The sequence below is a fragment of the Meleagris gallopavo genome, chromosome 10, assembly GCF_905368555.1.
Source record: "Meleagris gallopavo chromosome 10, MGAL_WU_HG_1.1, whole genome shotgun sequence".
NCBI lineage: Eukaryota > Metazoa > Chordata > Aves > Galliformes > Phasianidae > Meleagris > Meleagris gallopavo.
The window spans coordinates 14,269,702-14,395,196 of record NC_139413.1 but is presented as its reverse complement, the minus strand read 5'-3'; the positions used below and the strand labels follow the sequence as shown (position 1 = coordinate 14,395,196).

General features: G+C 39.2%; 2 long non-coding RNA genes across 14 annotated transcripts; both read left to right on the top strand.

Annotated features, from left to right (window-relative positions):
- The first annotated feature begins 11,505 nt into the window (after positions 1 to 11,505).
- On the top strand, positions 11,506 to 15,338 carry LOC146543711 (uncharacterized). Its single transcript, XR_014885292.1, has 2 exons — positions 11,506 to 12,095; positions 13,798 to 15,338. It is a non-coding gene; the product is annotated as an uncharacterized LOC146543711 (long non-coding RNA).
- A 7,261-nt stretch (positions 15,339 to 22,599) lies between these two features.
- Positions 22,600 to 105,477, top strand: LOC146543710 (uncharacterized). Of its 13 annotated transcripts, none has more exons than XR_014885250.1 (29): positions 22,600 to 23,027; positions 34,173 to 34,388; positions 40,141 to 40,269; positions 41,511 to 41,671; positions 45,941 to 46,206; positions 46,923 to 47,169; positions 49,426 to 49,577; positions 50,152 to 50,660; positions 52,802 to 52,940; positions 55,316 to 55,415; positions 57,967 to 58,157; positions 60,595 to 60,710; positions 61,651 to 61,794; positions 63,513 to 63,685; positions 64,328 to 64,382; positions 70,313 to 70,423; positions 70,918 to 71,030; positions 72,537 to 72,691; positions 72,801 to 73,363; positions 73,758 to 74,913; positions 75,556 to 75,690; positions 76,058 to 76,451; positions 80,592 to 80,763; positions 85,170 to 85,375; positions 88,663 to 88,872; positions 90,248 to 90,415; positions 92,088 to 92,204; positions 93,175 to 93,307; positions 95,923 to 100,291. It is a non-coding gene; the product is annotated as an uncharacterized LOC146543710 (long non-coding RNA). The 13 variants fall into 13 exon arrangements; XR_014885255.1 differs by lacking the exon at positions 88,663 to 88,872 and having other exon boundaries at positions 22,601 to 23,027; positions 72,801 to 72,943; positions 73,141 to 73,363; XR_014885256.1 differs by lacking the exon at positions 88,663 to 88,872 and having other exon boundaries at positions 63,518 to 63,685.
- Positions 105,478 to 125,495: the final 20,018 nt, after the last annotated feature.

Sequence of the window (125,495 nt, the reverse complement as noted above, 5' to 3'; positions counted from 1 at the left end):
TTGCAGTAGAAAAAAATTATACAAGCTATCCATTCACACGGCTGGATTTCAAACCAGAGGTAAGTTAATACTAGGATAAAAACTGCAGTGCTGCTGTTCTTGTTTGCTCTTGTTGTTGTCAAAGGAGTCCATATCTCTAGTACTGGAGCTCATTTATGCTGAGCAATGTAATGTGCTCATCCTGGTGATGGCAGTTTTACAGTGTTAAAGATGTTAACTGTTAGTGATGTTAAACTTTCTTTTATGCTGAAAAGTTAAACGGGAAAGTAGAGTTGGATCTGTGAGTCTGTTCTTTTTCTCCCCTCTTAGACTAACTGCAACTTGTTGGGGAAAGCTGTCTGGGAGCGGAGATTACCAAGAACTAAGTCAGAAGTTAATTAGGCTCATGAAATATTTGTGAGAGGACTAAGATCTTTAGATAACTTCCATTGTCTACTGAGCGCTTCTGTCCTTAATTTGCTTGTCTTAGTTCAATATAACTTATTTTTTCTACTGTGCAAAAAGGCACCCAAACAGACCTAAATGTTTCTTCTGGAGATCTGTGAACTACCTTCCTAGTGGTGATATCAGTTCATGCAATCCTTAAACAGAGCATGGAAACATCTGGAGAAAACATTTTCATAATGTAGCAGCAATAAGTCATCATTTGTTCCACTTATATCAGATCCACTCTGCAAATCTGATAGGAAGATTTCTCCCTAGGGATCTCAGCTTGCTTCCTTTATTTGTTCACTGAAGACCATGAGAACCACACAAGTGGGGTGAGGACTGTTTGACCCTTGGTAATTAAGATCACTTACCTTAATATGCTTACTAGTTTGAACAGAAGAACCAAACACAATGAGTTAGGACATTTACAGGATTGGTTTACTTCATGCATGAAATATTGGAAGACAATATGAAACAACCTTTTAATGATGATTCTGCTTTTGTGCCCAACACATTTCTTTTTTTAACAACTGTCTGTTTTCCTTTTCACTAAGGTGCTCTTTCAGAAGCAGACTCAGCAGGACAGGGAGAGATGAATTTCTAAACTATTATCAGCTTTGAAAAACTTCTGTAAAAAGACCATGATGCACTTCCAGAATCATTATGCTTGGGTCCTACCTCACTGAAATAAGTTGTACCCAAAAGAGTAACCGATTTTTAGTTCCTAAAAATAAGTACACAATTCAGGAAAAGCTAATGTATATGTCATTCTGAACTTTAAATTCTTGTAAAAAAAACTTGGCCTCAGAGCTTCAGAAAATAAACATTTTTGCCACGTGGCAATGGTTGTGAAGTAAATATGTCCCGCTGCTCTGATCTTACATCCTGTCACATTAATGTTTCAGAGCACTCAATATAAATATTAAAACTAATAGCTTCGCTCTTCAGCTATTACTCCATCATTCCCTGAAATCATCATAAAACATTCAAAGCCTTTTAGAACATTTACACACTTGAATCTGATGGTGGGGAAAGGAGACTAACAGAGCACAGCTCGCAAGCTTAAATAATAGTGGAAAGCTGTTTATGGAGTATGCTTTATTTATTCATCATTTCAACTAAAGTTTCGGTTTTGATGGAGAGGAAAAAAATCAAAGTATAGCCATCAAGGGAGAAGGCTGAAATATTGCTTTTCTATATGGTGAACCTGTGTAAAAAAAAAATATGAAAAGAAACAGATTTTCTTTAAAAAAAAAAAAAAAAAAAAAGAGTCCATGAGAATCTCAGTCCAAGGTCAATCAATCTTAGGACTGTGGGTACGTAAACAGCTAATGGATTGTAAAGACACATACCAGTGTTATGAATTTTTAACGAGCAACTCTTCAGCACAGACCCCTATAAATCAATGATGACTTATTGGCTGGATCAATTATGCAAACTTTAAAACATTTAATGACAGGTAATGAACAAGTCTCTGGAGTCCACCAGTCAACAGTGTTTTGCAGTTGTAGTTACAACTACTTAAGTGAAAAGCCTGCAGGAAGCCTTTCCTTAGAAATGATTTAGAACTAAACTCTAAGGTTGTGCTAAAGTGAAACAGCACGGTTGCATTTCTCTTTGTATATAACCTGAAACAGGCTGGTAAGTGGGTGCTGTTGTTAATGTACTCATAGACATGTGTATTATTTTTTTTTTTTCTAATTATATATATTTTTATCTTGGGAAATCTGCTTTCTCAAACTTTATACTTCAAGTTTCTTGTAAAGAGCTGTAGATATAAATGGGATAATTTTCAAAGGAAAAAAGGTTATGCTTATATTAGTAGAATAAATAGTTCTTTCTTATAAGGATTTATTTTGAAAGTTAAGATCAATGTAAAAAAAATTAATTAGACAAGGGGAATGATGTTACAGTTAACCAGCACAAAAGGACTGAAAGATGTGTGAAGGCTGAATAATATATGCAAAGTCTTGTGGAATGACTGGTAGCATTATGGTGGTTTAATTGCTTATTAACATTATCATCCAATGAAAAATGAAGCACTTTTTGTGGATTTTTGAATTTAATAGTTATTTTAAATTCTAAACATTAACCTTTCTAATGAGTAATTTAAGATAATTCTGCACATTACAGGAAAGCTGTATGTTAAACATTCCATTCAAGAACAGGTGTGTAAGTCACTGATCCAAATGCCATATTTCTCTATTAACTTAGTTGAGGCTTTGTTCAGATTGACTGAGGCCTTCTGGCTAAATCAGTAAATTGGATAAGTATTCCTTGTTGCCATTTGCTTTACTTTTTTAAAGACAACAAATAAAATGAAAGCGTGAAAGAGAATTTAATCTTTGGTCCGAAGAATCAAAGTTTAAATGTTTTGTAGAAATGGTAGAATTATTTTATTTGAAAAGAAAAAAACAAATTGTTATCCTCAGTTGTGTTTTTCATTTGGAAACTGTGGTGAGAGAGCCTCCTAGTATCCTGTGACAATATACCTGAATACTAGCTGTTCACACTGGTATAATCTTACATCTTTCATGCTTACTGCCAGCAATGATTCCTGAGAGCTGCTGTCTTTTCACCTTGCTGTGAAGGTTGCTCTGGTGATTGCAAGTGAGGCTTGATGTGAATGGGTGGATACTAGTCTCAACAAGAAGAGCATTTTATCAATTCAGGATCAAAGTTTGGGATGTGATGTGTACAATAAAGTGCAGTCATGAAAAATTGTAAACAAACTGAATAAGAGTCCAGGAATCTCTAGTAGTTTTGCTGTTGGTTTGGGATTTTTGTTTGTTTGTTTGTTAGTTTTTAAAGAAAAGCTATTCTTTTTTGTTATTGATTTGAACACAAATGAACATTCTTTGGTTGGAGTTTATTAGTATTTCTCTTGAGCTGATAGATGAAGGTATGGATGAACTACTACAAGGATCGAAACGTAGTCTCATTTCACCAAGACCCCTTTAGTGCTTCTGTCTTCATATGAAAATGGTGTTTGGAACAGTGAAGACACATTACATGATGATAAATGTAATGATGTGTCCTGCTTGCTCCGATACAAGAGAAAATGCATGACCACTAAAATGTTCTTTCTATACTGATATGGATGAAGCTAGTCTTTTAAGCATAGGATCTGGCTAAGTGGTTGCAGGAAGTATTAACAAAAGTGATCGAAGTAATTGTGGAGACTTCTGGCAAAATGAGGAGTAGCCCAAATGTTCTTTATCACTTCTTGATGTGGTGAGATATATTTAAAATAAAAGGATGGTGTTTTATGGATAGATACATACCAAGAAGGAATCCTTACATATATGGCTTATTAAACTCTCCCTACACTGCTGAATTAATTCCTTCCATGTTCATCTTTAGATGCCTCTGTTAAAAGTTAAAAATAACTGGCTTTTTCAAGTGGCAAATGGAGAAATTCTTCCTGGCACTCCAGAAGCTAAATAGAGCTACTGGGAAACATGTTTGTTGTGCTCAAATTTTATTCTGTTATCTGGCATGGTGGCAAAACAGGACATTTAAACAACAGTAGAATGTCTTTAAATTCCTGCTCTTCTGTCTTCAGACTAGCTGCTTATTGAGACTGACATCACACTGCTGTCATTGTACCAATATATCCAGCAGCTTCAGCATCTCATATGTGGAAGTCCTCATTTTTATCTGTCAAAACCACTGATCATTCTCCATATATATGATCACTCATGGGCTATCATTAAAATGTTACTACTAATGAAATTTAGGGGATATTGTTTTTATTTCAAGTATGAACTCACAGCAGAGGAATGGCATACATTTTGAACACTGATATTTTGATTGATTGAATGGCTTTGTTAGGAGCATGCTGAATGGCACAGAAGTAGGAGTTAAATGAGCAAGATGTTTACTGTTGAAAGGGTTAAATACCCATCCCTACTTTCTTCTTAATAGGTCCAAGGGGAGGATATTATTCTACTGTTAATATTTGACGTGATTTCTACATTTGAAGAAGCAGTGGACACAGCTGGACTAGCCGGTTTTTGCAAATTAAATAACTATAAACAATGATTTACTCATCAAGTTAGAGCCATTAGTTTACAGGAAGAGCTGCATCAGGGGATGGAAAAAGAAAGAAATGCTATCTTGATGTGTTGATCCTTCCGGTTGCTTTCTTTTGACTTTGCCTGATAGAACTGAGTTTTTATCAAGATATTTTATATTGTTTTCTTCCTGACTGACGCTCTCAGGTTATTCTAAAACCTTGGATCAAGGAAGCTAGCTAAGATGTACTAAGAGGATTCTTTCATTGTCAGATTTGCTACATAAAACATCCCCTCCTTCCACAAAAGAAATAATGCCATCTCTTTCAATATCATGTTTTAGGCTTCTCAGTATATTTCCTAACGGACTGATGGACAAGATAATTTGACTGACACCAACCCAGTTTTTCTTGACAAGACACACACATGCAAAATCTGACAGCTGCCTTCCAAACATTTCTATGCTTATGAAGTGCTAGTAAATGCTCCTTGTGTGCTCATTTATATTGTGTGTTGCATCAGTGGTGACCAAAACCCATGCCCCCTCTTGAAAACATGAGCTTTATCTTGCATACTAAGGCAGTGATTGAGTAATTCAAGTAAAATGCAAAGAAAAATTTGTGGATAATCCACGTGTAAGTGTTGTATGTCTATCAGTTCATTGCAGAGAGTTTTCCCATTGGACAATGTGGTAAAATAACAAAAATGTCTCAATGTTATATTTTACAGTATTCTGAGAGATTCTTTCTCTGCTATGATGCAAATAAATTCACAGAAAAGTCAATATTTTTATGAGGACAAAATTAACAAAAGAGGAAGTTGTGGTTATCTCTTAGAAGTAGTTTGTGAGTGTTTGTGTGTGTGTGATTTCCTTACGTTTTGTTTGGTCTTCCAGAGTAAGATCGTCATGGAAAGTTTTCATGACATAAATTCAACCAAATTCAAATCCAATTACTGCGCGGGGAAAAAATAGGGAGTTACTTTTGAAGTTAAAATATATTAATAAATTTTATTTTGTATATATACTTCAGATATCCACACTTTGTGATTTCAACTCAGGCAGGATAGTACTAAAAAAAAGTGTGAGGAAAATGTAGATGGAGCCCTATATGAAAAGAATTTTACCCAGCTCAAAGAAAAAATGGAAAATTTATGGGAGAAAAAAGGAAATAAAAATTACTATGTGATTTGCAGCTTGATTTTCAAAACAGCAAGCTTTGGACAAAAGTGTTTTGCTTGCAGTCCAATGTTTATCTTAACTGCAATGCTATACCAATATAAAGACGTTTATTTGCATATATTTCTTCTTCTTTCTTTTAGATTTCATTGGGAGATCATTTCTGAAGTTATTGACATCTTTGTAAACCACATTCTACCCCTATAATAAGTTTAGTAGCATTCTCCAGTGCTCAATTTGGCAATGTGTTTGCCTTTTTGAAAGTACATTTTTGTACTTTTTTATATACTTCAAAAGTAGATACAATAAAGAAAGGGTCAGAAGGTGATGACTGTACTTCATAAAAAAACAGCCATGTGAAGTTGCAAGAATTTATTGAGGTCTATGCTGATGAGAAGTTGACAGAGGAGGTTGAACAGTATACTGATGTTTCAGTATTTTTTTCCAGTGCTCTAATGAAATGACTGTCATGATTTTCTGAATGTTGCACGTGCTCTCTATCTTTTCTCTCATGAGGACTCTGTTAATCTTACTTCTCCCTTATCCAGCAGTCTTCAAATGTTCATAATTAGGCAGTTCATCAATTGTTTTTGCCTTTGACACAACCTTTTGCTGATATGCACATGCATCTCCTGATTTCACTGGATATTTCCAAATTAAAAAAAAAAAAAAAAGGAGAAACCAAGCTGAGAGAGAGAAAATTGTATTAGTAAAGTTCTTTTCCCTACTTTTTTTCCCCTTAGCTTACATACTTTTTGGACTTTGATTTCATAATTAAATGAATTTAAAATAGGAAGTATCTAGTACACAAGGCATATATACAAGCTAGAAAATTCAGGTTCTCCAGTGTCACATTTCTGAGAGGTGCATCTTCTTTCATTTTGCAGCAGCCTTGGAAGGGTGGCTCGTAATAACTTCTAGTGTTCTACAGACAACTCCTCTCAACTTCCTTCACAGTGTCAAGGGTTGCTGGTTCAGTTATTAGATATTATAAAGTTTCTGCACTCCTTCTCCAGCCCCCATCAATTTTTTGTTCATTTCTCCTCTGTGCTGGAGTTAGCTCTAATTGTGTCTATCTGAATTAATTACTTGCAGCCTTGCTTTTCTCTCAGTGCCCCAATGCAACTTTACCAGCTGGGGGAATGTATGCTTGAGATCTAACGTCTCTCTGGCCAGTGCAAGGGCATGTATTGAAGCAGAGGTTGTCTGTGACCTCCCTAGAACACTGCAAAGATTCATAGACTTTCAGTCCCATAGTCAGGCAGCAAAGCACAGTGCTTCTTAGCTGTTAGCTGCGTGCGTGCAAGAGATGACCCTCACTTTCAACTACTTGATCATAAGAAAGACTTGCGTATTCCCATGTTTTCGTAATGGACAAAGCACTTACTCCTGTGCATTACTAGGATTTCATTGTCTCATTCAGTTTCAGTTGCATTTGTTAATTTTTATCTTGTTGGGTTTTGTGTATAACATATCCCTTGTTGTCTGTATGCAAAAATTTGCAGTTCTGAACTTCAATCTTGGAGTTGAATTGCTCTGACGAGGTTGTGTCACAGGGGTATCCTGGAGCACAAGGTGCCTGAGATCTTAGTGCTATTCCTGTTCTTCTTCAAGCCATCAGCATTCTAGACAATGTAAATTATAAGTCAGCCTCTTGTACAGCTAGGAAGACCATCCAAAGCATTCAATTTGCCCAGCACATGGTGAGTCACTGCACCCCCACAAACACCTCTACACCTCAGATGACTACATAGTATAAGGGTTATGAGATAAAAAATGAGTTATGCTTATTGTCACTCAAAGCAGTAGTGCTAAAACCATTAACTCTTCTGATATGAAACATGATAAAAGCATGGATGCTATTACTGGGTGATCTGGGTGATGGTATTCATATTATTATCAACACCTGTGTTTTGGCTGAAATTTTGTAGCTGCAAAAACATGGATGTCCTACATATTTTTGGACTCATGATAGCTCAGTCCTTTCTTAGAAGAGGAGAAGGATAATATAATGGAAAGAGCAGGACTGGAAAAGAATGAGTAAAGGCATATTTGTCATAAGAAACATAATCTTCAGATTGAACTTCAATTCTTTTTCATTCAAGGTGGGATTTTGCCTCTCTTTCTTGGATTCTTTAATTTATTGTATCTCATCAAACAACTTGAATCAGGAAAACTAATTCCTGAACAACTTAGTGTCTGACTAATCACAATTTATTTTCAAACACTTCCATGAGGTATTGTAACTCTCACCTTGTGCTGAGACTTTATGATCAAATGTATCTACAAACATTTTTGGTGCCCAGCAATGCCTTGACTCACTGTGCATCAGAGATTGTCTCATCCTGAGACATGCACAGCTGTGATGTTCAGCCAATCTCATCACAAAGAATAACAACGTGGTCTGCCTGTTCCTCAGCAATATAGACTTTACAGTCAATTTGTGCAAAGATCAGTTGCAATCTGAATGGACTGCAGTGGATGCACTTTTTCACAGATCTGGTATAACGTAATGTCATGCATAACGTAAGTGCATAAATAAGTTAATTCCTGGAGAAAGAAGGCCATCAAAATGAACTGTGAGTTGAATACGTTGTCCTAGTGTAGCTGGACTATTCCTCTGTTAGCACCAATTTTGGAAAAGGATCTAGGTTTGACAAGATTAAAAAAAAAAAAAAGGCCTAGTGACTAAGACGTCTAAACATAACACACCTTTCTATCCTTCACTGTTTAACATATTCATCTCCAGTCAAGCCACAGTTCATCTACATTTTTCTAGACACTAGATTTTTTTTATGTCTTTCCCCACCAAATTTAAGGGCTGTATTTCAAATGTATGTATCTTTCTGGATTATTAATATCACCTGTTGCTTTCATTAAGTATCAGAGAGTAAACACAGGATGATCTAAAATTGTATCTGTGGAAATCCTATTTTCATTCTTTAAGCTGTCCCGCTTTCCAGTATCTTTCTTGAAAAGCAGGCACTGGAACTAGGCAGTGCGTTTTGCAGCACATTTGTTCATTAAGGTTTTTTGGGCTATGGATCTTAGTCTCAAGCCACTGAATCAAAAGATATATGTTAATGAAGAAATTTTGATACATATATCTTCAGTTAACAGCTGGTAATAAAAAGTATGAAACTTATATCCTTGCTTATTTTTCTTAATGCATAAAGCCATCAGAATGCAATGTGCCTGAGAAAGAAAGCAGTCTGCTCTGAGGAGCTTGCAGCACTGAGACCTGCTCCTGCAGTAGGCCATGTTTATTCATCAAATGGGGAAACTCTCCCTGTGTCAGAGATATTATCTGCATTAGTCATCAGTACACGCAGTAAGTGTTTGCATAGTCAGGCCATCAGCAGAGGATCTCAACTGGAGATTTGGGGGAGAGCTACTTTCTTTACTTTGGCTCTGTGAGATGAGTGTTAGCTTCATCTGAATTCAAACTTAACATTAATGATAATCTGATCTCTAATAGTATGATGACCTCAGTCTCATTTTGATTCACGTTTTATTTTTTGCTTCTGTACATCATTTTGGTAATATCAATACAGCTTTCTCTCTCTGTTGTCTAATGTTTACCACATCTCACTGACTTTTTTCTACCACTCTAGCAGTTACCAGGAGGTCTCTCTTTAGCATCTAAGATCAGGCAAGTTTTGGTACCTCAAAATTAGAATTAATTAAGATTTTGATAGATATTAGCTTACTAAATAATAATAATAATGAGGCAGAGCAGAGCAAAATGCATATTTAAGATGCACCAAGCATGTGATGTTCTTTTGCAAGATTCAGAATTTGTAGAGCAACACAAAGGATTACTGGCAAGTTCTTCAGTAAAGGTACGTACAGCAAAAGATTTCTCTGTGCAGGGAGTCACCAGCAGCTCTGAGTGACTTGCTGCAGGCCCAGCAGCTCTGAATGGCTCTTGCTCTGCATGGCCTAATGAGGCTGTTTGATCAGCTGATAGACCTGGCCTGCACCCTGCACCATCCCAGTATTGGGTCAGTGCTCTTTCAGTATCGCTCTACAGCTTGTACTCTGCTATGTAGATGTACTCCTGGTGATCCAGCTGTCAGTGCTGATGCTGTTTTAGGGACAAGGGATCAAATCTTGCATATTAAGCCCAGAGGCTCACTTCTACCTTTGTGGCTATGACTGACTTGCATGAACCTGACTTGAAGTTACTCATGCTTTGTCTGGAGAAACTGGTCTTAATCTTCTCTAGGTAAAAATGTCCTTTCTTCTTTTTAACTTGATATTGTTTGCCATATTTCTAGACATGGTCACTCTTGCAGCAGGTGATTTATACTGTTCAGAGCAATTTATTCTTTATCTTAGGTGAATCAAAATTTTCTAAAAATCATTTTACTTGGGGTAGAATGTAATTTTTTTTTTCTGACAACAGAAGATATTTCTCTTTCATTTTTTTAGGGTTTGAAATATTTTTTAGATATAGTTGAACTGCATTTTATAATTGTATGATTTGTTCCTATAAATATTTATTTATGTAGGTTTTAATCCAATAAATGTAATTTGCTGAAATAAGATGCAATTCTATAATTTTCTAATGCTACAGACAAGTCATTTTCATCACTTAATTCCTTTTTTATACCAAACAAGTGTCATATTAGACAGCTGAAGAATTTAAGAAGTCTTAATTAATTGATGGCGGTAGTACATTTAAAAATGTGTGGTATTTCCAGGAATATTCTGTTTCATAGACTTGTGGGGGAACATTCAAAGTTAATTCAGGACACTAAAAAAGAGCATAATTAAGTGTTGACAACAACAGCTAAGTGGGTGGCTCACTCTGACAGTGCTTTATTTTCATGAATCCTTGTCTGGAGACCTTTCTAGTGCTAAATTTCTGAAGGATGAGTAGGATTTTAGATGACTGACTTTTATTTGACTTTAATGGGAGATCTGCATTTTAAAACACTTCACAATATTTTGAGAAGTTCCTCATAATGTCCAGACTAGCATTATTTTAAATCTGTCCTTGGCAATAGCAAATGATGTTATTAATATTCAGTTGTTGCAAGATGGATTCAAACTGTGGGGGATGGGGGATGTTCTTTGGCATGGTTCTTGGTTGTTAAGAAGGTAATAAACCTTCCTTGTCTCTGATTTTATAACGGACAATAACCATTAGCTGATCAACAGAAGAAATGTCAGGTGTGGAATCAATGCTGATAGAAAAATATTTCACCTGTTTACATTTACGAAGGATCACTGATAAAACCTTTGATCCCATTAAGGATATAAACTCTTCACATACAGTCGATGACAAGTCTGATGAGCTAGCTGAGCTCCATCAGCCTTGCTGTGCTTAGCGAATGTTCAGCTAAAAAGGGATCAAATTGACTCACGAATTTCAAAATTCCTAGGAAATTACCATTGTGAGGTGACCCAGTTTTTTGATTAGTGTCATGAAAAGACAGGTCTCACTGAGAAATAAACGTAATAATGTCAACCACATGCTTAAGTTCTTCTCTCCATTATACACATTCACTTTCAAATTGTTTTGTCATTTTAGCATAAACTGTACCACTTGCTTTCATCTGAGAAACACAAGCTTAGCATAGTTCTGTGCAGAAATCAAAGATGAGCATGGAAAAAAGACCCCTCTTTGCCTATTGAATCATTGATCAGACAAGCACAGCAGATATTTGCATGGATCCTTAGTAGTTAGGTCTCAGTAGCTGCCTTAGATAATTGTTGGAAGGGAAAGAAGATAAGAGGGAAACTTAGGTGTTTCATCCATTCATTTTTACAGTAATTGCAGGCCTTCTTATCCATTGCCCGCTCATATCTATTCTTCTTCAAGCACAGTAGGATTAGCAATCATTTACAGCATTGACAATATTATCCTTTAGGAACTATCTAGTTTAAACCAGGACTAAGGGATCATGAAATGAACTGCTTTCCCTTGGTAACAAATGATAGTGTTGAGGGGGTATTGGTTGTCTTGGCAAGGAGGAGACTGAGAAAGGGGGGGAGAAGCAGAGCAAAGTTTCAGATGTGATGTCAAATCTGGACTGCAGAGGCTGATTTCATACTATCATTCTCTTCTCAGAAAGCAACTTGACTGATTTGAAAAATCCACATGCAAATACTGTAAACTATAAAACCTTTTGGAAGTCTTCACAGTAACCAGGCTATAGTCTGTCACTGTCTATCATTTGGAGCCATGGAGTTCCCTCCTCATTACCTCAGGGAGATATCTACTGTTTCTTTCTTTCTTTCTTTTTTTTTTTTTTTCCTTTCTTTCAGTATTTTCAGCTCTTCAAGCTCTCTTTCCTCTGTTCTTGTTTCCCCACACAGGTGCAGAAATCCTTCTGTGGTACAGAGGGGCCAACAGCAGAATCAAGGAATGTGGAGAAAACAACAACATCGGATCTTTTCTCTCCTCACTGAACATCCTGCGTTCTCCCCTCAGGACTCAAGAAAAGCTCAGTGGAGAAGGGCAGGTGAGTACGACCAGACAAAGCAGAAGAGATTTGCTTTAGAAAGAGTTAGGTGGGAAAGTTGTTGTTGGTTCATGGATTTATGACCATCAAAAATAGCTTTACTGTAAAAATGGAAGCAATGCAATTTTATATTTTTGTCTTAACAAGAACTAAAAATTCAGATTAGATGAAAAAGGGGGAAAAAAATTCTCTCCGGGTACAGTAAGTGAAAACAAAAGGAAGAAATATGTTAATGTGCAACCACAGTTCTTCCCCACTATTGCAGCAGCATCTGTTAAAAACGCAGAGCACTTAAAACTGTCACAAAGAGCTATAAAACCTTTCTTGACCCACAAAACTAGTCTACATCAAAGAGATGATGGCTTCAGTTTCTTGGAATAAAAATTCATATTAAGTGCTGGAGAATCAGAGCCTGTGGACTCTAATTTCTTCCTGTTCTTTCTTTCCTCTGCTTTTTCCCTAGTGTCTACCAATTATGTTAAAAGCTAGCATTCAGCTCTCTGAGGTACTCGTTGGCTTTGACCAGTGTTATAAGCCACACTGTGATGGGCTGTAGTAAGAATAAACAGTGGCCACTGGAGGTGAACATAACGTGGGATAAAAACTGAACTAAAATGTGGCTTTTTTATCTTTATTTTTTAAACTGTAAATTCAAGTCTAAGGTGTAAGCAGCAAAACTTTCAAATAATAAATGTGCAGACAAATAGTTTGGATGCACAGGAAGAGCTATTTTGGAAGACATAACCACACACAATGTCAGGTAGACATTGCAACTGTATAGAAGTAGGCTGCCCCAGCTGCGTCTTTTCAAAATCAAAGCAGAAGATTTCATGAAAAGCACAATTACCTTTTTGCTGCCAAAGTTAATTTTGCTTTCTGAAGCTCTCCCAGGGTCTCGTTTCACAGGAGAGTATGTTGGGAAGAATTTTCAGTTTTTCCCATGGCACTTGTTTTCAGTGGGGTTTCCTCTATTTTACAGACACAAGAAGCTAATTTATGCATGCTGTAATTTGAGTGGCAGAGGTTGAGGTAGGAGAGAATGAACTCCAAAGGAATTAACATCCTCTTTGTAGTTAACATTGAGACAAACAGGTTCACCTACTATGGGTACAGAGAATTTCAGCTGGTTGAACTGCCTATATTTCTCTCTTAAATAAACAGTAGACTAGACAAGTAGAAATCATTCCCCAGATGTTACAAGTGCTCTAAAATCTGTTTGAAACTATCTAAATACTTTACACTTCTTATAAATTCACATCTCGATCCCAGAAGAGGATCCAGTGCACTCACCATGGACTAATAAACATTTAGAAAAGTTAAATTACTTAGAGATATTTAAGTATCATACAAGTATGTGTAAAGTATTGAAACACTTATCAGCATGAAGTCCAACCTGCAAAGGCCTTTGTTTATTTAATTGCTTTTTGGTTCTCCCATTTAATAAAGAGGATTATTTTTTAACCTTTCCAGTTCCAGACAGAAGTACAGATTCTATTATAGCAGACTGGAAGAAGAGAAATCTTAAACCAGAGGGATTTAATCACCTGCAGAGTGAGAGAGGTTGAAAAGAAAAATGAATTTACTGCCTTCTAGATCTGTTTGTAGGCAATTTATGTTTGAACTTCCCTTAAATAATTTTCAGCATAATATTTGTGGTCTAAAAGTATATGAAATGGTGTCAGAAACCAGCCCTCTTTTGCAGCACTGAGAAGCCCTCTCCCTGAGTCCTCTGAGTCGTCTGTTTTCCCTTCGTGTATTCTTTCATGTTGTGCTCTGCCTTCTGATGGGTGATACATGACGAGGAATTGAGAAGCAGCATGCTCTGTGGTTCTGCTGCGATGTGTTTCTTACACTGTGAAGAAGCAGACCCGCATCATAAAACCAACTGAAAGCCACGGCGGTACCTCTCTAAAAAATGTAATGGACTGTACTGAAAGCCTAACTTTGACTGATGTGAGGTTTGGGACTTTATCCAGGTAAGAATTCATGCAGCAATGAGCACAGATAAGGCAGATGACCCAGAGTAGGGCCAAACTGTTTACCAGCAGATGTGTTTTTGAAAATCTTCCTTAACTGGTCATGGCAGCGGAAAATACCCTGCTGTTAAACGCATCTGCAATCCACTGCGCTCCCAATCCACCTACAAAAATTCTGACCTTTAAAGAAATGATGGAGAAGCTGGTGATTTTTTCCATGGCATTGAAGCTCAGTCTATTTTAGGCTCCAAGGCAATTGCAGCCCTTTTTGCTCCCTATTTCACATCACTTTTAAGTCTTGTTCTGGCCACTATGAACCCTTCAGCACTTCTCCCTGTGCAATCACTCGAGTCAAGATCTGTGATTTGTGATTTGCAGATGACATGTACATTTCTTGGCTGATGGCTGTTAAGGCAGTTTGCAAACCTAAGGCAATAAACTGCAGGGATGCATTTGGAGCTTGTTTTGCCACACTAAATTGCCATTCTCATGCAAATGAATAACAAGTTTCTCATTATTATGATTGAAAAGAAGCTGTTATACATTTCCAATGTTGTGAATTTCTGTATTAATATTTTAATGAAATCATTTTGTCAATTTTCATAATATACCATCTGTAGATGCAAATATCATATTTAATAGTCTATGTATCAGAAACAGTGATGCAACTTGCTGAATAGGAAAAGGGGAAAAAAACCCTAACAGTTTCTGCATTCTCCAAATATAAGTCCTTTAATCCTTTCAGTATGGAAATCTATTACTGAGCTGGAGAACACTGTTACAATTTCTAAAGCGTTAACACAATTATTTATACATTTCTGATCATCTTTCATTTAAATATTTATAAAATACGTACTGGGAAGTATGTACCTTTTAGAAAACTCAGTTTCTGTGTCATTTTCTTAAAATATTCACTTCTGTTCCTCTTAAAAGATACCTAAAAAGAAAACCTGCTGGATTTTGTTTTAAGTGACACCATAAATGTACAAACACAACATAATTTAAACAGAAAATAATATGATTACCATCAGAAGGATTACTACAGTTCATTGTTCAGAGAGCAGGAAACACAAAATGATCATTTTAAATACTAAGTCTTAGCTTGCAAAAAACCAAATGTATCGAAGTGCCTCAGACTTAATGTGCAACCTAAGGTCTACATATTGTATAAATTCCTAATCCTGTCAAAATGCAAGTCTGAAGATTAACAGAATGTATAATAAATGTGTCTCTGTCATTACAAATAAAAATAGTATTGCTAAATCAAGTGTAGCCCTTTATAAATGTAAAAAAGCCCAACTTAAGCAGATTTGCACTTTATAATTCTACAGCTCTGAGGAGGAAAAAAACAAGATTGACTAAAGCTGATTCTCCTTTTCTCTGATATAAATCAGTTCATCTGCACACACACAAAAAGCCACTTGGCATAGATTTATTTAGCAAATAACTTAATATTTATTGAGATTTCTTGTAAATTTAATTATTAATATCAGCATGTTACAGTATTTCTATGAGGTTGCTATTACTGACCCTGTACCTGTTGGGTGTTTTCCCCTCATTTTTTTTTTTTTTCTACAACCATGAAAGCATGGCACTTAGCAATTATTTTGTGTGACACAGTCAAAGAGACTTATGGTTTTGTTGTCTGCTGCTAGTTCTTTCATTGTCAGCATTTCAGGGCTTGATTTACTCTCCTCCTACAAGATATAGTATAGTTTAATTGCTTTACAGTTAGTGCTTTTGGTGCATTAGCAATAAAATTATACAGGACCACTATTTATCAATGGATTTATTAATTTATTAATATTATATAAATATAATATATTTATAAATGAGTCTTTTAGAAATGTTAAATGAAGTAAAAAGAAAATACAAACAATGTATACAGCTCTTTGTTCAGCACTAGTTGTGACCTGGACACTGTAGTGCTACCTTTAAAAGGTGTGGCATTTGAACAGTTAAGAGTAGAGTATTATTGGTACTTCCAGATACAGCGAATTTATGTTGTGTTAGTTCTTCCTCAGTGACGTAGAATACTTAGAATATTATGGAAATGTTGAATTAGAAATGTGCTCTTTTGTGTTGTGTGTATTATAACTATGAAGAATGTTAGGAATGATGTATGAACTCAAACCTTTTACTGAGTCATCACCCTTTTGCATGTTCTAAAGTAGAAAATAAGTCAATAATCATCACTTTTGTGGAAAAATTATTTTCAGGCAGCATTTTTCCTCTCACACCTTTTAAATAAACCAGCCAACCAGAGGAGTCAGAGTGAGTGAAGTCAGTAGAAAGCTGCAAGATTCAGTACTATTGAACTCAGTAGTAAAACTCTCACTGGCTTCAATAGAGGCAAATTTCTCCCCAACATTTTCAAAGGTGCCTGGAGGGTGTGCATCACCAACTTAAGGAATTTTAAGGAGGAATTTCACACTGCTTGAAAATTTTATCTTTCAAACATCTTATCCAGAAACTGAGTGAAAAAATAGCTGGAATAACAAGCACTAAAATAGGGCAGCTCTTATTTCTTAATGATGAAGCCTGCATGATCTGCCTTTTGTGATCAGCTGGCATGTTGTATTAGATTTGCACGTTCTTAAGTGTACTGATCCAGACTCTGAAGGTCTTACATGCTTAGCAACCCTCTAGCCATTGAGGGCAGCAGGAGCTCTGCTAGAGTCAAGCCCTCAGGAATAGGCATAGAATTTCCTCTTAGGCTCATTATTTCTTTCACTTGAAGAACTAAAAATGACTGAAAGAATTAACTGTATCATTTATAGCAGAAAATGTGTCTTCATTATCTAAATCTACAACTAAATCAGGAGTATCGCTTGCACTGAGTTTCTTGGACATGGGCTATTAACATTTATTAGGCAGAAGTGTGTCTGGCTCTGACGCATATAGGCACTGGGAGAGGAAGTACTGGAGACTGAGTTTAAGAGCACGGCACTGTAATTTCTCTGTCATAATTTTCTCATTATAAATTCACTAGGACACTCAGGATTCAGGTTCCTCCCTTTGTACATGCCAAGGAACTTCTTCCTGATGCCAGTTGTTTGTAGAAAGAACACATCTGCCTCTCATTTGCTGTCTGTGAACAGAGGCATTACACAGCTCAATGTCCTTCCACACACACACATCTTTCTAGAGGTCTGCAGATCCTCCCTGCACAGAGAAGAATGACTCCAGTCATTCAGTGGAAAGTAGGAGGAGAATCCCCAGCTTGGAGAGGTGACATCCATTTTCAGCCTTTCTTCCATAATGCTGTTACAGCAGAGAGGCAGTGGATTCTGTGCCCCTCCATTTATTGGACGGGATGTAGACAGTCTACAGTGCAGACTGTAGGAGTCAGAGTGGGTTGTTGAATATGTATGGCAGGTAGCACAGTAATGCTTCTTAATTTACTATCCCAGGTAATACTTGCATTTCAAGTTGCAATACGGCTGAGAGAACTGCATATGGCTCATGAACAGATGTTCAGCAATAAAGCAAAGCTATGGACATATCTGTCTACGGTCCAGCTCAGCTGTAGGCAGTTCTTTCTCTTCTCCCTCCAGCAAACAAGCTCTTGGGGAGCTTGAATGACCTTGTGAAAGAGATCCAGATTTTAAGGCAAATATACCATCTATGCTATCAGGGGAACAGGCAGCATAATCCCCAATCCCCATCATTTCTGTTTGTCCAGCCTCTTTGGAAAAGGGTCTGATGGTATGCGAAGGTCTGTACTAAATTAGAGAAAACCTTGTCCATGCATTTTATTTAAGAAAAGGCAGGCAAATTAGTCTTCTATGGGAAAGGAAGAATACAAATGAATTTTCAACTTGGGTAAGCAAAATAATCAAAGATGTTGTTCTAATATTCGCAAAACTAAAAAATTAAAGTGTTCAAAAGATACTTATTTTCATTTTGAAATTTTGAAGACTTTTTAATATGTACTTAAAACAAATGAAAACAAAAAGAGTGCTAGAATTATCTCCAAAAGAACTGTTCTGGTTAATCCTAACAAAAAATTTCCTGTCTATATTAATCTTTCTGTCCATTACTTCAGTCTTCTGGTTTTGCCAAGATCTAAACTAAATGATTGTTAAATAGCACTGCCTGTTCAAAACAAATCCTAAGACACCACCATAGTTAGAATCAGTGCCAGAGGACCTCTACTTAGCAGAAGAGGACTTTGGGTTTTGATATATGATGAGTACGAGTACATAGTAATTAAAAAAACAGTTAAATCATTAAAAGGTGTCAAATGTTTTAGCTTGTTTTAGATATAACTCTGATATTTTTTTTCTTTTTTTTTTTTTGTATAAGAAATGCTGCCATGTCACTAGTAGCTCTGACAAGCAGAGTATAATAAGCAACAGATTCACTGAGAAAATACTTCATATCTGTTAGAAGAAGTTGTCAGTTTTCAAGGAGATGATGCATGATTTAGTTTTGTTGGTGAGTTATATATGCTGGGTTTCACATTGAATCTATCACTGAATACACATTTATCATAGTAACAAGAGAACACTATTTAATAGAGCTTTTAATATTCCTTCTCAGGATATATATGGTCATAAAAATACTTTTTTTTTTTTTAATAATCTACAATGCATCTTTAAGTGTGTTGTATTCATTTCCTTATTTAATGAATACTTTAATGAATAGTAATGAGAGAAAGCATGATGGATGTAGAAGATAAATGTAGCATTGAAGAACAAACTGGGGATTAGCTCTGATATGGTGATTGTTTTCTTCCAGCATGCTTTTTAGTGTTGCCTTTTACCCCAGAAAAGCTTTCAGATCACAGCTGCTTCTATATTGATGAGTATGGGGAACAGCACGAATTCTAGCTGTGAATGTTCGATCGATCTTATATAGGTAAAATTGCCACTCTCCAGATGATTAATGTAATGATTTTAGTTTGTGCCAGTAGAGCTGTAACAGAAATCCACTCCTGTGCAACTAATTGTTTAAACCAAATACATATCCTTTCTGTACAGGATACTTATACCTATTTTTTTTTACAAGATAAAATTATATTTTTAAAAAAATGATGAGGAAACTGATTGAAGTTTACTTTCTGTTAGTCAAGGGCCATAGCTGCTTCTTGCCTTCTACAAATGTAGTCTATTTAATCTCCTGTAGTGTGGGAAATTATGTTCAAAATCTCTGTGATCCTCTGTCCCTAGTAAGTTATGCAAGTAGTGACAAGTATACACCATAAGGTCTTGCAACTATATCTGTAATGTGTGGCTACAGACTGTTGATCAAAAGAGTCTAGAAGAAAAACATTATTTTCAGGTGTGAAAAACTGTCACCTTTATCAAATAATTTCTCTTGCATCTCTCCCAAGGCATTGTAGCCTATTTAAACTTGGGAGGTTAAGTTTGTAGCATTCATTATGACTGAAAATTTAGTTCACACAATCATGATGTTCTCTTTATTAAGTGTTACTGTTAAGCAATCTTAAAATAAACACCATATAGCTGTCCTTTTGAAAGGTTCATGGGATATTCTTTTTACCTAGTCCCTTAATTGTGTCTGCTTTTTGAGACTCTGATATGCAAACTAATGTTGCTGCCATATGGTTTATTTGCCACATATTATCTGATCTATCTATGTATATCTTAGAATTTACAGTTATGTCTGATGCATATAATTTAAATGCTCAGGGGTAATGTAAATGTCTTCTGACAGAACTATGGCTTGAATCTTTGGTTGGTACCTCTTTTCTTGAACCTCAAAACAAATCAGAAATGCATTCTGGCAGATAGCTTGGCAGTTTTACTGTACCTAGCAAAAATATGTTCTCCAAGACTCTTCACCCATGTCATTATATGAATTATTAGATAGAATAGCAAGTTTCCGAAACTCTACTAAGAGATATCCATGTATCAATGTACCTGTTCTGAAAGTGGCTGTCTCACCCATTAGTCCTCTCCCAAGCTTATATTATTGAGTACCTTCAGCACCCTTTATCTCTACACCTTCATGAACATTTAGTTGCCATCCTTTAGAACAACTCTTCTTTTGTTAATCTTTTGTAATATCTGGTTTTAAAATATGTAAGACATTGGACAGGATATTAATACAGCCATGGTTTTTAGTAGCTGTGCTTGAAAAGTCCTAAAGGGAATCTTCAGTTAAATTTTGGGTAACCTAAACTAGAAGGCAATTTCTTAATCATTATTCCTTAGCTCTCAGTATGTAGGTCTTTTTTCACGGTGCTGTTATCAAAGCTTAGACTTTCAGATGCCCTGATTTCAGTAAGTGTTGCACTTCTGAAGCTCTTTACAGCAGATTAATCCAAGGGGTTGGGGGGGGTGGGGGAACAAACCTTGCAAGATGCGGGAGACAGATCTTTCTAAGGAAAAATGAAGAGGCCTGTTTCACCTCTCCTCCATTCTTACAATGGCTTGAGTTGGAAGATGCCTTAAAGATTACTTACAAAGGTAGTTCCAATCCTTCTGCCATGAGCAGGGTTGCCACCCACTAGATCAGGCTGCCCATTCGACTTGGCTCTGAGAACCTCCAGGGATGGGGCATCCACAACCTCTCTGGGCGTCCTGTTCCAGTACCTCACCACCCTCTGAGTAAAACAATTCTTCCAAACGGCAAACTGAAATCTCTCCCCTCATAGTTTAAAGCCATTTCCCCTTGTCCTATCACTGTCAGACCATGTAAGAAGGTGATCTCCCTCCTGTTAATAAACTCCTTTCAAGTACAAGAAGGCTGCAGTAAAGTCTCCCAGATCCTTCTCTTCTCCAAGCTAAACAAGCCCAGCTCCCACAAACATCTTGCAGTGGAGAGGTGCTCCAGCCCTCTGATCATCTTCATGGCATTCCTCTGGACCAACCTCAACAACTCTTCTTGTGTAGGTAGCCCCAGGATTAGGGCGTCAGTATTCTAGATTTGGCCACAAGCAGATGGGCACAATCTCTTTCTTCACTCTGCTGGCCTCCCCCTCATTTGTTGCTGACCATTCTATTGATCATAAAGCCCATTGAGAAAGAGTGACAGAGACATTACTGATTTTTTTTTTTTAGTAGAAGTGGGAGATGAATTAGAAACCTAAGTATTGAAAAGGATTTTTTGAAGAATGTCAGGTGCTTGTAGGAGAAAAAACCAGTTAGCAATGTCAAAACCTGCTGTGATTCTCTAGAAATGCATCTGATGCATTGAAAATGTCACATCTTCACTCCTGGAACCTAATGCAATTATGTAGGGGAAAAAAGAATAACTGTCAACTTGCCACATGTGGTAACAGGAAGCTCAATGTGGCCTGATGTTTTTCAGCAAAAGGCTCCCAGTAATCTTTATAAAACTAACAACAGATCATAGAGTTTTTTGTTGCTCCTTGTGAGTCAGGAGAGTATGGGACATCAGCCACCATAGATGAGAAGGTAGCAGGTAAAATGAACGTGGGTGGAAATACACACTCCTTTAGCTGCAGGACTTCTCTACTGAGATACAACAGCTGTGGTAAACCATTTACTGCCATCAAGAGGCAGCTGTGAGAAAAGAATATGAAATATACTATTCCTTATCTGGGAAACATGCAGCATATCCCAATGACCAATTTATTATTTTCACCCAGTCCAGCAAGACGGAAGGATGCATCAGGGATCTGCCTTTCTCTGCTCTGAATAACTTAAATTGAGCTGCAACATGTGAAATAATTGAGCTGACAAGAATTTACAGCTCTAGGTGGAGTTTCTTATTTCTGTTGGGTTTGTGAGTCATGACAATGAGTTACCACATGAGCATGATGCAAAACTAACATGCTCATTTCTTTCTCATTTTTCATTTTCATACTGTTTTATGACTTGGTTCAGCATGGTCCAGGTCTCTCAGGCAATAGCCTCTACAATGATTAGGTATCATTTTTAAAAATTAGAGCAGCAGACAGATCATGCTAGCCATGCTCCTTCATTTTTTACTCTGATCTTCGCATAGTAAGTCCCACATGGCTTTCAGAAAGGCCTGTCTTGTTTAATGCAGACTTTGTTGGTCTGTAATTTATTTTACTTAATTATTTATGGCTACATTATGTATATTAGCTGCACTTGTCTAAATAACAAGGGTTGCAATGGAAGACTGCCTGTTCAGATGAAGAATTCCTGTTACTTTCTGCATTTCTTAAGGTGATTTTGTGATGAGATTAGATTGCTGTTTATTGTTCCTCTGCTTGTGTCTACCAGCAACACTGGGACAACAATAAGAGGAGGCACAGACAGAACGTACAGAAATGAACACAGAATATAGGATCTATATCCTACTTGTGAATGCTCTGGGAGTGACACGGAGATTTTCTAGAACTTTTTAGTAAAAATCACATTTAAATCAAGAGCTCTTTTTATTCCTTACTGTGATGATTTTGAGACTCTTGATATTTTCTATTCTGTTTCTAATTCATACAAATGAGACAATTTTTAACATAGTAAGTGGAAACTTACCCAGGAAAAGAGAGATAGACTGGAGGGCTGGTTTCTTGTCTGACATATTCTTTTGTCTGCTTCTTATTGCTAGCTAACAGCTCTCAGCCAAGGCAGGCAGCTAGCAGACCAAGTGTGGGTTAATCATTTTAATATTTATTGATAGGAAAAATACCCTGAGCACAATTTTAATATGGTTTCCTTGGACATAAGGGCATCAATGGCTCTATAAAATGTAAATACATTCTTAATTTCCTCAAGTGCCCCTCCTGCCAAAGTGGCTCTTTTACATGAAACACATCTCGCTAGTAATGAGCACAAATATTGCTAATGGACTGTGAAGGGTATGTTGTGACTTTTTTTTTTTTTTTCCCTCTCTAGGTTGGCAATGAGTGGGATTCACTCCTGTTTCTGGAAAGTTCTCAGGAATTTTTCTCAGTTAGAAAGCTCTTCCAAAATGATGATCACCATAATCTTATTTTAATTTTATTTCTGACCATCCCTGTATTTCTTGCAGTCTGCCTTGAACCTTCACCGTAAGTAAAAGGAGACAAAAGCACTTTAAATGAGTTACATTTTTCATTTTTTTTCTCAAGGGAAATATTGTTCTAGAATTTTCTTTCCTTTTCCTACTCCCCACTTTTTTCTCACGGACAAGCTCCATTCTGCTTTTCAGCCTCTCTCATGGGCTCTGTTTCACACTAAGCTTGTTCATTCACTTCTTACGCTTTAAGGTGGGTGTTCAAATTTAATAGGACAAACCTAAATTCTGAGATATAATAGACACAGCAACTGGATTTGAAATAGAGACTGAATGAGGAATTTGGTGTGGATATGTCCATGGAAGGAGCTGTAAGATGTGGAAAATGGACTCTGCAAATTTTTTTTCGGAATAATGGGAGACTACCTTGAGGCTTCATTGTGAAAGGTATAATTTAATGGGCAGGGAAAAGAAAAGGGCCACAGTGCCTTCTTAGAGAGACATGGGCAGAAAAAAAAATAAAAAAAAGAGATTCTCTACCTCACTCTGCTGCATACTGACTTATAAAATGTGTGCTGACATTTTAGAATTGTGCTTGGCTTTCTTGGAAACCTGCATGAGGTAAAATGATAAAAAAGATCTGAAACCTGCTGCTTCTTAAGAGGCTGAGATCTATGCCTGGCTTGGCTGCATTGTTGCCTGTAAAAATGGGTCTTGTCACTTTAAGCCTTGTTGCCTTAGATAAAACAAACTGTGAATAAATGTAGGCTTGGAATGAGAAGAGTGAGCCTGATTGTCTGTGTAGTAATGCTCTGGAATAGTTTTCATGGTGTAATGAGGGTGAAAATAGTTCATACATTTAAGGTGCATAATCATTTCTGTGTATAATGACAGCAACGGACAGCAATTCATTCACCCAGGAAGGTCTTTCTAGCCTTCTGTTTAATTGTAAAATACGACTATAACTACTGCTACCCTAATAATAGTGCTAAAACGAACTCACTAGCTATAAAGCTCTCAAATGGTGCAGCCACAAGTGGTATGGAGATGTCTGCAAAAATACTTACACTGTTATCAAGAGTTTGAAGGGAGATGGAAACATGAAGTTACTTGAGTCTTGTTTATTGCTGCTAATATATCTTAATGTCTTTCACACTCTAACTGTGGTATCCTTGATGCTTTATCAGAAAGATGCAGTGGCAGATAAAGCAGTGTCCCTTTCCTGCTTCCATTCTTTGCTCAGAAATTAATGATCCATATGGAAAGTGGGCATAGAGGAGGAAAAAAATGCATCACAGAGTGAGATAGTGAAGACTTCCTAAGCAGTTCCTGATGTTTGCTCTTCAACTTTAAGAATGGGAATATTTTAGAAGTGACTTTATCACAGTTTTACAGTGACCCTTTGAATAGAGTTCTGGCACCCTGTAAACTATGTTATCCTGGACAGTGATCTTGTCTCTCCTGTTATGGTCTCTTTTGCCTATGACACTAATGCTGTGATTTGAAGTTCTGTGGTGCTTCTCTTGGGGTGTGACTAGGTCATGCTACAGTGGCCACAACACAGATATCTGTGACAGTAGAGACAGATCCAGGAAAAGAGAAAAGACCGCAAGGGGGAAAAATGGAGCAGGATCTGGTGCAAAAAGGCAAATGGGCTTAGAGAACCTGCTGAGTCCTTTGGTGCAGACTGCATGTACCACACACTAGAGAATCCAGTGTTGGAAAATATTTAGTTTTTCAGAGAGAAAGTAGATTTGCTCTTTCTGCTCCTGTACTATAATCAAATATGAATCTCATTTACTCTTTCCTCTTCTTCCCCTCTCTGCAGATGTATAAACTTGGTAGTAGGAAGTTCATCATGCTCCACAAAATTAGCACATATGTAATTTATATGCCATTTAACTTCCAGTTACATTTCAATAACAGAAGAGCTAAGGGTCCTGGCAAATCATTTATGGTACCAGAAAGCTGTGGGAGAAGATTGCTTACTTTCTAATTCAGTATGACCCAAAGAAGTGAGAGAAATAACTCAGGGCTAAATTGTTTTCTCTGGAGTGTTTTATACTGGAGTGGCCCACAGCAATAAGTGCTTAAGTGGCAAAAGGGAATAGAGGAAGAGTATATAACCAGAGATGATATCTTTTCTAATAGCATTTTTAAGAATTAAAGAATATGACTTAGAAAATAGGATAACTGAAGCACAATGAGCTAGAAAAGGAGCTTTCTCATTAGGGGACATACTAATGAAAGACTAAAATTATCTGCAGTGAGTTTTACTTAGGAGTCGTTTTTTTTCTCAAATGTTTTGGAGATCAAACAGCCTCTTCTAAATTTCCTACATGCTCAGGAACAGATACCTTGCCACATTTACCATAGATTTTTAACTAGTCTGAGTTTCTGTGGTGTTTTTTTGTTGTTGTTTGTTTTGTTTTTTAATGAAAATATGTGACGCTAATCTAGCAAAAACATAGGGCAATTATCTCCCCTTGGATTATGAATCTTGTGAAAGCAGAAATCAGTACTTCAGGGTTCTCTGTAAGTGCAGGTTTTATGCAAAATACCTGGAGGAACATTTGTGTCATTACACAAATTCATTTTTCTAAACACAGTAAAATTTCTATAACAATTTTGGAAATGTGCATTAGCACATAGAATCATTGTCATAGGAAAATTTGATCTGTTGATTTTACTTCCATGGTGGACTCTTTGCAGTCTATATCATTTCCACTCCACTTCACTGATGGTGGAAAAGCTTTTTTCATGGTTTATTTAGCAGAAAGTCATTTTGATTAGCAAGATGAGTAATACTTTACAGCTGTTTGCAATTACTGCATCTGTTCTATCAGTGGATTCAAATATTGGAGGCTATATTGACAGAAATGTGAAATGCCATAGAAATGGGTACGAGAGGGGACACACAGACACACAAGCATGCTTCATGGATCTAGTCATGTTAAGGGAAATCAAACACCGTGTTATCTCAAATGTGTGCCACAAACTCAGGGCACAGATTTAGCAAACTTGAAAAGCAGAATTTCCTGTTTGCAGGAGTAGAAGTTTAGCAAAAGTTTTGTCCCAGATGACTCAGTGTGAAACCCACATACCAACTTCTCCCCATTAAGATATGTTAGAAGTTTTGCCACTGACTCCGAAGGAGACCAAAACCAGAACCCTCACAGATGGGAAAGAAGAAAGAAGTATCTGAAAACTATGTACTACCAACATACAGTAAGATTTATGCCTTGAAGCTTAAAATAAGGGATAAGGCTTTTAATGTTTCTGACTTTTTCCTCCAAGGATAGATCCTTCTTCTATTGTATATGTTGAAGAGCTTGGTTTATTTCAAAAATTCTTGTAGATTCATATCTTTTATTTTCCCAAGCAGTCACTTAGCCATTCCATTATTCCACAATGATAGGAGCTTCCTGCCAGGGAGAAGTAAAAGCAATGCTGGGAAAGCTAGATGAAGTAACTCTTGTCAAGATCTACCATGGTGGAATAAGTTTTCATTTAGCTGAAGAGAGAAAATACTTTGATGTCTGTCTTGCACTGCAATTAAGTAAACTCAGTTATTATCACAGAAGGTATGATTTAATCACTGGAAAATATCCAGTGTATTCCCACACCATGCTTTTCTCCTGTGCAGCATGATGTTTTTTCTCTGATTTCAGTGTTTCTTTGTATTTCACAGGCTGTTTTAAAGAAGTAATTTTTGTCCAAGACTCTTCAACTATTCTTTATATGTGATGAGATCTCTAAGCTCTAATGATGTAGATGAGTAGGTGATCTGATAGTTTTGTTATCTTCCAGAATGATTATCAGAGTCTCTTTTATTTATCCATGGTCAGGGTGGTCTTAGAAGACCCAGTAAGTTTGGAGTGAGTTAGTTCATGCTTCAGTAACATGGAATACCTCTGGAGTATTAATTTCACTGCATCATTCCATGGAATTTGGTTCCTCCCTCAAGACCTCATGAGGTTGCCATTTCTTTTACCATTCATTTCTCTGATCCTGAAGTATTCAGTCACCTGCAACTGCAGGAACAGTGACTCTGCCAGTTCTGATTTGTTTGATACTTCTGCAATAACTAAACAGAAATAAGATGTTGCTGGATGTTCTTGAACGGATGTTTTATTTGTTGGGATAAATAAGAGCCATAAGATGAAATCTAAGATTGCTGTTGGCTGTGCAGGATGAAGGCTTTCTCTTGGGTACAAATGAGGTATTCCTACTAGAATCCAGCTCCAGAAATAAGGTGCATTCACCACCCCAAGCCCTGAGAGACAATGCTCATGTGCAGCTCCCTCTGAGTTCAGCTGTCATCCCAAACTACTTTGCTTTTTCTTCAGATTGCCATTACTCTCTTGCCAAATATTAGGTGGATATATAAATGATGAATATAATTCCTCTAGGAATTCTGAAAAAAACAACATGTTTATAGCAGTTTTGATTTCCCACTAAAATTGGTTTGAGATGGCTATTCTATGTTATTAAGTGCACATACTGTCTCCATCCTTGTATATGGTAATAATATTTTTTGTTTCAGCCTTGCCTTTAGAAAGATTTATGCTGTTTACAGTACCTTCTATGGGTTTATATTGTATCAGAGTCCTGATGTTCATCAGTGAAATTGATGTGATGTGTTAGCTTGTACATTTCTTTAGGTTAGACAGAAATGAACAGGGCAGATTTTGATGTATCTTTATACATGAGTCATCTTAGTGCCATATTTCTTTCACCCATTACAGGCTACAGAAAATAAGCACGTTCTTATGGCAAGGATTAACACCAATCACTTTAAGGGATCTTACTGAAATTTGGTCTTTCTTTTTTATAGACATAACTATCTCTTTCTAGAACGCTATTCCAGTATCTGAAGCAGTATCTTCAAGCTATGCAGGAATGGGTCTATATTGTTTACAAAGTGAAAAAATGTACAAGAGCAATCACTGTAGTTCTCCTGAATACTTTGTGAAATAATTAGTGTCTCAGGACTTTGTGCCAGTGTCTCCTTGCATATTTACAAATGAAGCTCTATTCTCTTTGCAGAATGAGGCTCAAAGTCATCTGAACACATACGCTTGATCTTTCCTATTTTCTCAAACAAAATGAACTCTACATGTGCATTCCTGCCTTTATTATATACCTGTAGTTGCTTGAGTATTTTGGAATCCACATAAATGAGAATAGGCAAGAAAATATTGTTGATTCATAATTATCAGATTAAATAGAAGTACTACTTGGGAGAATTAGACTTCTTAATTCAAGACAATGAGAAGAAAGGACTACATTTTATTTCTAGTAGATTGTAACGTGACAAACTATTTGAAAAATCTGGCTGAAAAGAAAAACTTTTTGCAGAAATATATAGAGGTCACTGTAGCTGTGAAATTTAGATTCAGGTACATTCACAATCACGAACAGCAGCACCTACGCTGTACTGTTAAGGAGTCCTTCCCAGCTCAGCTAGATGGGCATGTTGATGCAAGTTTGATAAAGAAGATGTAATTCATTTTTGCCAGTGATGAGGATTTTAACACTTGCTTGAAATAACTGATAACCTGACACAGGAGAGTTAAAGTAGTACTGTGCAGAATTTCATTCAGCTAATAACAAAAGCTTTTTAAAAATGCTTTGAGAACCGTGTTTGAAGTACAGTAAGGAAGCATTATTTTCATTATTTGTGCAATTACTGTAATACTTGGTTTTTCACTCATAGCATAGTATTTTTTTTTCCATGTATTAAAACAGGAATGCATTTTCCATCCTTGATTCAACAGGCAAAAATTGAATGGCTTAAGGAATTAGTCTTAGCTGGCATTTGAAACACTGTTGACTGCTCCAAGGTGTAATATCACAGAGTTTTTACTAGATCTTCCCAACTGACTGATGAATTGATATTTGTATATACATACTCTCGTACAGGTTGAAAGAGACCCTGAGAGGTCCAGCTTCTTTCTCCTCCTCAACACCAAATTCAGACTTAACTTTACTTGGGAGTTTGTCCTGTTGGGTTTTGAAAAACTTCAAGGATGGAGACTGCAACTTGCTTCAATGTTTAGTTACTCATATAGTGAAAAAATTCTGCCATTACATAAAGACACCACTTGTACTTCTTTATATGTTCAGATCCATAAATCAGAATGAAAACTGATAAAGGAAATTTTAATATCTGTGGGATGTTCCTAATTTTTACCGGGTAATGAGACTTGCTTTCCAGTAGAAAAAAAGGATTAAATTTATTGTGACTTATTATGAGGTTAGTGTGATGAAAAGGATGCTTCACTGCTTTTATGAAGGTTGTTATTACTTTCAATTTAAAAAACAAAAGCAAATGCTTAAGCAGAAATGACCAGACAATTCATTATTGTTAACTAACAGGATGGGTGCAGACAGTGAGGAGAATCTGCACGTATCTGAAAAAGCCATAGCTGAGATAATCAGAAATCTCCCATGGAAGGTATGTCCAAGTATGTCTAGTTAGAATCCAGGGTGATGTTTTCCTTCATTCGCCTAAATGAGTTTTTTACATTTATTTAAATTCCCTCTCTTTTGCCAGTTTCCAGCATTACAAAGATGTAAATCGCCCTTTACCTAATACCTAAAATTACATATTGCCCTGTTTAGAGGGAAACCTAATGTAGGAGCACCTGTTTTCCCGCCTTCAGCATTTTAGATGCCAGGGTCAAATAGCAAAGACTTGGAGTTTCCTAGGAGGGCAGTGCTGTTTCCTGCTGTAGAGAGGAGATGAGATGTTCAAGCTCTCTGAGCTTAGGCTGGGATCAATAGGGTTCAATAGGAATGCCAAGGTTGTCCCTCCACAGCAGTATGCAAGCTGCCAAGTAGCACATTGGAGGGGCTTCTTGCAGCTTGGAAGGCCTCCTCGGCTGAGCTAGGTAAGGGGCAGCATGCAATCTTGATCTCAGCATGATAGCTGCACTGGTGGAAAGTCCCTTAATGTCATGTATTCCTGGGGGAAAGTAATTAGGCGTAGGAAAGTAAAAGTGTGATGGAACCTAACTCGCGCTCAGTTGCCCCCCTCTCTGAACTTGGCACAGCCGCTGAAGGCTGATGGTCTCTGTTAGGAAGAGGGCAGCATCACAATGCATTCAGGGTATGAAACAGACTTCGTGCAAGATGAAATTCTCTTACCTTAGAAGCAACATTTCATGTTTTATTTAGATTTTTTTTCCTCTACATTCTGATTTTTATTTTCTTGTCTGCTGTTCTTATAGGCCTGGATGTCTGTGAAATAGTTAAGCCAGTTTCGGGAGATGTAAACATTGGCTAATTAGTTCATAGGTTTTTCTCAGAAACTAATTTTTTTTCAGTGTCAGGTAATGTGTTTTTTATCATTTTGGAGATAGAAAAGTCATAGCTATCTGCTCTGCTAGACAGTGTTTGTGCCATGTTGAACAACTACAAAGGCACACTTTATACCTAGAATTGTGAAACTGGATTATGATTTAAACTGAAACACATCAGAAATCATTAGATTTTGTTATATAAATATTAAATAGGATTTCTTTAAAAATAACCAAACCAGTGGCATCTTAAGTGCTTAAAATGGGACATGAGATTTCAAAGTGCTGAATGTTGATTAAAAAAAGAAAGAGGAAAACACTTCTACACTGAAAAATAGATTGTACACTCTCTCCAACATTAATTATCAATCTTACATGCAAAGCAAATTAATATTTATTTGTGAGTGGGGTCTGTCTGTATCATGCAACTTCTTTATGCCATTTTGAGGTCATTTTTATAGTTCAGTATTTTCCGTTCTGTCACACATTCGTTCTTCATTTTTCTTTCTTTCTTAGCAGTACATAAGTGAACACTTCTAAGCTGCACACCACAGGGGACATACAATTCCAAAAAGGGCACAGACAGATGGAAAAGTGGAGTTTCAACCTTTACAGATGAGAATGTGTATCCATTTAATAAATAAAAAAAGAGACAACTCTAAAATATTTTCAGAAAATTGAAGTCCCAAAGACAGCTTACAGGAGCTATGGGGCAGCAGTTGTGACCAACAACAAAAGTAATGGCCCTAGAACCTACACTGCCACTTGAGAGCTGCAGACAAACAAAGGGCTGGTGCAAAGCTTTGACTTCTTTGGCTTACTTCTTTACAATAAAAGAAATCATTGCTTAAAGGCAAAAAAAAACCCATGAACTTGAATTAAACAGAACACTTGAACAGAACAGAAACAGAAAACAATAAAGGAAAAGGGAAGGCTAGGGATATTAGGAAAGCTAATAGTTTCTTTTCCACCAGTAGGTTGTTTGAACAAATGCAGTTACCATTTCTACTGTCCACTTTTCCATTTGCATTTCTCCTTCCCTTTGTACAGTAAATACTCATCTGAAGATAGATGCTGTAATTTTGGAGTCTATCCCTTGCTCGCTCTGGGGACAGCCCCTGAGGTGAGGCTATACTGTCCCTCCTTCTAACAACTAAGATAACATTGCCTTGAACTGAATTTGCTAGGTTAGAACCTGGGAAAGAAGAGCAGGTGGATGAAAGGACTCACTTTTCTCTTTCTTGGCCTCTTCACTGTTGCACCTTGTGCTTCTCCATTTGCAGACACCCACTGCAGGCTGCAGACCGTGGTGTGGTTTACACACTGCTGTGTTGGATTGTTTTTTAAACAGTGGCCCTCCACACAAACTGTCATACTAGCAGGAGATTCAAAATGATTTCTGAGGCCATCAACCTCAGAAAATGATCCAACTCTGCAGCCTGGTGTTTGCTGGAGCTCCACTGTGTTGTGTCATAGCAGGCTTGCTGGCTGCTGTTGTTTCTAGAGATAGCTGTGAAGGTGCCAGGGCTTGGGAGAGATTCTGCCCTTCCCTGCTGGCTGGGCTGTACGGCCAAACCTTCAGTGAACTGCTGCAAGTTCAATCACAGAAGATGGAGCGCTTCTGGTTTCACATGTGAGCACAACCTTTGTGTAAGTCAAGATTGGTGCTCACATACTGTGGCACTGCAGGCACAGAAAGTTTGTGGGAGCAGCTGAAGGTTTTTCTAAGTAGAGATGCTTCATGTAAACTGCTAGAAAGTTCTGTCCTTAGGACCAGCTCTTGATTTCTTGGGAATAGATGACTTAAGGATATAATGAAAGAGACCGATCCAGAACCATTTCTTGTCCATCACACCAAAGGGATGGCTGTATTTTTCTCTCCCTTAAAGTTTCCCATCTCTCAGTGTGTTGTTCTCTTACAGTATTGTGGCAGGTCTACTTTCTCACACTGTGGCTTTTTCAGGAGTATCCCTTACATTTTATAAATTAGGAAATGCCCTTCCTTCCCAAAGTCTCAGCTTGCTCTTTTCTTTTGACACTTTTCACCTGAACTCTCCTTATTAACATAAAATATAAAAACACATAACTTGCACAATTTTCTTGCAGGAAGACCAGTAAATTCTATTAAAAAAAAAAAAATATATATATATATATATATGAACTTGGAAAAAAAAGACATGGGAAACAAAGAAAAGAATTGAAATGAGTTGCTTAAAAGGTTTGTGAAAGTGTGAAAAGACTTACTTTGGATGTCCAATATTTGTCATTCATTTAATCAATTAATTTACTTCTCACAGCCAAAACACTGCCATTAAAAAGGCTTACTCAGATGCTTTACCCTGTTCATATTGATTCATTTTCAGTGAAAATATCAATATCTTTGTATAGATCTGGACCTTAAAGTTACTTAATTATTGATTGAGAAACAGTTGCTCAGACCGAGTAGGCAGTTTTCTGCTGTGTTCTACAATAATAAGAAACTAAGCTTTTGCATGGATAGGCATTGTTTGGGACCATCCTTAGTGTATTTCTTGTCAGAGGTGAGCAGAAGTCTACCAAAGTGACTTTTCTGTGACTTAGTGTGGTCAACACTTCCCATTTCACTTATCAACTATTGAAAACTAAATTAGAGAAGTGTGTACCCTTTTCAGTAATTGTTTCTAATTGTTGCTCTGAAGGCAGAATGAACTTTCCTGGTGAAAACGATAATAGTAAACAGTACATTCAAACATTCAAATCATACTGCTTTTCTGGCAGTTTCCTGAGCAAATCCTCCAAAAATATACTATTTTTGAAAGCCTAAGAACTGCTATATATTGAGATGTAATTGATTTAAACATTTGTTGGTTTTAGTGACCTGTGAGTCCTGATGTAAAAAATGGTAGTGAAATCTTTGTAATCAGGAATCTGAGATTAACAGGGTTGGTGTTCTGCCTCATTCTGTAGCTAATTTTTCCCTCCTGAATGAGGGTCTGTTGCTTTGACATCCAGAAAAAAATAAAAATAAAAAATTCCAATGGCCATGACTGCAAGTAAATCACAAAGTCACAGAATCATAGGAGTTGGACCTCTGGAGACCAAGTCCAGCCTCCTGTAGAGGAGGTTCCCTACAGCTGGTCACACAGGCTGTTTGCAGACACTGATGTGACAGCCAGAGCTGGCTCAAGGCTCCTCACCAATGCTGGTAAACCTGAATGTTGTCACTCCAGAAATGAAGGGCTGTGGACAAGGCTGAAGCCCAGTTCTGCATCCCGTTGGAAGGGGATAGAGGCAGAGAAGTTCTAGAGCTGAGTCCTGCCCTCCAGCTGTATCTCCCTCCTACAACACACAGCCAAATTTCTTGTTTGGTGACAGCAGCAGCACAATTCTGTGTATCTAAGGATCTGGAGTCAGATATGGCAAGGAGCAGCTTTATTGTGGCACTGTGACTTTGCCAGTGTGGTGCCACAGGTGATTGCTCTTTCTATCCCTGCCTAGAGGTGAGTGTGTGACCAAAGCCTTAAAAATACAGAAGCAATCATCCTACATCAGCCATGTCTTGTTTCTGACCTGGGGCAAGAGCAGATGTTTCAAAAGAAGTAAGAGATCATAGCATGAATAATACACAGTAGTGTGCTCATCATGACTGGAGTGGGAAATAGAAATCTGCAATTTGCAGAAAATATGTCAGTTCTGGAATGTTTCCCCATGCAGAGCTGATTTCAATGTAATTAGTATGAATTACTCTCAGGTTTTTCTTTTTTTTTCTTGTAATTTGGAAAAGACAATAATTCATTGACTCAAAATGTGCAAAGTGTGGACAGTTATGATGCCACATTTATGAAATATTTTTATGTTACTGTATTTGACATTAGTTAGACTTTACTATTCATCTGACAGGATTTCATTTTCAATAGGTCTGGAGGTAGGAAGGGCCAATTATTTGAAAAGACTAAAACTCTAGAGCTTTACAACAGGAGGAGAATATCACATCCAGGAGAAATAGCAACGGAAAGTTGGACTGAAGAATGCAGTGGTTTGAAACTTGATTTCTCTTCAGTTGGTGACTACAATGTCAAGTTCAATCTGTCTGTCTATCAAGATCCTGAGTCAGCTGAAGGACCCAGTTGCTGGTAAGTAAAGGCCGTATCAAGCTCATATGTTTTAGATCCATGCTGCTACAAAGTTAAATTAGGTAATAAGTGGAAGGCCCTTGATCTCTCAAATCTAACCAAAAGCTGTCCATTTTATGCTTTTGTCAAATGAAATCCTGAGCTGATGCTTCCAGAAGGAAAAAACATCATGAACAGTACAGCTTTTTTCTTGTTGCTTTGCAGTCTTAGAGGTTAGATGACATCACATTCAGAGACATGACAATAGAAATTTAGTTTAAAAAATATAGTCCATTTAGTAGTGTTTAAAATAATTTGTTTGAACTGCAGAGTACAACACACTACTGATGATAATAACATATCAAAAGTAGAAAAAATATGAGAATATGATATATTTATGCCAATTTTGCACACTCAACATTTTTTTCATCAAAAACAGAACCTTTAAGATGGAAACGTTGCAGGGTTCTGAAAGTTACTCTGTTTCACAGGCCATGATTTTGCGTGAAGTTATGATTTTTGCTCGCATTAATCAAGAATAAATCCCACTATGCTAAAGTAAAAGTATCTATATTCAACTGTCGTGTGAGCAGAGTCAGGCCGATACTGCCTGTCAGCCAGGAGGACAGTAGATCGTCTCCTTTCATGTACAAAGAGTGGTAATTGCACTGTATTAAGAAAGACTGCTTAAGATATACCCAGCAGGTATGAGCCTATTTACAGTACAGCATCTTCAGAGCAAATCCTCCGTTACGAAGGCCAGAATGGGAAACAAAGATTAAATTTGTGCTTTAATTTGTTTTGGTTTTGTAATGTCGATTTTCTATTGATTTTAATTACTTGTCATTGAACTCTGGGATGCAAATCACTGTCTGTTCTATGTATGTGTGAAGGGCAAAAAATACTCCTTTAGCACAATCATATTATTTCCTGACTTGCGTTTTTTGCCTGCATGTCTCTTCTTCCCACAGAGCATTCGTGCAGAATGTGGTACTTTGGTTATCTTGTGTTCAGCAGAGGAATTACAAATAGGGCCTAGACAACGTCATCTGTGTGGGTTTGCAGCAAATGCAGATGTCATTGACAGGACACACACAGGAATTTCTTTTCCATTGTGCCAGGTAGCAACACTCATTTCAGTAAACGTACACTTTATTTTACCCTATGCCATGCATCAGAGATGAAAGTCTTCATAAGTATATAGAACACAGGAAGTAATTGCTTTGAGAAAATAGTGTGAGGGAAACTGCCTCAGAAAAACCTTCTCAGATTAGCACTTCTGGGGCTCCTGTTTCAGATGTCCTAGTCACTCTTGACTTCATCTTCATTCTCTTACTGACATTTCTGGAAAGTATATTTTTTGCCTTCATAAGCAAAGATGAGAAAAACTGATTGTGGTCTTAAAAAGGAAGAACTAACTGCTAATATCTGTGTTCAGTTAACTAAGTTGTTCAGAGATTGGAAATAAATCTAGAATGCAGAGAGAAATTTCTGCACAGAATTTTTTTCCAGATTACTATAGGAGGAACAGATCTGAGATTAATGAAAAATTCAAGTCAATTTATGTTTTTCAAGACTGTCCAATTTGACAAAGATGCTTTGTTTCTGAAAAGAAACAAACTTATTCATCATAAACTTAAAATCAGCTCAGTGTTTCCTTCTTGTATAAGATCCATGTACATTAGTGACTTCTTGGGTTACCTGAAAACTAATTCGTTAAGGAAAATCTATCCAGAGGGCAACTAAGAAAACTTTAAAAAAAAAAAGAACTAAAAGTTCTATTTACATTTTCTTCTTGTTCTTCATTTTGGAAATTCAGGAGTTGTTAAGTACCCAAATACTTCTGTTTGCCTCAAAACACTGGTGGCTTTATGTCTTTGTTGGCTCAGCCCAACAGATGGAGAAACGTTCCATATAGGTTATTATCTAAGCACTGATCCAGAAGCAAGAAACCCCAAATGAATCACTATATTCTTCTAAAATCCTGCAGCAGATAGAGTATGTCAAAAATCACTGGTATCAAACCAGAGATTTCACACGTAATGAAATCTTCCATACATGTGGAAGACAGTATCTACTTTTCAGCATTATATTCTTAGGACTGATTTCCAGATAACCTATGCATGGAAAATGTGAATCTATTGAGCGTTTAATTTAGTGACTTTGCAAATGGTCAGTTAAAAGGACTATTCCTGTGTTCAATACTATGGTTTGCACCTGATAGCATTCTAAGACTGCGTGCGAACTAGAAACAAAATTATGAATCTGTACGTATGCCTGTAACGTGGTTACTGTTCACTGCTATGACACAAATTTTTAAGCTACTGTGATGTCTGTGTTGTTAGCGGGTTTTTTTGTTTGTTTGTTTCAGATGTCCTTGTTACTGCTTAGGTGGATTTTTTTTTTAAACTCATTTTTACATTTACAAGCCCTATAACTGTACTGAATAAAATAGCACAGCCCTCTCACTTCAGTGGAGACAGCCTGACTTACACCAGCTGAGGATCTGATTGTCACTTGTGAGCTATCGTAATCGCTTAAGTGAAACAGCCAAAGTAATTGGTGCAAACAGATACAACTGATGGAAAAAGATTCAGTATTTGTCAATACCTACTATGCTATGGAGAACGTAATCAATGAATTAGTCTATCAATTAATTAGTCTAGGCAGCAAATGACTCCCTGTACTATTGGTCCATGAAGTGATCAATAAAGTCAAATGTCTAGTTTAATGTTTCTCATGTAATGATTATGTTATGGGAAGAATAGTAAAAACAATGTTTATACAGTTTCAATTGTGTATTTCAAGTGCTTGGCTTACAGAAAGATATCCAGATAATTCTATTATAAAGACAATCTGTGCAAATTTCAGGATTTTAATGATGTGAAGATATTTGTCCTCCTATCTGTGTAAGCTGTGTCTTCATGAAACTAATATTCCTTACAGGAAATGATAGTGTGATGTAAGGATGCATGTATACTGAGACACCATTCTATCAGTTCTTCTACATGGGAAATTGTGGCAAGAATATTTGGCTTTTATGCCAACTCCTCTTCATTTTGGCAGAGGCCAGAGTGAGTCACCTCTCTGTGACGGCTTTGGCAGTTCACAGCTGTTGTTGTGTCAGCATCAGAAATACACTGGGTGGAAAAGTGAGAACTCAACCTTTTTCTGTTTTAATTGGCTGTAGTCTTATTATTTCTGCTAAGAGTGGCCTGGTCACCCATACTTTGAATTTTGCATATTTATAATTGACTTTGCAGTAAAAGTAAGCAAATACATCTTCTGTTACAATCTGGTAAAATGCCTAATTATGAAACATTTTAAGTCTGGCTGTTTGCCCTGTAATATGAAAGAAAAGTAGGCGTTCTTCCTTTATGCACACACATTTGATGGCAATTAATATAAAAGTGTGCATTTTATTTTGGGGACAATAAATACTTTTGAATATTACTTGTATAAAATTCAAGAAGTGAAAACAATGTGAAACTGAAGTGGATGGCAATTAGTCAGGCTTGGAGGCCAATGAATGCAGATTTTGCAAAGAGAGAGAATAAAAAAAGTTTCGATTACATGAAAATCAGATTTATTGAATGGTACCACAAAGGAAAAAATGTTGTGGTAATCCTGCAGTAATCTGCTGTAATGAATACTAAACAAGCAAACATCAAAATAAAGGTATCTACTGTCAGTGAATTATTACCGCTTTAAGATGATCTAGGCTTTGGCGAGCATGCAGATTACTTCTAATGTTGGATATAACCTTTTTACATTTTTCAGTCTGTTTCCAGATTACAATACTATCTTTAAAAGCCTGGTCTTTTGCAGAACAATAATGTGATATTTCATGTTTCATATTCCAGTATCAATTTTTCTATTAAAAATAGATTAAATTTTAAGTAACTAGTGATGATATGTTCAATAAGAGCTAGCTGGATGAAAAATTAATGTCTGCAGTCCTCCTGTTTTGCAGGGATTAGCTGAACTATCCAGAATAAAATTTAAATGTGTCTGTTCTTCTCAGGTTCAGCATATCCTCCCTAACACTGTACTGTGCACATGCTATAAGGTATCAAAAATAAAGTAATGTCTTACTTTGATGCAGAGAATGGTCACTTCCAAGCCATTGCACAGGCAGTCACAGGAGATATGTGTTCACACCACTTTCTTCTCCTCCATAATGGCTGGTTTTGAAGCAGAGGATCCTGTCTGTATTACCACTGAGCTAACATCATGATCATGTTCCTTCTTTGCAGAAGGTACCTGGAACCTGAAGAACAGCCTCTCAGCAGGTGAAAAAAATAGTGACAGGGAGAGGAGACCTATTTAACTTATTTTTCATAGATACAGGCATTCTGGGACAGAGGAGGTAGAGATGACCCAGGCAATATTTTCTTCCAGAATTCAAAATGCAATTAAATTAAATCCCACTGCATGGGATTCCTACCAGTGGATATTTGCATGTTAAAAAAAAAAAAAAAAAAAAAAAAAAAAGCCTTGAAAGCTTTATGTAGCCTCAATATCCCGTAATATTTGATGTTGGGTTGAAAATTTTTGAAGGTATGAAATTGTTGGTTCCTTCAAGAAAAAAATCTCACAACACTGTCCATAAGACATATTTAATGCAGATGTAGAAGATGCACAGATCTAGGGATCAGCCTCTACTACTTGTGATCCTCAACTAGAATAACCAGTATTTGTCGTGGCAGATTCTTTATTTGCAATGTCACTAATCCAGATGTGCATTATCTTTTAACAAGCTTTTTACTGGGTGTTAAACACCCTGATGAGGGCACTACATTTTCATAACAACTGTTGTGTTCTAATGCAGCTGAAGATGAGACTAATGAAAGATACTTCTGCATTTGTCCTTTCTGTAGCTGGTGGTAGGTAACAGCAGCTTTTGTATGGACACTTCTGGCACATCTAATATAAGAGGCTCTTTTCCAAAAACTGTATCGACGGTAAAGTCAATATGAATCAGAGTAACAATCAAATATGCTTTAAAGCTAGCCAGGAAGTTAGGCAGATTGGCCACAATCTCTGATCACCCCAACATCAGATGTAATCATCTATTTGGCTTTGGAGAAGGAGGAAATGCTCTTTATCTGCAGGTAAAGAGATGACCTGAGAACTCACTCAGCACATTAACCAAAATCTAGGTTTCTTTTTTTAATGGTATTTTACTTGGTCTGAAGACTTCTACTGCATAAAACTGAGTGTTTCTCCAATGGGTCTGACCAATTACAGAGATGGTTTAGTAGCAGTGCAAAAGAGTTTTCCTTCTTGCTTCTATGTTCAGCCTGCAGTAGCTACAGAGTTAGCAGCTGTGAGCAGAGATATGTCATGCAAGCATTCACATTGGAAAATTGGCCCAGCTTCTTACATGGTTCAGGACTCACGAATGTCACTGCAATGAGATCGCTTTGGAAGAGACATGGATCCCTTGCTTCATTCACTGACCATTTCAATCACTCTTTCTTATTAACATAGCACTCATTTCTTGTTTATGGACAGGAACCAACTAGTTCTTGACACTGATGATGAATCTTTGTGCCCCAAAGAGTTTATACCCATCTGCCCAAACACAGAGAGAGTACAGAAACATGCTCAGCTTTGAGAGGAGAAGAAAGATCGGGGTAACGTTTAGCTGTGGTCATACCACCCCTCTAAATACATTTTTTTTCTTTTTCCTTTTTCTTTCTTTTGTATCTTCTCCTTCTTTCTTTCTTTCTTTCTTTCTTTCTTTCTTTCTTTCTTTCTTTCTTAATAGGAGAGTGTTTAAGGAAGAATTTGAACAATGAAGTAACTTTGCTGCTGTTGGCAGAGAACCTTTCTGCAGCCTGAGGAACCAACCGGGAGAAGACATGAAAGTGTGTGTTTAAAAAATCACAGTGAAGAGGTTTGTCAATTTGTCAGGTTATTGTACACAGTGGAGTAACTTCCTCAGTATTTCTGATATTTTATTTTGTGTATGGGGAGGGGTGAGATTTTTATGCTTTTCTTTAAATTTGAAAGGTTTTAGAGACTGTAAAAATCAACAAGCACAGCACAGCGTTCTTTTCCTTACAGTAATTTACCCATTCAAGCCAAATCTGTGGAAAAAATCGTTGGTGTAGTTGTCCAATCTCATGTAACACTGTTGTCATCAAGAAACAAAAATAAGTATGAAAAAGACTCAGCGCAAACAGATCATGGAGTCATGTTTTGGAGTCCAGAACCACCCCAAAAAATGCGTGCTGTCCTGTCCAGCCCCACTCACACTCCCAGCTGACCCCAAACCATAGGCACCCAGGTTCCCCCAGTGGGGATCTGCACATGGCTGAGTCCCTCCAGAAGCTGGCAAGGTGGTAGGGTCCACTGCTAAGCATGGAGGGCTGCACTGCTGCCTTGCAGGGGGTCCAGCCTTATGGGCGTGGGGGTAAATGCCATCTTACAAATCTGGGAGCAAGGGGTGTTAGCACACATTAGTTGATGGGGCTGGCACAGCTTCTCAGGTGGGCTTTTCACTAGTGTTGGGTAAATCTCCAAGGGCTGCAAAAGCCAATACGTGACTAAAAGTTCTAATGTCCATCAGGGTTGTATTATCTCAACAATCCGCGGCTGTTGGTTCAGAAAAATGGAGACTAGAAATGTCATGAGAATAGGATATCTCCACAGAACCCTGCAACCCTGCTTCCAGCCCCCTGGGGCAGTGAAGAACTGAGATGAATGAAAATGGGTAATATTATTCACAGAAGGAGAAATTTCTCTCTGCGATTACAGGAACTCTGCACAGTGTGTTGTTCTTGACTTTCAACCTGCAAAACATTTGTCTTATATTTGCCTTGATTCTGGTTTTTATTTTGGACTGTAATATATGTCAGTTGTTTTTTTCCCACTCTAGTTCTTGAAAAAATAACAAGCTTTAAGAACTGTGCATTCCGCTTCAGCAGAGCAAACAGCATTACCAAAATAACGCTCGTTGCACAGGACCATAACCATATATGTTCATGCAAGGCTGTCTATTTATTTTCCGTATTCATGTATAGTCAGTGTCACAATGTCTTTGATTCAAATGATTTCATTGAGTTAGTAGTTGATTGTATATCACAGAAGACTGCAGTAGCCTTGGAGATCATTTTCAGTAGTATTGTTTTACAGACTCCATCTGGTGCCTTCCATACCTACAGCTATCCACGTGCTTTCAGCTGTACCACGATCCAATTTGTGCCCTGTATAGTCTTACCGTCTGGTAATGGAGAAATTACAGAGGGGAGTGCCCGTGCAGCCCAGCTGAATGCAGAGATTGTGGAGGCTGGATGGTGAGTATGAGTAGCTTTGCATATCTCTGTGCTACTGGAGTCACTGAAGTTGTCACATATTTATTTTTTCCCTAATGCTGAGTTAAAGGAAGCAGGAACTGACAACTCTCTCACAAGCAATCCTCATGAGCTGTCTATACAGACAAAAAGATGAGCCCACTTTGTCCAGAGGCCCACATACTCAGAATCTGATGGCTAATATAGTAAATCAGTTCCATGCTAGTCTGTTCTAGTAGGAAAAAAAACCAAACAAACTGATTATTTGATTGTTGATTTCTCAGGTATTTCCTGAATTAAGCTTTGCCTGGAACTTGACTGTACTTGTTGGAGAGATGTGGAAAGGAAATTCCTGTAAGATGGGAAAGTTTGCTTAGAATTGATATAAAAATAGGCTGTTTAAAACTGTGTTTAGTGACTCATGCAAAAGAGTCTTGAAGAGTCAATTAGACATGCACAAACTAGCGAACTGCAAAAAAAGGCTTTCCCTCCATTTAATGCCTCTCTGTATTCATCAATATTCTTAAAAAGTGTAATGATTTCTTATCAGTGCTTGAATGAACCGTAAAACTACCTTTTGAAATATTGACATTTCCACAGTTTTGAACAAAGAATGTTTTCACTTCTGTTTAGAAGCTTATGGACCATTGTCTTGCAGTATATTTTATTCCTGCTGGAGAACATATTGTATAATGCGAATAAGTACTCACTTAGAAACCTGCATTTTTCTCACTGCCAGGTTGTTTTGTTTCTAATGCTTTTGTGTTTTAATTAAGGCTTAATCAAGGCATTTTCTGTGTGAGGTGTTTTGTATTATTAACAAAGTTAGCTATTTTGGTCTTAGAAATTGAAAGCAGACATATTACACACACGGTTTATGTTCAGATTTGTGGGGATGGCTTATCAGCATACGATCTAAGGGATGATCTTCATCTGGGGGAAATTGTGGTGGCTCAGTTAATGTCATTGAACTGCGCCAATTCAATAGCCAACGTTCTGGCCCCTGCAACACCTAGTGTCACAAAGGAAGCTATCTGAAAAACAGAGTGGGTAATGGATAAAAATTGTGCTACATATGTTATGATGAACTTTCTTATTCTGTGGTGGATTATAAGCAGGGTTTTTCAGAGCTAATATCTACAGCTAGCTGCAGAAAACTCAGTGGAACAATTTTTTCATCAGAAAATGCATTTCCATCATACCTGAAACCCTGCAGAATGCCAGGCTGACTTGCCCAAGAGCCCATGTCAGGCAGAAAGAAATAGGAGAGTGACAGAAACTCATGAATTTTTTTCAGGCAGATTGATATTTCTGGAATAGAGCATTTCAAGTTTGCTTTTGAACCTACTTGTGCGTGTGGTTTGTTTAATGCTGCACTGTATTCTAGATGACAGGACAATTTAAAAATGTAAAATGTCAAATGAAAGAATTTGAACTGATGTGAGACCTTTTTTCCCCAAAATTTTCTTACATTTTAGTAGAATAGATTTTGAATATTCAAAGTCATCTCTGCATTATCTGTTACTCTCTCCATCTGCTCTGCTAATGACAGCAAATTGGCTCCCTTTGTGTGTGTTGTTGTATTTTATTCTTTTTTTAAAAAAAAGAAGGCATAAGGAAAAGCTCTCTAGTGGACAAAAAATCCCCAGTTATAGAAGCAAAGGAACTGTCTGTCTAGTAAAAGAGCCACAGCTCTTTGTGAGGGAACCAGGAATTTCCTGCTGCCCCTGTCTCAGGTTCCTGCCCCTCTGCCACAGTCCATGGGCCTCTGGAAGATATCACTGTAGCTCTTGGCAGAGACATACTCTAAATTGAGTAACTGAAATGCTTGAATTAATATATATATATATTTTTAATAATCACAGCACAGACAATGCACTATCTCACTTACTCCTCACAAGTCTCCTAAGGATACAGTAGAGATTCTGGGATTGCTACCTTTGCTGTACTTACCTAGTATTAAAAACATTCTTGAGGAAAAAGGCTGATGCAGGCAGATCTGCATTTCTTATCTCAGTCTGTACTGAGGAAATCTGCCAGTTATATAGAATAGTCATTTAATTGTAGATGTGCCTTTATCTTTGGCCTGACTATAACTACATGACAGAAAAATGCAAATCTTTCAGTTCGCTACAATTTAACAGCAAGACTTGCTGAAGCCTTACAATATTTATTAGGTCTTTTATTTATTGCCAGTTGCTACCATTTAAATATGGCACAGAGACACACCGACACCTACACTTTATTTTACTTACAACAGTAGGCGTGGATCATTTTCCTAAACTAGTAAAAAGGATTTTAAAGGGTGCCTGTCAGCTGGAAAGCTTTTTATTATCCAGTGTCAGCCACTGGAAATTATGTACAAACTAAAGTCAATGGAACAGAAGTTAATTATCCAGTACAGCTATTGTTATTATGTAGAGGAGCCAGCTCTTATTGATTAATGAGTCAGTGCCATGTTTGCTCACAGGAATATTAATATCTTTGTGCACAAGAGAAGTCATTAAAATGAGCAAGAAGACCTTGACTTTAAACTTAAAGTGCACGTTGCTCTAGTTATCTGAATGATTTTGTCAGGTATAACATCATAGTCATAAATTATTGAAACAAGTAGTTATTGTAAAGATAGTTCACATAACCTGTTTTAAATTAAACAGGTCGCTACACTTTCCCCATTATGTTCTGCACTGTTATAATTAAGAGATTTTAGGTGTGAAGAAAAAGAGGTAGAAATGGGGTAAGACTGGTATGAGCCTTTACCCCACCTAGCCCCCAACTGCATGAGAACACTGAAAGTAATGCTGTGTCTGTCTGAGCTGATGGAGGTGTGGGTGTAGTGGGCAAGTGCAGGGTAGGTCAAGAGAGATCTCTCATAAAACTGACCATATAGCATTGTAATTAACAAGTTAATCAACATTGATAATTAACAAGTAGGTGTTAAAGCATATTTCAGACTCCAAAATATTCTCTCTTCTTTTATTCCCAAAGCAACCAAATTCTGCACTGAAAAATCTACATTACTATTTTATGAAAATGTATAGTAAGGCATTATGACTAATAATGCTTTACTGGAAATATAACTACATTTGCTTTTAGATCATACTTAGATCCAAAACTTAGAAAATCCACTTTATCTAAAACATCAAGATCCAGCATTCATTTATTCTAATGCTACATTATAAATCACTGTGACATAGTAGAGGGACATTTAAGTGGGAGTGTATTTTATTGTACCTAATTCACATCCTATTACATACCAAAAGCAAGCCAAAAGCAGGCATGGTTTAAATGAGAATCAGGTGTTATGTAACTTACTGGAAGAAAATATCAGAAGGTAATTTCATTATACTAACCTGTAAATGGATCTAGGGGAAAAGGTTTTGAGTTTAAATTATTAAAATCATCAACAGAAGGTCAGCAGAATTTGGGTTTTTTTTTTTTTTTTGTTAGTTAGTTAGTTTGTTTGTTTAATACATCTTGTAGTGCCTTGTTCTTGTAAAGATTCAGATGTAAGCTTGTATCTATACATTATGAATTTAATGAATTACTCCTATATTTCATGGTAAGAATATACTTACATGTTCTAGGATTTTGCCAAAGGCTATTGATCCTTTCAGAATTGAATCCCATGCTTGGTAATATAGATGTGTGGGCCCAAGCCTGCATCATCTCTCCTGTGAGCCTCTGCCAATCTCAATGAGCAACAAACCCCTCTCTTTTGTCAACATACCTCACATCTAGGCCCAACTCTTACTGTATTTGGCAGGATAACAGGCAAATCCCCAGAAGAGATTGATCAATGAGAATCTGTCCAGAGGATAACAACAGGAACAATCAGGGGAAAATGTAATCTACTGGGAAGATTGAGTGTATGACATAATATAACTTGCAGAAAGAGTGATTGAGGGGAGAATAACATCTTAAAGAAAAATGGAAATATTATAGCAAGGAAGAAGGGAATAATCTGCACTCTGTGTTCAAATCATATAAATAATTGTTCTCAAGGCTGTGCAGACCAAAGAATAATCAATTTGAACTGCAGCAAGGAAGAAGTAAGTTAAGAATAATTGGAGGTGGATTGCATTGTAAAGTGTGTTTCTGGGTGGGGGTGTTATCCCCTTTTCCATTTTGTCCCACGTTTTTTTCTTTAAGCTTTTTCCTAAAGCTGGTACTGCAAAAGATGTGAGTGGGTCATAGCAGGAATGCAGTCTGCAGAGAGTTGCAAGGTGGAAGGAATTCAGCTTTCTCATCCCAATTCCCGCTCTTTTCCAGCTACCTGTTCAGTGGGGCCCAGGGCAATGTATAATATTACTGCTGCTGTGCGGTGAGTCTGGATACAGCTGATCCAGACAGTCTTGGATGGTACAATCATTCATCAGTGACAGATGACTGTGATAGCAGGAATGGTTTTTGTAACCATTTGGAGTCTCAACCAAACACCAACAGAATTCCAAGGAACCTTCTTCTGGTTCTTCTTTTGGCCAAGAGAAGGCCTACCTCTCAGTGCAAGAAAAACCCTGTCTGTCAACAGCGGAAAGGTGAGAACATCTCAAAATAGATGTTACAGAAATCTACAATGGAACCTGAATCCAGAATTTGATTTCCTTTTGTTCTGGACCACAGTGATGTGGAGAACTGGAACTTCATCCTGAATGATGAGCACGTGTTTTTGTACATAGCACACAGAAGAACCCTTCTAGGGCACTGCAACCATGCAAGCTGTGCTAGAACTGACTTTACAAAATTGCATGGTAGTTGCAAGGGACAAATTCTGCTCTTAATTAGTCCATTCTGCCTTGTAGACAATGCGTCTAGCATTTCCCTAGCTGTTGATTAGCTACCATCTAAAGGAACACAAAACAATTGTTTCAGTGCCAGTGACAATGTCATAAAAATGACAGCTTCTGAGATGACACCTTTAACGTTCTTGAATTGCACTGTAGATACAATTTTGATAATCCAATGAATAAATATTTGGGTTGAATTTAGGCTATTTCTTGCTCTTTTAGTTGTGCATGTTTTTTTCCCCATACCAATAACTTGCAGGGAGAAAAAGAAATCAAGACAGACCTAATGATTTCAATTAAGCACCTAATGTTTTTACTTCCTTTTTTTTTAATCTATTAAATTTGCACTGAAATGTTTTAAGGTTAATAGATTATCCCTGAATCCCAAGGAAATCAGGCTTCCTGTGCCTGCCTGTCATTTACTGGAGTGGTTACTTATCTGTCAATATTTCTTCCTTTTTTTCAAGTCCCAGGTCTACTTGATCTTGTCCATTTGGCACTGCTGGAGGAATAACAAGTTTCTTCCCATCATGCACCATTCTGGGATACATCATGACAGAGAAATCTCAAAGCCCAGGTCAATTATAACAGAAGATGTGTAGCACCTCTGCCCCCATGGTGTCTTCTGGGGATCTACCTGGCAAAATGATATAAAACTATTTCTGAAGACATCCCATGATCTGGCGCTACTCGGAACTAAGTCACCAGCAAAATGTAAGGAAATCTGCATATGCACTGCTACTTGCCTTCCTGCCTGTTTACCCAAGTCCAGTGTGTTAGGGGAGGGCCGGGGCTGGAGCTGGCAGATTCTTCACAGTACGGTAATTACTTTTTAATTAGAATTCATTGAATGCAGATGGATTCTTCCCGTACTTTCTCCCACTGATGATTTTAATATTCCCTTGTCAGGCATTACGAGGCAGTAACTGACAGTGAGTTACATGAAGTAATCCTGTAGCTGGTAGCGGCTTACATAAAGTAACCAACTTAACCATTTGTCTTAGGTAAAATATGAGCTCCGTCCTCGCTTCTTGCTGTGGAGTCTGTCACCAGCTCCTTGATATAGTGTTTGTTTACTCTCATTCCTGCAGGAGGAAATATCATAGTTCATGTATCAAATCACTGTAACTGACCGGAGCATTTTTATTTAAAACAATGTATAGTGACATATTTTTATAGTGTCATTGATCGATTTTCAGGACTTCTAATTTTTACAAGTATATAATCTGACTATCATTTATCTGAGCACACAGCTCTAAAATCTGTGGTAATATCTGATCTCATTATAAAAATCAGCGCTTAAGAATAGAATAGCGTAACTAAATCTGAAACTGACTGGATATTTGCGGTATTTTGATAGAAATAAGAAAGAATTTCAGTTTTTTCTTTTTGCTGCAGGGCCTCTAAACACAATCTGACATGTGATGTATTTTTGAAGTCAAAGTTAATAATTCTCTTTACATAAAAAATAAATACCCCCTATTGAATACACACTCTAAAATTAGAATTGCATATTTCTAAGTAATATACCTAAGGAAAGTGATTTATTCTAATGCAATAATGGCATAGATTTACAAAGCTTGAGTGATACAATGTTTCTCGTTATGGTTGTAAAATATTTGTTGCCACTGTGGGATTTTCTAGATCATTATTTTAAAAAAGGAAAAACCCACTTTGACAGATGAACTGGGGCCATTCTGAGCAAATCACAGATACTTCATATAACAAGGCCTCCAAAGAGGGGAGCACAGACTTATTACTATGGCAACCCAGATCAAAACACTATTTTAGTGGAGAGTTTCCAGTTTTACAATGCAATGATGATTGTTTATAGTACCATTGAAACCAGATTCAGCAAAGGTTCAAGAAATGAGCTGACAAGAGGAAAATCATTATAGATAAACTGGGGATACTTGAATGACATATTGTGGAATCTGCTATTATTTGATCAAATGATGAAATTGTTACATAAAGATAGACAAATAATGGTAGATGACATGTCTGATAGACCATATTTTGTTAGTTGTATATATGGAAGGTAATTACTGGTTCAGATTTACAAAGCGCAAGAGCAGATTTAATAATAGCAATTACCTTTTTTTAAAATCCGTGTTTTCTAATTCTCCCTAATAATATGAGAAGATTTAAATTTTTCAAATATGTTCCTTCCCAAATCATTCAGTAGTTACCTACATGATAACAAACATCATGAACACCTCGTATTTAGATGGCGCCTCTGGTGGGGTGGTTTTTCATCTGAAAGTGTATCAGACGACACATGGTCTGGATGATGCATGTTTAATCCCACAGCAAGTTTGTTATCAGCTAATTAGCACTTAAAGGCCGTTAATCCTACAGCAGTGAACCTCTTCAAACCTCTCTCAATTGTGTGGTGGCAGGACGAGGTAATTCTCTTGTGGCAATAGCCTAGGAGCAGCTCTGGGCTCCCTCCAGCCAGTTTCTGCCTCATATCTGCTGGCCCAGGAATGAGCTGCTCGTTAGCCTCCTTCCTTGCTGTAATGGTCCTACTGGTTTCAGCATAGCAGCAAGAGAAGTCTGAGGGCACGAATGCATTTTCTGCTTAGGATTATTTCTCATGAAAGTTACTTGGTCTGGCTTCCTGGCAAATTCATCCTTTACCTCAAGATTTTGAGTAAGTCAAGAGACCCCCCCTTAACATTTTTTGCTGCCCAACTCCTCCTCAACTTTATCTCATTAATGCTTAAAAGCCTGAGCTCACCTGTCCACATAACCAAGGGCAGTGTGATTAAAGCTTCTGTTCCCACAGCACAAACAGAGAAAGCTCTTAGTGACTTCTCTAGAGCCTGTAGTAAAGCCCCTGTGTGGAAAATTTCCCTGTCTGATAAAAGGAAAACTGGAAAGAAGACAACTGACCACAGCAAATTTTCTATACCTGGAAAAAGTCTAATTGTGTCTTAACACCTACAAGCACAGGTCTTCCTTCCACAGGAAGAAGCTTGCTTTGGAGTTTCTCTTGGGACTGGTCGATGGAGCAGACTGAGAGCAGCACCCCAGGATCAGATGGGATGTACTTTTACCTCTTCACCCCCAAAACTGTTTTGCCTGTTCAACACTCAAGGTGAAAGCATCTGTAACATAAGGTACTTTATGCTCTGAAAGAAATGAGAGATTTACAGAAGCCTTTAAACATTGGAATGGATGCAATGCTTTCAGAAGGGTGATTTACTATGTAGTTTGTGTATTATAGTAGGTGGAGAGAATCTTCCTCCTTGAGAAGCTTGAAACAAAATTTTGCCTTACATTTGGTATTTCAGATGATGTAAGGAAAGCATTTTCTGGTGTAGTCATACTTGGACCAGAATACAAAAGACATCTTTTAGTAAACTGTGAAGCTTTAACTTGCTCAAACGACACTTACCCAGCAAATCATTTTGAACTTGGAAGCATTAGAGAGGTCACGTTTTTTACACAGCTGATCTGTTGCTGAACAATCTCTTTTTAGACATTAAGAATACCTAGGATTTTTTCAACATCAGATATCATGTCTCATCCATGAATTACATTTTCCTGAGTTTATTATGACCATTTCAAGGAAAATTAAGCCACTCCATTAGCATCTGAGACAGGAGGACCCTTCAAAAATCCAATCCAATAGAGCAGTTGAAAGTATTTATTGCTCTTCCCTAATACACTCTACTTTCTCTGCCATGCAAGGACTATTCAGACATCATCACACAAGTATCAAGAACATGTTCCTTGTCTCAGCTCCTAAGAAATGGCACTGGCACGTACTTAATTATGCTGCAATTATAATCTAAAAGACTTCCCAGGATACAGATTGAGTTCCCACGTGAAGAAGCTGCACATGTTTTCTGCTGACTCCTGAGTGGCCATACTCTCTTGCCTTTTCCATCTAACCTTGCAAACTTCTGTCTTCAGCCAAGGAACAGCAGCAAAGATGTCAACATCTGTTCTGTTCAGCTAAGTACAGCACTGATGTTAAAATTTTCCAAAATCATTGTTGTCCTACATTATTAATCAAGTGCCTCAGAAATAATTCGCCTGTTGACAGACTATAAAATCGGGTTCCCGTCTTCAAAGTATGGTCAGAGCTCATCTTTATAACATGGAGTATGGATGAAGGCTACTAGTTTGCAGTGCAATTGGTGAGGATTTGCTTGTTCACTCAAAGGTCATAAGAAGCAGCTGATGGAACTGGCAAGGTAACTGTAAGTCCCTCATTGCCCCTCATTTTTGATACTTTTATTTTGGGGTGTCCCCATTTCTCGTGATTCACAAGGAGTTCATGTAACAGTAATGCTTTCTATTTATTTGTCCTCATTCACCAATATTTACATCTGGTTAGTCAGCTTTGTTCTGTTTGCTGGGGTGGTTGCTGTGTGGTCAATGGTAGACAACGTTTGTGAAGCTTGTGGTCACTTGTTGCCCCAGCTTTCCCTCTGGCAGTGCTTCCTGCATCTCTGCTCTATGAAGATTATAGGTTATGCTGAGACTAGGGATACCAGAAAGATGGTTTCTCCCTATGAGATCTCTTAATGGCTGAGATAGCTGAGACAGTTAAGGTACCAGTCTTCACATTTAATGAGGTGGTATACACCTGTGCAGGGTATTCTTTTTTTTATGTTGGGCCCTGCTCAGTCTGACACTTACATTCTCTTGGTCTTCAGAGCTCCTTGTCAAATTGCTGTCTGAGGCCTCCAGTGGACGTGGGATGGTAAAAATGACCCAAGCATGAATTTTTCCAAGTCAATTAAAAAAAATCTGAAAATATGAGAAAATGAGAGGTTTTCTCATTTTAGATAAATACAATTCTTAAATTTAAAAAAAGCATCCAACACCAGAGTGATGGCCAGTGTAAAACCCCTCTTAGGCCAAAGAAAGCAATATTATCTAGCCATAAAATATGAGAGAGAAATAGAACTCTTTGGCTCAAAAATTTCTCTTTTTGTTCTCCTCTTGGTCATTTTCTTCATCTGCCAGCACCAACGTGTAGCAGTCAGAATGTCTTCAGCATTTTATCTTCAGCCCACAAAGCAAGTAAGACCTTTGTTTAAAAGCACCTTCCAGATACAAGATATTTCCTAAATTTGAAATGCAGAACAGCTCCTAAATTTCAGAGAGCTGCCAAGTGAAAATGCCTTTGTGAGGTGCAAGGATGGCTCAGGGGAAGACTACCTCCAAAGAGAGCAGCCTGTGTGGGTCTCTGCTCTCACATATATGTTAGGAAATAATTGCACAGCCTGCTCATCTCATCATCATGCTTAGAAGTCAGCACAGCTTTAGTCCTTCCCAGCTCCCCTGCCACAGGATAAATCCTCTCCAACCATCTCATCTATCAGCTTTGTGTAAGTGCTCTGTCCAGCTCTCTGCACTGTTTTCATCAAAAAGCACTGTCAGGTTGAAAAGTAGATGACTTACTTCCCCAGGTGATCTGAACAATTCAGTGCCACATACACATGTTTAATGCTGAATAATCATCCCCCTTTCCCAAGTGATTTTTTAATGGCTGGGGCTGCCTTCTATCGTGTGCCAACCAGAAGGAGCTGTGATTAAGCCCTGCACTCCATGATTTCCATCCAAAATTTTCTGCTCAGTGGTGACAAAATTGTATGTAGTTTTCACTAAACTCATCTTCAGTTTCCCACTGGCTTTTAGTATGTGCAGATAATTCAAAATAAAGCCCCTTGTCACAGTAATATGTATTCTAGCGTAGCACGGAGGAGCTGTTTCACCATGTAAAAGCCATATTGCCAAGCTGTATTATGCTTTACCTGTCACCATGCCAGAAACATTTAAGAAGGAAGGAAAACAAGGAGAGTGCATGTGTTGCCAGCCATTTAATATAGGCCATTTACTTATTAAACTGTGGAAAGGTGCTAGAGTTTAAATGCACCTCTTTTTTTTTCTTTTTTTTTTTTCTTTTACGAGTAGCAAAAAAGCTGAAGGATTTTGCACTGACCATATAGTGTTCTGTGTACCTAATTTGGACCTGGACCATCTCACTTGGTCTTTATGGTTCGCTGATCTTTCCTGAGCCTCAAGGGGTTCTGTGCTTGTTTTCAGGTGGTTTATAACATCCCAGGAAGTGAGGTTTTGGCTGAGCAACCGGTTTTGGTTTCTGTGAGGAGGGATTGTGTGGACACTGGGGCAAGTGGAGACAAGGCCAGCCCTGTCCCATGCAAAAATTTCCTAGTGTAAGCATTTTGCCATTGCCTCATCACCATGCCAGCCCAAAGCCCTGAGCCTCCTGCTAGCGTTTCCCATGCATCCAATGGTCACTCTGAGCACAGGTGACAGTCTGATAGAGAAATGCTCAATAATGAGACCAATTGGTCTCTTTCAGGGGATGCCCTATTCATAAGACAGTGTCACTCTTCAGATCTGGTGATGCCGCAGGGTCTCCTGCACACAGTGGAGGGGACAGACTGATTCATGGGTCCTGCCTTTCAGTGAGAAGATAAAGCAACACCATAGAAGTTGTTGTAAGTAGCTATGGCATTGTGGGTATTTTTAATTTGTACAACTCCATGCTCTTATTGTTTTAATTGTTTGATCTCTCTGTCATTCCTTTTGGCAGTTTACACAGTGTTGATATGTTACGGTGCACTTTGAGAGTAAAAATTCAGATTACAGATGCAGAGTAGCTCATGGAGAGCTTCTCTTCTAGGCTTTGCCTTACTGAAATGTGGAGCTATGTGCCTCATTTCAACATGTCCTGGAGTATGATTTAAGCACTGTGCTAAAACCCATGGAGACAAATGGTTGTTTCAAAAAATGAGGTTGATGAATGTTGTTTAAGTCTTGTTATAACGTGATCTACTGTGATCAGGTATGTTATCCTGTCACTTGAGCATGTGTCAGTGTAATGCAGTTTTAATTCAGGGCACAGGGGGATAAGAGGTGCCCTTGATTTACACTTGTTTCCATGTAAGAAGCTCAAGCTACGAGGAGGAAAACCTGAGCCAGGCAAGGTGTTGTGCTATGAAGAAGACACCACAAGGACTTCACAGGGCTTAAAATGTGGGCGAACACTAAAAGGGTGACAACAAATCTATTCTGGACCTCTAAAGAGGCTTTGTTGGGGATTAGGAGAAAATAAGGCTGCTCTGAATCACACAAGCTGTGAAGAAAGATGTTGAGGCTGGTTCCTCAGTAGACCTTGCATAGAACCTGAAGTACAGATTTGAATGATCCATCCTTTTTCTTTAAGCATTTTGAAAAGACAGTTTCAAAGCAGAAACAAAAGATACAAATAAATGCAATCAGCAGGTCTTTTCCTCCTTTTTTGCCAATCTTTCCCTCCTCCTCCTCAGATGGTGCTGTCTCACTAACCCTGACAATCATTTTATTGGTCCCTCCTTGACTGGCCTCTAAGTCTCCCCACCTGGTGCTCCAGTGCTAATTGGTACAATTAGCCTCTCCCTCCCTGGGCTAATTACTAATGACTGTCTCACTGTTCTCATGGGGACTAGAAGAGACATGCAAAAGGAGGGGGGCTGCAATCACAGAAACACCAAGGGAGAAACTGGAGCTGGGATGGTTTGGTTTGTTTTCTATTCTTCTCATATTCGCTCCTGCAAAGCACAAAAATTGTCTCTGAACAATCTCTGAACATCAGAGCGTTGTTCTGGTTCATACTACCAAGAAAGCAGCAGGCCTGTTCAGCCCCAGGAAGCCAGTCACAGGGTCTGTATGGCCCATCACAGCATTTCAGCACTGGAGCCGCTAATAACCACATGGTAAAACTCCTTAGCTCTCTACTCAAGGTATTTGTGAGATGCGTATTATGCAAACACCTGTCTGGAGAATATTGCTGAAAGTTACTCAGAGGTTTTCATAAAGCTAATATCCAGATTGTTTAAAAGCAGCTGTGAATAAAAGCCCTATTGGCTCTTCAAAAGAATGGTGTGATTTCTACAAAAACAAACAAACGCGCTCTTAAAGCTGCTACCTATTTAATATTAATTCAAGGATTTTTTTGTGACTGTGTTTGAAATGGCTACAGATGTCAGGTTGTCCTCTCTTGTTCTGAGCAGATAGGGTGCCTTGGTGACAGGAATCAGATTCAAGTTAGAGATCAGATTTAAAGAAGAAAATATTGGAACTGTCTTTTCATACAGGGACTTGACAGTATTTAAAATAACTTTACTTTTTTTTTTTTTTTAAGTATTTTAAGTGTATAAATTATACTATTAATCATTTAAAAAAACAAAACAAAACTGATGTTAATCACCTGACATGAATGTAATCAGTGTCAGAATCCAGGTTTTAAGGACAACTCAATGGCTAAACTCTAGAGAAAGAAGAGGAGTAGATAACAATCATCTTCCTATGGGTAAATCATGTGTTAGCTAACCTGGCTGAAATCAGTAGATGAGGATTGAGAAGGGATGCTCAGGGATACAACTTTCCAAATACATGTTTCCAGATGAGGGCTGGGGAGCTTTCCTCAATGCGCGTGTAGCTTATGCCATGTTGACGAGTTAACCCAGCTGAGCAGAAGAACAGAGTCAGCTCAGTGGAAGATCAAGCTAAACCCAAGTGGCACCAAAGCCAGTGTCATGTACTCAAAGAGCTTCACCTGCATGGAATGATTTTGCATTGGTTTAACCTACAGTAAACAGCCTGCCCCCTGGCTTAATCAGGGAAAGGGAGTCCCAGATGGGCTGAACTAAACTTGGAGATCTAACCTCTGTGGACAGCACCATGGAGGACTGTAAGTAGGTACTCTATTATGGTGTAGATACTCTCTGTGTCACACTTTGCAGGCAAATGGAGAGCCTTTCAGCTCAGAAACACTGGGTTTGTTGGTTAAACTCTCTAAAAATACTGCTGAATGTAAAATTTTTACATCCAGGTAAGAAAAGCTATGGAAGTTAGAAAAGAGATCTCCACAAAGGTGATTTCATGGACCAGCCCTGAAAGAGAGAATACTCGTGGATGAGAGCAGCAAGAAGGTATTTCCTATTTTTGAGACCTTGTATGTGAACTGGCAGAAATCAAGCCTCTGTCAAGCCTGATATGCAGTTAGTGTTACTGCATTTTCCTAATGAAATGACCTCTTTGTGATGAGGCAGTGTTTATTTCAAGCTATATAATATCTTGTGCCATGGCAACTTCTTAAGTATTTGCTTCAGGTTTGAGCTCAGATTTGTGTTCTTCTTGTACGCTGGGGTGTACATCAAGTTGTAACTTGTGGATAGACACTGACATTTAGGAAAAAAAAATCAGTTCAGGAAAGCATCTGCCTTGAACAAAGGTTTAAGGAACTATTCTTATCTCATGTAGGGGATGGATGGATGGTGCAGGGCACTTCACTGCCTTTGCTGTGAACTTGACACTGTGCTGCTTGCATAGGGAAGGCTGTGTGGTGAGGGGGGCAGAGGTTGGCACAGATGACCTGAAGCAAGACGGAGGTAGGCTGGGCCACTGAATCACTCAGTGCCCTTGAGTAAGTGGCTTGACTTGCTCATTCCTTAGGGTGACCTTGGGCAAGGCTCTTAAATTCCTTTTCATCCATCAGCCCAGCTGGTAAATTTGTTTGGGGGTGAAGAAACACCAAAATGACATTGAAAATCAAGTGGTGCCCCTGCATTGCCCTTTCCGGGGTAAACAAATCATACCCTCAACATTCCCTCCAGCCCACCACTGGGGGCTTTCAGTGTGTCTTTTGTGGAGCCCTGTGGAAAAGTCTGGGTGCAACATGAACTACGCAAATGGTGCAGTTGCATATTCAGATATAGTGCAATGTTTGTTCATCTCTCAAAACATATGTACTGTACTGATCACTGTATTATCTGTGTGCTTTCTGCTAATTAGCAATGCAAATATAGAAAGATTCTTCTCCTTCCCTCCTTTTCTATAAGCAGCCAAATATACATTACATTTTTTCACTGTTATCTTTTCTGTGATAGAAAAAAATCTAGACATAATAAACTGGTGTGTTCAGCAGCTAGTGGAAAGATAATATTATAAGTGTGAAAGATGGTTTTCCTGAAAAAGGACAGTTTTATTCACTGGCTAACAGAAAGCATTAGTTTTACAGTTCAGGGTAGAAACTGCCATAATTCTGGTCGTATTGTTTCTTCTGGCAGGGAATAAACTCTCTCTCTTTTTTTATACCTAGAGGTGAGTTTTTACTCTTTCTCTTTGAATTACGTTGGTGGTCATCAGAGTGGTGGTGGAACAAGAGTGTGATGTTGCTGGAGTACTTCAGATGTAGTTGCTCAAAGCACTGCCACTATAATTCAAAGTGAAGAGAGTAAAACTTACAGCAGGCGCTCCAAAATGGAGGACACTGAGGTCTTTGTTTACTGTCCTCGTCCTCCTTCCCTTTGGGCAAGAGCCAGCATCTGACATCTGCATTGCTTGGTACATGGAGTTATCCAGCTAGTTACACACTGCTGCAGCACACAAGCTGGCTGAGCAGATGAAGCGGGTATGGGTAGTGGGAGGGAGAGGACTGAATGAGAGGAGGTACTCCCGGTGCCTTCAAGGCAAACAAAGTCACCAGACACATCCTTTGGGTACAGTAGCTGCTTCCTGCATGTGGTAGTTCCCATCAAGACAAGCAGACTGATGCGAGAAATAAAATAATTAGAAAGCACCTGCTATAAATGAAGAGTTGCAGAGCTGTAGTCAGTGGTGTCACCACCAAAAGTCCTGTTGAGGCAAAAAGAAAAATGAGTTTGTTTCCATGCTTTTTCATCCTTAACCTCAACTTCTGCTCTTTCTGCAAAATATTTAGGCAGATTTTTCTTTTCATAAACTTCATTATAAGTCACAAAATTATATTATACCTATATTCATAGCAGAATGTGTATTTATACATGACGGATTTGGGTCAAATCATGAATATAAAAATCCAAAGTTTCAACAAATTTGAGCATTTGTGATGCTATCATTTGCAGTTCCCCTTTGGATTTATTTCTAGAAAGGATTCTGTGGAGAGTCGTATGATTTGTTATGACCAGTCCCAAATACATCATTATTTCAGAAAATTGTTCCATCAGACCAAGTAATGGTGTTCCTCCACCCATGGAGTGGATTGTATACTCGGCACAGATATCCCAATACATGAAAACAGTCATCTGGTCATGCCAGCAGCTCTTTTGAAGTACTGAGCACAGAATCTTCTCGCACTTGTTTTCTTAAAATGAAACCAGATCAGGTTCCTGGCCTGAGCTGTACAGTGGGACAGGAAAAATGTTCTCTGTAATGTACTTCACATGTCTCTTGTCCTAACAGCTACCAACATCAGTTCTATCCTCAGTGATATCTCCACTGATGGAGATAGCCTATAGACATGTCTATTCCAAATTTAAGAGAACGACCTCTCTAGATGCTGATGAATATAATGGATTTTAACATTGCTGACATTGTGTGTGCATAAACAGAACTTTTTTCCAGTGAGAGTTTCCTCTGCTGTTTTTGTTGTTGTTGTTGTTGTTTGTTTTTTTTAAAGCCATTTCATAAGGGAGGAAAAAAATGCCAAACTTTTCTTTACAGATTGCCTGAATATCTCTGTAATTTATGGCAGCCCCTTGATACTGGAAGAAATTACATCACATCCACATGAAAAAAAACAACCTAGTGGAAAGAGTGAGATTCAACATAAACTTGCAAGCTCTGCTTATAATGTGAAGCAACAATACATGAACATACTGTTCTTCTGCTGCTACTCTGGAGAAAGAATGAGGGTAAAACGTGTGAGAGAGCCACAGTTAAATTACTCACTATTAGCCCCTACAGTGTGCTTCCAACCTGTGTTGATATATATATACAGAGAGAGCGAGAATGTCACAGTTAAATTTTTTTTACTAGTATAATGAGGAAAGAGACCAACAGAAGAAGTTCCCTTGGCTAATTTTCTAGCCAGCAGCCACTGCAATGTTCCCACTAGGAGAAACTGAAGAAGTGAGAGAGTGATATAATAAATAATGACTGGCTCTGCTGGTAAGGAGAAATTATCACTGTGCTTGGGGGATCTAAGTATGTGCTCACCCAAGATATGTGGAGGGGGATGGGGCTGGGAGCACTCTGTCGTGTCTCTAGAAGAGCGTTCAGCAATGTTTGAATTAAAAAGGACTTCAGCCACCGCACAGCCTGATAAACCAAGAATGGGAAAGGCTGGATGAAGTTGTCCGAAGGAGATGTGAAAAGAAGACAAAGGAGTTTCAAATCTAAGATCTTGGTTTAAATCTGCTCCTGAAAAAGGAAGGTTTAAAGCAATGGGTGGGTTCACAGCCAGGCTCAAGAGCTGAGGTCCTAACTGACATTCCCAAGGGTGAGTTCTTGTGCTGCTTGCCAAGTGCACAGGACCATCTGGTCCTGGTCAGACTGATGGCGGCAAGGGAAAAGATGAAGAGATACACCATTCCTATACTTAACTTCTGCAATAGATAAAGCAATGACAGGAAACACTGGGGAAAAAATTTTGTCTGCAGCTGGGGTAGCATTTGGAGACTACTACGAGTGACACAAGAGTCTGTGTGTAAAAGAAACTCGTGTTTTGTCAGCACCAGCTTTTTACCGTGAGTTTTTAGGGGAGAGTCTGGAGAGGCTGCTCTTGGCTTAGGACCTAACTGTGGCCAGGGCTGGAAGGCTGAGGCAGGGCTACGGCTGCAGTAAAATAATTAATCTCTAGCTGTAATGGCCCCTCTTGCATAGAAATTAGCCATGTTTTAAAATCTAGGAGGCATTTTCTTTATTGAAGACTAAAAGGAGGAGCAAACTGAGATAAAGTCACATCTACACAGCCATGCAGTGTATGGATGTGTCTGTGTGTTTCTCTTCAAAGCTCTGTCTTGCAACATGGCACTTGCCCCTGCAGGCAGGCATAGTCCTTAGAAACATAAAGGTGCAGTTCAGAGAAAAGGTCTCTTACAGGAAAGAAAAGAAGTGTTAGTGCTTAGCTGAACACGATTAGGTATAGGGCAGCTGGGTAAGATGTAGTGGTCTGTGATCCAGAAGATGTCAGATCAAATGGTCAAATAGTTTTGCATACCCTTAGGTTCTATTAATTAAACTATATGGAAAAAATGCTGTGAGTTGTATTTGCTAAAATCTCTTGACCTTCAGTGGTGATAGAGCAAGATTGGCTATTCTTCTGAGATTTGTGTTATTTTAACAAAAAACCTCTGTAGAAAGGCTTGGATAATTTTGGAGCCCTCTAACTTGAATTAGATTCCTGTCTCAGGCTCCCTTGCATTGCGTGATTTTAAATTCTTTATGAAGCCTCTTTTTCTGTTTCCAAACATTACATGCTATTTCTGTGTTTTGCACATGTACTGCCTTATATACAGAAATAAATAATCTGGGATTTAATGTGATTTAGTTGATCTAAGTGAATGCAACTTTCACAAAAAGAGTTGAATATTCTGCTTCCTAAAATACATTTCAAGCTTTTTCACAAAAGAAAAGCAGCACCCTTTTTCTTGTGCTCCAGCATCATAAAAATTTGCATGGTGAGATGCATTTCTCACCACATACCAACTGCAAATTGTATTTGAAATGGAAAGTATCAATTAAATAAGCCTTTCTGAACTGCCTGGTGACAGCTGCCATGCTGCTGAATGTTGATGACACTTATGATATCAACAGATTCAGGCCCTTGCACTGGAGATTACAGAACACTATCTAGCCACTGAAATTCTGGTTTAACAAGCAAATTAAGATCAGAGTCTCAATCACTAAGGACTGAAATGTTCACTGGGGGAAACCTTTTCTCCATTAGCATACCCAACTGAATCTTCATTGGTGCTGGTTTGGTTCAGCAGTTGCCATACCTGTGTGATCTAATGAGGGGGCAGAACAGGATGGTTGTGCTGGGTCAGCCAGCTCAAATTGGCAAAATTGCTCTGGGAATGCAGGGGTGTTTTGCACTGTTGAGACTGAGGAAGATTGCCCTTGGCTGGCACAGCCAAGGCCTTGCCCCGGCTGAAAGGCGCAGTGCTGCTCTCCACCACTCAGCCCCAGCACAGTGAATAATCAGGAGGCAAGGCTGGACATAAGGAGAAGTTTATGTGTTTTCAGCTGAACAGATTTTCCTTAGGAAATACTTGTTTTCTGAAGCCAGATTTCTTTTGAATGAATGTAGCAAGTTTGAATAATGCCACTGCTGTGCATTTTCCCCAGGTTACAGTTCCTGGGCTGAGGTGAAAGACCCCAGACTTGCCAACAAAGAGACTTCAACTAGGATCCTCAGCATCCCTGATGGATGGTGTGCCTGCAGAGCTGCTGGCTGGTATACGGTAGGGTTTTTGCCCTGTGGTGGATTTTTTTCTGAATTTATGAAATCTTGGATTTAGTCCCAATGAGTTTTTCTTTTTTTTTTTTTTTTTTTTTTTTTTGGAATTCTAGAACACCTTCAGAAAACAGCTAGATCCATCCTTGTTTCCAGAGGACCTTTAACCCATAGTGAAAGGGAGGTGTTGTTACAGTGTATGACGCCTAGGAAAAGGAGTCATTTAGTAAAAGCAAGAAATTGTGCCACTAACAACTGAAACATCACCTTAAGAACTGCCTCATCTCTCTGTCACATTATCTCCTTTTCTACATGCCTTGAGCATCCTTCAGTGAAAAGAACCTCAAGTAGACAGGGCAACATTTGATGTGCCACTGCCAACACATGGAAAGTGCATGATCCAGCACCTGCAAAGTCTGGGAAAAAGCATGGCGTGGATATTGCTCTTATGAAGAGCAGATGCACCACATTTTTTATATGAGCCATGTGCCTAATCATGACTAGCATACAGTACTTAGGTTAACAGTATAAACTAGACCCTGAGAAATACAGCTATTGTGATCTTTTCATTATTTATCCGTTCTAATCTCTTTCTGTTAGGAGACTGTGTATAATTTTTTACTTCTGCAATAAATTATATAACTAAGATCTCTCTATATTTTTTTTTTAAATTCTGTCTTAAAGCACTCTGTTGAGTAATGTTAGCTACATATATGTATTAATACTAAAAGTGAAAATAATATGCTAAGCTTTTCTACTGGAGTGCATATTAGGAAAGCCGTTAATGTAGCAGTATGTCTGACACTAGGGAATTACAAGAGCAGCTTCAGCTATGCAAGCACTGAGACCTTGGTGTTGTATGGCCCAGCACCAAAGACCAGAATATTCATGCTAAATTGTTTGATTTCTGTGCTTTTAATATCCTGTTTTAAATTTTTTCTCCTCAGATTCTGTACAGAATATGGCACTTATAGCTGCCACTGCTGCCATCAGAACTACTTATTTTGCCAATGGAATTTAAATGACATTTGGATGTGAGCCTTGCCTCAACACTGCAGCCTGGAGATGGCAGAATCCCCAGCATGAAAAGGGTGAGTAAGAGATGCTCTCATCTGAGAATAGTCATCCAGGAGCCAGGGCTTTTGGAAGCACCCCTCTCAGTAATCCTGCGCCCACATCCATCTGTGGACAAGAAGGACAAGGACACAAATATGCCCTTCCAGTCTCAGCCTGAGACACGTTCCCACGCAGCCATCCTTCCTGCAGCCTGAGCCCTGCGCTGCCAGAAGCCTGTGCTGCAGGAGGGCGTGGGTCTGACTGCTTGGGGCCTCTCTCAACACCCCATAGAGTCAGTAATGAGAGAGCTGGCTCCCATCTTGTCCTTGGATATTCTTTCTCTCAGTGGTTGCCTTCATCCCCTTGGGTACTTTTCCCTCTGGGAGAACCAAGCTGAGTAAAAGAAATGGGGCAATTTTGGTCCTATGAGGACCAGTGCAACATATTAAATATTAGTCCTGTTGATTTGGAGACAGAGGCTTGCAAAATTAACTTTGTGTGCCATAAGGTTAGGTCCCTGCCTTTCAAAATTCCTTGTATGACCACGAAGAGCCAGTGTTGGTCCATCTTAATTCAGGATTAAAACTCTTCAGGATGTACCACTTTTGCAGCTTCCCTGCTGCCCTCCTTCCCTTGCACCTCATAGCAGCAGGCATCTACAGTAATGGAGAACAGCTGTAGGTTGAAGGAAAAACCAAGAGGTTTGGAGACCAAGTAGGCAACCCTCCTTGTTCCCTGCCTTGTGGAAGAAAAAACATTGTGCCCATGGATGTAGGGCCCTAGGGTGGTTTTAAATTGACTGAAGACTCTACTTCTGTGTGAAGTTTGGCTGCAAGAACAATGTGGTAAAACACACATTACCACTTTCCTACATTATAGTTAATCACTATTTTCTAGAATAGTTAAATTGCCATCCCCTCCCAGAGAATAATTACTGCTATTTAATTGTATTTATAATTTAGTATACACCTGAAAAATATGCTGTAAAATATCAGGGGGGTTCCCTTTAATACTGGTGTTCCATTTACAAACTGTCACATTTATAATGCGTCTTTAATCTTCTGTGGTCTGCTAGAATTTTATATTAAAGTCTGCTTTGTGCTTTAAATATTAAAGATTCTGCAGTACTTCAAAAGGTGATAATGCCTGATGCTCTGGTGGTGCTTAAATCTCAACAGCTAAATATATTGAGGAATGTTCGGTGGCCCTGGCTTAATTAAACATGTATGTGTATTTTCAAATGCAATCTTTTTCTGCTTGTTAGGTTTTTGACAAACCTCCAAACAGGTCCAGGTGGAACAAAGCATGTAAACAAGCTTGTGAATGCAAGCTTAAAACACTCAAATTAGCACCTTCTTACAATTAATATGCAAACCCTGGGATCTCTGTTATTGATAATGCCATTTAATATTATTTGCAGCTGTGCCTTACATTCTAGCCTTTTCATTTTTCTAAACCAAGTCCATTTTAATTATGTAAAGATATACTGTTAGAGACTAGTCATCCAATGAGATACTATTTACTATGAGAAACTTACTCTACCCTATGTAACAGAGTATAAATTACAGGGCTGTGATAGCATTTCAATGTGCTATTTGTTTTGCAATGTTTAATGGTCTAATTTAGTACATATGGCTAAATCTGGAACCATCAGTATATGCACATAGGTTAACACATGGTCTTTTTTTTGTTTCCATTGCTTGTTCACCACCCCCCATGGGTTAATATATTCCCTTTTTGCATCCTCTCCTAGCTCAGATAGCAAGTGCTACAGCGGAGACAAGGAGACTGGGTAGGAACTGGGACCATAACTGCTGTATGGCGCTCTGCTTGGATCCAGGATGTGAGCCCCTCTCAGAGCCTTGCTATGGACTCATGTGTTTATTAGGAGCAGATACTTCTGTGCAAGTGAAATTGCTCTTGCAGGTTCGTAGCAACAAGAAATATCTCAGAATGTTGTTTTGTTTGCATGTTTCAAACTAGCAGGTGAGCAAAGCTGGGCAGCCCCAAAACGTGCAGACCTCATGCCCTACAGCTGGTCTGCTTGTATCGCTGTGTTCTTTGGCAGTCTTGCCAATGTGACTGCTCCTGCCCAGTTAGAGTGGTGCCATGACAGATACTATATGTAATTAAGGTCTCATGTTAATGACATGCTGCTTTTGCTACTTCAAAATAAGTCCCTATCCAAATTCCCTGTCCTGGCTTTTTTAAAAGAAATTTGTATTTTAAACTGTTTCCTATTGAAGTTCTTTAGAAATGTTTTACAAAAACAAACAAAACTAAACCATGTATGATCACAGACATAGCCACGCATATGTGTCTGATATTATGCATATGTCATCTCTAAATAGCTCTGCATGTTTTTGGAAACATTGCCTTCCAACACTGCATAAATACAGATTGGCCATGATTTAAACAGGGCAGGAAATATTCCATACATGGAGAGATGTGTGGAATTATTCCATTTGCTTTAGTGCAAATGTGCAGAAAGTGTCTGAATGCATTTGAAATGCGATGAAAATATCTATGAATGCACCTGAGAAATGTTCTTTTATTCCGCTGTGATAGGTAAGGTGATGGCAGAAACTGGGGAAGCTGAAATAGAGCTGCTGCAGTTTTACAGGTGAGGCAATGTTAGCAGGAAATGACAAGCAGGCTATAGTTATTATAATACCTAGGGCAAAGCAGCAAGCATGCACAGTGATAGACAAATCTAAATTAATGACAGCATAGGTGGTGTGCCATTTTAATATAAACCCTACTGTAGGGAAACTAGTGAGAATATTACAAAACAGGAATACTAAGGATCATATCTGATCAACAAAAGATTTTGTACAGAAAATGTAAGTACGAGCTTGAATACTGCAGGTAATTGTATAACAATGATTATGGCAACTCTATTTTATCAACACATTAGAATCCTGATGATTGATTTTGGCACATGTAGGACTGCTATAGTTTTAAATCTGTAGAGCAAACACCTGGAGAAACCAAACCCCACACTCTGCCTTTGCATTTTTATATTCTCCTCTTCAAGCAGTACAGGAGCAGTTAGCTAGTCATCATTAAGCCCATGTGAGTGAAAATCGTTTGTTTCTGTGTTGAATTCAGCGTATTTTCTCGGTCTGTAACCACCACCTATAATTAAAATGTCATCCTAACAGCATCAAGGTGCAGTGAGTAAAGCAGCTCACCTCCAAACTGCACATTTCACAGAGCTCCACAGCCCCTTGGAAATGGAAGCTCGTAGAAACTGTCTCTGTGATCTTTAATGGATTTTTAAAGATGACAAGAAAGGAAATGGGAAACTAAAGGAATGGAAGACATAAATTCCCTAAAGGTGCATTCTGTAGTAAATCAGAGCAACTGAAAAAGTGAACTCTTTGAGCCCTGGGATATCTCCCAGGTTTTTCAGCTGGACACTTACAGCTTGTCGGGTCCCTGAACACCTCTGCTCTGGGCATGCTTTGACACAGCGAGTCACAGAAAGATGAACAACATCACCTGAAGTGCTGTTTGAGGGGCAGAAAATTGCTCCCATTGCACACTATGCTGCCTTTACTCTAAATCACATGACTTATTACAACCTTCTCCTTTATAAAAGTGCCATTTAGGTATGTTAACTTCTCCAGCAATAATAGGCATGTTTTCCTTCCTTATTTCCACAATAGTCAAAGAAAGAGATGAAGATCAATTCTTATAAAATCAAACTGGTATTGTTCTCAGGGCTATGGCTGCATGAAGGCTAAACAACAATAGGCAAGAACAAGAAGCTTAAAAAATCTCTGTGCTACACAATATGTGTTATTTAAATATGTCTGTTTCTATTAACTATTAGGGAACAATAATAGTTCTTCCAAAGATCTCTGACCGTAGTTCTGCTTTGTAGTTCTCAGCTTATAATACAGGTGGAGGCTGAATGCAGTCAAACCCTCTGGAAGAAAATGAGAAAATATTTTTAAGCAATTGTGTTTATTTATTAAACTTACGAAAGTATGAAATGTATATTTATTTAGTCAAGTAATGTTTGGATAAATGACATTCTAGCAAAATTATGTTAGTCTCATGTCTTAATAACAATATATTTTCGTGTATGCAGAAACACACTAACTACATGTTTTAGTGGGCTGTGATTTTGTGCAGATGTAGTCCTTTTGATGAGAGGTGGTCTGATAGCGAGTGCACTACTTCCCTTGTTTAGGGTATGTGGGCATTGCTGCTCCGTCCCTCCCTGGCCTCCCTTCACGCAGCAGCACTGGACTGCGCGCTGTGGCCATGCTGAGCTCACAGCCTTGCTCCTGCAGCCCTTTGGGGTATAGGGAACCCTGTGGTGAATTGTGCCGGGACAGCCACATCTCAGAATGTGACAGGGTGACCGTCAGTGTCTGTGCTGCCTACTTGATATCAGAGCTTTATACTGAAATGTTGGAGGAATTACAGCATTATAGTTACAGCTTAATTACCTTGGGCTCTTCTGGATGTCTGTTCTCACAAGAAAAGAAAAGAAAAAAAAAAAAAGTAAAATTGACCTCTTACCACTTATTTGTCTGCAGTCTATTGGTAATCAATTTGATTAGCTGATTCTTTCTACAGAAATTCTGCTACAGGAAAACATAAACCTTATAGAGAGTGAAACAATGAATATTGATAGTGGCAAGTATTGCCCATTATAATGTTCTAATGATCTAATGCATATATACTAGGGCAGTCACTTCAGACCTCGTTCAAGAAATGTTACTCTGGCTTTCCTCTCTGGTGTCATCATGACCATAGAAAGCATTGCAGTGCCACTGTTTTACCCAGCAGCCATAAATATCACCAGTCAGATATGAGAAGGAGAAAGATCTGTATTCTCTGGCATTGTGAATTGCATTGTGATTGCACTTTCAAGTGTAAGGTAAAGCATGTACAGATCACTAGCTCTAAATTATTCGTGTTCCAAACCTAATTTTGTGGCCTGGAAAATGCCTGCAAGGTTCTTATATCATCATCGCCCCTCTATTTGAATTTCATTAAAATTTTGTGGGGGAGAAAAAAAACAGGAGTTTTAAAAATACGAATTTATTGCTGGCATGGAATGCAGCTGTGTAACAGATAGAGGGAAGTCACCAGAGGACAGGAACTCAGTACTCACTGGGCTGAATGCAGGGCATCTCAGTGCACCAAAATCCTTTGGCATTGGGCACAGCAGTTTTCCCCCTCAACAGGTAAAACTCAGTTGCAAAGGGCACGGTTAACTTTGGGTAAGGTTCTGCATTCTTGATCCCATTCTTTCTGCAGTATATATAAGGATCAGTCTATCATGGTGCGGGATGTGTGCTCTTGTAGGGAATATCTCCTAATTTGAGCTTTGCTTGAGCAAAGGGCATGAGAGCAGACACTTAATCTGAACGCCTCTCCATTACAGTAGGTTTTAGTTTTGTTCACTCTCTAGCATTAGAGCCCTATCGATTAATAAGTATATCTGGAGACCTACATAGGAGGAAAAAGCAAAAGGGGTATGATCACATACCATCTGATACTGTGCATGGGGAATGGCAGTAACCATAGTGAGAATTCAGGGTAAATGTCCTAAGAACCTGTCTTAAATCACTCGCAGCTCTCTCTCTTTTCCTCCCTTTTTAGCTTTGTACTTCCATCTGCTTTCCCAGCTATCTCTGCCTCTGTGCTTTCTGATGCCATTATCTCTAGGAAAAAAAAAAAAAAAAAAAAAAACAACAAATTTAAATCCAACCTTTATTTCCTGGCAATCTCCATTGGCACCTTTGTCTTGAAAGCACCCAGTTGCAATTAATTAATTCCCCACGCACACACACTGTGTAATCACTTCTGGACAGAATTAAAAGGGAATAGATCATCTCGTTGTGTCAGGCTCTGTTCCCACGTATATTACCATTTTCCTACTCATATGTACTTTTTGCCTTGTGAAATGCACCTCATATCTCTTTCAGGTTGATTTATTGGATTGTTGCTTTTGCTTTTCTTTGGGAGGGATTATGCAGGTGATTTTTAGAGCCGCCTTTGCCTCCAATCAGAAATACATTTTTGCAGCTTCAAAACACACTGTGATTCACAATGTGTAAATGTCTCTGATTCTTGATTTTCTTTTAAGTGCCTTTTCCATTGGAGAAAAGATAATAGTAATTCCAAAAGCGAAGGGAAATCTTGCTATGCAGCAGCCAGCCACTGCCTTACCCCTCTTAGTACTTAATTGCATTTACAATTTCCTCCGATTTCCAACTATTTCTGTCAGATTTGGTTTTAACTCACTACAGATTGTGTGCATTGACTGTGCAGCAACCTCACTCAGAGCTGAAATATTTAATCCCTACCCGTGGATAAATGTTTTCATACTTTATACTATGTTGTTTAGAAGCGAGGCATATATAAGGAACAAAAAATCTGTCAGTATGCATTTCCTATTGGAATGTCGCATAGGTTTTTAATTGGAAAATAGGCTTTTAAAGGTAATCATAGCTGAAGACTAGAGTTAGGAAGTGAAGCATATTTTTGCGTGATTTTTCTTCTTAACATAATGAACCTTTTTGTGTCTGTCATGGAAAACATGGAAATTTCATTCTCTTCTCTGTAACTATCTTCACTTAAATGTTTTAGGTTCAGTTGCTTTGAATGGTTTGCAAGTAACCTAAAGGGCTGTGTTAATATTAGCCTGCAGTGAGTGCATACTGGCACTTTGTTGCTGTTTGGAGAAATGACCAGTTTACTTGGTTATATTGACAGCTCTACTGTAAAATTTGCTGGCATTAAAGGTCAAAAAGACCCAGTTTTTCCTCCAGTTGCTTCTATCCAAAAGAGAATAAATCTCAGAGCAGAATCACTTCTCTGACAATAATTTATGAATTATGCACTGACTGTGTTTGAATTGAGAAAGGCTTTCATATCCTTTCCATTAGCTCAGATTAAGTTTTCATATAGATGCTGGGAAGCATGCTAGCAATATCCTTAGCTCATTTTTATGAAAATTTTATCAGTGCTTTTTTCTGTACTACACTCCAATTGGGATGTCTCAGAATCTAAAGCTCAGCTTTGGACATGAACTTCTCTCAACCTGGCTGGCTGCTGCTCTAAAGGTTTCAATATTTTATGGGCTCTGGCTAACTCAGCCGTGAGATTCAAGCTGCAGAGATTTAACTCTAATGTAAAATCATGAACGGATGAAAACTGGGATGTCATAAGTAATACATCTACAAGAGCAGGATGCAGTTACCATTTTTAAAAGGTTTTTAAAAAGAAAACAGCATTCTCTACTCCCTCTTTGTATCCTAAAATGAAAAGCCTCTGAGCTATTGTACTAATACATAGCCATCTTTTCTTGCCTGCTTTTCTTCAATTGCCGCTTAATTGTTGTGGGTTTTTTCCTTAAGGTCCACCATCAACAAGAAAGCCCCTAATGCCTGCTTCCTAGAGAAATGGGCATCACATCGCTTAATGTTTATAGGCCAAATCCATTCCTTAGCATCTTCCCTTTTTGTCTCAAAACTGATTTAAAACATTTGGAAAATCTGTCTATTCAGCTGGAGTGTTCTGGTGCATTCTTTCCTAGAAACAGTGGGGTCAGATGCGATCTGTCTGATGGACTTTTTTGCTGCAATCTATAGCCGTTTCCCTTGAGTCCTGCGGAGCCTAGCAAAGCAGCACAGCCCTATAATGGCCCCAGTGACAATATGTTCTTTGTGTGAAAGAATCCAGGGGGAAGTGCTGGAAGGTGCTCTGGTCAGTAAAAAAATAGTTTTAGTGCTTGCTTATTTTTATCATTATGTACGTTGCCTCCACTGGAAATATTTTCTTGACAGTAAATAAGCGTCACCATAAAACATTTAACAAGCATGAAGAGAACAAATACAGAGTCCTTTTCATCTTAAAAGGCCTCAGTTGTTAATGTCTGTTATTAGCACGTTTCATTTGAGAGGGCATAAAAGAGGGACTGTATCTTGCGTGGGGTTGGACTCACACTCAGGAGCTTGATTTAGTCTGTTAGCAAATGTAACTCCCTCGTGTGTGATGGCAGAAATATTTCTCTCCCTCTTTTAAAACGTGACCTAGTCCAGAACTCAGCTAGGACAATCCAATCCAGTGTCTGCAATCCATAGTTGCATTTTGGCAGGGCTATTCGGGATTAAAGCATAATTCTAATTAGGGAATCCACTCTGTAGGAATGACCTCAGCTGCTTCCGTAACTGCTGCCCATCTCTGCCATCCCTATCACATTTGTCCAGTTTACAAGTCTCACCTTTGTTCTTTCTAGGTGCCAGCCACTCTTGCTCACCCTGTAAACTGCAAATCATGCTCTGCTCTTTCAGCTGTACACACTGTTCATTGACAGCTATAAATATTCAGAATCAGTGGCACCACAGCTTGGTATCGACATTGCATGATTCAAAACACCTTTGTATTGACTTGTGGTGGCCATTAGCATTCAGGTCCTCCTTCACCTCTCCTTAAATACTTTCATTTAACTTAACAAATAATTTGAGGTACCTAGGAGTTGGACACTTGCAGGTAAATGGGTGCTTCTCTTTTTTTAATTTCCAGTTATTTGCCTGATCATAACTACACCGTAAAGCTGTCACAAAAATGTGCCTTCCGCAGTGAGGGAGCACCAGCCTGCTGCAGCAGAAGAGAAGGATGGAGACTTTTATAAAGGTCAGTAATAGACCAGGTTTTAGACTTTAGCTTCAATTACCCGCATGCGGGAGAGGCAGAACGTTTATCTGGCATGGCATCGCCTCCCTGCGCTCCCTTTGCCAAGTGCTGAGAGCATGACTATGCTGAGCACCCACTGGAGGCAGAGGCATTCCTTGCTCCTTGCAAGCCATGTCCTGGCCGGTTCAGGAGCCGCAGCCCTGTGAGGTGAGCAGATTCAGCACCTGTCCAGCTTCTATCATGATTGAATGTTTGGTGTGCTTTTTCTTCCTTTTAGCCATAAGACCAGTCATGTTTCTGCTGTCCTCTCTACTGGCTGTCTTTACCCTTGGAAGAGGGCAAGCTTGCAGCATGACCTCCCTCCTTGCAACTTGTGACACTTCCCTGCTTTGCAGATAAGCAGTAGTTTCTGTCCCCATCTCATTAATATTTAGGAAGGAAACGCTGTATCTTTGGTCTGTTCTGGGGCATGGTTGTCCCTGTCTGTTTTCCAGGATGAAGACATACAATAAAGGCAAATGCATGTCTTAAATACAAACACTGAAGGAACAGAAAGACATCTTGGAGGACTCTTCTATCCAGATCCTACCATCGTGCAGAAATTCAAGTAAGTTGGTCTACTTTTCCTTACATTTTTAGGGCTCAGTAGTGTTTTCTACGTATCACATGGGCAAGACAAACTGTGCCTGTACAAGAGGAGGGCTGCCATACCCTCATCAGTGAGGGCTTTTCAGCTGGCTGCTTGCGCAGCCATGTGTTCCCATTAGTGGCAACACCAGTGTGATGCCAATACCTGCACTACACAGGTCTTTGTGCTTCACAGCAGAAGTATGGCAGTTCCAGATTCCTGAAGCATACCCGCAGATCCAGAAATAATTCAAAATACATGCCTGCTTCTAAAATAACATAAACCATCATGCACAGGCTTGATGGCTTTCTCTCTCCAGATGGACATTACTTACATGGCCAATCATTAAAGGTAAACCATATGGCCATCTCTCTTGTTTGTTGTATATTTCTCTCATATGTCAGTGTCTGGAACACATTTGGACTACATGACTGGCATAGGGGTAGGAGTCAGTCATTTCCACCTTAAAAGCATGTCACTAGTCAGCGTGCTCTGGCAGGCTGCGTGAAGGCAGACTGTTTGTTTCCTTGTGCTGGGTCCTTTTTGTAATTCCACTATGTGATCTCCAGACAATGCCATTAGAGCATGTAAAATTTAATTTCAATCTCATCAGTGTCAGAAGCTTATCAAAGATTGCCTACAAAAATTGTTGTGCTACTGGGTGAATCCAGAACATATGGAGATTGCATTAGTCACCACGGCCTCCTCAGCTCCTCCAGCGATTACCATCAAGGAGCAGAGGCATGCCTTATACTTTAAAGGAAGATATGCATTTCTCAATATGCCTTCTAACAACGAGCACCTTCAGTTCCAGAAAGGCAGGACAAGTCAGCAATAAGCCTCATTCAAAACCATAATGCAAAGAGCTGACCCCGTTGTCACCTACCCCATAGTGCCCAGGGCACATGTAGTATGCTGCTTGCATGTGTGTGGGCTCAGGGCAGGCCTCGGGTGTGGAAACACTGCTTGTGCCTTGGGCAGCAAGCTGTGAGGGTGGCAGGAAACAGCAGAGCTGGGAGTTTTCCTCTTCTAATACCAGCTTCATATTTCTGTCTTAACACGCTGACGAATGACACGTTCCTTATATTCCTCACTCCAAGGGGTATTTTCTCTTGGCTAAATAACATAAAGCATGTCATTTTACTTAACCAATATTGTAATCTGAGAAAATGAAGCCACCAGGCATGTATTCAAAACAGTGTAGTGCCCTGAGTAGACATTTGGGTCCTGGGCAGAGTTCTCCCCTTGCTTTGCTCTGAAGAGGGTAAGTGCTGACTGAAGTGCAGCAACTCCAATCACCAGGCAAGGATGGAAGAGCCTCTACACCACGCTTGAACCACAGCATTTTCTGGGGAAACCTCTTAATACCTCAGGCTACCTTGGCCATCACGTGCCCCATCTTTCTGTAGTGTTAAGCCAATTTCTCATCTCAGCTATTACAAAGGCAGAGGTTTTCTTTATGCAATTTTGTCTTCTTTGGTGCAGCTGACCTCAGAACATGGCTAATTAATAAATGTGAACTCCAAATCACTATGTGGAGCCTCCCAAGTTTTGGTCTATGAGAATCTACAGGGGCCTCAGCTCAAACCAGCCGCAGACCACCATGTGCAAATCTCATCAAGTCTGTGTGGGTCATAGAGGTAAGAGTCCCGGTGGCTTGCAGATAAACATGCTTCTTCTTTAAAAAACATTTGTAAGGACAGTGCAGGCAGATATTTGCCTCTCTTACCTTTGTGTTTGCTCTTGTAGGCATGTATCAAAAGTGGCATTTGCTCCTCCCATTTCTGGATACTGATGTTCCTTACAGAATTCACCTGGGCCAGACTCCTTTTTCTACAGACTTCCACAAATCACATCATCTATCACTTTGTTATTCTTTATTGTTAATAACTGTATGTATAATAGTTTCTTTGCTTCCTACAAGTACAAAGAAGAGCAAATATATTTCTTGCACTCTCTACCATCTATACTGACTGTTTACAAAATGATGAAATTGAAAGTTTCCATTCTTATGCTTTATAACCGTCTGTGATATGGCCTTGCTTCGAATTATTTTCTTTCTTCCTCTCCTCCTCTCTTACTCCTTCAGATGTTTCGCTAGCTGCTGTGGTTCCCTATCCTCGTCTGTATACACAATGGAAGAAAGTGGCACAGAAACCTTCTCCTTTGACATGTCTACCAGAAAGAAACTTCCTTATGCACCTGCCCTTTGCTAAGCTCCCACTCATGTTTAGTTTTGCTCCGAAGAATAAATAAGAACTGTTCCCAGAAGCACTAGCTGTATTGAGGAAAAGCCACTCTACAAGCTACAGGTAATTTTCAAATAATCAGATTAATTAATTTTAAAATTTAACTTAATTATTTTTAAAATTAACTTAAAATATATATATATATTGCTTTTTTAAGTTATAAATAAGGTACATACCTAGGAATTACTTAGTCAAAATATCTCCTTATCAGGTGTGTTTACCAATTTGCTTTACGAAGAAAGATTCTGTTATAGAAATTAACTGAACCATCCTCCTCTCTATTTGTTTTGGGGTTTTTTGTACAAGTGATTTTCAAATTTCTTAAATCTTGCATATCATTGTAACAAATGACATTGGTTACAAACAGCATGTGCAGCATTTTAAGTATATTTTCTTCTAGGGAAGAATAATAGAAATAGAAGTGTTAGAATAAAATATTTCTTGGCATGTATTTCAGGAAACCGCTTATGCTTCCACAGAGTGAGACCAAAAGTAAAGGATATAATGCACTGGATGTCTTGAAATTTAAAACAAAATATGCCCTCCCCCAGAAGGAGTCTTATTTGTGTGCAGTGGAGCATCTCAAGCCAATGGGACAAAGCGAATCAGGTCAGAACTGTAGAGTTTGGAGCTTGTATTATTTGAAGCAGTGATTGCACTGCCCAACACTTGCTAAGAAGCTGCTATTTGTAAGGCAAATATTTTGTATCAAGTCATTACTCAGTGTGTTATGAGCTGTGGACAGATAATAAAAAATGACTACAGTAATATCTTGATGATTGTCTCTACGCTGATCAACTGCAAATGATCTGATTAACAGTCAGCTGCTGATTCCCAGTTTAATTAATCCTGATGGGCTATTGATGCGCTGCAACTGTTTGTCCTAATAATGAGTTTTGAAATTAGACTGCGACAAGCCACTTAGACAGCTGCCAAGGAAAATAATCATTTAAGAACACGAGCGATGAAGACGACAGAGGAGGAATGGCTGCTATTTGACAGAAAATTCACATGGCTGTGTCACATGTGTTTTATTTTTACATTTGGAGTACATTAACTCTACCAGCAGTAAGTGGTGACTGCAAGACACATAACTAGCTTTACAATTAAGAATGCTACTTCTCATCAGTATGCAAAAGCTAAACATGAAACATGAAGTGTGTTAATAGCAGAATATATGTAGCTACAGACCATTGAACAATTTAGGTCAGTCTTTTGCAATGTTTAATTAGACTAATATATCTGTTTGCAATTAATAACAGATGTGACAAGCTAATGTGTCCGTGTACTGACAAATTAACCTTTGCCCATCAGCTGCTCGTATCTGTGAGAAAAGTGCCATGTTTTGCTTCTGTTCAACTGAACCTAAATAAAATTGCAGGATAATTATAAGCATAAATGTTAATAGAATGTGCTTCCATGGGAAGCACGAGCCAAAGAAGAGCATTTCTTAGCCACGTTGTCATACCGTACTTTGCCACATGACAAAAATCGCAAATTATATTTTTCCATTTGTCCCAGCGCAATTAGTGTTTGGTTTGACAGATGCTGGTTTGATAGTCTTCATCTGCAATGGACTTGGGACATACCATAACCTCCAAATTAATCGCTGGGTAAGAACATTTCCATAACCATTCGGTCTTTGGCATTTTTTGCTGTCTGAGAGCAAATGTGCCCTCAATTTGTGACAAAGCTTGCCACTGACGTGACGTGGCAGACATGTCTGTCAAGAACTAGGCTGAGGCCATCAGCATATTCCAGATAGCTAATGGGAGCATCTCTCACCCCTGGGCAGGTGGGCTGTTTGCATTACTCTCTCTTTCTCACTCTCTCTCACCCCACCCCCATAGATATAATATATGCATACGTACATATGTGTGTGTGTACATACATATACATGCTTATATACACACATGTATAAAAATATTATTTATAGCAAAGGTACTTGCATATAATATTTATAATATGAAGTTTTAAGTTACATGAAATGGTTGTTTTCCTCTCAATCTAGCCCAAATTATGCCCTTTTTACATTAAAGATTTCAAAAGCGAGTGGCATGTTTGGATGTGTCCACATCTGAATGCACTCCACTTCTAGACAATTTGCCTTCTAGGACACTATCAGTTTCCTCTGGGTGTTTTCTGTTGATGACTGCTTGAGACAAAATACTGAGCTAGACAGACCTTTGCTTTGGCCTGGTAGTGTTACTCTTGAAAACCTTTTGTGCTTTTATTTGTTTGTTTCTGTTGATTAGTAACATGTGCATAGGTGCCTTTTCTGGAGCCTGACTTTGTGCTGCAATGGCTGCAGACCTGTTGTGTGGTTCATTACTGAGGAGTAGGCCTGAAGCTCCCGCTGTGACCCAAGAATGGAAGGCTGCCCTGGTCAGGTAGAACTTCCAACATACACTTTTAATATTTACTTTTCACTAATACCTAAAGTTTTGGTCCCAGGATCACCCCATTTTTAGATTATATGTATCACATCACATCTGAAATTAAGTATTGTCAGATTACCAGCAGCTTAGAACTTGTATTAAGCTTTGAGTAAAAACTCATAGAACTAAGGTAGCATTAAGACATAAATTGATTACATGTATTACTGCTCTCCTGGGCACACCTGCTTTATGCTGCTCAAAAACACACATCAGGGCTATATGTATATTGATATTCCATATCCAAATAAGCATCAAGAGGTAAAGCATCATTATTTTTTGGCCGTAAAGCTACACTACCACCCTGTTTTCCCTCCAAAAGGTCAGATATTTGCAGCCTGAATGTACTACCCCTAACATGAATGCCACATTGTCATCAGCATTCAGCACCATGACTACAGAATAAAGGGAGGCCAGACAGCCACATGAGAAGGAGGAGATAAAAAGAAAGCAGAAAACTAGAATAAAATGTTTTAAGTCTGTGCTGCAGATTTTTGCCCTCCCTCCTTCATCGATCATCCTCTCAGTGCATGCAGTGCAAGCTGCAGCCACCATCCATGGCCATTGACATGGCCCAGACCTGGTGCGAGCAGCAGGAAGTTGTGCAGCTCTTTCACTGAAGCCAGCCCTGCTTGCAGCAGTGGGGACTCATCCTCCTGAACTGTAGAAGATTGCAAGAAATGGAGATGCTTTCACCTCTGGAAACTGTTACTGAGGTTGGTGTTTATGGCTGGGGTGTTCATCTTTCCTTCACAGCTTGCTGGCCCATCCCCGCTGTTCATTCAGTCTGGGAGAGGACAGGATGGTTGCAGGGCTCAGGGCCCAGCTGCTGGTGTAGAGCTGCCCCAGCCTTCAGGGCTTCTCAGCTGAAAATGCCCTTTCCAAGGGGGAGAGGAGTGGAAAGCAGCAGGAGCAGAGGGGAAGATTCACTTTGGTGGCTCTTTTTCCTGCTCTGTGTTAGGCTCTGTTAAGAAAGCCACATTAATGGAATTTGTTGAATGTGTACTTTGGATAAGCTATGCGCCTGACATTCTCTTCAGTGTTAACAGTGAAATTCACCAAAAGTTCCCACTTGTTAAGGCCAAATGTTCTGCTCTGTAGCCCACATTTTACAGCACGTCTTTTTGAGGAGAACTTACCCTCCCTCTTGAATCTCCACATATGCATTTTTAAATTTGATCTGGAAAAGATTATTTGGTTTGGTTGGGTTTTCCTTCTGATGTGGTATGCATTCTCATCCATCAAACTAAAAACAAATTAGAAAGGTATATAATCTGAATCAGCCAGCAGATGTGGAAAGATAGCTGCCTATGCTGACATACAGATGTTCCTCAAAGAAGTGGGCAGTCCTAAATCTTCTGTTGAAGCCCTGATCTGAGGACAGTGGCAGTAGGGGTAGAAGAAGGGGTCTGCATGTTAACCCTGGCATTACAGCTGTTTGCCACAAAGGTGAAGAAGGCCTATGGCAGAAAGCACCACCCCAAATAGTTAAGGTGCAGACTGAATACTGTCTCCATATATCCATGCCTACAGAAAAAGTGCACCTTTGTCTAGGCACCAGCTGGAGCTTCAGGCTCTTGTTTCTTTCAGGAATTAATTTTGAGCTTTGGTTGTGTGCTTGGCAGTGTGATGGTGTGAAGCACATTTGAAATTCATTGTTTCTAATGGAAAAGAAAAGGAGAGAGTTGTACCATCCTCAGGTGCTGTAAGAACCCAAACCAGAATGTACAGTAGGACTATGCCAGTTACATTATGGTCTGGTTGACTCAGAAGGCATTGTATTAGTTATTGTACAACAGCTTGTGTGTTTTGATGGAGGGAATAGGTTTTGAGGCACCTCCTGCCCCCTTTTTGCCCTGTCTGTTCCTGGGAGCATGGCAGGAAGGTAGCGCCTCCTGCTCCTGGGAAAACACAAGTGTAATGGGTTGGAAAAGCACATTCTTTACTTTGAAAAGTTCATCCATATGTTTCCAAGTAGCTGGGGAAAAAAAAAAAAAATCTATAAATGCTGCATAACTTTTTCATGAATATGGCCTTTAGCTAGGCTGAACTTCCAAAAATGGTTTTGAAGCACTACAATACTATATCTTGACAGCTCCTGGTGTAACAAAGCCTGTATTTGTGTGCTTCCAGGAAACAGCTATGATGTATTTACAAACCTAAATAGCAGGATGCAGATAACCAGTAATTTCTAAATGAGTTATGAGACACGTGAGCAGTCCCATTTCTGAAAACCTGCCTCCCAGCTGAGGCTGCCGAGGTGCAAAGGGTGGGGTTGTGTGCAGGATCACTGTGCTGTGCCCAGCGCATGCGCTGAACAGAGAATACGCTCTTCAGATAGGCTTTTTATTTACTCAGTAAATAAGAAATGAATGAAAATCTGATGTTCAGCACATAGGCAGGCATAACAGAAAGGCTGGAATTAACTATTTGGCAATCATTCTTGCTGTTTTACTTGAAAATGTGAGGCTTTGTGGTGCTTCTTCTTGCGCACTTTTAGACTTTCATGTCTCACATGGCAAGAGTTATTGCATTTCTCCATATAGCTATAATCAAAGAATACACATATGAGGGCCTTAATAATTTTCAGAGATTTTTATTTCAAGCCATTAAAGCTGAAATACATTATTCCCTTTCCAAAGCTTTCAGGAAATAATCAGATGAAAGCTCTGGGCTTGTTGATGTTGTTCTTCCACTTGTACAAATAACATATAATAACACCTGCATTCTAAAACTATGAGTTTTTTTCTGCCCTTCATATCCCAAAATAGTACAAATTGATGTGGTTTAGAACAGCTATTAAAAATTCCTCTCTACCTTCTCAATTTCCAGTGAAGCAATACAGCTCTGGTAGACTGATATTATGGATATTACTTCATAGCCTATCATTATATGAAATTAGATTCTCTATCAAAAACAAAAGTTTTAGCAGGATGAAATTATGATTCTGTGAGCAGGGCTCCTGTTCTGGCATCAACATTGATGCAAAATTGATGAAACTTCCAAGTGAAATTGCATTGTTTGATCTTCACAGTCCTGGAATAACATAGCCTAAAGCTACAGTTTCTGTAAACTTACTTTGCACAAACGACTTAGCCAGTACTGATGTATTGACATAGTGTGCCCATGAATGACATTAGGGCTACTTAGAAAAGAGACAAAATAACAGCAAAAGAATGCAGCAATTGGTTCTGAAATTACCTTTTTCCAGTGAACCTCTCTGAAAAATTACCTTTTTCTGCTGAGTCTCACTCAGAAATTACCTTTTCCAACTGAAGCTCTCTCAAAGTGCCTTGATGTTAAGCAATATAGTTTTTAGTTGAAAATGTCACAAGGCCATGAAAAGAAATTGATAGAAAATTTCAGGGTTCCTTGTTGATATTTGAAGCAGCCTGTGGATTTTTGTTCTTTAACACAGATCTCCTCTGCTGTGCTATCACTTTGATTTCTGTATTGCCAAAAACAGCATGTTTCTAGGCTTAATGGCTTCACCAAGAGGAACGGAAGGTGATTTAGTTATTGCTGTAGAGGTGATGTTACCAGTAGGAAACTGGTAAACAGATTTCTTCTCAGTCCTTTCCAATCGCAGAGAAGGGGGTTGTTTGTTTGTTTGTTTTTTAATAATGGTAATGACATAGAATAAATAATCTCTCCAGATTTCTTCTTTAAAAAGAAAAATAATTTTGGGTATACACAAGCACAACAGGACTCTGATATGTGAACTGCTTGGGTAAAGGAGTTCAGATATTTGTCTACATATGTGGCTGAGAGGAAGCGGTGATCCAGAGCTCCAGGAAATCAATGGAAGGACTCCCATCGCCTCTGCGGGCTTTAGCTCAGCCCTGTAACTGGAAGTTAAGAGACCAGGTGACTGCCAGCAGGAATTTAGAGTGGAGGATTGCACAGGCAGGGATCAGGTTTTTCTGTACTCTGTAAGACCGCAGCCTCAGGCTGTTCACGCAGGTGGATCTAATACCTGTGTGCAGCCTCAGTGAACTGCAGCTGTCGAAAGAGGCAGTGTATTAGCAAACCTGGGAGCCAGGAGACACCGAGATTAAAGGTATGGGTACCTGAATAAGATACCGTGAGACAGCCAGGGGATAATTTTATAGTGCATCAGCAGTAATTGCATGTGCGCAAGTTCTTACTGTGGTAAATGCAAGGCTACCTTTTTCTGTGGAGCAACATACTTTGCATTTACTGGGGGCGAAAGCACGGATGCAAGTAGTTACTGAGAGCAGCTGACTCCCTGCAAGCTCTCGCCATGTAACTCGTTCATATGCTCATGGCATCTGGGAGCATTCATCTCACAACCAGGTACTCCATCTAAACTGGTGTGGAGATTCCCTCAGCCTTCAGTAGAAATTGAGAGGCCCCTCAGAGTCCTGCCACTGCCTGGCCGGGTGTCCACCCCTCCTGAGCACAGGGCTACCTGCTGCCTGCATGCAGCTGAGACAGCAGCCATGTCCTGCACACAGTGCCTGCCCAGTGGTGGCACTTATGGGGCACAGACCTGCATTCACCGACTGAGATATGCGGCATTGCACTGCCATGTGTAGTGCTGGTGTCCCCTTGTCTGTGGGCCCCAGGCTCATGGGCTGCCTGCAGACACCTGCCTCCAGCTCACAGTGCTGGGACCTGGCCTGGCTCAGTGCTGGTGATGGCCAAAAGATACTTAATTTTGTTTTTATGTTTCTGTTAAGTGACTTATTTCAGATTCATCAAAAAAAATTATATATAAATTAAAATCCAAGTGTGTGTAAGGAGCTAATCTATATGTAAATGAGTGTAACAATTTTATTAGAGATAATGTTAAGAAGATGAATTACAAAATCCCTTTTGGCTTTGTATTGTAGGAAACAGCAATGCATTGAAAAGAGGATTCTTGAACATCAGCTGCTATCGGTCAATGAATACTGCGAGATCAGCTTTGAGGTTTATATTTAATTAATATATTGAGACGATTTAGTAAGATAAAAGCCTACCAGATGAACAAAACACTCCTCATTGAAAAATGCATCTTCACAGGTAAGATTTTCAGGCACTGTAAAATATGTTTATTACAAATCACCACATTTTTAACTGGTATTTCTGAGCTCCTGAATCAAGGGTAAGCACAGAATTAAGCAGAACCCCTCAAACTGTGAATTTGTGCTTCCCTGAGAAAATCTGCATAATGCCTTCATTGATGTCGTGTATATCAGCTGAAATCACTGGTCAATTCTTTCTGCCTGTGGCTCCTACATTGTTACCAGGGCTGTAACTACAGCTGGCTGGAATCAGACAGCTGTACCTTGTGAAAGCATTTGAGGTTTTCAAAGTTGTTTTCAGTATCTATTAGTGCAAAAAAAAAAAAAAAAACAAAAAAAAAAAAAACAAAAAAACCCTTCACACTGCTGTTTTTAATGGCTCTGCTAGAGTCACCATCACCCTTTTTGGGGTGAATGGATGTGCCTTGGTAGCTCTGGAGGGGGAAGTGCTGTGGTCTTGCATTGGTCTGAGTGCAGCAATGCTGAGTCTGGGTACCACTTAGTGATATAAGACAATCGCAGGGATCCAGCAGGGAGGAGTGGATTGGGCATAGGTTTGAGCCTTTTCCAGTTCTTCTTTAGCTGGAGGAAGTGTCAGTGGGCTTTGCTTTTCCAGCAAGGGCAGAAAGAAGGGTATAGTCATATTTATACAGTGCCAAAATATACTGCACACATAAACGGTAGCTGCATTTGAGGTAGGACCAATGTTTTCGTGGTGAATGCCGAATTGTTTTTAAATCTTATTTTCTTGTGCCAGTCCAAATCTTTCTGAATGCCAGTACTTTGCTTTTGGTGGCATGTAGAAGAGGGATGGGCATTGGCAGCACCCTGGCACTGCCCAGCAGCATGCTGCCTGAGGACTGCCTGGTTGTTCAGCTGAAAATGCAGGATGGCTCTTTTAGCAATAATTAACATGGTACACTCAGGTATTCTGGCATGGGGAGATGATTATGTTTTAACACTTTGCTTCATTCCATGCTGAAACAAATCTAAGCCTGTTGTAACCTATGGCATCTTACTCATTACTATCTCATTAACCTGCTAATGGACACATCACGATACTCATGTCTGTAACTAGACAAAAATCAAGGGGAGAAGGATGATTGTATAGATTTCTGAAATCCACTGCAATAAACTCTTTTGGAGTATTCGGTTTTGAGGAAATGTTACATTTCTTAAAAACAAATATATGAAGTGTAGATTTTAAAAAGGGAGGTGGGAGGAGCCCCCAAGCAGAGCAGCAAATAGCAGTTCCCACCCTGGCCCAGGTGTGCCTGCAGCGCTACCACCACCAGGCATCCCATGGGCTAAGCTGGGCATGGCTTACACTCTCATGACTGCCCTGAAGCAGCATTCCCAAGTCTGGTTGTGTTGACTCAGCCTAGGGAACTGCTGTTGCCCACATTTTCCTCTGACCAGAGAGACATGAGGCTCGCTGTGTTTCTTTTTGGGAAACTGAAGGCAAATCAGGTTTTTTATTTTCTTTGGTAGTCTGCAGGTGTTGTCCCAGGTTACAAAATGGAACTGTCCAATACACATGGCTGAAGCCAGCACCCTGTGTTAGGGTCCAGAAATCTCTTCACATAGCAATGTGATTCACATCAACCAATATGTGATTTACTAAACGCTGAGGACAGAGGAAGGAGAGGAAGCATTTATCTGAATTTTTTAAAAATCCATTTGAAATAGAGGAAAAAAGTCTAAAATTCCTGTTGCTCTGAAGGAAAGACCTGGAGAGACAGAGACAGCTATCATGAAGAGTGCTTTCCCATCACTTAAAATGGGGAGACAGGCAACTTTATTGTACACAGGCACACACAGGCACAAGGGGTATAGAATATGAGCATAGCATCACCTGGAGCCAGCTGCCACAGCTCTGGTTTTTGTGATGAAAAACCTCTGACAATATGTAGCTGGCTGAAACAAAATCAAATGTGACAGTAAAAATACACAGCTAGTATTTATGTCTTGGCCTTTAAGAAAAAAAAAGATGAGTTATTATATGATCATTTATATATTAAAGAGAATTTGAAACATACTTGATTAAAAACTAGCTGAAAGAATAAACCTGTTTTGAACTCCAGCAAATTATTTTATATAAGGCTGGGGATTAAGTGCATCTCCAAGGTCATTTGCCTTCTTTTGGCATGCTGCTTTATGGCACCCTTGAATGTTCCTGCACTAGCCATAGCCAGTGACATGGTCTGGTAGGACATGCAAAAATGATCATCTATAGCTTTTTTTGTGATTTCTAGATCTACCTTGTATGCAGCTTAGAGCCAGCTCTGCCCAGTGCCAGCCCTCAGGCTGCCGAGCACTGGAAGGCAACCTGCCACTGAGTCCTTCACTGGAGACAGCCGCCAACACAGCCACAGCCTAGGAATTAAAAGAGTTAGTCAATGGCATGGGGGTTTTATTTTCTTGTTTTCTTTTTTAAGAGAAATTTCCTGGGTTAATTGTTTCCCCCTAAAAAAAAGAGAGAGCACAAAAACTGAGCCAACACACAGAACTGTGCAAAGCTGTAGAGTGTAGGAAGGCAAAAAAACCAAAAAGACCGTCAAGTTTAGTTATTTGCTGTAGGGGATGTCTGCCAATGTAATTGGCTGTTGTACCTAATTACTGATTGAAAAAGCTCTATTATTTAATAATTTGATGCTACAGCGCTACTAAAAAAGAAACGTAAATTGTCAGAGCTGTGTAGTTCTTTCTCTTAGAGTTGGCAGGTAGGAGGGCTATGTTGCACACTGAGGGTTTGTAACTGAAAGGTGAGCAGTTCAGGACAAACGGATCTGGAAAGCACCCAGGCTCAAATGCAGTGTTGCTTTCTGTGGGTCTGAAAAATGTCTCTGAGGAAGAAAGGACAGCCTGGAGGAGGTAGTCCATGGAAAAAACTGGGCTGTACAGCCCTGCCAAATTTTACCACAAACTGCATGCTGAAGTTGCATGTTGGTATAGATGTATTGACAGCTGATATTCTTTGAATTAAATAACAGAGTAAACATGGATTTGTAATCTAAAACCTTCCTGCTGCCATGTTTAATGAATTTTTAGTTCAGCACGTACATAAATAATCAGCAAGTCAAATAACACAACTCACACTTTACAAAGTGAGATAATTGAACATAAAATATAAACTGTCTCTGTTATGCACAGAAATGTACATAACCTCTGCCAAAAACCCACAGAAGTACACTTGTGCAGCTTTAGTAGTCACAGGCACTGAAAGACAGAAGGCTTAAATATTGCCTTTTATTATAATGTAGAAAACATAAAGCAGTACCAAGTGTAATAATAATTTCTGAAAACTATTGGAGAATAAAATAGATTACGGATTTGCATTCAGGAATTAATTTTTAAGATAATAATTTTAATTAAATTAATTAGCAAAAAAATTAATTCACATTTAAAAAAAAATGAAAGCATTACTTAAACACGCTACTCTGAGCAGAAATTGCTTCTAACTGGGCCATTCGGTAATAGCAAAATAACACTGAGTCATATTTGATACCACTTTCTGAAAACTCAACATTCTCTGTCGCTGAGACAGTGCTCTATAATGCTCCTTTCTTCTTGTTGTGAGCATACCGTTATTTCATATTCTTTTTTTTTTTTTTCTCATTCCTCTGTTTAATAAGAAAAAAGTGAGCCGAAGCAGCACAACCTTTGGTAGAATGATCTATGACACCCCGTAATCTTTTGATACTGCCTTGATTTCTAATTGTGTTTTTCACATTTTTAGCAAAAGAAATATGAAAAAAAATCAGAAATGTAACCTATATTATTATACTTTAATGTGATGTTCTACTTTTCTGTTTGTAGTTCTTGAAGTTTTTGTCTTACTTCATTAAACATTTAATAAATCACTGCCAGTTTTGTGACAGATTTTAACCATAACACAAACAGCGGGAGGTGTAAACTCAGTTCAGTTCGTATAGGCATATAATATCCGTGTCGACATCATCATCCCCTCAAGGCATATTGGCAAAACGGCCAATGGAAGCTAAGCTTTTTCCGACAAAGCTTCGAAAATAAAGTTTTCTTCTTTTATCTTACTACAAATCAATTGGAGCCCTTACAGCAAAATCCTATAAAATAACTTCAAACACCGCTTCTTAGTCTAAAAATTTGTATTATGGCTAAAACTCTTTGAAGTTTTATGACTGAAGTTTGGAGAAAAATGATTTAAGTGCTATCTGCTAGACATCAGAGTGTCAAAATTTCGCTCAGTTTTCTTGACACATAAACTGCTACCTACTGTATGTTTTTTTAGGATTTTTTTCTTGCTTTTAACCACCTAACCCAGCCTGCTTGATGAAAGTTTCTTAACCACAGTTTATCCCATTGAATTAATACCCTTTTAAGCTTCAGCTTACAATAACTGATTATTTCATTTTTGATTTTTAGCTCCTCTGACAACACAGGTGGCAGTGGGATGCAGAGAGCTTCCATGGAAGCATCGTGTTGGTTTAAAAAGAGAAAAGAAAGCAGGTGGAGAGCTAAAAATAAACCAAGATTGGAACCTGAGACCATGTCTGTCTGGCTGCTCCTGCTGCAAAAAGGCTGGAGAGGCACCCCCGGCATTCCCGAAGGAGCTAAGGAAGGGGTTACAGGTAAGTGCTGGGTGCGGCGTTCTTCCCCTGGGGGCCAGGATGGGTGCCCAGCCATACATGGGTCCTGCAACATGGTACGCCTCCCAAGGGTCTGCAGCCAGGCTTGTCCTCCGGGCACCCTCAGTTAGAGGGCAGCAGTCCATTCTCTGGTTTCTGTCCTCACAGTTCTGGGGGTGCCACGCTCCCAGCAGTGCTCTCGCATAGGTCCCCTGAACATTTCTGACGTCAGCACTCTCCGTGCAGGACAACTCTGTGCCTTCTGAAAGATCCTAGGACCTGCTGACTGCACTCTGAACTGCTTTGTTTGGTTAAAATGCCCATCAAGGGCAAAAACCTGGGGAAGAGCTTTGAAATTTGGGGCATAAAAAGAAAAGCTTGGCTTTAGCTGTGCCTTTTCCATTTAGTTTTTTTTTTTAATTTGATTTAAGAAATAATAAAAAATATACACCAAAAGGTTATTCTCTGTAGAAGAATAATGGTGCTGTGTTATCACAGCTGTACCAAAGTGACAGTGTCAGAATTTAGTGGAATGGTTTGCATATAAAAATTAAACAAGGAGAGTAAAATCATCTGTGGAGAGCAAAGGAAAAAAGATGTGGAGAAAAAGGAAATCAGTGACATCCTGTAGACTGCAGCCTTGCAAAATTTTATTCACCCAAGATGAGTGATTTGTTTTGATGGGCAAGAAAATATAATCATTTGAGTGAAAAAAGAGAGAAAGAGGAGGGGGTCCATTATCATCAACTTGGAAAAGGGCGGGTGAATAGATTTTGTGCCTGAGCTGGTAAATTTGTAGTACAGCTTTGCATGGCTGGAATAATATAATAAACTGACTTAAATATAAATGCCATTTAGGAACTATTCCATAGTGAACAGTTAAAATGATGGCATTCAACAGAACTGCCACAACAGAGCCTGCTGTTGCTGCTAATTTGCTGAAGTAGATCTGCTGTCTTTACTTCCTCTGCTGCTCCTGCTGCACCTCGAGGCATGCTGAGGGCTCATCCATCATGTGCTAGCTCATAACAAGGCAAGGAGAGGGAAGCTCAATTGTAGTGTACAAGAAACTGAAGTGTAGGTCCAAAAGGTCACAGGAAACCAGCAACTGTTTAGAATGGGTGAGCTGGGAAAAAGATCCAGTGAAGGAAAACATAGCATGAGAACAGTTCACTGGCTCCTCCTGAGCATCCATGGGGGCTGCTGCTAGCGACAGTGCACTTGGAGCTGTGTGCAGGAAGGGCATCCAGAACATGCCAGGGACAAAGCCCCGGAAGGCCACATCGTGCTTGATAAGCTTTTAATGCAGAACAATTTGAAATTGCCTTTATGCTCCAATGGAGAACTGAGATACGCAAGATTTTTTCCCTTCAGTCACGTGGCATTAGGGCAAAGGACTGGATAATAACAGCAATACATTAGTCCTGCCAGAGAACTGCACTGACACATGCAACATGGGCACACAGGCATATTGTCAGCACCTCCATGAGCACTGCCATGACCTAACTTTCAAGCAGCTGCACTCACGTCACACAGCTCACAGCTTTGAGCAGGCCCCAGGCTCTAGCAGGCAGCTTTGGAAATTTGTCTTGCCTTTTCCTGATCTTTTCACCTGGCCTTTTGTAAGCTGGTAGGTAGAGAGAGCCATGCTGGTCCATGGCATCACACAGTGGCTGAGCGAGCATTAAATCCCCTGGCAAACAGTTTAACACACTCTTCACAAACCAATTCTCCAAGATAAGCCATCAGGCTGCATGCAGATGACAAAGCTCGTTCTGACAACACAATCCAGATTTCATGCTACCAGTCACGTCGATCAACATCTGAACTAATGTCAGAGTCTTCTCTTACTAATGAGCTGCTTGCACTGAGCTGCAGCCTTGCTATCATTCAGCTATCTGTAATGAGGTAGAATGAATGGCAAGACCTCTCTTCAGAAGTTTCCTCTCATCCAGCCATAGAGGGGCTTCACCATTCACTTGTTCCTGTACAAATCATGAGTCTCTTTCTGGTCTCCACCAGCATCACATATGCTCTTACTCTAGCATTCCATTTACATACTAAATGCAGCTGTTCAGAGAGTTTATTAAAGGAAAGAATATTAACAAAAAAAAAAGAACATGATTTTTGTTTTCTAATCACTCACAGTCATATGGTTGCATATAAGAATGTCTTAATGCATACCTTGAATTATAATGAAATTACATTGCCATGTTCCTCAAGTTGGACACCTGCATGTTGTACTCTGCTCTCCTACAATCACCTGTGCACCAGACACGTTCATCTAGCTGCTCAAGCTTTGATTTTAAGCAGCAGCTTCCACACAGCAGTATATGCTATTTACACATCCCTTAAAAATCACTGGAGGAACCAGAGGGCTGTGCTCCAAATCCATAGCTTCCCATCAATATAACAAAGCCACAATAATGATTTCTTTATTTTTCTTTGCCCGTCATACTGCTGCTGAATGACCTGAACTGAACAGTTACTGCCAGGCCCAGAGGTTGCGTCCAAAGCAGCACCAGGGCAGTTTGCTAGGAAAGTAATTTATAGCCTCAGCGATTGAAGAAGCACCCATAAACACATGCTGCAGCAGAGGAGAAGTCGATGAGCTATAAGGAAAGCTCCAGCATTTGTTACAATCTTCCACTCAGTCTCTCTGTGGTACTCTTCTTTAGTTACTAAATTAAGAGCAGGGTAGTTTTGTTTCTGTACTGGGGTTAACTCTCAGCACAGACAAGTTGGCTATTATTTGTTACTCCTATCAAAACAGTCATTACAGAAAAGCTGGGCTCGGATTCATATTGCAGACTGAGGTTGTGACTTGCATCTTTCTCATCTTCCCAAATATTTCAGCGAGGTTTTGTTTTTCCTCTATCTTAAATCCACATCTTATGTATCTCAGTGGCAGGTTCAGCATGCAATTATTTATTCACTTCTCATTCTATATCACATTAAAAGGGTCATTGAGTTTAAATCTTTAAGACTAACGAACTGCTGGTTAACACTTTTGAAGCAATTAACCAGCAGTATTGTTGCTTATCAACTGACAGAGGCATAGCTGCATTCACATTTCTCCATGGAGCATCTCACATACTTATTTGCTTGGAGATGACAGCAAGAGTGACCTGTCCACTGAGCCCATTGCAGTGGTTCCTTCCCATGGTCCCTGGCATTGGCACAGCAGATACAACAGTGGGGCTCAGCAGGATTGTTTATGTTGGTTACCATATCCTCAGTCAGAACAGCTCTCAGAGCAAAGCAGCTTCTCACACTGCTGTCTGTGCCAGGCCCCTGGCCAGGAGTCCTCGGCAACCTTATCACTGCCAGGATGCTGCAGCACTCCCCTAGGGCTGGTGGCATCTGGCTTGGGCTAAAGCCACCCTTCAGGCTCCTCTGGCTCCTTCCAAAGGACCAACAAAGCAGACTGAAGCAGTGCAAGTCATCTTGAGCAACGGCAGTGCCATTATCCTTGACTAAGGCACACAGATGAAAATTTGGTAAGGATGTGATGAGGGGAAGGACTCATATCCCTTGATTTTTTTAATGCTGAAAAGCCTATAAGGGAAGTAGTTTGGAAGGTACAGAATTTCCTTGTGTCTTTTATTTCCTGGACAGCTCCAATTTCTTTCTTGGAAATATCTATTTTCTCCAGGATTAGCATTCATTTAAGGTTTACCCTTTATTAATTAAAATGGAGGCTCTCTTTTGCTTCTCAAGTTTGCCCATGTCAAAAGGCTGGAGGTTCCTAAGAGCAGAAATTCCATTCCTGCCAACCTTGCACATGTTACCCACAAGTCCTGTAGTGAGGTAGCCCTGCCCTACCTTGCCCACAGGTTTTTGCTAGCAGAAGTCTGCAGACCCCTTGGTTGCAGCACAGAGAGGGCTCCCACTACCTAGAACTCAGCTGTTGTTCCCTAATGGTACAGAAGAGCACTACTGGGAAAGGACAGCAACACTGAAGGTAGTGTAAATAAAATAAATCCATGGGTCTACAGAGAGGTAATGTTCCACCTGAGATTTATATGCAAACCCTGAAAAGCAACCCAGTGAAAGCATCGCTAATTAGAATGATAAAACATTTGTGTACAGAGATTATTAAAAGCATGAATTATTTCTTATTAGGATAATAGCATCTAATTAAATGTTGAAAGAGGTGGACTGCAGTTTACACTGTAAAATGATCTGTTAAATACATTCCCGTTAACATCGATACAGCTATTGACAAACAGATCCAATTTTGATTCACTTTGAGAGAGTAGACAACAGCAAGTTTTACTACCACTATCTTATTTTACAAGCATTAATGAACAATTAACCAACACTAGCACTCTTTCCATCTGTAATCCTGTAGTAGGATCACTAATCTCCACCACTAGCAGCTAATGATGAAGGTCCCTTAAGCTTTACTTCTTATCTCAGCCAGTTCTTAATACTTGCATAAGTATGCTTTCTGAGCAGGCCGGCCCCCTGTTGCTCTGCAACTGGAATACAAAAGACTGGTGAAATTTTTGAAGGGTTTTCTGTTCAATAACACTTCTATACTTATGTTTGCCTTCCTACAACAACAAACACAAGTGATCAGCAGAGGACTAGCAAGGTCACCAAGGGCTCTGTGTTTCCATACTTGTTCTAATACTTATAAGAATGTATTCATGCCCTATTATTTATATTCCCTGGCTGCTCAGGCAGAAGCTCTAAACTGAAATGAAATAAAGGGGAAAAAATGAAAGACTAAAACTGTATTTACTTCAAGAACAAGTTTACTGTTTGTATCGAACAAAAAAAGTTAGAAAGTGACTGTCATTAAAAATACATGCAAGATAGATGAACTGAAATTTTGATAGTATACATTTTTTAACCTCTCTTTCAAAGGGTTCCTGCTTACACCATACACATGAGATCTATATAGCAGGATGGCAGGGACATTGCCAAGCCAAGACAAGCCAGCAGCATCCTCTCAACTAGGAACACGGCAGGGTCGTGAGCTGTGTCACAAGACAGGACACTCTGGGAGCCACCCAGGAGAAGAATGGGGAGCAGGTAGGATTTCACAATACAGACCTTCTTCTTTTTCAAGGGTGTGCAATCAACAAACATACAGAGGATGTGGTTAGGCCGATATCTACAGATAATGCAACTAGAAAGATTATCATGGTGGAAAGATATAATCAAAAATAAATGCTCACCTGTATCCTAGACTTGCAGAAAAACTCTAAAGGAAACAATCTCCAGAAAGAGATCCTTCCCTAGTGGCAGTCAGCCCTTAAATGGGTCTAGGAGAGGTGGAGTCAGGCTCCACCCCGTCCGGTCACACAGCTGAATTGCTTTCACCTGTGCTCCCATGGCTGACTCAGTGCTTGCCTCAGGTGATCAATCTGAGGTTCAGGCTGTGATTCAACAGTTCCCATACAAAGGGTAACTTTAGCTTATATGAGAAACAGATGAATTTAAGAGCATAGATTGCTGCAGAAGGTGAAGAACAGGTGAGCTGCAGAAGACAAGCTCAGTGAGGGTGGTGGCACTGGTGATGGGACCCTGCCTGCACCAGCTGTGTGGCTGGCAGTGCTAATGCATCTCCACTTGAAGGTGGAGGTTCTGCTCCAGGCAACAGGTTAGTAGGAGCTGGGAACAAACATATCCACAAACTATATCCTCAGGGATGTTATAGTAATAATTGGCAGTGTAACTGTTGCCGAATAAATGTGCTGTATAAGCAGCTAGAAATTGAGAATTAATGTTCTAACGCGATCAAATCTGCCTCCTTGTATGCACTTGGTCCAAAATTTCTTCTAGTTTGAGGCATACAAAGAAGCTGACTTCACCTGGTACCCATGGCTGAAAGATGTCATGGAAAGCACACCTATTGCCACCAACACTAATTGGCCCCATGCAAATACAGGCTGATTTTTGTTGTATCTGTACAATATATACCACAATGCTGACCTTTTCCTTCAGCAGAGCTCCTCAACAGAGATAATAAATAGCATTGATTAAAGAAGAAAAAACAGTTGTTCTGTGCCTCTGCAGGAGTTTGTGAAAGCACCTCACTTGTACCATATTGCCACCTTTTTTCTGTGCTTGCAACTACCTGGTGTGGTCTGGGCCATTGCAGCACCTGGTAGGGGTGCGGGGGGACCCCAGTGCAGCCCCAGGACAGCAGCTCTGGCTGGGCACAGGGCATGCTGCTCAGCTTACCTGAAAAGTGCCGCTGACCCCCCCCACCCAGACGTGTCTGGTGGAAGGAGCAAAGGTAAAGGAATGAGAGATTCTGGGACTAGCAGAACCTGAACACACGGTACACCTAGATTACTTTTCTAAACTATAAGGGCAAATAATCCAGGGTGGAAATCTGGAGTAACACAACTAAACCTGTTCTGATCCTGGCTGTAGCTCTGAGATTCCCATGTTCCTGTGCTGCACAACATGCTGTCAGTACATCCAAGGGAGGTGTTTGGAGGGGATGAAGCAGCTCAAGTCTGGAACATCTCTCTTTCAGTAATGGTCTTTTGCAAATATCTGTGGGGAATGCAGAGATACTTTCTGGAACTACGTAATGCTAGAAAATTCACACGCATCCTACTGCTTGAAAGATTGTTTGGTATGAGAAGTATTAACGAGAACACAAAAATCTGATGCTGTGAATCATATTCTGGGGAGTGGACAGAGGGTGGCCTGTTTGTCATTATTCTGTGTCTCCTGCTCATTTGCACAGTTGTCAACCCCAGGGCTGTTTGGAGTGGCTGAAACAGCAGCGTAGCAATGGAATGCTGCAGCAGAGGAGTTCAGCACAGCTTCATCAAATGGTTCCTTGGATCGAGCATAGAAACTGGTAACAATTTTCCTCCAACTGCTCTAAAAATGCTCATTTATGTCTATTTAATTTTTGTGTTTTCCCAAAAAGAGGGCATTTTTACTTGCACTTGCTGTACAAAGAAAACGTCAGTGTTTAATATATTCTTTCAGTTTTCCTGATATGATAAAGCAAAAGATAAAAGTTAATTAACAGTATTGTTTCCAAGATAGCAAGAGTTTGTCTGTGATGATAGTGCTTTGAATTAACCAGGAGGAAGCCAAAACGTTGGTTCAACATTTCTACTTTATAGATATTGGATATTTTTCTCCACCCCCATCCAGCTCACATATTCATTACCCAAATTGCCTATCCTCAAAGTGATAATATAGTGTGGTACAACATGCCCCGACAGGACACAAATTGACTCTGTGCCTAGATACTATACAGACAGTGTAAAGCAAATATCTCACTCTATTATCTGTTGTCTCTATGAATCAACAGATTACATGGTTCACTGGGTAGCTGAATAACTTTTACACAGTTTGCTCATATCTATTTACACATATTCTACAAAAAATGCATTAACACCAAAGAACAAATGTAAAAAAAAAAAAAGGATACCTACAGAATCCAGACAAATTACAAGTGGAAAAAAAAAAAAAACAAAACAACCTACAATAAACAGTGATGCCTGAATTTCTTATACAAAATCTGCAGATAAGAAGAGTCTGTTCTCTAACAACAGAAATCTAAGACCAAGAATCATGTGGAAGGCCCTAAAAAACCTTAAGAGGAACTTTATAATTTGTGATGAGTTGTGTATGTAGCTGAGACTATGCACCCCATTTTACAGGCCCGTAATATTTCAATGAGTGGAGTTGTAACCACAGTGGGTGCTTTTCTGACAATGTCTGGGCAGACAGACGTTTTGCTCTCACTGAGCTATAGATATTCAGGGTATCACACCTCCCATTCTAACAGTCACTCTATCTACTGCTTTCTACAGCACACCATGCTTTCAAGAAGATAGGCTGTGCTCTCCATGCCTCATGTGATAATGTAGCCAGCCAAGCAGCTGACGTGAACTGCAGGTTTTGTGACCATTCACTGTCCCTCAGCAGCAAGGACACACTTCAAAGGTGTGTAAAATCCCCTGGGATAACACAGCAGCCATGTTCAATAGCAGTATTTGCTACACTGACACTGCTGGGCAGTGCATGTTCTTTTTAGAAGCAAAAGTGTCTGCTGCTCTTTGGAACTGCTGAAGAGTTTCACCCTGCTTTTACTGGCATCACTGAGAAAACAAGATGGCCTAGGAAAAAACACAGTCCTGTAAAGTCAGGCAAGTTTGTTGCCTAGTTTGTTCAGAGCTTTTAACATATCCCAAACTTTTAGATAGTCCAGTCGGAGCATACCTCATTACTGATATGCTTCTGATTGCATTCCATATTAACAAATTACTGTTCTTTAATAGCCCACAGGCCAACTGAATGGTGATAATCATTAATTGCATGTGGGTTTTTCTAATTGTACTTTTAGAGACTTTTAGGGAAAATTATAGAAGTATGTGTGTTTGCCATGTATTTTCACCTGAGTACTTTTTGCATTGCTTGCAATAAGGTCTTTCACTTTAGCACTTTAAATAATACTTTTATGTCTTGCTTCTCAGCTCATTTTTGTCCTAAAATTCAAGCAGTGTGAAAACAAACACTTGTAAAAGCAAAGGTCAGCAAAAAAATGCACCCACTGATTTCCTTTATTCCAACAGAAACAGCTTAAAAGCAAAGAATAAACAGTCTGTTGCATTTATATAACATAACCGATACATCACAGCAGTCTGTTAGTGCTGGAAACAGGCTATATATGAGCATAAAATTAAGTATATTTAATTATACAGTTACTACTATACTGGACACCTTAATTTACTTTCTCAACATTAGAAGAATGTTAAAAGGAAAGAAAGAGAATAAATAATTCAAAATGAGTCAATTAAAAACTAAATAATAATTTAAAATAATTTCCCACTTCCTCTGTGTTACTTAAGGAGCTAGTTGAAAGCTTTCCACTCTTGCTCGTTTTACAGAAACAAATGATTTTTTCTTAAATGACTCCACATTCTCCTTCACCAGCTCTGCAACACACTGGTGTACTTCCACGACCATCTCATTTCCAACTCAGACGCTATTTAAACCCGTGCCCTGATTAGGTCAGATCTCTTCCACTTGTATCCTGTATCACCAGAGAACAGAATTTCCATGCAGCCCCTAGTTTGTCCTAAGACACTGGCACTAGAAGTTACTGCATTCAGCTTTTGTCCTACTGCCTGGCTTCTGTGCCCCTGATCTTCTTCCAGCAGTGGAAACAGCTCTCATCTTCTCTTGAATGAGAATATCAGTCTACCTATCACCAGGTGTTTCTTTCCTTTTTTAAGACGTAAGTTTTTAAATTTCTGAGCCAGTTATTTCAAACCTAATACTATAGTGAAGCAAGATAACAAACTAAGCAAATTAACAGATGTATTATTCTATGGGGAAATCAAATGGTAATATAACAAAAACTTGCAGCTATTCATTCAACTTTATCCAACAGAATGGCATCAGTAATTTATTTTAAGATTAAAACTAAACACAGAGATGCATTTAACTGAATTTAGTTTGTTGGCATGAAATGCATATTTGTGGGAAAAAGGCATTTCATTGCTAATTAAACAGCAAATGGATTCATCCAAAAACTACTGAGAACTGGATTTTTTAAAAAGTGTGGTGGGAGGGAGATTTCTGATGTTCTGAGTTGATTAGTAAAAATTAATTTGAAATGGGAGATATGCTAAAACTGGTAGATTTTCCCTTTGTTGCCTGCTACACTGGGCAACAAATCCTGCATGGGTTTGGTAATGGAAGATGCTGTTGTAACAGCCTTTTGTGTGTCCTGATTGGAAATTCAGCTACATAACCCTCACTGAACTGTTTATCTTATGTACTTATTTAACTAACATTCAAACTGACAAGTCTCCTATTTCTGGGCTTTCTTTTTATACTTTAATGTATGCCTTATCAGATGAAGCTCAGATACTACCAAACTTTGCATGTTTTTGATTTTGCACATAAACTGAAGGGCAGAATTCCAGTCTATGTCCTCAGTCATTCAATTTTTCAAGATCTTTGAACAAGACTTCAAACCCTGCAAAAATACAACCCAAATACAGACTTGCTGCTCTGTCTGTACAAATACGTGAAAGAAACCGGTATGTCAAGTTTCAATGTAGGCAAGCCTAATTGAAGCTTTAACTACATTCGAAACAAGAGGCAGGCAGCACTACCAAACTGCTTTATTCAAGGGCAGAAAGACATTCAGGAATAGAGTTGCTGGAATTATTCATTACAAATAAATTATCCAATTAATTTAGGCAATTTTTCTGATCATTAATAATTCACAAGCTGCTCCTGATAGTGGTGAATGTGTGCATCAGCCCTGATCCTGACAACACTTAGACACATGTTTAGCTTTTCATATTCTCCATAATCCCATTGAACTCCATCAATTTTCAGTGTGCGCTGTAGGTGAGCCTATGGAGCGTTTGTGAACAGCTTGTTTCCCTGGGTAGTTTTTTAAGGAGTAATCATGTGCTTGAGTCATGCAATATTGTGCCTGTGCCTAATTGGACGAATGACAGTTCTCCAAGAGGAGAAGACTGAATGCTGAATAGCAAAAGATGAATGTTCTTATTCAATTCCTTTTCTTTTTTTCCACACAGAGAGGTTTTATTTGAATAAAGCAGCAGTTTCACAAACATTTATGTGAACAAAACCAAATGCTGATGTGAATATTCATAACGGAATAAAACAGGACATACCCTGCGCTAATTTGGACAACAAGAATAAATACTTCTGAATGCTGTGTGGCCATAGGTACTTGACAAAGACTAATGTTCTCAGGAGAGAGTGGTAGTGCCAGTGCCATATACTGGGAAGCACTATGCACTGCAGTGTTAAAATGGAAGGCATTCCAAGAAGCCTGGTTTCTCATTTCACTTTCTGGTCTGAGTATTTTAAATTTTGCCATCCTAAGCGGTCAGTGGTTCTTGTGCTGCCTGTGCAGAGAAACTCCTGCTTTTCTGAGATACTTAAGCAAAAATAATATCTCAGCTGACTTGGTCTATGGCACTTAGAAAGCTGTGAGCTGTCTTTTTCCTGGCACCCCTACATTCTCTACACAAATCTTTTTTGCTGAGATGTATTTGTGCAAGGTTTCGATGGTTACAATTTCTGGTGCTCTAAGGATAACTTATTGTGGTATACATCTGGAAGAAGAAAAAAATTATTAGTTAGCTAATTTATAATGAGTTTTTTCATGCATTGATTCCCATTTCTCCACAGGTCCAGCTTCTTTTGTACCTCAGTTAACACTTTCTCAGATACGATCAAATATTGCACAAGGTCCCCTGTAAATAAGATATAATTAAATGTAACAATTCTCATTGATGCTTTAAACAATTATGCAAATCTAGAACTGTGCTGACAGCTAAGTATAATGCCCTGCAAACTTTCAATTACCTGCTGTCCACCAACTGCTGTGTCACTCGAATCAGCATAAATTGCTGATCACTTACGTTCCCTTCAGAAAGACCCAGTCAAAGGTAGCATGATCCTGGAGTCTGACATAACAAAACATGATAGCTGAAGCACAAAAGGAAGCATGCTTATTTCTGTATCTGATATCTGACAACAACTTGGACATAGTGAGTATTTGATTCAATTTTGTGTGTCAGATGGCAGTGGAGCAGACAATAAGGTGCCCACAGTATTTATGAACAGGCAAACACCACAGTTCACTGATGAGGCAAAATAATTTTTTTCAGACTGAACCTGTCTGCTTGCATTACGCTGGGGCAGATTTTGAGATCGGATAGAAAAGCTGTACTTTTTTTCTCCGTTAACAAAAGGCTGATATCCTCTCTCACTGCTTGCACTTAGCTTAGAACGACTGTGACCACTACATCACTTTGTCACCTTCTCACTTAGCTATTCTTTTAACTGAGCCACTTTCATTTGCACAATGAAGGTATGTGCTGGGCCAGATATCAACCATATTGATGTACTGTCCATGGAGCTTAGGAGAGCAAACATTGCCTCTAATGTCACAAGGAATAATAATTTTCCACAATCTCAAATCCAGTGGCTCTGGACCATGCCATGGAGGTTCTAACTCATACTCCATGGCATGTATACTTGCATATCAGCATGTCCAGTACTTCTCTTGAACAAAATGTGTTCAGGTTATTTTTTTCAGTCATTGCTCTACTAGGCAGCAGTCAAGAAGAATATCAACACAATTTCCACTGTATTAGGAAAAGTTTCTCTCAGGCTGCCAGAAGGAACTATCATACCCATGGTGCAGTACTTCACTATTCTTGGGCATCTATTGGTGGACAAATCTGCCTGTGGCAGAGAATATGGCAACCTCCTACTCTCTGTGAGGTCCAAAAGCAGTAGGGATTTACACACTGAGACCATTTCAGTACTCTTGCATCAATGCAAAATATGAACGACACTTTCCTCAACTCGTAGTGGTAGGTCTCGAGGTACACTGAAGTCATTCATTTAGGGAGTTAGAAACCACTGGTTTTCTAGAAAGAAGCTATCTATTTTCTTGTTATTCTGGGGACAGTTCTCTGAAATCTTTGCTTAACGTGCAGTGAGAGCAGAGCATGAGAAATCTCTAGCTTAAAAAAGCCAAATAAATAAATAAATAACAGATTTTTTTCATGTTTTAGCTCTGTTCAGAGTGTTCCTCCAGAGAGGAGCTCCACTATTGGCCAAACCAAAAGGCACCAACAGCTGAGCAGCCACTAACACAGTGAAACAGGGGCACACCATTTGGCTCACTTTTGGGTGAGCAGGATGCGGGGTGCCTCTACCCTTCAGCCAGTGAGGATTTGCCATGGGGAGCCATGGCTGCTGAACAGGCTGTGGCTGCTCCCAGCAGGGCTGAGGGGTCCATCACGGCTGCAAGGCTGCTCCCACCTGCATGCTGCAGCCAGGACCAGCTGCCCCCCCGGCACTGGCACAAGGGAGCTCTGACAGGAAGCTTGCCTCTCACTGGAGTGATGTTTCAATCAAGCAGAGGCTTTTCTTGTGGAAAAAAATTATCTACTATTCCCTCTCAGAAAGTTTCACAGTGATCCTGTGAATTATTATTTGAATCTGACCATGTTTGGAGGCATATTTTTCTTCAGAATTGCCAGCTGGCCCCAAATTCTCTGCCTCGACTGCACTCAGAAGTCTTCATCCTAATCCCAAACTATTCATCCCAACACTTCTACTGCCATCAATAGATTTAAAGATGTTTTTAATGCCTTCCTTGAACTTGCCTTGTCTCCTGTCAGCCAGCCAGAAGTGGTTTTTATCAGGAATAAGATTCAAAGAGCCTGCCCTGCAGCAATCCCATAGTGCACTTCTTTGTCAGAATCCTAATGACGATTTATATATACTTAAGAGACTATCTCCAGCTGTAAAACTGAAAAGCTTCTGGGGGTCTATACAGTTCCCTGACCTCAGACCTATTTTTATATTTTGATCTTGGGGATAGTGCCTCCCAACACTCAGAATCCTCCAGTTATCCCTGCGGTAACAAAGCGCTAGCTTAACCACTAGTAGCAAGGCTTAAAACAGGGCACTCAGGATCAAAGTGGCTAACAAACTTGAGTATTAGCCACTGCGTCAGCCCTAGAGATAGTCATTTTAAACTATAGCATGAATATGGCTGAGTCTCCATGCTAAAACTAAACATTGTGCTCCAGAAAATGTGCACCTAAAGAGTCATTTTCACAGAGGCACATACAAAAGCTAAGCAGACACCCTCTCCTCCAGAGCAAAGAGGAATTATACAATTATGTTGGTTTCAGGCTCCACAGAGCTATTTTTAGGATTTGTGTGTGTGTGTGTGTGTGTGTGTGCTGTATTTGCGTTTACTTTCATCTCAAACAATTACAGAAGAGATTTTGCCCTATTGATTTAGAAGAAATGAGGAAATACGGGGAGTGTGAGAGCACTGATGAGTCTGGATTAAGAAAAAACATAGCTGGGATAAGGTTCTGTCAATGGATTGACACTTCATTTTCCTCCCATTGTCTGACAACCAGAAGAGCAGTACACCAGCAACAAGGATGATCACATCGAAGGCGGGAAAACACAACAGTCAGGCTTCAAGGACAAAGCCTATTCTTACATTGCCATTCCTTAAATCCAGACATTAGAGCAAAAGGAATGAGAAAAAAGCAGCTCACTCATGGATAGCTTACTGAGGATACTGCAAAAGATTATGCTAATCTTTCCTTCATTGTCCTCTGCAAAATGTTTTCATACCATGCCTTTTATCTGTGGAAGGGATGCACAACCTCTCAACTCTGTGACAGCGAGCACTTTCTGTGTGGTTTCTGCGTAATTAACACCAGCACTGGATCTTTTCATTTTTGCTACTCAAGCTTATGGCCTTTTAAGGGTACCCACAGGGGAGCATCCCTCACCCCTTTGCTTGTGGCCTAAGTGATAGTCCCAGCTTATCCTTAGCTACATATACCATCTGTTAATAGCAGAAGGATCAAAAACTTTTGGCTAGCCTGCATTTCTCAAAGAATGGGGGCAGGCAGCATAAACAACACATTAGACAAGATTTCTAAGAGTTTTACTTCTGAGTTAGGCCCTAAAGACTCTGGGTTTTATTTAGACTGCCATCGTATTATTGTTCAGATTATTTTCATGTGCACAGTTATCATAGGAGATGGTATAATTCAGATAAAAGTCAGCATTTAAGATTAAATTCACCCATGCATAGTTCTGTTTTATCAAGAAAAATGCAACATGTTGGAGACGTCTTTTTGGCAATCTGTGCACAATAAACACTTGGGCTGCAATTTTACCCTAAAGTGATCGTCCCAGTTTTTGAGAATAAAAACAGATGCTTGAGAGTTATCAGCAAAAATGAGAATTGTACCCGACTTAACTACACGGGAATTGCCTCTGAGTACCACAGACCTGATCCAACACTTGTTATCAGATGCTATTATTATTTATCTCCAGAAGCAGCAAAACAATTAAAAAGTGAAAACAATAAAGTATTGTAGTGTTTCAGCATTAATATTCATTGTCACTTATTTTCTGCATGCAGATTTTATCTAATTAAGCACGGGTCTTTCCTGCCCAGGTACCTTACTTCCCTGCCCTATTTTCCTACCGGGGCTTGCCGTGTTGGTGTCCCAGCCTCCCGGCATATGTATACCATGTTTCTATTTCTCTTGAAGGTAGAAAACACACAAGAGCATTTCACAAATGAAGTGCTTGTTTTTGAGACTTACCACCTGCTTTGGCCCCTGCACAGCAGGCCAATGTCCGCAGGAGGCTTTGGCCTGTCCGTACTATTCCCAGATCCGCTGAGGCTCATCTTTATCTCCTGCCACTTTTGAGTCTGCTGGAAGGTTACCAACTGCCCAATGAATCAGACAGCAGTGATATTTCGGTGGTGATGAGGAGATTACAGTTGGAGCTGCTCTGACTGCAAACTGCGCTGTAGTGACCAGACCTCTGCATTTCCATTCTATGCGTGGCCTTGGATAGATGGAGCTGAACTCCTGTATGGTCTGTCCAGAAGAAACAGTTACAGTTATGTGGTTGGGATAAGCTAAAAGCACAGCTTTTCTTTCTATTTCCATGCACATCGACATACTCTCCCCTCCCCATGAAAGACGAATGTGCCTTGAGAAAGTCTGGCAACATGACAGATGGTAACTACCACTGTGGCTTATTATAGTGCTGCCAATGTCTCAGATGTGCATTAAACTCATACGCTGACAAGAAGTCTCAAGGAAATGTTGTTCTACATTTTTCTGCAAAGGCATAATCTCTTTTCAAACAAAAAACTAAAGACATGAAGATTTAAAACCTTATCTGTCAGGATGTCCTGCACCAAAAGGTAAATACTATGGAGAAAATCTGTGTTCCTGATCTGAAATAACACCATGTTTTTAAATCTTAGACTAGCTTCTTCATCACTGCAAATAAAGAACTCCAAAGCCTCACAGCTCCAGCCAGCTCTCCTCCAAACAACTTAAAGTTTCCAACTACTTTACAGAGAAGTGTCTGCAAAATAAATGCTTGAAAGAGACTTCTTTAAAACTCATCTGTGGGAACAAACAATTAGCTACATTCATATCCCTTCACTGTCCTGCAGTAGCGAGTATAGCTTCTGGTTTTTTGTTTTGTTTTGTTTTTGAAAAATACCATCCTTGGAACTTTTAAGACCTTGCACGTTCTTAAGGCCCAGAAAACCAATGGAAATTCTGCATCTATTGTGAGCATATGCAGCTCATAGGATGCTTGTGTTTACCTTTCATCTCCAGACACCAGAACTGAATTGGTCTTTAAATAGCAAGTGGACACACAGGTGCTGACTGCTGGCAGTCTGCATCCATGCCTCACAAATAAAGCCATAATTTGTGGTTATACCTTCTTCTTGCTTAGACAGGTTGCCAAGAACACATCTATAGAAAATTTTACTTAGGCTGCCAGGTTGAAATAAAGTGAAGAGGCTTTCCAGTATCCAGATTCACTTTGTCAGACTCAATCTCAGTCCTGTGAGCCTTCATTTTCATAGGCACTGCCAGTAACATCTCATTTTACAAAGAAATTTAGTGACTCTTTGAAAAGAGAACTGCACTAAGAACTATCGCAGACTAGAAGCTGTCACTGAAGAAAGTGAGAAAACAAACACCTCTTTTTACATTTTGAAGCTGAAGTACAAGAAAACGTTTGTGATCTGGAAAGTAGAATTGGAAGCCACTTTAGCATTTTCTACAAACTGAAATCACTACGGTTGTTATTATTATAAAAATACAGTGTTCCAAAGAGATGATTCCAGCAAAGGCTTTGGCTGGGGAATTCAAGCAGAATTTACATAATTTGTGATGAAAATTGAACAACAGGCTTTTCACACTGTCCTAACTATAAAAATGAGAGGAACAACAATATAAAATTAAAGGGGTGGAAAAGTCACATGATAAATTCTCACTCTTTCTTCTAAAAGGGAATAATCTCAGTGTGTTAGCAGGTAAAAAAAAGCCCACCATCAGATAGTACCTGTCTGTTGGTTTTTATATAATTCCATGGGCATATGTGGAGATAGTTCTAGCCTGCACCTCCTTAAGAGAATAACGTGTATATCTGTCTGAATGCCATAGGCCAGATTTTCAGTTATTTTAAACAGGAACAAATCAAGATTGCCCCTGTGTCATTTCGATAATTTGAACAATCTTAATAGGAGAAATTAAAAAAAAAAAAAAAAAAGTAAATATAACATTTCCGTGTTGCTGGCATACACAAAAGACTAACAGAATAAGCATTCTTGTCAACTGTCTGAAGCCATGAAAAAAGGTAATTTCCCTTCCTACCTCAGCCATGATCCTGGTACAGTGGCAGTCCATACAAAACCAAGTAGTTCTGTTTGCAGGAGGAAAGCCGTCATTAAGCACAAACCAGGAAGGTCAGAACCTTTGGTTCCTTGCCCATAACTCTATTGTCTTTAAGAAGTTTCCAGAATTTTCCCTTGATTTTGAAAAAAATAAAAAGTAAATTTCCTACTATTTCTCGAAGTGAGCTTTTAAAAAATTATCCAAAATGCTGCTTGTAGCAGCTGTTCTTTAAAATCTTGTATCAACTAGAGACAAAAAACTTCACCAGCAACTCGAGTTTTCTATGATAAATATACAAATATTCTAGTTTGAGTTTCATACAATTAAAAGTCCACCTAAGAGTAATAATCACCACAAGTGCTAAGAGACACCACTTTCTTTCCTCTACAATGTAATTTTGAGGAGTTATATTGCACTAGCTCTTACACATCTTTGAAAAACAGCATTGCTGTGAAAACACCACTTACTGGCTACCTAGCGTTTTACTTGCTATAAGCTGTTTAGACCACATGAAACCTGCAATACACTGTTAGATCTTTACAAATTTCATGAAATCTTTTTCGGATATCCAAAAAATCCTGAACCGCTTGAATCTTTTGTCTCCCAGCACTGGGGACTGACCCATAATCTCTTTCCCAGCCAGTATACCAAATCTGCAGCCAACCTTGTCACTGACTCCAACAGCTGCTTAAATTCACCAGAGGGGATAGCAGCAATCCTACTTCTAAAAGAACACCACAAGGCTTACGTTCATGATGCCTTGAGGAGACACTGAAAGGAAGGTCAAAGGTGAAGAAAAGATAAAGTGCAGTACAAGAAGATCAGTAAAGTTGAATCTTCTTGATGAAAAACTCACGTCTGTTTCTTCGTGATGCAAACAACATAACTTCGTTTCAAAAAGCCTCCAGTTTTTGTTGATTTTTTTCCCCCTCTCTTTTGGTTTGGAGTATTTTGAAGTTTATTGAAGGTTTTTTCTTTTTTTTTAGGTCAGAGCTCTGTGCATCTAAAAGCCTTATTCAGTTGTTCTTGTCACGAGTACTTTGTCTTACACAGGCTGCATTACTCTTGTAAACAGAGGCAGCATCAAAGTGAAAGCAGATAGAGTCACATCAGTGGATTAAGGGCTTCTGCATGATAAAGTAGCTACCTAGGGTGGGATAAACTTAATATGTGAAAGAATGTTATTGAGGAGGAATAAAGTGCCAAAACTCTGTCATTCTCTTCGTAATGTCCTAATCTAATGCCTGACACCAAGGCCTTAGGCCAGTGTTAGTGTTAATCAATGAAATACCCATCTGTGTTCCCTGTCCTTATCGCTATTTAAAACTAGCCTAAACTCAATTATTTTCCCTTAGAGACCAAGATGGGATATTAAGTTGAGTGAAAGGGATTGTGTCCCACAAAGAAATCCCAGTGTTAAAATGCAGAGGTGTCAACATTGCTAACTAAATTTCAGTTAAACAGAGATTAAATACTGGTTCTTTGGGCATGAAACATTGCATAGATTAAATCTGGTTAAAAAATCCTTGTTTAAAGAGTGGCTAAAAACTGTTAAGCAGTTTAATCAACTTCTAATGTAAATTTTGTTCCCTCATATGCATTATTTATCCCCTGCAATAAGCACTGCACAATAAATGTTTGAAGAGCACACTTGGCTAAAGCAATAGGAAAGCACAGCTTCTTGCTGTTGCCCAGAGCTGTGAATGATACAGACGTTTCCAGATACATAATGGTTATCTGAGGAGTGCGTAATTTATCCCACGAGTGAACAGCAGATCTCATAATTCAAGACTGCCTTAGTCACAAATGAGTTATGGGGATGTTTTTCACAAGTGGGATTAATCTCACATCCCACTGATACTTATTATTGTATTTTTGGTTTATATCAACAAGGTATAAAATACCGTATTTTTTATTTTATTAAAATTTCCAACTTACCTGGCTTTCCTTTTTGAGCTTTATTTCTTTTTCTCCTCCAATTAGAATCTAGCGAAGACAGAAACACTGTAGAAGTACATTAAAGAATACAAAAGGAACTTCCAAATGGACATATAAAAAAGAGAAGAACAAATTTCTGAATTAGCAAGAAATAAATACTTTCAGCTGCTTTCTACTGAGAGCTTTCCGGGGTTAATTTCTGAATATTTTGGCCAGGATTTGTGCCTGTCCTCTGTAGTGAGCTTATCATGTACATTTCTTTATAATTTTCTTATATTTTCCTTAATTGTAAATAAACCGGGGGTGTTTCACCACCAAACACTTTTTTTTGCAAATGTTTTTAAGTTTGGAATTCAGTAATGTCAGTAAAGTCAATAGAAACAATGTTTTCTTCGAAGTGAAAAGATGTACATGCTTTTTGAGTACACAGGAATAAAAAAAGATTCTGAAGTGATTAAAATCTGATAAGCATTTTTAATATGACCATCATGGCACTACCAGAGAGCAAACAGAAAAAAACATCACTTGACCACTTTCTCTGCCAGTGATTTTCCCAGTGCAACCATCTTCATAGTATTGGCCCTACTCTTACACATCCCACTCATCTGATTTTGACCGTCTACACATTTTTGTTTCTCCCTGAACTACCACTATAATTTTCTTGATTGCCATTTTGCATCTCTATTTAGCATCTCAACTAATTTCACTATGAAAATAACAATGATAATAACATTCCCTTAATAACGATAAGTATGTGATGCTGAAAGGGGTTTTGACGTTCTGAATGCTTTTTTTTTTCCTTCTTAGCCAGAAGCATGGGTGTAAGTGCAGTGGAGCTTTTTGACAGTGGGCAGTCCCTGCTCTTTCCCTCTCTTCACCACCTGAAGTTCTATGTAAACTTTCTTATTGGTAAGCAAGATGTAAATTTTCTCATTTGTAGAGTAGTTTCTACTTTTTAGTCTTTAAGAATTTCCTCTACAAAGTAACAGATTTCTGTCTTGGCTATTTGGAATCCCAGACACGAGAGCTGGGTTTATGTGATATGCAATCAGGAGGAAAAAGCAAACATTACTGTGTGAGGGTCTTGGTGTACTTTTGTTGTTGTTGTTGTTGTTTTCCGAGAGGTAGGGGTACAGTATTTCAAATTATAGGCAGTTGTGAAATTTTGGTTTACACAGTGCAGAAAATCTAAGTAGTTCTTGGGTCATTTAGATATTTCTCAAGGTGACAGTTGGAAAAGTTCATAAAAAAGCCTTGTTTGAAGCCTGAAAAAGTAATTTTGTCAAGATTTACGGGCAGTATTAAAGACTTGAGGAACTAAGGGATTCAAAAATCTCCTTCTAACATAGCTGAGTGAGCTTTGGCTTGCACTGTAGAAAGCACTGTATCTTCTTGGGTTAGCAGAAATTGTTAATGATAATACAGAATAGAAGATTGGTGCGAGGGCTTCCCTTAAAAAAAATACGCTTTTTAGATACATTCTCCTCTCCAAGGTCTCAGTATTACTTTGACTGAATAAAATTGTTCCTAGAGGGTTGCATTACAAAGGCTGAGTCTACCTTATTTGATGATTCCCAAACTTAAAGAGAGGCACACACCACAATAAATAAAAAGGCGCTGCTAGTAGCAGGCATTTAGAAGTCCCATACTGGTGAAAATCTGAAGCCTGTTCTCATCACAAATCAACCTTTTGTGTTTACAGTGACAAACATCAAAAGAATGTGCTAGTTTTAAATTCCCTGTATGACTGCTTTTTTTCTTTTCTTTTTTTTCAAATTAAGGAGTACTTGTGTGGCATTAGGTGGTTTCGGGGTTACAGCGGTGGCCAGCGAGGAGGTCCTTGGAAATCTTGCACTCAGGAACTAGGGCAAAGTTTTGCTACTTGCTTTACTCTCCATCCTGGCATTAGAGGGCATTGTACTGTTATGGCTCCCATCTCATGAGATAGTCATAAAACTGGAGGCTTCATACACATGAATTATAAATATAGGCTCCCTGCCACAAGTTGCATCATTTGTATTAATACTGCAACTCTAATTCATTCTTTCTACTTGAATCCTCCTGCAAATTGCTATGAGCAGTTTAGTTTCTGTCTGTAATTGCTGGATACTCTTTCTGTGCATGATAAATACATACTACAAAGCAGAGGTAGCTGCATTTCAGTTACAGCTAAATGCTTCCCTGCTTAAGCAGAATGTCCAATCACTTAAATTCTCTGTATCAAACATTCTGTGCGCTTTAAGATGGTGGTGGTGGGAGGGACTGCCACTAGGCTCTAAGTGCTTGCTGAAAGCACTTAATATAGCTTGCGTTTCTTTTCTTTTAAATTTTGAGAGGTGAGGGGTGCCAGAAAAAAAATGAGAAATTGGCACAGATTGCCTTGGAGCACATCACACATGATAAGAATTTGAATCTAAATGAGCAGTACATCTTCAGGAAATAAGCTTCCCATTTACAGATGGGAAAGTAAGGTAAGTGGGATGGAAACTTAGCTCTGGCACACAAGCAGGCTTTGGCAGAGTCAAGGAAAAGCTTTCCAACCCCTGTGCACCCTTGCACTGCTTCAACCATGGGCCATTCTCCCAAATCCATGCTAGCATACACCGACTCTGCCCTACCTCCATCACAGGTCCGGAGCCATACATATACCACAACACAGCCAATCTCATGCAAAGGACACAACCTAATGCAATTCCAATATAAATTATGTATGAACATTGTGGCACAAGACAGTTGGAAAGCACATTATGTAATTCAGCAATTCAATCACGTTTGTTGTTAGTGTACAGTACTGTACACTATAGTTGAAGAGGTGGACTGTTTCAGAGTCAAGTGGATCGAAACCAGTCTGTGAGAGCCAACTAAAAAAGGCTATTGTACGTGGCTGACTGAAGTGGAGAATGAAGTGCTCTCCCTCAATTAAGGAAAGCGTGGTGGAGCTGATTAACCTGCTTGTTACCTTGGTAACCTGAGATTTAGATTGTGAATGAATATATAAGGCTGTGGATACTTTTTATTCAGACAAGAGTCTGATGAACAATTTGAGCAAGAGAACTATAGGGCTGAGAGGTTCTGGCACTTATCTGTCTATGAGACAAAACTCTTAATTGATAAGAGGTAGTTAGTGCTGCTGTATATATAAGTCACCAATAAAGAACATGACAGGCATATGCTGTGCTGCAATTGCCTTGCAGGTTGTTCACACGGAACAAAACACTCAAAATCATTCATCAGCACAACTTCCCTGGTCCACCACCAAAGCTACCTGGCTTTGGGCTGGGCTCCCACAGCAAGCCCTGAAATCACCGGAGCTCCTGAGTGCAAAGTAGCCATAGTATATCTTGTGCACCTCATCTCTGCCCACGTTGTTCTTTGTCTTCTGTGCATCTCAAGCTAATGGGTAAGACTTATATTTATTAACATTAAACATCTTTACCAGCTCTCCACCCCTTTCCAGAAAGGCCTGAGGCTACATTCTCTCCTCAGTTACACCTGTCCAATCCCATTGACTTCAGTGAGAGTGAACAGGTGTAAGCAAGGAGAAAATTTGGCCCCCTGTTGTCTATGAATCGCATTATCTATGTTCACCACTGCTTTGACTTTATGTCACTGGCAAGTATAATTAATTTATAGTTTGTCTTACTCTCTTAGTTGTTTAATAAATAGATGAAAACAGAAGACTCCTGAGGGACTTACTCCAGTTACCTGTAATAGAAACTCCCCTACTGATACAGCTTCTTCAGGAATATCCTTCATACTTCCTCTTCTTTTTATCAATTCTTTATGAATTTTCATTATCTTCTCCAGAATCTGCAGTTCTGCAGAATCACATTTCTTGTGTGTCATGATGTGAGGTTAGAAAAGAAATGGTGACACCACTAGCTACAGAAAATGGAGCTGTTCTTAAAATGAAAATATCTTCCATTTGACTTCGGCTAAGATCAAGGTTTGCACTTAGCATGAGGAAGAATTAGTTACAAAAAAATCACAATACAATAAAGACTGTTGCCTGAATTTTAACAAAGACAAAATCAGGAACTCTCCTTAGGGAAGACAAGTGACTGTTCAGAAGATTTAACTAGTTTTATGGGCATAAATTGAAGCTTATTGAATAGCATTTACTTTCCAATATGCTTAGCTGGTCTATCTGATCATCTTCCAACTGTCCCAGTGCTAAATCTATTCTTTATTAAATTAGGAACAGATAAAATTTGCTCAATGGCAGCATAATCAGGCAAGTACAGATAAATTGTCAGCTAATGCAGAAAAGTGAAAACTTCACCCTGATGAGAAGAAATTCCCACCAATGTGATCATCATGGCTATTTCTGCTAGAGCCAGTGAGCTCAAAACTAATATATTTCAAGTAGAAAGAAGAAAATTACCACTCCTTATTGATCTTCCACATGGACTTTTTCACTTTCTAAGCTCCTTACAATAGGCACTGTTATCTTCCCTATCTTGTAGGTGGGTGATGAAATGGCACAAGAGTGTCATCCAGCAGGTTAAAAACGGAGAGCAAGGACTAAAGCACAGGCTTCCCTAAGTCCAACCTGCCATGCTGTTATCTAATCCACATCTATGCAGCATTGCAGTAAGTCATTATGTTGAATTGTACTCCAACAAACACACTTGAGAAGCATGGAAAAAGTTGCACATTCCATGTAAACAAAATCTGACCTACCTTGTATAGTATTTTTGCTTTTTGCATTTTTTAAATACTATCCTTGCTTTTTTCTCAACTTTTATTCAGAACTAAGCAGCATTAAGAAGCTTGCAAAGGCAAAATGTTGAATGATTGACAGTATCTTTTGCTGTATTAGTGATCCATGTAGAGTAATTATTGAATGGCAGCTAAGTTGAGAGCAAGCCACTCGCTCCACACGTGGCACTCTTCTCACCTTCTGCTAAATTAAAGCCTCTCCTCCCAGACATATGGATTTCCTGTCACAGAAACAATCTTCTTCCAGTAGAGATACAACAGACTATTTTGCCAGCCTTGTGCAACTTTCAACTGATAACTAGAGCTCAATGTATTATGCATGTTCCAGTGCTCTAATAAATACAGGATTGACTTGTTTACTACCACCAATGCTGCCTCGATTAGCACTGCTCCTCTAGACCATTATTCACTGGTGAGAGGAAGTTAAGTCTCACTTGGTTCTCCATTAATCCAACTGTGTGAAACAAACTGGTTAATTTTTCAGCTTGTGTTGTTATTTAACAAGGAGAAATTGATTTTTTCATTGTTTATCATTAACACTCTATTTATGAAGTGCAATATTGTTTAATTTTCAACTTTGAGCAACATATTAGTAACTCTTATTTCTCTACGGAAATTCAGTTTAGAAAGTTCCTGCATCATGCCAAAACATACATCTAGAGTCCACAGCAGAATGCACTGGAACAGAATTCAAGACAAGTCCTTTGATTACAGTCAGAGTCAGAGATTATTTTTCCTTTCTCACTGCTATTAGCTGGTGCTAATATTAACTGGGATCTAGGGCTCATTCACTCAAATTGCTCATGTATCTCCAAAGTCTGAGATAAGTAACTCTGAAGCTCCCTAGAATTTGAAATTTCACCTACATCTTCTGCATCTTAATATAGCATCTAGAAAGAAAACCCTAGCGGTACTTCAGACTAAGAATACCTAGCATACACAGTGAACTCTTGTTTTTCAATTAGTTCAGACAACAGACCATTGCTCATTAAGGTCAGCCTTAGCCCTGTTAAGGGATGAGACTGCCCACAAGAGCCAGCCAGACCCCGGATATCGTCAGGGTAAGCTCAGAAAGTGAAACTGAATGCCGTAAAATCCTGCAGAATAACATGAGGGACAAAAAAGGAAATGGGCAAAGGGAAGAGGAAAAATAGAAACAGGTCCAGAGAGGAAGAAAATCCAAATATAAAATTGCATATTTAAAGACATAACCCAGGTTCTCAAATTCAGGGGTCCCCGTGTCTACATGTATCAGGTCTGTAAGCAGCCAGTCTAGATATCAAACATGCTAAACACCCAGCATGTTTCTGAGCTCTTCACAGGTTTAAGATGGTTGTTTCTGGAAACTTAGCCTACCACAGAATCAATTGCTTTGTAGCACCTGCATCATATATTCAATTATCTGAAACTAGTTATGTCTCTAAAAGTCCAAGATAATTTTCACAAGCGCTTCCAATGCCGTTATTTGTCCAGAGACATAACATACCATCTTAAACATGTATTTATTTATTTATTTATTTATTTATTTTCTGTTACCCAGAGGACCCTTAGGATCCTTGAAGGGATCCTAAACCTACTGAAAAACCATGCTGTTCTTTTTGAGTGACAAAGAGTGAAGTGATGAGTTTCTCATGGGAAGCTCAGTTTAATCATGTTAGCTGACATATTTGTGCACTGTTTTTACTATAACAACAATTACAAAGTTGCAACAGAACTTTGGAATTTCAGACATTGAGAGAGAAATTCTGTCACATAAACAATAGGAAGCACAGGAAAATACAAGGGTTTTTGCAGAACCATGGTCCATGACACCGGCCACATCTGAGGGGAAAATAGGGCTGAGGTTCCTCTCACAAATGTGCATTCAGTCTGAATTTAAACTGGTCATCCTCAATTCCCTTTATAGACACCTGGTAGATGGAAACAGTTTTTATTATTTTAGACATCTTCCTAAGAAGATAAATCACACTTTAAAGTACCTATGTTTCTCCATGGGCTCAGCAGGAGAACTGCAAAACTAGCTCAGGTGTATGCATCAAATTTTAGGTATGCATCCTAATTTTAGGCAAAATGACTCCTCTGTCTGGTCTCCTGATGACCAGTGTCATGTTTCCATGCTAAAACATATTGTCTTAAATTCACATGGTAGCTCAGTGTCATTTTTTAGGGAAGGGATATCTTGGTCTCCTTCCATGCTTATGGCTTGCAAGATGATGTGCTGGAGATTTAGTCCAGGCAGAAGGGTATCTGCAGGTCTAATCCTGTCCTTCCCAGTTCCTTCTGGAAATCTACTGTATCGCTGCAGTGATTCACTTTAACGTTACAGCAGTTCAGTCTTCTGTGGTATTACCTGAAATGATTGAGCTTCTGGGAGGTGGGGGGTACCACCAGAAGTCTTTAGGCTTGTTTTCCAGGCAGCCACAATTTTGATTCTTTTCTCCTATGCCTCCTCCAGGTATAAAATCATAGTGTCAGCCTCTGATCAGCATTTGCATTTAGATGGACATTTCTGCTGGGTCCACTATTTGGTTGTTTACTAATCTGCTTTGAGGGGAAAGATACTGGAAGGACAAAAAAGAATAAAGAGCAGCCAGCAAGCAAACCAACAACAGTGCCATTCATAAAATAATTTTATCCCTGCAGTTTAGTAGTCAAAAAAATACATACATCTCAGCTTAGTTTTGTGTGGGGCAACTGGAAGCATAAGACCAATAAAACTAGATGGACTTCGAAAACAGGATTAGGAACCTATATATTTTTAAAAATAAGTCACCCAAAACAACAGCTGCCTTTTCTTCACATCTGGGAGTCCCTTTGGTGTATGCTCTTATGCTAAAACACAGCAAAAAAGAGTGTTCTTGTAACATTTGAAAGGGAAGCTAAATACGCAGCGATCACTATTTTTCATGACACTTTGGAGAGCAGAGGCACAGCAATGACTGGGAGACTCCCAACTGGCAACTGAAGTGATTTTGAAGTACTGACATACAGTACAGTCCACAGGATACCACTGACTCAGCTCAGTGGATCGCTAGAAAACTAAAACTGGCCTTTCTGGTATTAGTGACTGCTACTGAAGAGGATGCCTTTGCTGTAAATAAAGCTCTTCCTTGTGGCCTTCACAACCACACGCAAGGGGAAGCACCATAAATACAGAAGTCAGAAAGTTACTATGTTAAGACAACTATCTTTTAGCAGAACATGTATCCATGAATCTCTGATGTGAAGCTATTTTTGCTTTTCCTTAATCTGTCCTATAAGTTGTCACTGAAATAAAACTGATTTTGTGAGAACATGCTTCACATCATTCTCAGTTTTTACAGGCTAATGTTCAACTTCATCTCCCATGTAGTCCCACCAAACTGTACAAATCAGAAAAACAACAACAGGATGATAGATACAAAAGAGAAAATAACACAAGGATCTAATGTTAAATGTCAGAAGCAAAAAGGCAAGGAAGGAAAGGAATTGGATGATTTTACTCCCATTTTACCTGAAGCCTGCTGTAACTGTCAGAATAAGCCATTTAATCTCTCGTCCCTTCCTGGAGGTGAAGCCAATACTTTTAGAGGACTGTGTGAAGCTTCATAATCCATCATGGCTCTGATCTGGCAAGAAGATGCTTAATTTCTTACATACCAATTAAGTGCAAAGCAGGGAAGGCCTCAGCCATGACTGTTGTGAGGAACACTGTGTCATCCAGTAGCTACACTCCAAGTGTACCTGACCTTTGCATTATGACTGGGTCCTTCTTACTCCAGCACCAACCATGCAGCCATGGCTGTGAGTCAGAACAGTCTGAACACACATCATGCATTTGAATTAAAAAGTAGGATGTGCCTTTGAATCGTTGCACAGGGAAATACCACCCAGGCACTGACAGAGATGATCCTGTTTATTTTATGAAAAACAGTCACCTTCAAATGGTATTCACAGCCAAGCAAGTGTTCTTCTTCACCATACACTCTGGACTCATCTTGGGCACCTGGATTATTTTCTTTTTAATGCATCTCCACATCTTGGGTACCTTGTCCACTGATAAGCCTCCCTGAAAGAGTAATTTGTTACTTTTTACAGCATTTGTTACTTATTTTACAGCAACAAAGGACTCTGTTCAGTGACGTTTACTACGTTCCCAATCAAACATGTTGGAGAGCACCTCAAAAGCCGCTGTACATCTAACTTTCATCCTGAAGAGCCAAGGTGAGATCTGACAGTCAGCCAGGCTCTCCCTTTATTTCACAGTACTGCCAGCAATGATGCATTTGCAGTGCTGTGTACTGACATGCCATCCAGCTTCACAGCACCTCAGATGATTTTACAAGTGGATCCGACCCTAACAATGTCCCCCTATGCAAATGCCTCATTGGAATCTAGAGCATCCTCTCAAGTGCCAGGGCTCAATTACTGCAATGAGCAGGAGTTGAATATTTTGGGGGACTACATTCTTATGCAAGATGCAGCAAGAGACAGGTTAGGATGCAGCCAGGACTTTTTCTACTGGACATAGCAGAAACAATTTCAGAAGTTACCAATACAACTGTTTTCCTCAGCATTTGTTCTTGCCACAGAGCTGAAAGCATCTCTATGAGAACTAAATTATTTTAATGCAATTTATACATACCTGGCTTGCTTTGCCCTGAAGCAGGCCAAGAGCATCCCATCTGCATCTCCAGGTGTGGGGCAGCAGTGAACCAGGAGTCTGTTAGTCTGTTCTTGTGCTACTTGGTCATATCTGCACTTGTAAATACCCTGCTCCACCCCACCAATAGGAGAGAGAAATTTCCTCTAGATAGGTGAAAGGCAGAGCTCCTGTTTGGAAGATTGTTTGAGTGCTTTAGCTCATTGCTGTAGCTCTTATGATGTGTCAGAATAACCAAAGTTTCACAGAGGAAGCTACTTGTTATTACTCAAATCAAAATAAATTATATATAGCAAACAACTGCTTTAGATCTGAAAGGCCACACTGAATTGATGGGAATGTTTTTTGTGTTTTTTTTTTTTTCAGTACAAATTCACATCTTGAACAAATAAAAATACTTTGTAATATTACTTTTTCCTAACTACTGCATATTTATGTTGTATCTCAAATAGTACATGTATTTCTGCATTCCTCCTTCTGTTCTGAGTCAATCATGGAAGTCACAAGCAAAACACATCAGGTTCCCAAAATTATATTGCTGTTTTTTCTGTGGACTTACAGCAACTAGTTGGATAGGAATGGAACTCTTCTCCCATTGGATTTACGCTCATCCTGCCCACATTATACCAGAAGTCAGATTCTCATACATGAAAGGATTGTTTTCTTTATTCCTTTCTTCACCAAACTGCAAACACCACAGTAATATTTGCTAACTAAAAGAAATAAATGACTAACTAACACACATAAATACAGAGATACCTTTAAATAGTCACGGCCTGCATACAGTTGCACTGGTGTTCCACTGGTGGACTGCAAAGAAGGATGCTGACACTTAACAAACCATTGCAGAGCTACGGCTCACAGTTCCCTTATTCTGACACTGAACAGAAGAATCATTCCTGATTCCTCATTCCTTTGTCCTATGAATGTTAAATAGGATGACAGGACTGAACATCTCCAGGTATGCTGTGTAAAGATAGACTGCTCCAAAAGTAATGCCTCCTACTTATCCCTATGAAAATAACAACAAAGAACACAAGAACACTAATTGATAAAGCAAATTCTCAGCTACAGAACACTCTTTTTCAACATAGTCACCACAATTAGCTATGTAATTTTGCCAACCATTTACAAGAGCCTGCATACCACACTCATAAATATCTGCATGGCCATCCAGAACGTGACTTACAGAATCATAGAATCATAGAATTGCTCAGGTTGGAAAAGACCTTAAAGACCATCAAGTCCAACCACAACCTAACCATATTACCCTAACTCTAACAACCCTGCGCTAAATCATGTCCGTTAGCAAGTCCCTGACTTGCATTTCACATCGCTATCCCCACTGCTGAAACACACTACCCACCACCTTGCCATGTCTTATCCACTGTTTGGTCTTCATAAACATTCAGTATGTCAATAGGTGCCATATTTTCCACATGGAGGAATTCAATGACATACCTTTGATTCATCTGCACCTCCATGTCAGATGCCATTCTGTCAGACTGCCGCTCTGCGGCCATCTGTCACACAGCAATAACATGTAATGGAATGCTGTCAGGAAAGTTCAACCTCTGCTGCCATACTGCCATCATTTCCCTCTGACATCATGGACTGACATTATAAAATATGAGGCACTACTTTTGGAGCAGCTCTCACAAATTCAAAATTTTACTTCCCTCAGAAATAGAGTGCCTTTTCAACTGCCTGCAAAAAAAACTACAGATTTTCCCCTGCTTTTTGGAAAAAAAAAAAAAAAAAGAAAGAAAGAAAAAAAAAAAAGGAACACATAGTTCTAAGGGTTTCTTTTTTTTTCTCAGTTTGCTTTTATGCTTACAAATCTAAGAGGTGGAAATTCTCCAGATTTTCTAAAGCAAGATGATTGCTGCAGCAGATGTATGAAAGGAGTTCTTGGAACGCAAGACTACAATAACAAGTAGAAAAAGTCAGAGAGCAGTTGCTTCTAAAGAAACAACTTCAGTGTCTTAGGTGTCTTTTAGCTGCTAAAGTAACTCAAAGCAGTGAGCATCACCACCAGCTGCTCTGTAAGGTTAATAATGAACTGAAACTAGGAACTGATATATGGAGTCCCATATATCCTTCACAATATAAGTTGCATTACAGTCAGGTTAGTTTCCTCACTCCCATACAGAAAGTAATAGGCTAGAAGTGTTTTTATCGTTTATATATGGATTAGAATGACTGTGCAGGAAACAACAGCTGCTCATGAGCCTTATTTTAGGGCATGGAAGAACTCCAGAACTTGCTCTCTCATCCAGAAAAACAGTAAACATCTGTGAATATATTGCCTATACCTTAAGGGGAATCATTTTCAAGGATAAACTAAGTAAAACCCCCTCAAGATATGAAAGAACACCATCTGATTTCTTAGTCTGACAGAATCACAGCAATCTAGACTTAGAATCATAGCTGAGCTCCTATTCCAAGAAACCTTACCAACTCAAAGATGGCTTCTTGGTGAACTGGATATAATAACAGGACAGAAGCAAAACAGGTTCTACAGTATCTGCACTTACAAAAATATAGGGGACTATGTTTGCTTCATAAATACATCCACGGTATACAGGTAGGTATGTAAGGGTGAGGCTTGAGGAAGCACTTTCTGAAACGTGTTGAGAGCAGATCCACATCCCAAAGAAAGTTGGTTTCATGTAGAGGATAAAGGCTATCACCTCTTTTTGCTGGGCCTCTCAAGGCTGGATTGACTTGGCAAACAGGTAAAAAGGACCTGACCCTCTATCCCTGCAGACTTTATCCAACACAGTTTTTGGTGGTAAGACAGCCTTTTCAGAATTCCCTGGCCAGAGGATGCCTGAAGTAACTTGCAACAGTTTACCACCTGAGAAGACGGACCACTAGGAAGTGACAAAAAAATCCACCTGATTGTATGGGTAACGAGCAGGAACAAGTCTGTATTTCCTGTAAATCACTCATTCATTATCTCTCAGGAAATAACCCTTCTCTCATATCCCACACACATGGATGGGACCAAAAACCTTATTGATAACTTCACTGACACCTAGTTATTCCACATCCTTGACAACAGGAACCAATATCAAAGAATGCCACACCAGTTCACACAGTGGTTGAATGAGTGTCTCCAGAATGATGTAAGACCTGCACATAGCAAGAAATGCTTCAAATGAGTCCAATTCTGATGTGGTGAAGGTGGAAGGAAATACATCCACAGGGACTCATGCCTATGCTGGTTTGTCTGAAAGCAGAACTGAACAGAGTGCATCTGCTCTAGCTGGTTTTACTAATGACTGATTTTACTAACTTGTGCTGTATTCAAATCTCCTACCAGTACAGGAAGAACTTTGTTAGTTGACACAAAATAGATCTTTTCAGCTCAGACTGGCAGCCCTCATCCTCCTGTTGAATGGGACTGAGCTGAAGTTCAGTGGAATCCCAGGCAAAGACAGGCATCACCATGGGCTCTGCAGACCCAAGTAATTCAATGCTGATTAAAACAATTACATTTGAGAAGGTAGGGGCAACAGTGCTTAAAGTGGGGTGAGGCTCAATGTTTTGCTGACTGCTGTTGAAATTGGTAACAGACTTTGCATATTATATCACCAGGTTTTTTGGTTGTATTTCACATGCAGTGTTTTTTCTGCTTTTGACTTTGAGGTGTGAGGGGGAAGGCTCTAATCATATGGCCTTGTGCAGATGCTCCATTTGCATTTCTATTAATCCAGGCCCTCCTGGAGACGTTTGAGCATAAGCACAGCATGCTCTGCGTTTGAACTTGTGAGAACCCATACCACTGCTTAATAACTTAATACATATGTATAGCCTCCTTCAGACAGCCCACTAGGAGGCAGAAGCAGGGGGAGGTGCTATTAGTGCATAGGCTGCAGGGCTCTATGTAAATGCATTTTGACAAGAAGGATACCTTGCCGAATAAAAAGACCAGCTCCTTACTGCTGGGCTGGTGCTGATTTAGGTCAGAATGCTTGTTTTTTAGGAATCTGTACAAATGAGAGCTCATATGGATCTGCTGGAGAATGCTTAAGGTATCTAGCAACTTTGCTTGCAGCATTTGAATACATTGATACATACCACAGAAATTGTTCTTCAAGAACTGAAAATAGGGCTGGTTCTTTGTCCTCTCTATTGGTACTTTCCCTGAACACCTCCTCATAAGTCACCCAATCCAGTCTCAAGTAAGTGACACAATAGCAATAAAAAAAATTCTGTTTCCCTGTATGCAAAGTACCTAACTGCTAGTAGTTCAGAATGGCAACAAACAGACAGAAGTAGACTGTGAGTTCTTGCTAAAAAAAAACATCTTTCATTGCAAAGAAGTCAAAAAGAAAAGCTTTTATAGAAACTATGCTCTGGGGCCCTTTCTGCAGAACACCCACAAGGGGAGAGATTAAAACCCCCACAGATGTCAGCACAGATGGGTGCAGACAGCCTTCCTGACTGCTCTGCTCTCATGCCCGCATGGCCTGTGACCAACACGCATACTGCCAGGACAGAGTGGGGCAAAGCCTTTCTGGCCTCAGCACTTCTTGTTAACGGAGCCACACCAAAACACTGCATACCCTAAGACTTGTTCAGAAAGAGGCCATGAACTGACTGAACCAGGTGTGGCCACTCCCAAAGTGAGTACCAGCAGCCACATAACAAATAGGAGAGAGAGAAGGAAGGGCTGGTTCTGCCTCCTCTTTTTATTTTCCCTCTCATAAAATTGCGCTGTTAATTTTGACACAAAGCAAAAACTAACAAGCATCCCAAATTTCCTCTCTCCCACCCCCACCATAATTCTAGCTTTCCAGCCTGCTCCAGCGGATATTGTAAGAGGTTAATGTGAAACATTCTGCAAGGAGAATACCAATTCATAATTTTCCTATGCTTAAAAAAGAGTGTGTCCATTATTCTCTCTACCCCCAACACCCCTCTGAAATCCCCATTAAAGTCTCCTTTATACAAGTCCAGCTCCCTGTGAAATTGGTTTACACCAAATTCCAGGAAAAGCCTCCCTGCTCTCCCGTAATAAAACAACTATATAAGGAGGAAAACTAACCTCCAATACTGTCAGTAGGCTGCAGACAAAACAGACAAACAGTCTGAGTTACGGCAGTGAGTTGGGCCGTAGCCTTTAAAAAGGCAGCTGCAGACAGATGGAAAAATGACACGCTGCAAGCAATGCTGAGAAAGGAAGAAGGGAGTCCAGGTCTGAGAGTCAATCTTCGTCCATCAGGTAAAAAGAACAGATACATGTGGGGATAATTGGTGATGAGACACTTGAAATTAGGTGCATGATAGGTCCACCGCTGTCTGGTCACATTCATTTTTATTGGGCTCAATGAGTGCTTATGGGTGGGGGGGAATCTAAGAATATTTCCTAAACCTTTGCATCTTCCTGTCACATTTCCATGATTGTGTAATCTGCCACTTAGACACAAAGACAATTGTCCTGTTCAGGCTGTCATCCATGCCACTCCGCTATGGAACATGGCTGCAGGCAGCAGTGACAACACAGCCCCTGCTCTCATCCCCACAAATCCTGGCAGAAGGCAATGAAGCCCAGCTTGCCAATGCCATCCCTAGCCCACCTCCTTACCCCACATACCCCTGACAAAATCACACACTTTGATGTCTTTCAAATGAAGATTTTCTTCTCAAAGCCTGCAGACACAGCAGGATTGGATGGGAAAGGAAAGCAGGCAGCCCACCAGCCAAGTGAGGAGCACCATTTTGTGTGCACCTCACAGGGTGCTTTGAGGCCATGTGCCACCACAGCTGGTCTCCTGGGGCAGCGAGGCAGCAGCTGCAACCTACACACATGTAGGGCTCCCTGGCAAGATGGGCACCAACCTCTGCTACCTCATGTGAGCGGAGGAGCTGGCACACTGGCTCTGCGGTCAGGCAAGGTGGTGGGGCATTCTCTTTGGGGCCAACCAACCCAAGACCAGAGCTGGCATCAGGAATCACAGAGATGCAGAAAACAGTTAACAGGCTTTGTATCTCTCTTTTCCATTCTCATATAGCAGTCAGCTGTGTGAAGCAAGCCCTCACAGCACTGGTGCTGTCACTGGAAGATGCAATAGCCAGTTTCACAGGGTTTGTCCCACAGTACCTCATGAGCAGCCACAGCCTCCTCTGACGGCTGCAGGCACCAGAGCTCCTTGCTGAGGCTAGCAATGCCTGCTGCCTCTCTTTTTCTTTATGAGTTTCTTTCCAAATGACGCAAACCTATACTTATTAATTTACATTAAATTCGTTTAACACAGTTGCAAGAGACCAAAAGTGTGTAATGAGCAAAATATAATGAGGCACTGGCCACCTCTAAGCTCGTTCAGTTTATGCATTCTTGCTTCATTTTTATAAAGTATTGTAAAATAAATGCTTTCCTCTTACCTTACAAGAGAAAAAAAAATCTCCAGGTATTGTACTAGTGATTAACAAAGGAACAAACAAGCTCAGTAATCCAGTCTGGTTATCCATGGCACAGAATGATAGAGATGCTGTGAATTCTGTGGACAAAGTACATGAAGAAGCATCCACAAGTACTGAAAATTTAATTAAAAGTCAGAAAGCCATTGCAATGAAGACTCAGCAGAAAGCCATTTATTTTTAAAATCTAATATATTCTTCATGACTAAAGGCTAAAGCACACGCTGACTTACACATTTAGCTGTAACTGATTTAAGCTACTTGATGATTTTTTTTGCGCACAGGGTGGCGCTCAATTTGCAATGGAGTAAATTGGCAGAATTTAATTTGGTGGATTTTTTTAACTCTGCAAAAAGAATCCTCATTAAAACCTCACGATAGACTGTATACTTTTTTCATCATTAACTAGCCTAACTGCAGGTAAAAGAGATACAATTATGGATTTATATAAATCCTATTGTCAATTTACAGCTCAAAGACTGTTGAGTTACCTCATTTTAAATAGGTTATTTTTTCCCCTTAACCTTTCCTTGTTTTAATGAGGACTTGGTTTGTCATTGTCAGGGTGCCTGTTTGCAGGAAAGTTTCTCATCATGTCAAGGAGGTGTAAGACATAAGGATAGATATTCTGCTTGAATTTCAAACTTAAGCAAAAACTGTGGCCTTGCCATTCATCTTTTAAATTTTCAGCCTTCGTGAGGATAGGCATACCTCAGCTGCCTCTTTCTTGCTCTCTGCTCCACACCTTCTGTATTTCTTACGTTTTCAGGCTTTTCCACTTCACTCTCATCCAGTTTTTTCCTTCCTTGCTTTGCCATATCTAATACCATCTACTGCCAAAGCACTGCCAATTTCTTTACTCTGCCCCATTCAGCATGGCAGGAACAGCACAGCTCATTTTTCTCAGTGTTGCCACTCATCAGCAGTTAAACACAGTAAGAGCTGCATATCGTCACTCTTTTCTACACATTCAACTACAGGTTCAATCAATGTAAGCTATCCAGAAAATGAATAGAAAGAAGTGACTCAAACCAAAGAACCCAGGCCAGTGACCCTTCTGCTTGGTGGAAGCTCAAGGCCCAAAACAGTGTCCCACCATAGACAGTGAGACATATTCTCAGGTGACAGAATTTGTTATACTTCCCAGTACAAATTACGGCAGCTGAGCATTTGTGCCACTAAGCATTTTTTCCATTAGCGTCAAGGATTAACTAAACTTCTGGATTTCATTTTTAGTCCACAGGTAGGTTGACATCAACAGCAACCAGGAATGAGATTGCTCCTCTTATCTGACTGAAATGTTTCTTCTCCTTTCCTCTATCAAACTCCTCCAGGAGCTACTGAATAATCTCAGGGTCTGAAGGGATGATCAGGGAATGAGAAGATTAAAACTGTTCAGTTGGAAGGAACCTACAGAGATCATAAAGTCCGACTGCCTGAGCACTTCAGGGCTAGCCAAATTTAAAGTATGTTTTAGAGGGCATTGTCCGAATGCCTTTTGAACACTGATGGGCTTGAGGCATCAATCACATCTCTAGGAAGGCTGTTCCAGTTTTTGACCACCCTTACAGTAAATAATTTTTTCCTAATATCCAGTCTGAACCTCCTATGGTGCAGCTTTGTGCCATTCCCTTGTGTTCTCTCATCAGTTACGATGGAGCAGAGATCAGCACCTCCCTCTCCATTCTCCCTGCTCAGGAAGCTGCAGAGAGCAATGAGGTCACCTCTCAGCCTTCTCTTCTCATAATTAGACAACCCAAGTTTCCTCAGCCTCTCCTCATTGGACATGCCCTCCAACCCTTTTATCAGTTTTGTTGCCTTCCTCATGATGCATTCATGTATTTGAACATCCTTTTTACATTGTGGAGCCTAGGAACAAACAAAATATTCAAACTGAAGCAGCACCAACACTAAATATATTTGGAGGGTCATCTCTTGACCAGCAAGCTGTGCTGTGTTTAATGTACCCCAAAATGCAGTTTACCCTCTTGGCTGCCAGGGCACACTGCTGTCTCATGTTGAGTCTGTTGCTGATCAAGCACTCCCAGGTCCCTTTCTGCAGAGCTGCTCCCTAACCACTTGTTTTCCAATCTGTATCTGTGCCTGGCATTTCTCCATCCCAGGTGCAGAACCCAGCATCTGTGAATACTGTCATCCTTCACTGGGCCACTACTCATCCCTTTGATTTGAATGCTTTCAGAAGTTTGCTTACAAATTCATCACTCAATTTCATTTTAAATATTACCCCTCAACACATGAGAACAGCTACAGCAAGGCAGGCTGAAGAAATTGTTCACGTAAGCAGATTGAAGAAATAAATGAGACACACAAAGGGAAAGGATTTGTAAGAAGGGCTGGATTTTAACCTTCCTTGGGGTGAGGGAATAAGCATGGCTACTACTCTAAGCACTTAGATGTTGAAAGCTGTTGTTTTTCCTCTTTGAACTTTTTACCAGATGTAGCAATTAAATGATAAAGTTGTCTTTAGCTCATTAGCTGATGAGTTAATTACATAACAAAATTAACCTTTGTTAAGCTCTTAATAGAACCTCTTTTATCTGAATAGCCACTGTCTGTGTTAAAATTCTTAATGATCTGTGCTAAAATCAATAATTTGTATGACTTCCATGTATGAACTGGGAATTAGATATATCTTTAAAATGTACTGTAATGATAACCTCAAGCTGAAATTGAAATAAAGATATTCCTTGGTGATTTCAAGGACAACATTTTCACCAGTGCAGAGTCTGTGTAAGCCACTAAAGAACATTGCTACTGGGGACAGCTCTCCTGCCTGCAGCACAAAGATAAATCAAGCTGAGACTAAGACCAAGATTTTGGTTTTTCAAATATTTTTGTGCCGCAGCCCTGCATTTCACATTTATGAACTTCCTATACATACCAATGTTCAGTCAGGAGCGACTGTTCTCTTTTTTAAAAGCTAGAGGAGTGGATTCATTTTGAGATCTAATAGACCCCAATCAACGATCAAAAGAAACTAATCATTCCCCCATGCAGTGAGCTGATAGATGATGTGCTGTGCTTTTCCCGGTATAATCAATTGCTAGCAGATTTGACAAGAACTCAGCAACCTTTCTGTAGTTCAGTTTGCATTAAAGGTTTTACATTTAAAGGAGCTAAAGTCCAATTGTTTGAGAGTTTTAAATTGTACAAATACAACTGAAGACAATTGAATATTTCTTACTGAATATTACTTTGTACGACTTCCCTGTATGATTTGGGAACTAATAAAATCCTCAGTAAGAAGTGCAGATGATCATTACTTCAAATGCATTTTCTTTTCTTTGCGCTCTCATTTCAGCCACCCATGGAAACCAAACTTCATGTACCTTCTGGTAACAACTCAGACACAAGCCATTTTTAAAACTGAAGACTGCCTTTACTAACAAGGCCTAAAGGCCATTGAAATCCTTTTGATTTCAGCAAGATCTGGGCCAGACTTATCAAGAATTATTCTCCATAACCTTGGTTTATGTAGTGGAAAGCCAGACTGTCACCTTCAGTTTTATTTTCTTCCCCTAATGCCAGAGAACATCAACTCCTTGAGAGATGAGTTTCCTGATAATGTTAAAGTGTGGCTTGCCAGAATGCCTAGCAGCCTGCAGTACACCTGTTAGTCTCTGTGGAAGCCCAGGTAGAGCTGAGCTAATTTTCAAGCCTCACTATCCCTATGGGAGCAGGAAAAAACAATTAAAATGATGGTAGTTCATGGCTAGTGTTTGGTCAGATAACAAATTCACTGTATTTGTGAAAGGTGAAATAGGAAGAAAATAAAGATAAGATTACAGTTTCACAGTTGAGTGTTTAAAAAATTGTCATAAAAGGTATCAAGCATCTTCCAGCTAGAGGAATTATTTGCAAATGTTTAATAACATGGCCCTGTTTATGGTATTTATGTTGCAAAAAATATGCAGTGTCCATAATTCCAAGGCCTCCCAGTTATGCCAGGATTGTCAGTCTAAGTGGGCTGGCCTCTGACAAATGGACCTTGTAGTAGAAGGTGCCTTCGTGAGTGCTAGAGCTGCGGTAATTTGAGCAGATAGGGTAAGGCAGGCTGGAAGATGGGAATTATCAGTCAAGATTGCTCTGCCAACAGGCAGAGTTTGTTGCACGATAGCAGGCTGAAGGTTGTACTGTTCCCTGGAGCCAGTTTAATAAATAAGGTTATGGGTATGTGACTGTTCAAGCATGAAGAAATTTTTGTTGATATATTCTCAGAAACTAATTCTTTTTTTCCTTAATAACCTGCAGGGCTACTCTTCGGCAAGATTACCAGTCAACTCTGATAGCCTAGGCTACAATAAGCTGAATCACACTCCAGTTCTTTACAAATCTGCTTTTGTTACTGGCTTGGATTTAACTGTGCAGAGGAAAGCACAATACAGGCAAAGTAAAACCGTGTCTTTCCAGTTAACTAGAAGTGAGCAGAACAAGTTAACAGAGAAAGGTTGCACCTCTTTAAAGATGCAAATTGATAATTGAGCTGTATATCAAAACAAGAGTACTGTTCACTTTTAAAGAGGTGCAAATTGCTAGTCTTTATGCTTTTTTTTTTAATAAGAGTTTCTATCGGTAATATTTTACACAACAAAAATGCTTGAAAAATATAAAATATAATACTTTGAGGATACATAGCATTTTTCAGACTCACTTCTGAAATGCAGTGATCTCTGCTACTGATTTCTGCTACTTCCACTGGACACCTTAGAAGAATTAATATTTAAAAAGTGGCCTTCTTATTCCCATACTGAATAAAGGAAGGATTGTGTTTTGCTTCACATTTCTCAGTACGCACAAACAGGGAACACAACAGAAAGGAGCTTATGGACCAGGATTTTCCCATGTCAAGCACCAGGCCTGGGAGCCCAGCCTGGGCAAGATCGCTCTCAGAGACAGGCCATGAAGTCAGGACATTTCAATGTGCTTGTATACAAAGCCTCATCTTCCTTTACATTGTTCAAGAGGCTGTTAGAGATATAGAGTCACTGGAAATACTTGTAGTTGGCCTCAAAAATTAAAGCTCTCAATGACAGCCTAGTTTCTATTGTAATATCTCCCACCTTGGTCAAGTTAATTTGGTTTAATTAGAAATGACCTGTATGCCCATCAATGA